This window comes from Toxorhynchites rutilus, chromosome 2 (assembly GCF_029784135.1).
Source record: "Toxorhynchites rutilus septentrionalis strain SRP chromosome 2, ASM2978413v1, whole genome shotgun sequence".
Taxonomy (NCBI): domain Eukaryota; kingdom Metazoa; phylum Arthropoda; class Insecta; order Diptera; family Culicidae; genus Toxorhynchites; species Toxorhynchites rutilus.
The window spans coordinates 187,285,360-187,425,549 of NC_073745.1; the positions used below are offsets into that span (position 1 = coordinate 187,285,360).

General features: G+C 38.1%; 8 protein-coding genes across 11 annotated transcripts; 3 read left to right on the forward strand and 5 right to left on the reverse strand.

The window, feature by feature from the left end:
• Nucleotides 1–12,328: 12,328 nt before the first annotated feature.
• Nucleotides 12,329–89,540, reverse strand: LOC129770118 (toll-like receptor 13). 4 transcript variants are annotated; one of them, XM_055772759.1, is made up of 6 exons: nucleotides 42,767–43,034; nucleotides 42,515–42,659; nucleotides 14,632–14,761; nucleotides 13,128–14,575; nucleotides 12,946–13,073; nucleotides 12,329–12,842 (listed from the first exon to the last, which is right to left on the reverse strand). In XM_055772759.1, the coding sequence occupies exons 3-6, from the start codon at nucleotides 14,720–14,722 to the stop codon at nucleotides 12,653–12,655; spliced, it is 1,857 nt and encodes a 618-aa protein (XP_055628734.1). In that variant the 5' UTR covers nucleotides 14,723–14,761; nucleotides 42,515–42,659; nucleotides 42,767–43,034; the 3' UTR covers nucleotides 12,329–12,652. The 4 variants fall into 4 exon arrangements, with proteins under 4 accessions (XP_055628734.1, XP_055628733.1, XP_055628731.1 ...); XM_055772758.1 differs by lacking the exons at nucleotides 42,515–42,659; nucleotides 42,767–43,034 and adding an exon at nucleotides 89,391–89,540; XM_055772756.1 differs by lacking the exons at nucleotides 42,515–42,659; nucleotides 42,767–43,034 and adding an exon at nucleotides 40,571–40,988.
• LOC129770119 (uncharacterized) lies at nucleotides 64,099–64,942 on the forward strand. The gene is made up of 2 exons (XM_055772761.1): nucleotides 64,099–64,275; nucleotides 64,333–64,942. Exons 1-2 carry the CDS (start codon nucleotides 64,146–64,148, stop codon nucleotides 64,806–64,808), a joined length of 606 nt encoding a protein of 201 aa, XP_055628736.1. The 5' UTR covers nucleotides 64,099–64,145; the 3' UTR covers nucleotides 64,809–64,942.
• LOC129770121 (uncharacterized) lies at nucleotides 78,757–79,456 on the reverse strand. Its single transcript, XM_055772763.1, has 2 exons — nucleotides 79,310–79,456; nucleotides 78,757–79,251 (listed from the first exon to the last, which is right to left on the reverse strand). The coding sequence occupies exons 1-2, from the start codon at nucleotides 79,322–79,324 to the stop codon at nucleotides 78,943–78,945; spliced, it is 324 nt and encodes a 107-aa protein (XP_055628738.1). The 5' UTR covers nucleotides 79,325–79,456; the 3' UTR covers nucleotides 78,757–78,942.
• On the forward strand, nucleotides 86,443–87,206 carry LOC129770120 (uncharacterized). Its single transcript, XM_055772762.1, has 4 exons — nucleotides 86,443–86,504; nucleotides 86,565–86,892; nucleotides 86,964–87,043; nucleotides 87,098–87,206. The coding sequence occupies exons 1-3, from the start codon at nucleotides 86,496–86,498 to the stop codon at nucleotides 87,005–87,007; spliced, it is 381 nt and encodes a 126-aa protein (XP_055628737.1). The 5' UTR covers nucleotides 86,443–86,495; the 3' UTR covers nucleotides 87,008–87,043; nucleotides 87,098–87,206.
• A 13,770-nt stretch (nucleotides 89,541–103,310) lies between the features above and the next one.
• Nucleotides 103,311–104,113, reverse strand: LOC129771435 (uncharacterized). The gene is made up of 2 exons (XM_055775068.1): nucleotides 103,980–104,113; nucleotides 103,311–103,911 (listed from the first exon to the last, which is right to left on the reverse strand). The coding sequence occupies exons 1-2, from the start codon at nucleotides 103,986–103,988 to the stop codon at nucleotides 103,612–103,614; spliced, it is 309 nt and encodes a 102-aa protein (XP_055631043.1). The 5' UTR covers nucleotides 103,989–104,113; the 3' UTR covers nucleotides 103,311–103,611.
• A 3,334-nt stretch (nucleotides 104,114–107,447) lies between these two features.
• LOC129766529 (uncharacterized) lies at nucleotides 107,448–107,877 on the reverse strand. The gene is made up of 2 exons (XM_055767096.1): nucleotides 107,869–107,877; nucleotides 107,448–107,813 (listed from the first exon to the last, which is right to left on the reverse strand). The coding sequence occupies exons 1-2, from the start codon at nucleotides 107,875–107,877 to the stop codon at nucleotides 107,448–107,450; spliced, it is 375 nt and encodes a 124-aa protein (XP_055623071.1).
• Nucleotides 107,878–135,866: 27,989 nt separating this feature from the next.
• Nucleotides 135,867–136,415, reverse strand: LOC129766530 (cuticle protein 63-like). Its single transcript, XM_055767097.1, has 2 exons — nucleotides 136,407–136,415; nucleotides 135,867–136,322 (listed from the first exon to the last, which is right to left on the reverse strand). Exons 1-2 carry the CDS (start codon nucleotides 136,413–136,415, stop codon nucleotides 135,867–135,869), a joined length of 465 nt encoding a protein of 154 aa, XP_055623072.1.
• A 783-nt stretch (nucleotides 136,416–137,198) lies between these two features.
• On the forward strand, nucleotides 137,199–137,807 carry LOC129764243 (chorion class B protein B.L1-like). The gene is made up of 2 exons (XM_055763131.1): nucleotides 137,199–137,245; nucleotides 137,310–137,807. Exons 1-2 carry the CDS (start codon nucleotides 137,237–137,239, stop codon nucleotides 137,739–137,741), a joined length of 441 nt encoding a protein of 146 aa, XP_055619106.1. The 5' UTR covers nucleotides 137,199–137,236; the 3' UTR covers nucleotides 137,742–137,807.
• The last annotated feature ends 2,383 nt before the right edge of the window (nucleotides 137,808–140,190 follow it).

The window sequence follows — 140,190 nt, forward strand, 5'->3', positions numbered from 1 at the left end:
ACTGCAACAAGCAAGCCTGTGTTAGAGAAGGTCAATCGCGAATCCTGAAACAAGATCTAAGAAAGATAACGAGGGGGGGAGAAAAATTTCTAGTAGGGGGTGACCTTAATGCAAGGCACGCCAACTGGGGGAACTCACGTATGAACACAAATGGCAAGCTACTGCAAGAGGAAATAGATAACGGATACTACACGGTGCGACACTCCCCAACACCGACGTATGTTTCACCGAAGGCATTTGCTACAACACTTGACATATTCCTGTCTAATCTAACGTGCCCTGTAAGTGAGCCGGAGTCAATAGTAGCCCTCGGTTCTGACCACTATCCTGTTGTGGTGACGCTGGGGGAAGGAGTTAAAAGCCAGGAGAATAAAATCCGAAGAGACTTTCACCACGTCAATTGGATACGGTTCAAACGGTATGTAGACAACTGCATCGACGAAGAGACCAACCCACAATCGATGGATGACATAGAAGAGGCGATTAACAACATCCAGTTGACGCTCCAGGATGCGGTTAGAAGATTCACTCGGGAAGTTTCAACAACGACGAGGTATGTCGAAATAGACAGATATACAAAATTGTTAATCGGCAAAAGAAATGTTTTCCAAAGACTTTTCCAAAGGACTAGAAATATACAATTTAAAAGGATGGTAAATAGGCTCAGAGAAATAATTTCTGTACGTTGAAATGTAATCAAAAATGAAAAATTTGCAAACACTATAGCAGGTCTGAAGAAAAATTCAAACCCTTTTTGGAAAATGACAAAAATATTGAAAAACAAGCCTCAACAAATACCACCACTTATATCAGAAAGCTCAACGTTGATAACACCATCTGAAAAAGCCAATGCAATAGCAGTCCATATTTCTAATTCCCATAAGCTCGGCGAAAACTTTACCAGTCCATACCAAGAATCTGTGACCCAAACAATTAACAATTTAAAACAAACAAATAGCTACTTACCACAGAACAAGAAAATTACTATACAAGAGGTTAAGAAAGTAATCCACTACACTAGGAATATGAAAGCTCCAGGTTTTGATGGGGTGTTCAATATTGTATTAAAAAAACTCAGCGAAAAAATGTACAAAGTGTTCGCATCAATATTTAACTCTTGTCTTAATCTAGGATATTTTCCTAAAGGCTGGAAAGTGGCCAAAGTAATGCCCATTCTTAAGCCAGGTAAAGATCCGACTAGCCTTTAGTCTTTTATCGAATATAAGTAAAATTTTTGAAAGAATTATTCTAAATCGTATGTTGGAACAAATCATCAGAGCAGAACAATTTGGATTTAAAAGAGGACACTCGACAGTTCATCAGTTGGTCAGAGTAACAAATATCATTAAAAAGAGTAAGTCATTGTCGAACACTACAGTGATGGTACTACTAGATATAGAAAAAGCATTTGACAATGTGTGGCATCAAGGATTAGTACACAAATTAAAAATAATGAATTTTCCAACATATCTGACAAAAACTATTGAAAATTATCTAGCAACAGGACATTTAAGGTAATAGTACATGGCACCCAATCGAATTCATTTGAAGTACCAGCAGGAGTCCCTCAGGGCAGTGTGTTGGGCCCGGTGTTATACTCAGTATTCACTGCGGATATTCCACCACTATCTGAAAGTATATTATCAATATATGCCGATGATACTGCTATTCTCTGTAAAGGGAGAATACTGAAACCAATTATTAGAAAACTACAAAACAGCTTGAACATATTTTGTGAGTATCTAAAAAACTGGAAGATTAAGATTAACGCAAACAAAACACAGGTAATTGTATTTCCACACAGACCAACTCCAAAACTGGATCCTAAAATAGAAGATAAAATTATATTGAACAACATTGCAATAGAATGGAAAAAAGTAGCAAGGTATTTAGGATTAACAATGGATTCAAAATTACTATTCAACAAACATATAGAAGAACTGCGACTTAAATGCAATAAATTTATAAAGAGACTTTATCCATTGATTAACAGAAAATCGAAACTGAGTACAGCAAACAAAGTAACAATAGTTAAACAAATTTTTATCCCAATAATTGACTACGCTGCCCCAGTATGGAGCTTATGTGCAAATTCACACAAATTGAAATTAAAAGCACTCGAAAACAAATTAATTAAAATGGCCCTAGACTTGCCAAGAAGAACTAGTACAAGAGAAATACACGAAACAGCAAAGATAATTCCGCTTCAAACTAGAACAATACAAATGACTGAAACATTCAAAGCTAAAACACGGATTTCTGATTTTGAAATAATAAGAAACATATATGATTAGAATTAGGTTAGGTTTAGTTAGAATAGATTATAATAAATTAGCTGAGATCGAGATCTCAAAATAAATCATCATAAATATTTGAATACTGAAACAAGGAAAACTAGGAAAGGAAATCAAGCTGAAATGTCATATGACAGAACTCTTAAAATGTAAATCTAATAACTGGAAAATTGAAAATGGAAATAAAGATGTATGTATGTATGTATGTATGTGCTTGGCCACATTCTATCATCGGACGCCAAGCAGGAAAGACGCTATCTTGAGATTGATTTTGATCATATGAGATATCGCTGCATTTGCAGGGGATGAATGCGGTGCGATACCGCAAGAGGGAGAAACAGGAGTTTCTATAGGAGCTTCTATCGAAGTATGTTCAAAGCGTTGGAAGCGTCGTGCCGAGTGAAGGAGATGGTAATCGCGCTCAATTTGATTGAATACTGGAGTTTTTAAACGGTTTTATTTAGCTGTGACGTGTTTGTATGTAACATGTGTATAGCGCTGTACCAAATTAATTGAAATTTGACCCCCTTCCTGTTGACAGATTGATCCGAAATTTGGAACACATCGTTATCTCTGCAGTCATTAAGAAACTGCGTATTTCATGATCATGAAAATCCAAGATGGCGAGCGCTACAAAATGGCGGATTACATATTTTCTCAAAGCCCCAAATGAATGAATTGACTAGTAGAACACAGTTATTCATGAGGAATGCAAACCAAATTATATCACGATACCAGACGTTAAATTCCTATTACGATATGCTTGCCATCAAGTGTGTGTGCGTTGCCTGCTGAACAATAAACCCTACAACATTTGCACCGCGTTTGAGTGTTTAGATGCAAATACGAAACAAATCGAAACAATCAAAAATTGTCGTGGACTGAGGTTTTATTCTATCCTATCAATTGTTTCTTTAATTTTGTGCATGAAAAGTTCGTAATTCTTGGATCTGTGATCCATGATATTCGAATAATGGACACCCCTTGGTGTAGTCCTACGTCTCTCCGGTTATGTCTACGACATTACCCACCCGTCTCTTTTTCAACGAGAAAATAAATTACTATGAATAATCAGACAAAGTGTGATACTGACAGTTTTATTAGGTATAGATTACTTAACAAACAAAAAAATGGCTTCAATTGGACTGTCCCCTGAATATCTGCAACCGGTTTGTTAAACTCTTGCAGCCAAAACCTTGTAAACTGGTGGGAGTTCTACAAGTTCTGATATCCGCATCTCTGGTCGTTTGATTCGTTCCTTATCCGATTTTCCGCAGAAATTGTTGCACTCCGGTCTAATTTTAGGCTTAAGTTTTTTCATTATATCTAAAATGCCTTGTAGACAATCATTGAAGTTACTGTAATTGCTGAAATTGGAAACTGTTGCTGCAATTTCCAAAACTTTTCACTTTTGGTTGCATGCATCAATATTGCAAATCCACTGCTCTGGTCGCGCTAGTAAGCTAATCAAGTTGTTTGAATCTTTCATCGACAAATGCGCATAGGACCCATTCAAAAATTAATCTAGATATATCCATCAATCATCTTGTTTGATAGCATTGGTAGCCAGGAGGATAGCCATTCCCGTAAGCAACTGATGTATGCGTTTGCGCGCATTTTTCACGTGCTTCTTAAGCAAAGACTTAGGTCCACTAATTGGCTTGTAACTTCGAAACGAATCATCGGGCAAACCTGGGAGAAAAACTATTGTAGACATCCAAGAGAACAATTAATTTATTTTTTATTTTTTCGAGTTTCCATAGTGTACCACCCCCTCAATAGATCTGTCACATTCAATTTTTCGTGTTCCACTTTTTTACACTTTGTTTCCATCAATCTCCATTGTAGAACCCAATCAATCATATCACTTGTACTTTCACTAATATTCCTTCTAAATCACTTTACAACCAGTCTTTTTATTACAATTTCTACAAGTTCTATTTCCTTTCTTTCAATAATAAGATATCATTATTGTTTATATTACATTGTCATCTCATGTGTTTTTTTATTGAAACACATAAAAATCAATTCAGTGATTCAATTCAGATGTTATTTATTATCATGAAAATAATTAAATTTCGCTTTCATAAGCCCATCGTTAAATTGACATGTTATTTTGTTAATAATTACCAAAATAAATCGGTTTAAGATTGGGTGTAACAGGTTCGCGTTTATCCATAGCGACGACCGCGCCTATAGCGACTTTCAGCCCCTTCCATATCGTTCGATTCCAACGCTTTGGATTCTGTTGATGGATGCCAATCCAATGTTACTTGATGAGGCCTCTGCTGCACCACCTTAGCGGTATCGATCAACCGTTCCTCCGGAAGATCATGTTCCTGCGCTAATGCCAGACAAAGTGTGATACTGATGAAAAGCAGCGTTGCAATCTGTAATGGAAAGGTCAGTGTTTGATTCGTAGATAATGTTCTTGTGCATTCTAGGGCGCGCAATTCACTGAGAATATAAATGAAACACTGCAAAGCATAGATTATTATCGGTGCACGATTTTCAATCAGAGGAATCAATCTGCTACTTAAGCCGCTAAAATTGCCCGACTATGATTAGTGACTACGAAAGGGAAATTGATACCTTCATTGCGAATAGTCACTTGCAACCTTTAGCCTGAGGTGTAACTTTGGTGTTTCGTTCAATTACCGGAATGTTTGGAGCACTACTGATGAGATCGGAGCACATCATCACCTTTTTTATATTATACTAGTAGTCACTAGTCACTAAACTCACGTGTATTACGTCGAGAATCCCCAGGAACTCGTCAAACGTGAAATTTATATTAATTACTCTTCAATAATCGAATATGACGCATTTGTCGACGAGAAATTGTGATGATTATTTAAATTGCATAATATAATATTGTCGTGTAAGATGAACATGTGGGAGAAGAAGGTGTTTTTGCTGGAAAATTTCATTCTAATTTGTATTTCGTTATTCGTATTCAATTTGATGAACAATGAATGGAACACTTCATTCCAATCTAATTGAATAATTTTGAAATACCCTAATTTTGAATCTTTGGTTCCACACCTCTTCAGTAGTTGAGTTGATTTAAAAATGTAAATGCAAATCGATGATCGAAATTTCTTCCGACCATAGTGCAATCACGCTTATTTCTAGAGCTTGCCACTCAGAAAATACATTATAGTTTTGCGCATAAGTGGCATTTCTGTAAATGTTTCCCTGGGCAGGAATATGAGAAATTGTTGACGTCACTATAACTTTTTTTCATAAAAAAAAAACTTTTACAAGCACTCCTCTAAATGGATCCATATGGCGCAATGAGATCTCCATATACAGTTTAGGAACCACTGGTTTTTAACAACCAATAAGACCTTTATACGAGATTTGGTGAAAGGTAACGTATCTATTAAAAATGTACGGACAAACCATGATCATGAAAATTGAATCCTTGTCGATTGATCACTATTTTATCTATTCAGATAGCCTCAGCTCAATAGAAGCTATCCGTTTGATAAAACCTATAAGAGCATCATGTTATTTTCTTATGAGAATAAGACAGCTCTGGGGTAGACTAGTGGAAAAAATCTTATAGGCTTACATTAACCTGGATCTCAGCCCATTGTTCCATGCCAGGTAACGAGAAAGCAGACTCGTTAGCTAAGATCGAGGCATTGGAAGTCACCATTTTTGAGCGACAAATAAGCGACAAAAGCGAACAAAAAATGATCATAATTTCTCTTTGAAGATAATCTTTAAAAATACATTAAAAAAATGAACAATCCGTGGTTTTATGAAACCATAAAAACATAAAAAAAATGAAACGCGTTATAGTTTAATTAGAAACTAGAGACTTGGGGCTTTTCAACAAACCCTAACTCGTCTTGATTACATGTGATTTTCATGAATAAAAATCAATTTGCATTCATTATTTGCTTAAAAACACCCGAAATCGGGCAAACCACCATCATTTACCTTTAATAAATGAAAACTTATTGTTTTTGTATTTATTTTGACGTAGGACTACGTCTAACCGGAAGATATAGGGGGTGAAATGGAAATTTAGGCACTGAACAAGTAGGAAAAAATGCAAGATTTGGAACGCTTATAACTCGAGCATTTCTCAATAGATCGCAAAGGTTTTTGCATCAATTGATAGGAAATATACACCACATCGGTTCGCATCACAACACATCAACAAACTACCCAAGCAGCCATGTCTGGACATGGTAAAGGAGGAAAAGTGAAGGGAAAGGCAAAATCCCGCTCGAACCGTGTAGGTGTATTCGCCAATTGCTCCGCAAGGCTAGGCCGAGCGCGTTAGTACCAGTGCACCAGTCCACCTAGCCGGCGTTATATAGTTTCGGCCGCCGAAGTGATCGAGTTAGCTGGCAAAGCTGCTCACGACTATAAGAAAACCCGCATTCGGAACAGAACACATTCGGTTCGGTGGACATCAAGACAACAGGCAGTTGCAGCGAGTGGCGAGTGGCAAACGCAATCGCAAAACGGCATCAGGTAGCAGAAGAAAAAAGTTTGTTCTTTATACAAACTGCTTTGGTGGCAAATCCAGAACAAGGCGGCATCGAGGGCGTTCGAAATGGTTTTTTTCAAAACCACGAGTACTAAGTTTTCTAAATTAGAACCATTCCATAAAACAAGGCGCTCTTCAGGGCCATTAAACCTTCCAAAAAAGAGTTTAGGAAATACAGTTCAATGCTTTCTAAAACAATATCCAAAATAATAATAAAACACAAATTGATTTTTTCATAATTTGTTTGCCAGGATATGATGAGTATGTGAGTTTGGCAGTTGTTCTGAGCTTATTGATTTTCACCAATTCTTAAATTGCTTCTAGATTTAAAGTACAGTAATTTACACTTATCTCTACATTTAGCTAATTGGACGGACCTGTAATGCGACATATTTATTTGGACATTTTTGTAAACTTAGAGTTCGGGGTCCAAATTATGACCCCACATTGAAAGTTGACACTGTACCACTGTCATCGCAAATGTTCAATTACAGGTTAAAATTACCTCCAATCCGATACTGAGTGGTGGTAATGCGACGTGCCATTGAATGTAATTTACTGTAAAATATGTCACAAGCTGGATGGGAAGAAATTTTCCAACTGTGAAAGCTGTGGCGAGTGGCAAATGCAATCGCTAAACAGAAAGGTTTAGCCGAACAAGATGGGGATATCGAGTGATAACAAAACAATAAACTCTTTAGATTGAAGATAATTTTGTGAACCTGAAAAGGACCCATTTTAGCCTGCATGTGAACGAGCGAACAAATCGTAATGAATGTATTTTTTTGCCATCGCTCCCTTTTAACGCTCATTCGTTCGTCTCGTTGGACTCGCCCCTCTGGCAGAGTCTGCCGATTTGTCTCTATCCTGTGAGTGGTGTACCGCTAGAGTATAAAACACGCGGACCCCACAAAAAATATCTTATTTTCTTTCAAACCGTAAACCCGTGTGGTTGTACGGCATCGGCATCGTGGACGTAACAAAGGAGGACAAGTTAAGAGAAAGGCAAAGTCTCACTCGAACCGTGCAGGTCTTCAGTTCCCTGTTGGTCGCATTCACTGATTGCTCCGCAAGGGTAACTAGGCCGAACGGATTGGTGCCGGAGCACCAGTATACCTAACAGCGATTATAGAGGCAATAATTAGTTTCAGTGAGTGGCAAAGTGTTTCTCCGGCACGTCGCATTAAATGTAATTTACTGAACAATATGTCACAAGCTGGATGGGAAGAAATTTTCCAACTGTGAAAGCTGTGGCGAGTGGCAAACGCAATAGCTAAACAGGAAGGTTTAACCGAACAAGATGGGAATATCGAGTGATAACAAAAACACAACACCAAAGGTTCTTTTCAGAACCATCAACATATTCATAAAGAGTAAACAGTAAATTAATCCATTTTTCAGGTAGATAGATAGGTATTCACGTAGGAGAAGAAAATAAAACAATATATTTAAAATATATATTTAACAAAAGCTGTCCCCTTTATATAGTCCTACGTCACTCCGGTTATGTCCCCGACATTACCCACCCGTCTTTTTTTCGATTCGGTGTGATCATTGTTTTGGATTTTCGGAGATGTTTTCTTAGAATCTTATGATAAATTCAGCTTCTAACATGAACAAAATATCGAAATATTTCATTCTGTCAAATATTAGGTTGGGGGAAAAGTTATCTATTATTTTCTCGGTAGCTGGCTCTAGTGATCAATCTCTCGCGTAATATCGATCATACAATTTCCAGTTTAGACTCGTTGTGAAGGTGACATTTCACACTAAAAATAATCTTTTGATGTTTTCAGTTGTGAGTTACACGAGGTTAAAAATGGAGGTCAACAAAGAGAAAATTCAGTGCATTTTACACATTTTTTTTCTTTTTTAAAGGCTAACTTTTTTTTCTTTTTCAAAGGCAAACCAAACCGCTGAAATTGGGAATGGTGTTTAAAGTGCCGATACTGCAACAGTAAAATATGTGCAATTTAATTTATGTTTAAATTCTTTGAATTTTTTAAAGTTTTTTTCAGTGCAATACAGTTCAGATCTCTACTGTCAACAAATGGATCGTTTGAAGCTAGCGTTTGATCAGAAACGTCTAAAATTGACCAACAGAAGAGGTGTTGTGTTCCATCAGGATAACGCAAGGCCACACAATTCCGAGAGCTTGATTGGAATGTAATAATGCATTCACCATATAGTGCGGACATCGGACATGCGGGAATCAAGCGATTACCACCTTTCTCTTGTATTGCAAAGTTTTCCAGAGTGATACGAAATTTGGATCAAGAGAACATTGTAGAAATCTAAAACTTCTATGATAGACACATTATAAAGCTACCTTTAGAATGACAACCAATTTTTCAAAAAACGGTGCATATTTGACCCAAATCGGACAATCCGAAGTATATTAAAAATAGTTTTGATTTTCACCCAAAAATAATGGGTAACTTGAAGGATAATTCCAACGCGCTGATTTTGCACCCGGCCAAATACTCTAGACCCAGAAGAAGATGAATCGGAGCTCGTTTATTGAAACCTGGGTCCGCCAAAGTCATATCTGAGGGGAGAATCCAACTACGGCTTAAAACCAACTTTATGGTTGATATTTATTCTCTTAACACATTGCGGACCGCTCACGAGTTTTCTCGTGTTTCGCGATCCGTCTATTACGGATGGATCACGAAATAACCTGTGTTTTCTACACTTAATGGTTGAATCCTTGGTCTGCCAAGAATCTAACAAGGCCTACCGATGGATCGCCGTCGTCTCATCCACGCCGAAGGAAACGACCTCATTCGTGGAATTCGAACAACTGAAGCGTACAAGTTTGCCCCAAAACGTGCGGTCCTTAATGTGTTAAAACAAATTTATTATATACTAGCTGACCCGGCAAACTTCGTCATGCCCAAAATTTATTAGCACCCTTTGAAATTACCTTTTACTATGAAATTATTAGTACTTCTACCAAAACTCGTCATTATAATTTTAGATTAATTTCAAACACAATTTTCGTTCATGATGTTTTCAATCACTTACAAATAACATGTTTCTCCGTTACATGGGATAAATGTTTGATACAGAAAATATGATAGAATAAAGACAGCCCTAAATCGGGCAATTCATTCCTCAAGTTTTGCTCTCATCAACATATTCGGCGATCCATTTTTATTTATATAGATAGAAGAAGATATAAAAGTGCGCTTTATCACATTAAAATCCATTTCCACTTTCGAACAAAGATCAATTTTGCTAGCGCAAACATCAAATGGACTAACAACGCTTGTCACTATGTAATTGTAGAGCATATGGGAATGGATTTTTCCGAATTTACCCATTTTCCTTCAGAGATTTCCGAAAATTTTCAATTGTCCTGTTTGGTTGAAATATGTGTAATATTTTTATGAGACCTCCTCTCCATTCCAATTTATGTTTCATTTGTATGGTAGCCCCTTCCCATTAGAGATGGGGTAGAAATGTAGAACCACCATAGAATTATTTATTGTCTCTCAAACTTCCATATGCAAAATTTTGTTCCATTTGCTTGATTAGTTCTCGAGTTATGTAGAAATTTGTGTTTCATGTGTATTGACAAATTCCCGCCGCCCCCCCCCCCCTCTTTTTAGAGGGAGGAGGAGTTTCGATTCACCATAGATACGTTTCGTGTGCCCCAAAATCTTCACATGCCAAATTTGGCTCTATTTGCTTGATTAGTTTTCGTGTTATGCAGAAATTTGTTTGTCAAATATATATATATATATATATATATATATATATATATATATATATATATATATATATATATATATATATATATATATATATATATATATATATATATATATATATATATAAAAAATGGAGTGATGTCTGTCTGTCTGATTCTTATAGACTCGGAAACTACTGAACCGATCGACATGAAAATTGGTATGTAGGGGTTTTTGGGGCCGGGGAAGGTTTTCGTGATATTTTGAGACCCCCCCCCCCCTCTCTAAGGGGGGGCTGCCATACAAATGAAACACAATTTTTTGCATTACTCGGAAATTAATCAATCAAACGAAACCAAAGTTGGCATGTGAATGTTTTAGGGTGCAATAAATGTCTCTATGATGGTTAGACAGTCCTTCCCCCACTCAAAGGGGGGCTGCCATACAAATGAAACACAAATTTCTGCATTACTCGAGAATTAATCAAGCAAATGAAACCAAATTTGGCATGTGGAGGTTTTAGGATGCAATAAATGTTTCTATGGTGTTAAGATACTCCTTCCCCCTCTCTTAGAGGGGGCTGCCGTACAAATGAAACACAAATTTTTGCATTACCCGAGAATTAATCAAGCAAATTAAACCAAATTAGGCATATGGAAATTTTAGGGTGCAATGAATGTTTCTGCACCCTAAAGTTAAAGTTTCTGATGTACAAACTATGGTTTTATTGTTCTAAAGGAAGATAAAGTAGTGACCGACTGATCTGGCGTTTTGTTGTGTACTGAATGAGAGTAGATTTGATTGATTGGTGATCGGTGGTTGGCTTTAATTTGATATGTAGATCTTCTCATTCGGTCTAGTAGTTCAAAAGCTATGAAAAAGTCAATTTTGGAAAGTTGAAGAAGTAAAATGGAAATGGTCACCCTACTAAAAAAATTAAAAAAATAAAAATTGAAAAATTGCGATAAAAAACAAAACTACCACTTTTCACGAAAATCTGAGAACCAATGTATCGGTTTGGCATGGAATGGCTGTGTTTATATAAAAATGGAGTGATTTCTGTCTGTCTTTCTGATTCTTATGGACTTGGAAACTACTGCGCCGATCGGCGTGAAAATTTGTGTGGAACCAGGGATTTTTATGATAGTTTGAGACTCCCCTCCCTCTTTAAGGGGAGGCTGCCATACAATTGTAACACAAATTTCTGCATAACTCGAGAACTAATCAAGCAAAGGGGTAGGGGTAAAACTCGAGGAAGGAATCGTCCTATTTCAAATGTCATCATTTTATTATATTTTCTGTATCAAACATGTATTTCAAGTAAGGGAGGAACATGTTATTTGCAAATGATTAAATCATCTTGATCGAGAATTGGATCTGAAAATGATTTGATATTATAATGACGAGCTTTGGTAAAAGTACTAGGAAATTTATGGTAAAAGGAATTTGTGAAGGGTAATAATTAATCAATGAATTCTGTTCTGCGAATGAACCCATGGACGTTCGTTTAGTAAGAAAACGTGAATGTTTGAAAGTATTTATATCAAAAAACCATTTCGGTCGGAGACGAATGAATCGTTAGATTCAAAGTCTCTGTAAACAAAGGAAAAGAAGAAGAAGAAGACCGTTTTGGGCGAGACGAAGTTTGCAGGGTCAGCTAGTCTATATTAAAACTTGCCGAGTAAAAAAAAGTCAATTTGTTATTGATGACGCTGTAAAAAAATTAAAGACAAATCGCGCTCAAAATTGACAGTAGTACCAACTTAAAAAAATAAAAAAAATTGAAAAAGGTTCAGTGGAAAGATTTATAATTACAAATTTTCGGTTTATATTTGACAGAATGTATAAATGTTTTGTTGAGGATTTTTTCGTATTGTGTTTCTGTAAATAAAAGGCTAGTAACGTCACTAAATATCGCCCAAATTGCGGTTGAAATATAATTCTTATGGATCATTCCTCTTGTCACTTTGAATACTATAAGACAGATGATTTAGCGACATGAAAATCCTAAATAAGAACATACCAACATTATGATCTACATACTAATAATTTGGATTCTCTTGTCTTGTATTTATCACGCATGACTATTTTCGAATCAAATTCTCCTAACTTTATGCAATCAAAAGCATGTGCTCTTTCGCTCTGTCATTTGGCTAACGCTTCGACATAAGCAATGCTTTTCGCAAGCGTTTCCAAAAAAGCTCTTGCTCTTGTATTCGTTCTTTTGGCCACTTGATGTAAGTCTTAGTTTTCATTAGGTAGCTAAGCGTTTTGGGACATTTGCGTTTAGGGATGTCTTCCAACAGAACCAGTATCAACTCATCACGACGAGTTTCCAGCAAGCTAAAACAGAAGGAAAAGATAAAAAAACACGCACTAATTTAAGTTGTTGAATTGTTCCTCTTTCTTTGGAATATACAATGTTTATGTAATATAGTACACTTACCGATGTTGGGCTAAATGCATTTCAAATTGACACCAGCGACTGAGCAGGAAGCTCTCCGAAACTATCAACAAGAGACAACGTGAACGATCCATACACGAGATGATGTTCTCCAGGATGCTATATCCTACCTGTAATTGAGTTATTCAGATTATCAAGTACAAACATCTTGAAACTTAGAATACCTGGAAATCTCTTTCATGCAGACAAACCGTCAATAACTCTTCTCGTTCTAAATTTGGTAACATCTGATCCAGTATCCAATCTCGATCGTTGTCACTATAGCTGACAAAAACATCATAATGGAAAGGTGTTTCCTCCTCTAAGTGAGATTTATCCAAACACATATGGTCATCGTTGAAAAAGCTCAAAATAGCTGAGTTTTTCAGTAATTTAAAAAAATACTTGATGTAGAACCAATTCCAGTAAATTACAAATACCAGAAAGAGCATCACTAGTAGTAACGAACCGGAAATGGCGTACAAAACGATGGATTTTTCTGCAAACTCTTCACTGACAATTTCATATTCATCTGTGTCATTGATTTTAATGTATTCATTATCGACTCCCCGTGGACACAAAGGCAGTTGGGCAACGTTAATTTTTTTCTTGCTCGTGAAGTTCATGCATTGATAATCTTCCTCAGTGTAATCAAAAAGATAAGTACGTTCAGCCTGTACATTATGCAATGCAGACATGTTATTTCTAGAGTTTACATTTTGCACAAGATCAGAAAAATTGTTTCGTACTATCATTGTCATGAAAAAGATATAATGGCAAGTACATTGCAAAGCATTGCCTCCCATTGCAAGATATTCGAGAGCGTCAAAATCTTCCATCATTGCCATTGTGATCAATAATAGATTATTGTTCCTCACATTCAGCACTGAAATCTTGGGATTATTATGTAAAATCCTATGAGACCACGATTGAATGAAATTCTGACTAATGTCGATTGACTCCAAGCCGGAGAGCGCGTAAAACGGCGCATTCTCCAGATTCACCAGAAAGTTTTTTCTTAAATTTAAAACTTTCAATCTCCGCAAACCCAAAAGCCAATCCAGTCGATTAATGTTGGAATTCTGGAAGTACAACACTTCTAGGCTGTCTCTCAGTAACGTCATACTGTTAGCATTGAGTGTTCTCGCACAGCCTGAATTTCCTGAAAGATCCAACATTTTTATACTTTTCATCAGGAAGAGATAATCCATGATAGCTGGCAGATTCGTGTAACAATAGCTCACGTATTCCAGTTGTGAACCAAGCGAACTCAAGGCAATAAACGCCTTCAACTCTAGCTTACTGTGGGACAAATCTAAGAATCGTAGTTTTTTCATCGGTTCAAAAACTTTCTCATCCAAATCCATCCCAGCTATGAGTTTCATAAATGGATTTTCCGCTTTTACTTCTCTCTCGCGCTTCGAACTGTCCATGTGGGATAAATCCAGGTGTACAAGGCTGCTCAGCCGGCTGAACACCGGTGTCGATATCCTGCCGATGTAGTTATGGGACAAAAAGAGGTACTGTAGCGCAGGAGCACCGTGAAAAAAGTCCGACGGAAAAACTCGTAGATGACAGCGTCGCATGTCCAATGTGTTTAATGATGGCAAGTATGGCAGCTTTGAGTGAATTGCTAGAAATAAATATATGCGAGTTGAAAAACATTGTCTCGGGAACGTAATAACTCACCGAGCGCAGGTTCGAACTCCTTGAATGGATTGTTGGAAAGTGACAGGAACTCCACATTACTGAATCTTTCCAAACTGTCCACCGGTAGCATTGTTAATCGGTTCACGGCAAACGTGAGGTAACGTACTCGCTGAAATTGTTAGAAATGTCGTTATTTAACATAAACAATTGATAAAAATTGAATTGAATTATACAAAAAATAAATATTGTTATATGTTGCATTGAATAAGTTTAGACCGACGTGGATCAATAACGTTGAATGTTGTATTAAATGAAATAAATACTGTCTACGATATTATTATACTTCATAAAATTGTTAAATTTTGGCAGAAATATAGATCCATAATAATCTGTGTGCTGAAACACGCTATCAATGAAGAAGCCGGTTCATGCATTGCTGAAGTCATTCAATTCCAAAACGAATCCAGAATAACAGTAGAGGCCTCGTTGAGCCCCAAATTGTTCTTGTTACACTTTCCATTCAGCATGAATCAAGAGTATTTGCACAATATCAGTATTGATCCTCACTCGCAAAGAATAATAAGAAAATAGTCAGAAATTCGACTAGAAAGTAGTCATATATCGTAAAATATCCGAAAAAAAAACATTTTTTTGACGTAGAACTACGTCTTTCAGGAAGAATGCCAAATCAGAAACGTTTTTATGAGATAAAGTTGACGTTAATAACTATTTTCACAGCCAACGAAATTTACATACCAATCGACTCGGGAATCAGGAATGTTTGCTTGATATGCTATACATTACAAAAAAATAATCCCTAAACGGTTTAAATTAATGGCATTCATTCCCATTTTCCCATACATTCGCTCTGCCGATTTGGGTGCGCGTACGTCGCGTACCGTCAATAACGAGCAATGAGTACATTCGTTACTGCCCGTTTCCATCTTATTTGATATAAATAAGTCATCCGTTATTTGAAACCACACATTAGAGGCGAATGAACTGAAAAGTTTAAAGCCTCTTTAATTTAACATCGTCGTCGTCGTGAAACCACACATTCTTATTGAGGACACCGGCTTGTGAACATCGTTTGCTAAGTGAGCTGGACTGCGAGAGATCGAATGACTTTCTAAAGGCATGAGAGTGATGGAGTAGTAGCGGAATAGTTAAGTTTTCCGAAAGCTTTTCTCAAGGCTAGAGACGAATGAACTGTAAAAGTTTGAAGTCTCTATAATACATCACCTTTTTTAAAGGGTGTGTCACATCAAATTGTGTATAGATCACGTTGGCCATGTTTCACTGTCAATTTTTCGTAAAATTGGAAAAATGACGTCGAACGAAAAAGAGCGTCGTGAATTAATCCTGTGCACTCATTTCGAGAATCCGGAGTTGTCACATCGGGACATCGGTAAGATGCTGGGAATCGTCCAATCCACGGTCAGCAGAGTACTAAAACGATACTTCGAGAACCTAACCATCGACCGGAAGGTGAAGAACGGCAAAAATGGATGCTCCGTCAGTAAAAAAGATCACAAGCGCGTAGTTAAGCAGTTTAGACGTGATCCGAGAAGTTCGGTCCGGGATGTCACCAATAAGCTGAATTTGTCAAGTTCATTCGTCCAGCGGACCAAGCAGCGGGAGGGCCTGCGTACATACAAGGTTCAGAAGGCTCCTAACCGCGACGAAAGGCAAAACATGGTGGGGAAGACGCGAGCCCGGAAGCTGTACACCGAAATGCTGGCGATGCCGCATTGCCTGGTAATGGACGACGAAACCTACGTCAAAGCGGACTTTCGTCAGCTGCCGGGCCTGTTGTTCTTCTCCGCAGAGGACACATTCAGCGTTCCGGAGGAGATTCGCAAGCAGAAACTATCCAAGTTTGCCAAAAAGTATATGGTGTGGCAAGCGATCTGCTCTTGCGGAAAGCGGAGCGCCCCCTTCGTGATGACCGGCACGGTAAACGGGCTGGTTTACCTCAAGGAGTGTCTACAGAAGCGCTTACTACCACTATTGAAGCAGCACGAGGGCCCGACCATCTTCTGGCCGGATCTCGCTTCGTGCCACTATTCAAAGGACATGTTGGAGTGGTACGAAGCCAACGGGGTCACCTTCGTGCCAAAGGAAATGAACCCGTCTAACGCACCGGAGCTTCGCCCAATAGAGAAATATTGGGCGATTATGAAGCAGGCCCTCCGGAAGAACCCAAAAGTTGTCAAATCGGAGGCGGACTTCAAGAGAAAAAGGATTTCTGTTCAAAAAAAACTACAACCTGACGTTGTACAGAACCTTATGGACGGGGTAAAGAGGAAGGTGCGAGCATACGGGCTTGGGCTCGAAGTATGAATAAAAAGAAAATGCCAAAAGTTGTTTAATAGTTTTTATTTTACTGTCTAAAATTTTCAAAAGGATCGGTATACTGGGCGAATTTTTACAGCGTTTTTTCCGTGATGCAATTTGATGTGACGCACCCTTTATTATTACCCTCACCACCATCTCTCGGGAACTCATACTCGAGCTGCCTAGAGTTGGTTTCCTTTTTTTTTCACAGGACACTACAACACTTACAGGTAAGAGTACAAAATACAACAATTGATACTATTGGATCCCAGTGAAATGATATTTCTTTAAGGGATCTAAAAAGAGTGCACATATAAATTAAACATTATTGTGTAAAAAAGGAGAGATAAGACTACTGTATGTCTACACCTTACCTTACCTTGAAACCATACCACTTCTCGTTTGATGGTTACCGAAGCAACATCGTTGCCGGAGAGCGTCAAGCGGGACTGATTTGTTATTCTCAGGTGGAGATGAAGGAGAAGTATTGAGTTTCTTTCCACAAGGGCCCTTCTCAGGGATAGAGGCGAAAAACAAAAATGGAATGGAATGGAACCACAGTTGCGAGTGAACTAGCAAGCACAACACATAGAGCAGATATCATTAATGCCTAATACTGATTTCGCATACATATACAGACAGCTCGGTACATTTTTTTTATAGAGGTGAGGAACGCTCTTCCAGCCTTATCTGGGAAGGGATAACCCAGACGTCGAGTGGGGATCGCACCCACAAAAACCAAGCCCTCTACTCGTAGCCTCATTCCCCCCGGGACCACATCTAGGCGACTACTTCAGGGGGCGGCTGTGCTCATGCACTTCACGAGTTTTCAACGCTAACTAGCCTTGATCCTTCCCTTTTTCTCTGTATATCTCATTTACGAATCCGTTGTACTCCGCCACGCACATCCGTTGCACAGGATTCCTTTTATCCGTCGAGACGTGTACCGATTAGGAATTGCCCTCCAACTTGACGCGCAACCCGTCACAGTCACCCTCGCGGGGTTTCTCACCTGTCGAGACGTGAACCTATTAGGAAGCGCCCTCCAAATTGACGCACGCTTCGTCACAGCCACCCTCGCAGGATTTCTCTTCCCGACGGAGCGCCGATTAGGCAGTGCCCTCCAACATAACGCGCACTCCGTCACAGCAGCTCTCGTGGGGTACACACCGATTTGATGACGCCCTCCTAGGCGCTCGCTCCGTCGAAACGACCCTCGCAGTGTTCCTCCTTCCAATCCACCAACAGGCATTGCCAGCCTTTTGTTGTCCTGCTCTCCAGATTCCGCTTACCCGTCGAGACGTGTACCGATTAGGAATTGCCCTCCAACTTGACGCGCAACCCGTCACAGCCACCCTCGCGGGGTTTCTTACCTGTCGAGACGTGAACCGATTAGGAAGCGCCCTCCAACTTGACGCGCGCCCCGTCACAGCCACCCTCGCAGGATTTCTCTTCCCAACGGAGCGCCGATTAGGCAGTGCCCTCCAACATAACGCGCACTCCGTCACAGCGACTCTCGTGGGGTACAGTCCATTGCAGTCAGGGGTTATTACCACGCTGGTCGACCCTCCACTTCCGCTGTAGCTCGGACATGATGTGCACGATTACACTGTTCACAGCGTTCCAGGTTCCTCCTCGCGACACATTTCCTCCACTATGTTCCCGGCATGAATGGCAGGCAGCCCCTCGCGTCTTGCGGTGAACCTGGGACACACGAATACCACGTGTTCTGGTGTTTCCTCCACGTCTTCACACTCCGGACAGAGTGGCGACGTTGCGTGCCCGAACCGGTGCAAATATTGCCTGAAGCAGCCATGTCCAGACAGGAACTGTGTCAGATGAAAATTCACCTCCCCGTGCTTCCTGTTCAGCCAGGTCGATAGTACCGGTATGAGCCCATACGTCCACCTACCTTTCTCCGCCGTGTCCCATTCCTGCTGCCACTTCAAGAGTGATTCTACTCTCGCTGTTTTCCGGATACCTCTGATTTCCTTCAGTCTGTAGCACTCTTCGTCTTCCGCCATAGTGATGCCAATCGGGATCATGCCGGCGATAACGCAAACTGCCTCCAACGAGATCGTCCTATACGCGCTCGCAACTCGCATCGCCATGAGCCGAAACGTACGGTCCAATTTTCTACGATTCCGGTGGGTTTCGAGGGCCGCAGACCAGGCTGGTGCTCCGTTCCGCAGTATGGACGAGGATACAGCAGCCAGGAGACGCCTTTTTCTACTGCAAGGCCCTGCGTTAGGATGTTGGAACCCCCGGGGGCTTTCCTGGTTTTGGCAGCAACACTAACTTTTGGATCTTCCATTTCTTAGGAAAGTGACCATCATCCAGGCATTTCTGTAGCACTATCCTGAAGATGTCCGGGAACGCCTGAATCGCCGTTTTCAAGGCCGCGTTGGGGATTCCGTCGGGGCCGGGCGCTTTCTTTACCTGCAGTCTCTTCGCCACTGCGACCAGTTCTTCATTGGAAACTTGAGAACGTTCGGTAGCTATTTCGGCGTACGGTGTCGGTGGCCATATCGTAGGATCATGCATCGGAAATAAACCCTCCACAATGACCTTCAGCTTCTCGGGACACGATTCGACGGGCGTCACAGGTCCTCTGATCTTCGCCATCAGGACTCGATACACATTGCCCCATTGGTTGGCATCTGCCTCTCGGCACAGCTCCTTGAAACAGTTCGCTTTGCTCAGTGCAATTTCCCGTTTCAAGGCGGCTCTAGCTGCTCGGTACACCATATTACGTTCCTCTCTATCAGCACTGTTTTGTGCTCTCTGAACGCGTCTTCTGGCTCGAAGACAGCTAGCGCGAAGGTTGCGGAGAGAGTCGTTCCACCAGTAAGCTGGGCGTCTTCCATTTTTTGGTGCAACTTTCCTCGGCATGGTAGTGTCGCATGCTCTCACCAGTAGATCTGTCAACTTTTCTGCGTTCCAATCTGAAGCTCCGCTAGCTAGACGAAGTGCTTCGACGAAAAGGTCCTTGTCGAAAGCATTCGTCTTCCACTTCCGCTCACAGCTTGTTGTCCTCCGAACTAGCACGTGGTTTCGTTGACCGATTCTGTACCGGATCGCCTGGTGATCACTGTGCGTATACGACTCGCACACTTTCCACTCCGTACTCGCCAACAGCGACGGACTGCAAAAAGTAACGTCGATGATGGATTCGCGCCCATCTTTCCGGAAAGTGCTGGTGGTACCTTCGTTCAGTAACGTTACTTCCAGCTTTGCTAGAGCTTCCAGTAGACTGTACCCTCTGATGTTGGTGCATCTACTTCCCCACTCCACCGCCCAGGCGTTGAAGTCACCTCCAATGACGATCGGTGATCTACCGATTAGTTCCTCGGTCATTGCGTCTAGCATCTGGTGGAATTGCTCAGTTGTCCATCTCGGGGGTGCGTAGCAACTACACATGAAGATTCCATTAATTTTGGCGATTACGAAACCTTCATGTGAACCTCCAACCACTTCCTGGATAGGATATCTGCCCATCACCTGTATTGCAGCAATCCCTAAACTATCCGTCGCCCAGCTGCCGTTATCACGGGGTACTCGGTACGGCTCCGCTATGATTGCAACGTCGCATTTTGTCTCTGTTGTCGACTGCCACAACAATTGCTGAGCTGTGTTGCAATGGTTCAGATTGATCTGAATTATCTCCGTTACTGCGATTCTGCTAACGCCTTCTTATACGAGGGACACTTGAAGCTTCCTGTCGCATGGTCGCTGCCGTTCTCTGGTTTGCAGAGCAGGCATTTCGGTTGCTTCGTGCAGTCTCTCGCAACATGCCCTTTCTCACCGCATCTCCTGCACAGTTCAGACCTGTCGGGGCCTGTGCAACTTCTTGCCTGATGTCCAAAGCCCATGCACTGGAAGCATCTCTCCATCCGCTTGGTCACCCGGGGCACCATCTTCAGCGAGCAAACCGACCAGCCAACATTTATTTTGGTCGTTTCTACCATCTTATTGGCTGCGACTGTTGAGAGCCGTATCGACGCCGTCTGCGTGCCACCATATGCCTTCCTCATACGGATCGTCATTGGTGTATTGTCCAGCTTACACTGTTCTATCAACTCGCGCCTTAGCTCCTCGTCTGTCGTGATTTCGTCCAGATTTCTGCATTCGACCACTGATTCCTGGGAAAGAGCCCTCACTTTCACCTCCTCACCGAGCGACTTCGCAACCAGTTCCTTGAAGGCTGAACTTTTGACCGCCGGATCCCTCTTGAGCTCGAAGAGCATCTCTCCTCTCCATCTTCTGGGTACGCCTGGTTTTCACCACTTTCTCTCCCAGTTCTTTCAACTCCGGATCGTCCCTCACTTTCCGTAGGAGTGATGCATAAGTCACTCGTTCCTTCACCTCGACGATCAGGGCCTCTCCCTTACTTCGCTCGCGTCGGGGCCTAGGTTTTTTTTATCTCTTGCACCCCTTTCTTCTTTTCTTCTTTCTTTTTCCGTTTCTCCGTCTGTTTTTCGACAGTGCGCCATCCACTGCCTTCACCTTCCTTTTTGTTTCCCAGGTTATCATTTTTAACTTTCTTCAGGTCTTCTTCATCCCCTGGGGTATCCCTCTTCCTTTTGTCCGATCGTGGATTTCGTGGCGTCTTCAGCGTCTCCTGTATCTCGACGGACATCTTCTCCCTTGCTTCAGCGAGTGCTTTTTCGACAACCTCTGCTCGCGTGATCATCTCCTTCTGTTCACAGTCAGCAGCCGTAACGGCCGATTTGATGCTTGTGACTAAATGTTTTATCTCAGTATGGACATTGTTTTTGTCCTTAATGAACTCGTAGAGCTCGTTCACTTTTTTCTTGACCTCCATCAAGCTTGACCTCCCGACCTGCAGTCCTTCTAAAGAAGTGGTGGTGTTGGCTTTATGCGTTAGCACTTGTATCAGGCTACTCTCTCCTTGTTGTGGATCCTGTTGGTGTCCTGTAGGCAGGGCCTGACAATTTCACTTCAATTAGCACATCGTCACTCAATAATGTGTCTATCGCTTCTCAGAACAGAACCAGAACCATGCAGGCTATAAATATATCTATTCTCTTTTCACGCACAATAAGAAAAATATCTCGTCTCTTTCGTACATATTCCTTTCATTTCACGTTGATTCCTTTCATTCTGCAAACAAAAGCGACGTTAGAAATCGTCACTTAGAAATTAATTTGGAGCATCAATGTATTCTGGCAGTTTGTATAGAAATGAATGTTTCCTTGTTGCATTCGAAACTTATTCACTGAAACTAATGAAAACGGTGCAGTGAGTGTTGTGTAGTATGCCTGCAGGAGTAATTATTTACCGGCGCTAGTTGTCAGTGTGAAATTAGTGATGAAACGGATAGTGGTTTGGTCGGATACTGGATACCGATCAGCTTCGAGTCCGGATAGCCGAGTATTCGACAGCCCGATGTTTGTGGTTGTGCTTGTTTGTGTGCGTGCACGTGTATTTGTGTGGGTGTTTGTGTATGTACGCGCGTTTTTTAGGTGTTTGTGTGCGTGTGTGCGCGTGCATTTGGGCGTGTTTTTTTTGCTTGCATGCAGGTGTGCGCTTTTTTATGCGCGGGCATGTGTAGGCGTGTTTGCGCGCATTTGTGCGTTTTTGTGTGCGCGTGTGTACGTGCGTTTACGCGTGTTTTTTTCTTGCTTGTGTGCAGGTGTGCGCGTTTTTTTGTGCATGAGCATGTGTGGGTGTGTGTGCGTACGCGTGCACGTATTTGTGTGCGTGTGTGCACGTGCGTGCTCGATTCTTTCCGCGCGTGCGTCTGGGCGTGTGCACGTTTGTGCGCGTGTATGTGCGTTTGTGCGCACCTGTGCGTCCATTTGTATGTTTGTGTGCGCTCGCGTTTTTGTGCACATGTTTGTGCATGTTTACGCGTGTGTGTGCGTGTTTGTGCACCCAATGGTATGTGCGTGCGCGTGCTTCCGGCGTTGTGTATGCGTTTGTGCGTGCGCTCACAATTCTGCGTGGGCACGCTGAAAGCGCAGACCTAGTCGAAAATCGCGTAATTTCGAGCAAATCGTGTAAAAAAAATCGCGTAATTTTGAGCGAATAGCGTAAAAAATATCATGCAAAAAACGCATAAAAAAGAATCCAGCGTACTTGCAAATAACATGCTTCTTCGTAACATGGAATACATGTTTGATACAGGAAACATAATAAAATGAAGACAGCTCAAATCGGACTATTCTTTTCACCCTTAGAGAGGGTGAAAAACTTGAGAAAGGAATAGTCCGATCTGTGCCGTCTTTCATTTTATTATATTTTCTGTAACAAACATGTATTCCAAATAACAGAGAAACATGTTATTTACAAGTGATTGAAGAATTTTGAACACGGTCCGCGACGATCCATTTTGGTAAAATAAAACTTACGTTTGAAAGCAGCAAGCATCCTCTGACATGCGAAATGAAAATAAATATAACCCGTTCAAGCAGTTTTAATCGTCAGTGAAAGCTTCTGCTTTTATACTTATAAGAGAACGAAAGAGGAAAGGAACGAAACAAAAGAATCAATGTTACTGTATGCGTAGAGAATATTTCGTTTCCACTTCACCCCGATACACTGAAATTAATCCACCGAAAATGACTGTAGTGGAAGTGAGAGCTGTATGAATAAAATTCAATCACATTTATTAGCTTCGAAAATAACTAGCCCTGCCTGTAGGTTTCGCTATGGCTGTCTGGTTGCGAATTGGTGATCTCTGGAGCTTACCGCTCCTTGCGAACACGCTCGCCTCTCCTGTTGGAGTGTCTTCATTCCCGTCGTTTCGTCTGTTGATTTGTTCGAAGGTATTCAGCTCGGTACATGAAGAGGAAGCCCTCTGTATCACAGTGTGTTACGACAAAGAAGGTTCATACGGGAAATTTTTGTGCTAGTGCGGATATGGAAGAGTATCCAGAATTTTGGAATATAGAATATAGACTGCTTTTATTTAGATATACAACACGTTTTATCAGACATCAGTTTTTCCATGGAAGTACATCCAGGTGTTTTTTACGGGGGTTATACGTACCTCGTAAAAAACCGCGTTAAAAAAACCCGCGTTAATTGGAAAATCCGCGTAAAAAAACCGCGTTAATTTGAAAATCCGTGTAAAAAAAACCGCGTTAATTGGAAAATCCTTTTTTTGTGCGGGGGATAGGGACCGCATAAAAAAAATCGTGCAAAACTTCACCAGTAGCTTTAAAAAGTCGCGTTCGGTACACATTTTGAAAAAAACTTTTTCTGTGCGGTGGATAGAGACCGCATAAAAAAAGTTTCCCCCAAGAAAATAACTCAAATCCACGCCGTTCACCGTTCAATTTCCTTTTGTTCCCCTGCTTTGCGATGAGACAGTTTGCCTTTTCGGTTGCGCGTGGCTGTTTTGTGCTTCTAGATGTATGACGAAACGTGTAGCTGTTAGACATCATGTCATGCAAACACTTAGAAAAACTTAGAGCATTTGATGGGAGGAAGGGAATGATTTCAGAAGTGGATAATTGAGACGCAAATATGCTTTTTCCGCACTGAAATGCATATAAACCATCCAAAGAAACTAAATCGACGATAACTTCGTCAAATATGCTTCTTTTCATATACCGCACAAAAACAGGTTTTACTGTAATTTGTTGTAGAACCCCAAGATGCTGTCATATATATACCGACATATAGTTTTTGGGTCGACTTGTGTGCAAAACATACATTGTAACGATTTACGTAACCAAGCTTTCCCAGACACTGATGAAAGGTGAATTCAAATACCTGTAGTAAATCTGCTGATTCATTTGTCGTGTAGCGAATACTATTCTTTATCAGCGTTTTGATTTGATCATTATCAGTGACTTTTCGAACAACTAAATGTATTTCCTTCAATAAATAAAACACATTTTTAATTAGTTCCTACGAGGAGTGTGCAACAATTAATAAGCGTAGTATAAATAGTAGAAGTGGAAAAGTCTGTGTGTCACCGGATATTTCGATCATTAATTTCTATTCCCAAAAACCTACAGAATCACTATAATCAATTGCAAAATTGTTATTGTTTTTGCATTTATAACTATATAAGCAATATCTAACACGTCATTCACACCAAAAGCTTGAATCGGGAATCTTCCGCAATATTGCGGCCGATTGTATTACAACTGTACAATCAGTATATCCAATTCCACTTCCTTCAATTTCCCTCCAAAAGCATTCTTCCTTCTCCGGAATCTGGATGAATTCATGCTGAAAACGATATTATAGAAGCTGAGATCCTGTGGCGTCGAAAGGAAATGTTGTGTTACAAATCACTCCACTCTACTGAAAACGACATATAGGGTAACACGGGGTGAGTTGGACATACGGGGTGATTTGGACCCCATTATCTCCCCATTATCTCAAAAAGTACGGCTCAACTTGGATTTTTTATAATGTCATCTTCTTTTATTAACGAACAAAAAAAATCAAAAAAAAATGTGAATTTTCCGATCGTGGTTTTAAGGTTTTTCCTGCTGATTAAACAAACTTTTCGTGTATTGTGCAGTAAAATTCTGTTCGCCTACAGAAGAAGAACAATTTGATGCAGCGAAACTGTAAGTTTGATAACAATAAATGAAATTAATTGAATTTTAATTTTTGCATGTTGTGTGGGGTGATATGGACACGTTTTTGTGGGGTGAATTGGTTCTACTGATTTGAGGTTTTTCTTTAGTCTAAAGGGTGTGTCACATCAAATTGCATCACGGAAAAAACGCTGTAGAAATTTAATTTTTAGGAATAATATCTTCAGCTTTCGCTTATAATCAGATAAGAGTGTATAGATCACGTTGGCCATGCTTCACTGTCAATTTTTCGTAAATTTGGAAAAATTTCGTCGAACGAAAAAGAGCGTCGTGAATTAATCCTGTGCACTCATTTCGAGAATCCGGAGTTGTCACATCGGGACATCGGTAAGATGCTGGGAATCGTCCAATCCACGGTCAGCAGAGTACTAAAACGATACTTCGAGAACCTAACCATCGACCGGAAGGTGAAGAACGGCAAAAATGGATGCTCCGTCAGTGAAAAAGATCACAAGCGCGTAGTTAAGCAGGTTAGACGTGATCCGAGAAGTTCGGTCCGGGATGTCGCCAATAAGCTGAATTTGTCAAGTTCATTCGTCCAGCGGACCAAGCAGCGGGAGGGCCTGCGTACATACAAGGTTCAGAAGGCTCCTAACCGCGACGAAAGGCAAAACATGGTGGGGAAGACGCGAGCCCGGAAGCTGTACACCGAATTGCTGACGAAGCCGCATTGCCTGGTAATGGACGACGAAACCTACGTCAAAGCGGACTTTCGTCAGCTGCCGGGCCTGTTGTTCTTCTCCGCAGAGGACAAATTCAGCGTTCCGGAGGAGATTCGCAAGCAGAAACTATCCAAGTTTGCCAAAAAGTACATGGTGTGGCAAGCGATCTGCTCTTGCGGAAAGCGGAGCGCCCCCTTCGTGATGACCGGCACGGTAAACGGGCAGGTTTACCTTAAGGAGTGCCTGCAGAAGCGCTTACTACCACTTTTGAAGCAGCACGAGGGCCCGACCATCTTCTGGCCGGATCTCGCTTCGTGCCACTATTCAAAGGACGTGTTGGAGTGGTACGAAGCCAACGGGGTCACCTTCGTGCCAAAGGAAATGAACCCGCCCAACGCGCCGGAGCTTCGCCCAATAGAGAAATATTGGGCGATTATAAGGCAGGCCCTCCGGAAGAACCCAAAAGTTGTCAAATCGGAGGCGGACTTCAAGAGAAAAAGGATTTCTGTTCAAGAAAAACTACAACCTGACGTTGTACAGAACCTTATGGACGGGGTAAAGAGGAAGGTGCGAGCATACGGGCTCGGGCTCGAAGTATGAATAAAAAGAAAATGCCAAAAGTTGTTTAATAGTTTTTATTTTACTGTCTAAAATTTTCAAAAGGATCGGTCTACTGGGCGAATTTCTACAGCGTTTTTTCCGTGATGCAATTTGATGTGACACACCCTTTAATTGATTCCAGGTACCGCTGAATTACAAAAAGATGATGGGCAAACAACGTTGTAAGAAGGAGGAGCTTGAAAGAGCAACGCAGGCCATCAAGATTTTCTTTGACCAAGCATCGAAAGTGTTTGAAAATGCTCGAACAACAGTGAATGCAGAGTGCAGAATTCGAGATGGTGTCAATCCAATTTTTCTGGTCTGGAATCTGGCCAAGACACCTGGTATCGATCTCAGAACACTGTTACTGATTGTAACATTAGTCCAAGGTATTTTACATAAACATAAGTATGTTTTTTTCGATGAAACACACACTGGACCAAATTACCCCACAGATGGTCCAAATCACCCCGCATCAAATTTTAATGTCCAAAAATCATCTCTTTTATTTTATGATATATTTGGTAGTTTAATGCTTGATATAATGATTAAACATTATTGATTGAGAGAAAACAAGTGTAGCTTAGTTTACAATGTGATAATTTTTATTTAGACTGTATTGTTTCGGAAATATTAGGCGATTTGCTTAGGTGGTCCAAATTCGCCCCTACTGAGAAGAATGTTTCACGACAGCCAGATCGTATAGAAGGTTCAACCAGGCCGTTATGTAATGAACTACAAGATGATGTTTGGCTTTGCCCAGTATAATGAATCTGAGCACAATGAAACATTGCACGATACAAGCAGCATTGTCGTTGGTTTCGACGATTCTTTAAAGAAATAGTCGATGGATCTGAATGCCAGATTTTTGGGATGAAAAACAGGAGGAGGTGGTAACTCTTCACATGGCCTAGAAAATATTCCTTCGCACAAGCTTCCTCGGGTGTCGATGATTGACCCCAAAGCATGAAGGCCATGTGCCACCTTCCCCTGCATAAGTTAAAATATTGTCTCCTTCGATTTATAGGGGAAGACTGCCCTAATCCGACCGGTGGCCCTGAACTGACCATCCCTTGGATCTCGGGAATGGCCAGGCTGATAATTTGGTTGTATGGTGACCTTTTCCAGCTATCGTCATTCTAACGTTTTGGCGCCGCTTTGTGTTTTCAATGCTTAAAAAAAGGAAAAGAACGTTTCCGTTTCCGTTTCCGTTTCAGTTTCCGTTTCCTACACTTTCTTCGTCTCGCTTTAACACTTGTCTAACTCAACTCCTTCAATTTCATTTCCGGTCTATTAGTGCCGTGTTCAACTAACCGGAAGCCACCATGTTCGTTTGGAAAAATGGCTTCGGAATACGATATTCGACTTCCGCTGTTCTAGTCCTTTCACCCAATAACCATATTGTAAGGGGTGTTCATCATTGGTTGTCATTTAGAGCCATTATCAGTATATCGGAAGTCAAAACAAGATTATATTATTTTTCCCGCTCGTCAGTTACTTTCATCCATTACCTATATAATGAGGATTGTATGTTATTTCCAGGTAATTGGGATTAGAATCGCTGCGAAAAAAATCGAAGGCCAGTTCAGGACCGGGATTTTATCTTGAAACTATTGAAAATGGCGTGCAAAAATTTAAAAGTACTTTTTACCATTTTTCACCATCCTATGGTAAACTACATAGAAGTTCAAAAAATGGACAAAAAATCTCATTTGGTATCCTATACAATATTTTTTATATAGCTGGTAATTTGATTTGGAGCACATTTTACTTCCTTGGCCAGGCAGGCTCTTTATCTGCAAAACTAATAATAAACATGCTTGGGAACTTCCTTGCTAGAAAAAACACACGACCTCGAGCTTAAATTAGCTAGACGCAGAAAGGCCTTGAGAGCTAAAAATCTTAGGGAAGCTGTAACACGGCAATGATATGGTCGGTGTTCAGTCAGAGGGAACCGAATCGCATAATTAAAAAAATAAAGTGATTGATTGCATTAGATTAAACATTTCGTAAGCTACATTCCACATTTATCAGGTTTGGAAAATAATGCATAGGAGAATACGGGGTAAGACGGCCACCCTAAGCATAGAGTACAATTAAACACAATGCATACAAAATTGAGGCATTTCATTATGTCAGCATCGATCTTTAGGATGTTTTCCGCAATCACGTTGACTTACAAAAGTTTTTCTTTTAATTTCATAATGTTCTATGATTAATTAAAAAAGGTATGAAAAAGGTGCTACTAAAATCATGACGGGTCAAGCTAGCTACCACTAAGGGTGAGATGGCCACATGAAGTGACTCGTGAATCTAGGCGGCAAAATTGTGCTACATATCAAGGTCGTTGTATTTGAGATAAAGCGTGACAAGAGTGGGAGGTGTTCTAGTTTATAGGTAACTATAACGTGCTTAATGTGCAACCGTTGTGAAATTATCATAATTAAAATTTATTATATTTGGTATCAGAAAAAAACATCAAATTTATCATGAATGCGCCTTGAGTTATTCAACCAACATGATGTTCTCATTCAATTCGCCAATTAGGCGCGTTCAAAGGTGCGTTTCTGGCAAATCTCATCTCTTACAATAGTAGCCACCTTGCCCCCGCTATGAGTCAAGCAAAAGTGTCTCAATAATTCTATGAAATGCTTTAAAAACATACCGTTTTCTATACAAACATACTCACACGGCCCATGTGTTTGTTATTGTAACATTGGTTTCACAGGACATGTCCATATTCACCACTAAAACACTAAATTTCTTGCAAGCAAAATAACAAATCGATGCTCGTCACCATCTGAAAAGTTTATTTTTATTGTTTTCATGACGTTTCACCTATACTCACGCATGATTGAGTGTAATGCAATACACCAAACTAATGTGTTATAATTGTCCAAAAGTTGATTGTTTCAATAATCTAGAGAGTGGCCATTTTACCCCCGGTGGCCGCCTTACCCCGTCGTCCCCTATAGCAGGAAAAACGGATCGAAATTGTTATGATTGATCAACGAAAACCCTTCATAGTATGCAGACAGGGTGCATCATGTGTCGATAAGTTGTATATTGAATTTAAACAATTTTCAAGCACCGAATTCTAACCAACAAAACTTATTCTTGAAGCTAATATTTAGTTGTTGAAATTGTTGAAATCTGCTTGAACCCGTTAGCGTATAACATTTTGAGAATATTTCAAAATAAACTTGTTCCACCGACTGAGTAGATCAGTGAAAAATACTGGTCTTCAGTGTGGAATGGCAATGATAATAAATTCGAATTTGATGATTCTACTGAGGAATACTGCCTAAGATTATTGAAAATGGGGAGTATATGCTTTAACATGCAAGCCGTGCAATCATATTCATGTCTGTTATTATGCTGTACGCATTCAGATGATTATGCAGTCCCAACCTCACCTAATTTTCATAACAGAATTGGACACCTTGACTCACAACTGTTAATTGATTGAAACATATCGCGAAATTGTTCAGTCATAGTGAACCAAGTCTTAAAAGGTGCTTTATTGGCACTCTCGTCCCTGACAGACTGATTGTCCGAGTGGACCATGTACGTATAGGAAGCCAAATAGTTGTTTTGGGATATTTGCAATTATCATACGTCACAGTATTGTCTGAGGGTAGCTAAAATTTCTGGGAACAATACTGAATAAAAAAAATGAAAGCTTCGAAAATTGCAGAACACTGAACTCCATGTTCGCTTTTCTTGAAATTACAAAAATGTCACATGGTTCGGTCTAACTTTACACCGACCAAATGATATAAAAATTAACAAAATGGCGGCTATATTCTCTTGACGTAGAACTCCGTCTTTCATCAAGGGTGCCAAATCAGAAAACAGGTCAGGTTTTTTTTAATGAAATAAAGTTAAAGTTAATAACTTTTTTTGATGCGAATGGATTTTGACGAAATACCAAACATACCAAACGAATCGGATATTCGGATATATATATATATATATATATATATATATATATATATATATATATATATTGTTTTTATGATATATATTATAATCTCCTGATGTGTGAAAGGTTCAAATTGATGAAAACTAGAACCATTTCCATTTTCCCATTAATTTTTTTTTGCTCATTTATAAGCTTCCCTACCCATGCCGTTAATAACGAGCAACTTATCGACGATTAACGAAGGGGAATGATTTAAAGTCTCCGTGAACAAAGAAAAATAGTAGAATAAGAACGAAGGGGAATATTTGCATAGAGCATTAATATTGGATCTCACTGAGTCCAACTTTCAGTATCGTTCTGGATATTTACGAAGCAATCCAAACCGCTTGTTCTTCCTTGTTTTGCGTCATCACATGTCTTCGTTTCGGATTGAGCTGTGGACGCGACCAAATTACTTACTCGCTGGTGTTTCTGGCTTTGCAATGATTACATCAAACTGACGCCACTCCATTAAGGTTCTGAACTACATAATTGAGTGGGGAATCATCATCGAGAATGTACTTTTTATGTTTAATCGAATGCAAAATCCATTTTTGAATTTCAATAGCCAAAAGTAAAAAAAAGGATAGATAACCTAAATGTTTAAAAAATTGGATCCGGTACTGACACAAGTGTGTATCAGCCCATGAAAATTGATTATATGACGACCCTTCAAATATATGGAAAACATCAAATAAATTGTAATCAAATTCATCTAAACTTGACGTAAGGAAACATAACGTTACGGGGAATTGTTTGAACTGAATGTCTGCATCGTTGATCTTCTCAGTTTATCTACAAGAAAAACATTTCAGTAGGTAAATAACATCGTGAAGCTCGAATCGCGGGAAATCGGGACACGCTGTTTTAACAGCAAATTATTCGAAAATTCTCCTTTCCTAGCGGAAACATTTTTATTACGATTTATTCTCTTTTGGAAAAGTTGTGACCGATGGAGAGCAAAAGAATAAAATAAATTTTTAACATCTACGTCAGAAAACGGATGTGGTCATTTTTGAAAATTTGGAAATTGTTGAATTTGTCGAAATCTAAACACTGCATTGTTCCCAGAAAAAAATTATCGTTTGGTAGGCTCAGAGTACAAGTCGTATTGAAACGGGCGATCGAATATAATATAAACATCATATAATAAACTTTCACGTCTACACCCCCAAATAGACCTCAATTACGACAATCGGAGGAATAATTCAATCCAGACTGATATGGTAAGATATTACACTGTCGCTTAACCGCAGCTCAGATGTACTGATACCAATTATAATATTTGGTATTCCATTGGGATATGACTACACATTACGGGTATTCCTGTATCCGGAATGTAATGTTCTACCACTACGACTCTCACTCAAGTTCTGATTTTGCGGTATTACCGTACTTCAATATTTTATGAATTTGACGTAATGTACATCATTAGCAACACAATTAAAACATGTTATTTTTCATCAGCATTTCGGTCAACTATAAAATTGTATGATATGGAAGAAGAAGAGTTATATCAATTGTTTTTTTTCCAACATTATTTGAATGTCTTCAGGCAAATATTTTTTTGTGGCAAAAATACAATTTGAAACCTTTCTATTACAGTGCAATTCCAAATGAAATCGTTCAAAAATGCAGATTTTAAAAACATGTATTTTTGATTCGAATGAATGTTTGTATTCCGTTTGGGTTGGAGACAATATGCGTTTTCCACAGCAATTGGGATTTTTTTTACTCAAGCGTAACTTTTGAAAAGGGCGTATCGATTTTTCCAAATACATTCAACTTTTCCAAATACATCGTTATGCTAAAAATATATGTTTAGGAGTTACGTTGAAAAACATTTGAAGACATGTGGGTTAACACAAAACGTAGCGATATTAAAAAGTCTTTTTTTTATATTAATACAAACTTTTAACATATTATTCGTGTTACACAATCAAAACACGAATAGTAGAATTGAAAATCCAATAACAAATACACCTTGTTGATTCAACCAAACGTTATGGGTACACCTCTGTATAGGTATATAAAGTCAGGTATCTTTAAGCTACCTCTGTACAGGTATATAAAGTCAGGTACCTTTAAGGTACCTCTATAATGTATATAAAGTTACTCATATTCAAACATCGTTCATCAGTCGAACAATCTTCCTTATAGAGTGAATAACAGTATACCACAATGGACTACAAAATTTTTTTTTCGTGTTGTAGACCGTTTCAAAAAAAACAGTAAGAAATGTTCATCTGAAAAACGTTTCTTAACCGTGTCAATGATTGAGAAACTTAAGTCAATGGGATGCAATATCCTTTTAGATACATCTTTAAAAATTTGCGGATCATGGTGTTTATCTGTATACTTTTCTAAACCAAAGCAGTGTAATACTGAGGAGCAGATCAGTACAGCAGTAGGAAATACTTTAGAAGAAGTACCATCAATAGTTTCAGTCGTTTCAGCATCTTCGCAAGATTTCCAAAACAGCAATATACCAGAGTATTCCCGAGCGTACAACATTGAGCTATTCAACAAGGGAATCGCCGGTATTAACGTTTCACCAATAATGACGAAAAGACTTGGACAGGCTAGTTACCCCGGACAAAAATTCAAAGAAATTTCTGAAGGTATTAAAAGAAATCTATTTTCCTTTTCACATGAAGAAAACGAAGAGTCGAACTTTAAACAGAAGGCAAAAGCGTTTGATGAGATTATCAATCAGCTCAAAGAGAAATTTGACCACACAGAGACAACAAGATCAGAAAAAGTCAGAATTTTAACAGATTTGCCCGTGCAAAAAATGGAAGAAGAATTTGGCGTTAATGAATATATGGCAATTCAAGCCAAAAAACTGGCAAATGAAAAAGGTGTATTGTCGACACCACAGAGCAAATATGGACCAAGTTTAAGTGAAGATGTTAAAAATCATGTTTCGGAATTTTATAATGACGACGATATCAGTCGATTTGCATCAATGCGTCATAAGCATTTCAAATTGCTGAGTAGTTCAGGAAATCATAACGTTTGTGTTTGTACATTCCATGAAAATGTAAATCTTATGCTTCATAGTCCCAAAAAATATTCCTTTAACATTGAATGCAAAGAATATATGGAAAAAATAATATGTAACATATCAAATAGATAAAAATACTGTTAGCTTCGTAAATGTGAAGAATGCCCCAAAATGGACAAGTTTGGAAACTGATTTCTAGATGAGCTTCAGGAACGCAATTTAATCGAAATCACTTAAGCACAATGGATTTCTACTGATCGATGCGACATGGAAACTCTTGTAAAACCGGTGGAAGAATTTGTATCGTATTTTTGCGAAAAAATAGAAAAATTACTTACTCATGATTACATTAAAACACAATAGTCCACATTTCTTAACAATATAAAAGCTACTTTGCAAGAAAATGAGGTTGTTGTGATTTGCGATTTTTCCGAAAGTTATTCATTTGTGCTTCAGGATGAAGTTCAAAGTCATCACTGGAACAATGATCAAGCAACAATCCATCCATTCGTTGTTTATTATAGAGATGAAAAAGGTTCTCTGGCAAATTTAAGCTTTGTAGTTATATCTGAAGTTTTAAGCCATGACACAATAGCTGTGCAAGTATTTATTTCTAAATTGGTAACATTATTGAAACAACAAATGCAGGTAAAAAGAATAAAATTCATGTCGGATGGTGCTGCATCCCCAAATAGGAAAAATTTTGCGAGTTTATGTCAGTTTCAATCGAAATACGACATTGATGCTGAATGGCATTTTTTGCAACATCACAGGGCAAAGGACCTTGTTATGCAATTGGTGGTACATTAAAACGGATGGCAACCAGAGCTCGTTAAGCTAGGCAGCATGAACATCCGATTACGAGTGCAAAAACGTTATTTGACTGGGCTAGCAAGCGGAAAGGAGACTATCTTACAAAATTGTCATTTTCATATATGTCACAAGAAGAATATGATCAGGGAGTGAAAGAGTTGTGTTGGGTTATGTTTTCCGAAATTGTCTTTCGGACTGATTTCTTCTAGCCAGTCACAAATCTCGTTTCGTTGTAACGTAGCTTTAGCTGTAAGTTTTATTTAATTTAGTTTTACAACAGTTCATAAGTGTATTTTAATTAGACTTACAAAATTCGGTCTGCCGGTGTATTTTAAATCATTAATTTTTCAGCAACCAGTTCAATTTCACGCTCTATATAATAAGGTAATTTTAGGTTATGTTTCGAGCAATAGTAAATAAGTAATTTTATCTTAGCTACTCATAGTTTGCATGAAATAGAATAAGTTTAACTTTAAGAATAAAAACTTTAATTATAATTTAGGAATAATTGAATAGTTTTCAGAAAATCCTCTAGTTTTAGCTTAGCTTACACCACTTTTTTTATCACACGCTTTATTTAGGAATGATGCAGGGAATAGAAACAATGATGAAAAAGTTTTCTTTGTGTTCTTTCGTTTTTCCTGTCTTTTTCGAGTGAGACATTTCGATCACCACCGATATAGACCCGACTGTAACGTGTTATGCCGTTTTGCCAGTACCAACATCCTCCCCCGCGTAACACTGATCATCTGACTCAGTTTTACATCCACCATTTACAAAAAAAATGACAATGAAGTGAAAATGACAATTGCAAGACTGCTGCAGATTCATCCGCTTCTGCTTGCTGGCTAACTCCGCTCGAACTTCCCAGTGAAAAATGATTCGGAGTCAATGCTTCGCTCTCCTCGGACGGAATCGGCAAATATGTTAATGGACGGCTGTTTACGATTCCTTCAGCTTCTACTACCAGTGTTGCTAACGTCTCGTCGTTCAGCTTCCCGTGACTGCTGTAAGCAGCATCCATGGCCGTTTTAATTGAGTGCACGATGCGCTCCCATGCACCCCCCCATGTGAGGAGTGCCGGGTGGAATGAAGATCCATTTCGTTAAAGTGCTCGTGAAGGTGGCTGCTAGTTGCTTGATCTGATCCTGCAGCAGTCGGCTCGATCCTCGGAAATTGGTTCCGTTATCCGAATATATCGTAGCTGGTGATCCACGGCGGACAACGAACCTACGAATGGCCTCGACGCATGATCTAGTGCTGAGGCTGTGCACCACCTCGACGTGGACAGCACGTATTGTGAGACAGGTGAGAACTGCAATCCACCGCTTCGTATTGCTCCTGCCTATCTTAACCAGAAGTGGTCCGAAAAGATCTAGGCCCGTGTGCGTAAACGGTCTTTGAAACGACGCCAGCCGTGCAGCTGGTAATGGGGCCACACGGCTCTGCCCTGAACGTTTTGCACCACTGACAGGATTTCGCAACCTGCTTCACGGCAACTCTCTGCTGTGGAATGTAAAGTAAATCTGTGTTTCCTAGGAAGGATAATAGGAAACTTCACGCATTCGTTCATGTTCGGAGCAGCTGTGATACGTCCGTCCATCCTGAGGATCCCGAATTCGTCCAGCATGGGAGTTAACCTGTACAAACTGCTCGATTTTTCCAGTTGTATCTGCTGTGCTGCTAGGCTCTGTTGGTTGCGTGTCAGCAGCACCATTTCGCCCGCAAAGACCTGCCATTGTGTCAAACGGGTCAGCATTCGTTGTCCCTCTAGCAGCTCTTCCGATCTCAAATATCCGACGAACAGCGCTTCTCCTTTGGTTCTTTACCTTTGGTTGGCGAACCATCGATGGACGTATGCGACCGACCCTATCAGCCTGGGCAGTCGAGAAAATCGTTCTAATTCAAACAGCATTTCGGGTACGAAAACCTTGCAGTGTGCATGGCATGGGCGCAGCTCTTCTTCAGTAGATACTGTTACGGTCCTATGGCGAGGCCACTCCGACTCCGGATCTTTCAGGAATTCTGGTCCCTTGAATCAAACACGGGATACATCTTCACAAAAATCTTTACCATACTTAGTGGCCAGATCTGCAGGATTATGTTTTGATGGCACCCAATGCCATTCGTGGACGTCTGATGCGGTTAGTAACTCTCCGACACGACATGCTACGAACTGCTTATATCTCCGGTGGTCTGAACGCAGCCAAGCCAAGACGGTGGCTGAATCACTCCAGAGAAAACGTTGCTGGACCTTCACGGTGTGGCTTTCTTCGACGAACTGCATCAATCGAACTCCCAGTACTGCAGCTTGCAGCTCCAATCGTGGTATTGGTAACGGTTTCAGTGGGGCCACTTTCGTCTTCGCCACTACCAGACTGCAATCCACAAGTCCATCCGGTTTCGCAATCCGAAAGTAAGCTGCTGCTGAGTATGCTGCCTCACTAGCGTCAACAAAAATATGCAGCTGCAGGTTTTCATAATGTTCGTTAGTCGCATTCTCGAAGTAACATCGATGAATTCGGATCTCACGGATATTCTGGAACAGGTTTGTCCACTTCCTCCGACGTTCGAACGCTGCATCGTTGATCTTTTCGTCCCATTGGGTACCACTTCGCCAAACATCTTGTAGGAGAATTTTTCCGTGGACGAGGAATACGCTACAACAACATCCGACATAAAGTTGCCGAATGTTTTTAAATTCACTTCCGGGAAATTTCGTAAATATGTACCCCATTCCATTTTCACATGGGCTGGAAGCTTCCCCACAAGCTCCATTAACAGGGTTGGATTTGACAAATGAGTAAGTTGATTTGCTGCTTCGAGATGATCGCACAAACTTTGAACTGCCATACCGAAATCGATTAGTGTTTCAAGTCTATCGGTTTTCGATGCAGGGACAGATCGAACCTTCTCCAATAACGCGTGTATAAGCAGCTCAAGCCTTCCATAGAGCAGGTACAAAGTATCCATGACATGGGGAACTGACGCTGGGAGAAGGCGACTTTGAACCGCTCCATAAGTCGCGCCTTTCAGGCTGCGTTGAAGACGGCATTAATTTTCAGCATGGGTGTATCCACAAGCGAGCGAGCGTGATGAATTATAGAGGTTTTAAACTTTTCAGTTCATTCGCCTCTAGGTATCTACAAGCAAGCGTGAAGTTCTGAAAACTGCTTATGAACACAGGCCATTCTGTTGGATGGCCTGAGAATTGAGGCAAATCTCGCGGCATCACTTGCCGAGCGGCTAACTGCGAGGGGGTGGGTGTATATTCATTCCCACCCACGATCGGGTTCGACACATCACCGAATGCCAAAGCAACATTCGGCTGTGGATGATTATTAGGTACAGTACCTCTTGCAGGAGGGGCAGTATGGCTTGGAGGAATTGGCATTGACTGACATTTAATCATGTTCTCTAATTGTTTAATTAATGAATGGAGTATTTCATTATCATTATTTGACTCCGCAGGTAGCCTTTTGAGTTGGCTTTGATGTGGCTTACCTGGTGGTGGATGTACGGGGGGATTAGGAACGTTTTTACCTTCAGATACGTTCCTCAACGGCCACAATTGGTTGGATGGTACCTTGGGAACCGCTCCTTTGTTTCCTACCGCGGGGGGGGGGGGTCAATCCCAATGGTTGGTTATTTGCTGGCGCCGGAATCAGCACTGATGAACGTACCAGTTGTTTCGCTTTCTCCACATGTAGAACGTGCTCACCAACTGTGCCTACGATACTAGTTGCCCCATGAGTAGACACTGCATGCGGTAGTGACTTCCCTTCCGATGCTTGTATTGGATTTCTTTCCGACGGTATTGACGGATGCCTCAGCGGGCTACACACCTGCTGATCCTTGTGTACAATTGGGACGGGTCCGACAGTATTGATGCCAGCAGCTTCGCCTTGGTTGAGTGATGAGGGGGGTAATCGTGTTTTCCTCAACTTCGATTCCGGCCTCCAGAAGTTTGTATTTATTATCTATAAATTTGCGCTCTAGCTCCCGCTGCTCCTTCAGCTTCTCGACTTGCAGTGCAATCCGAGCCGATCTCGATGTCGATGACATAGTATGTATGCTCAACACTTCGTTAGAGCACTGTCTGCAATTCCACGGACGTTCCGCTACAGATCCGTAACTCCAGCACAATATTGGTGCCACCACGAATTACATGTTTCACACTGTACCATGTTGTCAAAGCTGTCCGGACGGTCGCAGTTGACGCAACTGGACTCAACAACAGCGGCCTCGGCACTAGCCATGCTCTCTCAATTCGACGGTACGAATTTTCTGAAGTTTTGTTGGGTTATGTTTTCCGAAATTGTCTTTCGGACCGATTTCTTCTAGCCAGTCACAAATCTCGTTTCGTTGTAACGTAGCATTAGCTGTTTAGTTTTATTTAATTTAGTTTTACAATAGTTCATTAATGTATTTTAATTAGACTTACAAAATTCGGTCTGCCAGTGTATTTAAAACAATTAATTCTTCAGCGACCATTTCAATTTCACGCTCTATATAATAAGGTAAATTTAGGTTAAGTTTCGAGCAATAGTAAATAAGTAATTTTATCTTAGCTACTCACAGTTTGCATGAAATAGAATAAGTTTAACTTTAAGAATAGAAACTTTAATTATAATTTAGGAATAATTGAATAGTTTTTTAGAAAATCCTCTAGTTTTAGCTTAGCTCACACCACTTTTTTATCACACGCTTTATTTAGGAACGATGCAGGGAATAGAAACAATGATGAAACAGTTTTCTTTGTGTTCTTTCGTTCTTCCTGTCTTCTGTCAGAAAGACATTTTGATCACCACCGATGTAGACCCGACTGTAACGTCTTATGCTGTGTTGCCAGTACTAACAGTTGAGTAGCATGTATGATAACACCAAACAAATTCCAGGTACCCAAAAGTATCATTCTTTTGTACCTGTATCCGAGAATGAAGTAGCAGAAAAGTTGTAGTCTAGCGACAATGCAGCAAGTTATCATAATGTGTATAGAAATATAAGAAAATAATGAAAAAATTAAATTATATACAACAAAATTGTTAGTTGATAAAAATAAATGTTGATAAAAAATAAATGCTAAAAATTCTAGTATTATTATTAGTATCTCTTAAACTCCGATAAATATAGGAATCATTTGCCCAAATTGTAGAGAATTATATTTCTTCCTTTTAAAAATGTTGTGTTCTGTTGGCGCAACATGTATAACATGTTAAAAGTTTGTATTAAGATAAAAAAAAATTTAATATCGCTACGTTTTATATTAACCCACATGTGTTCAAATGATTTTCAACGTAACTCCTAAACATGTATTTTTACCATGATGATGTATTTGGAAAAGTTGTTGGAAATTATAAGCAAATTTATAAAATTTCATAAACATGACGGTATCACACGACGAACATATTAAATTGTTAACATACTAAAATTCTATGTTCCACAAAGTTCGTCAAAAATAATTTTACCATCTTGGACTAATTTTTTAAATTTTCTACATAACTTCTATTTTATATGAAAAAATAAAAAAAATAAAAAATTTGTATTTTGGATATTGCAAATTAAAGTTTTTTTTGTAAATAAGAAAAAGAGTACTATTTTTTTCTCAGTGTATATTTTTTTCATGTTTAGACATCAATACTCTATAACTCTTTCTAAGACACTATTTAGGTACGACTCATAGTTTTTGAGATATAAATTATCAAAGATTTCTCCTACTAAAATCGATACGCCCTTTTCAAAAGTTACACTTGAGTCAACAAAATCCCAATTGCTGTGGAAAACTTCCTTCAACCCAAACGGAATACAAACTTTCATTCGAATCAAAAATACTCATGTTTTGTCATTTGTCGATTTCATTTGGAATTGCTCTACAGCAAAAATATCTATTAGTCAGAAACAAACACGTGCAGAGAACATTTCCAACCACTTGATTGCTAGGTCGTGTTCATTGCGTTATCATAACCAAAGTTAACATCTGTTATCTACCGAAATCATTCAAAATACAAACATTTAAAGAAATCACTGAGTCCAGCCTGCTCGCAAGGGAAGACATCGCATTGTCACTAAACAACAGGTTAGACAAATCCATTGTACCGGTTCCGTTCTTGATGGCGAGCGATCCATTGGGATGCAACCAAGGGAGATAATTGTAGGCACTTCCCAGCAGGCATTCCGAATTGCTGTCGGTATTATACCGTAAGTTTTCTGATCGAATGTTATAGTCCGCCTCAGGAGCTACCGGCAGATAATTCTCATATCCATTGCTAAACACTTGGAATACACTGTAACCGCCACCAATCGGTGGCTCGTTATTCTCGGAGTCATCTTCCGAAAGTCCAAATCCGACTTGTAACAACACTAGACTGATCACCGCTAATATTGTTGGAACTTCCATCCGACTGATGTTACACGATAAATCATTTCTTCTTGAGCATTCGTGTCGAACTGATTATTTTGTCTGGTTCAGTATGCGAGCCTTCGATGATTGCTGATAACATACGTATTATCAAATGTGTGATTTTTGCCTTTTTGTTTTTAGCCTCGAAGTACTTTGCGAAGTGACGCGGTCTTCCGTTATATTAATATCTTATCACTATTAGTCTAAACATGTTCAACTTGTCACACTGTTGGACTGGATCGTTTGGGTAACGGGCGGTATTCCACCTGATAATCTTGACCCTCTAGCTCACCTAATGGTAAAATAGATAGAGAGTATTAATGTATTCCGTAGACAAATGGTAGCATAGTAGTCTTATCATACATATCGTGATGGTAGTTGCTGGTACTATTCCCGTTCTGCCAGAGATTTTTTAACGTAGGACTGCGTTTAACAGGAAGGTGTAGGGTGTAAAATTCAAATTATTAGTCGACCATGATAGATCGCAAAGTGTTTGCATCAATCGTTCGGAAATATTTATCGCAATGAAGAATTTTTTTTTGAAACAAACTATTGATGTCAAGCATTTTCTAAATGCAAAGTCCTACGTTAACAATGCGCTCGTATATTGCACTGACGTACAAGCGTATTCTAGAGCTTGCCACTCAGAATACATCCAAGTCGTTTTATTTGGCATTTTGGCTCAACTAAGTACTAATTAAAATGTAAAACTACGTTGAAAAGTGATGATTCTCTAGAAATCACAACATAATTTATTTTTGAGAAATGTATAATCTAATACATATTTTTATTGATGGAATTTAAACACAAAATGCTCAGTCATTAATAGTTTTGAGGTATTCTGTGATTCAAACATTTTTTTTATGAAACGTCAATAATAAAATAAAAGCAAACATTGTCGCAGGACTTATAATATATATCACAAAAAAATGATGAGTTTATCGATCCGAAATGTACATTGTTAAGTCTTTCTACCTATAAAATTTGTACACACGCACTTAATATCTTTTAACTATCACCAGGATTGAGTAGCACATATGAACTGTAAACACGTCACACTACTAACATGGAATCGAGGGCACGAGTTGTTATGTTCATGGACATGAATCGTTTCATCACAACTCACAGCCATACAAATCAATGTAAAATTTGTTGTGATTATTAGGCTAGCGTCTGGACAGTGTTGCGTATTGCCAAATCAAGGAACGAGCCATGTCGATGGATTGTATTTATGGCGGCACTTATGACTATGCCAATACTAATGCTTGATACGTCTTGTTGATGTTTCGTGTTATCTCAAAATTGTCCACAAGTAAACGGCCGTCAACAGACAGTCTTGGACTAGCCAACAGCCATCGAAGCTCTAACCAACATCAAGTAGAGTCGCTTGATGCGTCGCATTTCTTCCGTCTCCTCTAACTGTATACGCAATGGAATGGTCAGAAATCGAACCAATTGGATGAGGTAAAAGAACGTGATAATGGCTGCGAACTACAACACAGGTGAAATAAGTTATTATTTACATATTTGCATCCCAAAGTAATGAAAACTTACAAAACTTCTTCACTATCGCATCCACCATGTCGAAATTGTTGTTTGACAATTCAATTGATCCATTTCCGGTTTGACCTTGGGCGGGAATCAACTGAATGGCGGTCACACCACTGATCACCATTGTTGTTGCGATCGTTGTCATGAGCTGTGCGAGTTGATGAGAATCGAGCAAAATGGAAACGTAAACAATGATTGTTTAAACAAAGATATCCAGCATAGTAGGACTGGAGACGGAACAGCTTCGCACCACACCTTAATTGAGATCATTATGCTTAACCAACACCACGACTGATCGATGGGTAACCAGATCAAAGCAAACAAATTAACTATTCTGAACAAATCTTGACGATCGAGACTCAAATCGAACGCAGCATATGTCGAGTCTAACACCACTCACTGCAAGCTTTATTTACACTGAGTTTCAGTTGTTTTTTCCACCATCAAAGCCAAAAAGTGGTAACGATACGAAAGCTGTTTTATTTATTGCGGCGGGGATACCATACTGCAGCTGACCTTGAACTACGGCCATTTGATGCAATAAAGCGCTACCAAAACCCCATGCCACTCACTAATTGAACCGAAGTTTGACTCGCTTCGGTTCTTCGAACGAGTTACCGCCGATTATCGCCATATTAGCGTGGTGGAGTGTGGAGAAACGTGGAGCAGAAATGAGAAACACATTTTGTTATAATTAATAACTGCATCATTAGCACATATTATTGTTGAACTGTGTGGTGAAATGTGTTTTAATATCTTAGCACTAGAAAGCATAAAACAATGTATTTTGTTTTATGGATTTTAGTTTCATGTTCAGTTTTCAGCACTGAAATTATAGGCATTGATTTTCAATGACCTTCAGCATCAAATCTGAGATTCATATGAATGTCTTCGCTCTTATTTTTACAAAGACATTCGGATTTAGCACACATATGTCTTATTCAAAGTTCCAATCATTACTGTGATTTCTTTCCTATTCTTGAAGCGACTGACAAATAACTTCGAGGCATTTGTCTTGAGGTTAGTAAATTATTTGCATAAATCAGCGGATGAGCGCAACACGTTAGAAGCGTAAAGCGCATTCTACATTTCTCGTTGTGAATTCAACGGAAGAAAATGATTATACTGTGTGAACGATTGAGGACTAAGGCTCGAAAATACATCCAAGTCGCACTGTGATCGCAAAAAAAGGCTTCCGTGTCACCGTAGGAAGTGCACCCCTATTTTTAGGAGCTGGCTAAATTATGCCCTTCTTGCAAAGCAAATTTCACTCGTTCAAACAGAAGATGTATTAGTTTAACACTTTCGTCGCCCAGAGCGATTCGGTCGAGTTTCTTGTGGGGCCCAAATTCAACTGACGGTGTGCTGGAGGAATAAGCGGGCAACGATAATAATGGATTTAGGTTCGATTCAGGACTACTTTTCTGTTGAATCCGAATGAAATCAACCGAAAGCTTTTAAAAACAATGATTCTGTCAATTTTACAGTGTTGCCAGTGATTATAAAAAATGAAATTAAACAGAACGTACTTGCTCCTATACACCATATTCGAAGACGATGAATAACTACAATTTTATTGTAGAATATGGAATATTCTGTTCAATCAATTGCGAAGATTCTGTGAGCATATCATACCAAGAACATATGTCACTTTTCTTAGAAAATAATCGTCATAAACCATATCACATTTGGCAACTCCGACTTTTCTCGTGATTCGTTTTCATTGTTCTTTGCGCTTGGTAGATAAAAAGCTGAAAGAAGAAGTAAGTTGCAAGTTTTATTCTTAGAATGAGAATAATAATTGCGCAACTCGGATAGGTCTCTGTTTATTCCAAAAAGTCCAAAAAGACGCACATGTGTTTTTCTCATCCTCAAAATTTTCACCGGACGGCGTAATAGTAAATCTGAAAGCGAGCGATGTGGCACAACTCTACAGATCAACATGCATACATACTAGGTCATGCTAAATAAAACCGTTTAAAAGTATAGTATAAAAACTATATTTTTTATGTTTTTGATTTATTTATTATTCTACATATCCCATACTTACATTTAAGTGCCTATTCTATCAAATTCCGTTTGAAAATCCTGACCCAGGAAATACACCCGTCACCCAGATCCTACCTACCGGCTACCTAAGGTATCCCGGATAAGGATTTCTGTTCGACTGTCCTTTATCATTAGGGAGCACGAGGGCGGGCAGCACGTAACACGGAACCGGAATCTCATAGATTGCTTGTTTCTAACCCAGTGCGATAAAAATGACCGTTTAGGTTGTAGTGATTGCCCATTTGTACATTTGATCGGATAATATAAAAATAGGGCACTTTCGAATGTGTGTAGTTTTTAAACCTCTTTTTTTTCGATCGAAACAATTTCTGTGGGTGCTACAAAGCTAATAACATAATATTTCTTGCAAAAAAACGATCATTAAATCATTAAATCAAATCATTAATATTATTTAGAAGAAATTCATTCATTTTACTGCTGATACAGCTCATATGTCCAAATTGGCCTCTTTCAAGGTTAGATGCGAATACATTGAGAAAGTTTAGAGCCTCCCCCCCCTATTTGCAATAGATGTAAGAAACTTAAATATTTGAAGAAGTTATCTACCATTTACTCTTTCTCGATGGTTTATATGCATTTCAGTGCGAAAAAAGTAGAAGGGTCTGAGCCTAGGGGCACGGACGGAAGTTTGACATAGGACTGTGATAGTTCAGAACACTTGGTTATTTTAACTGTAATTTTTTTTCATTGTTCAGAAATCTGTTGGTTTAACTCTTTTGATACTCTAAATAGTAGCACTAAAAAGAGTCGTTTGTTGTATACACTCATAACCTCCAAACGGTTTGTAACGAACAAAGAAAGACAATAAGCTTCTGGAAGAAAGTTCAACTGTCTAACTGAAAATGATTAATGGTAGATGAAGTATATGTGAATCGGTAAAAAAAAATTATATCGTCATTGATTACATTGAATATGAAATTTATGGGGAAGAAATGAAAAAACAAGTTGAAAATATTCACAATTTCGTGATATTTTGAGGTAAAATGCACATTAAATCATGAAGTTGCTTCATTTTTAATGGATAGCTATGTTATTGTGATTTCTTTCCATTGTCTTATTTTTATTATTAGGAATCGGGAGCAGTACACCCAAAATTGATTTTTAGCTCATGTTTTGTCATCCCGATTTATGACAATAAATGAGACATAACATAACAGAAAATTTCATGACTCACAAATACTGGTAAGCATTTGTATAATATACATGGTACAGCAATATAAGATTAATACGAGCGAGCGAAACAAAAGACAAATAAGCTTTCCGCATACTTTGCCACATACACGGCCCAGACCGAGATAGATATTGTTCTCCTTCATGCACTCCTTTTTTTACTCTTAGATAACGCTTCCCAACTTCATTTTAAAATCAGGCACAATATTATCACGTATTTGCTGAACAACTGCCGAAGCATCATTAGCCATGTGGATAGCGTGGTAGTGTAAAATAGCTGTGCATTCCAGCCGGCTTTGGTTCGATCCCCATTGACGTCGTATGGACTTTTTTTTCGCACAATCCCAAATGAAATGAGAAAATAAAACAGAAAGAGATGTCTGCTCGCATACATACAACCCATTTTTAAGCTTTTAAAACAGCTCATTATTTGCGCATTTGACTCTCTAGCACAAGAAATGGCATCATTCCTGCCAAATATGACATGTTTTCTGCCAACGTTTGGGTGTAGTTTTTTAGGTGAAATAATGTTCGTTTGCAGCTATCACAATCAAGTCGTATTGGTTCTTATTAATGTTCCTAATTAATGAACGATCACTGTATGGGTAACACTTTCCTCGTTGCTTTGATTAAATCTTGCATGTAGTTTGAGTGATGCATACCATCTTGCATATGATTACTTTAAAATTTTGCCTATTTGTTAAATAGAACGAATTATTGCACGCAATTTTGTGTTACATACAATATTCGTGGGAACGAAGTTGGAACAAAGAATGCATAATACATGATTTACCTTCGCTTCCGCTCGTTTAAAATACCCCTTTTATTTGTTAAATTGCTCTCTTGTTTTATTATTTCCACTGTTTCCAAATTTGTGTTTTTCAAAAAAATTGTGGATAAATTTGCCGTCTAATGGTATATATTATAACATACATCGTAAGAACAATTCTGCGTAATATGCATTTGAAAACTCTTAATGAACGTTACATTTTTCGTAGAGTGACCCCCCTATATAGAAATCAAAAACGTAGTCCTACGTCAAAAGCATATTTGCGTCAAAATTAACCACTTCTCAAATCATTCTCATCTTTCCATCAAAGCTCTAAGTTTCGCACATGCAACTAAATGTCGAAACTTGTTGCTGTTAGAAATCATGTCGTGCGAAACGTGGCACAAACAGCCACGCGCAACCGAAAAGGCAAACTGGCATCGCAAAGCAGGGAAACAAAAGGAAATCGAACGGTGAACGGTGTGGATTTGAGTTATTTTCTTGGAGGAAACTTTTTTTGTGCGGTAGATAGGGAGATTTTCCGATTGTGTACCGAACACGATTTTTAAAGCTACTGCTGAAGTTTTGCGCGATTGTTTTATGCGATTTTTGACGTAGGACTACGTCTTTCATTTCTATACCGGGGTGTAAAATCAAAGTTTCGAAAACGAAAGCGTTACGCCGGAGACCGAGATTTTGAGCGTTAATAGCTCCTAAACAACTGAACGAAATGGTATGATAAACACTTCATTCGAAAGATAAAATATCTACGCGTTCTATACTTGTTACTTTTTGATCCAAAAACTTGTTTCAATAGTCTTAAAATTGCTTTCAAAACAGGCTATTGAAATCACCAATCGGTATATAAGCGAGCGCCGCTCGGAAATCCACTCAGTTCTAATTGAACAGCGATTGGAGCATGTTGTCGCTGTTGTGGTGAAGCTCTTCGTTTATCATGAAAGCGCGGATGAACGGTGTCACCAAGAGCCTGTTTGTGCACCCTAGGCCAGAAGGGAATCCATCAGGAGGAGAGTGATGCCACAAACGGTTCCCCGGGAAGCTACACACACATACACGCGCGGAATTCTTTCCGTTTGGATGCCATTCAGCATTGAGAAAGATCCGGAAAGATCTAATCATTTCTGGAAAATAATCTGCCAGTTCCTCTGGGAATTCAAAAATACATTCATGTGAAAGAGTTTATTTGAATGTTTTCTATCCATGTAACACTGTGGCCAAATACATTTGGTTTTGTGATTTTTCAATCAATCGCAATTAACAAGATAGCTTCTGAAGATTATTCTTCCCCATCAGTAGGATATTTCCGTATCGAATATTGTATGCGCCCGCAATCGATTATTGCTCAGTCGCCAAAAGTTCCGAGCTCAGAGAGTTCATTCCCCTCTAGTTTGCCTTCCAAATTGCCATCGTAAACCACACCTTCTCTCGATTCAATCACACACAAAAAGCATACTTAAGCGATATTCTGGTGGTGAGACACATTCATTTTTCGTGAGGACATCGACAAGACAACATCGTTGCCTAACGTGCTGGAGGAGGTGGACGGCGAAGGATCGACACATACACGCGCAGAATTCTTGCCGTTTGGATGCCATTCAGCATCGAGAAAGTTCCGGAAAGATCTAATCATTGCTGGAAAATGATCTGCCAGTTCCTCTGGGAATTTAAAAATACATTCATGTGAAAGAGTTTATTTGAATGTTTTCTATCCATGTAACACTGTGACCAAATATTTTTCAATCAAGTACTATTAACAGGTGGTTATCGAGTTAGTATTAACCACTGGTGGGCTTCCAGTATCGAGGAAAATGTGGAAATATCTAATCGTTACTGAAAATAATCTGCCAGTTCCTCTGGGAATTTAAAAATACATTCATGTGAAAGAGTTTATTTGAATGTTTCCTATCCATGTAACACTGTGACCAAATATGTTTCAATCAAGTGCTATTAAGGCAAGGCGCAAATTGAGACGCATATAGCGCGAGCAAATTGGCGCGATATAGCGCCTGTTTTTGTGGCTAATAAAAACAGATCTAAGGGCGCCAATTGGTCAGATGACGCGAGATGGTGGAGCGCTCGTGAGACACGACTCGCGCGACGCTGTGGCTGAACCACAGTTGCTCGTGCTGGTCATGCCGGTTGTGGTAGTTGTGTTGGTGAACAATCATATAGCGCCGTGGGTTTAACACTGTATGGCTGTACTGGTCGGGTGATTGTGTTAGTAAATAAATATATCGCGCAACTCTGTGTTAATCAGTCACTGAATGCGAGTGGCATGTTATTTACACCAAACTGCGACTCAATATGCGCTCCACCACGCTACGTTTGTGGCACGTATGAGTCGTGTTGGTAGTCTCGCGTTCGCTTACGAGCGCTATACGCTTCTCAATTTGCGCCTAGCCTAACAGATGGTTATCGAATTAGCATTAACCACTGGTGGGCTTCCAGTATCGAGGAAAATGTGAAAATATCTAATCGTTACTGAAAATAATCTGCTAGTTCCTCTTGGAATTTAAAAATACATTCATGTGAAAGAGTTTACTTGAATGTTTTCTATCCATGTAACACTGTGACCAAATATGTTTCAAGCAAGTGCTATTAACAGATGGTTATTGAATTAGCATTATCCACTGGTGGGCTTCCAGTATCGAGGAAAATGTGGAAATATCTGATCGTTACTGAAAATAATCTGCCAGTTCCTCTGGGAATTTTAAATTACATTCATGTGAAAGAGTTTATTTTAATGTTTTCTATCCATGTAACACTGTGACCAAATACATTTGGTTTTGTGATTTTTCAATCAATCGCAATTAACAGGATAGCTTCTGAAGATTATTCTTCCCCATCAGTAGGATATTTCCGTATCCAATATTGTATGCGCCCGCAATCGATTATTGCTCAGTCGCCGAAAGTTCCAAGCTCAGAGAGTTCATTCCCCTCTAGTTTGCCTTCCAAATTGCCATCGTAAACCACACCTTCTCTCGATTCAATCACACACAAAAAGCATACATAAGCGATATCCTGGTGGTGAGACACATTCATTTTTCGTGAGGACATCGACAAGACAACATTGTTGCCTAACGTGCTGGAGGAGGTGGACGGCGAAGGATCGACACATAAAAGCGCAGAATTCTTGCCGTTTGGATGCCATTCAGCATCGAGAAAGTTCCGGAAAGATCTAATCATTGCTGGAAAATAATCTGCCAGTTCCTCTGGGAATTCAAAAATACATTCATGTGAAAGAGTTTATTTTAATGTTTTCTATCCATGTAACACTGTGACCAAATATTTTTCAATCAAGTACTATTAACAGGTGGTTATCGAGTTAGTATTAACCACTGGTGGGCTTCCAGTATCGAGGAAAATGTGGAAATATCTAATCGTTGCTGGAAAATAATCTGCCAGTTCCCCTTGGAATTGAAAATTACATTCAAGCGAAAGAGTTTATTTTTATGTTTTTTATCCATAAAACTCCATATAATACATTTGGGTTTGTGATTTGTCAATAAAGTACAGTTAGTAGGTTAGCTTCTGAAGATTATTCTTCAAAACAAGGTTTTTCGTATCCTATATTGGATGCATAAAACCTTGTGCCTCCAACGTAACGCTCTCGTTTTCGAAGTCCCCCAAATATTCATTTATTCATTCATTCAGAATGGATTTAGATTCAACTTCAAACAAATGATCTCTAAATCAACGATAGTCCTACGTCACCCTTGCGGTTATACCATACATATAACCCACTTCCTGTTTTTTTTTGTGCGGTCCCTATCCCTCGCACAAAAAAAGGTTTGTCTGTATATAATGTTTATTTGTGCTAGAATTAAGCGCTCTCTGAATTTGTCTCTCACGCAGTGTTTGCCAAATGATCCATTCACTGAAAAAAATCGCTTTCGTTCGTTCAAATATGATCATACACAAATCATTTCCTCCAGCGGCATTCTTCTGTTGTTACGTGCTGCAAATCACGACACAAAAGAGAACGAGACAACTCTGCATCGGTTCGCACTTCATGATACACCGACACGAAAGCAGAACCATCCTATACGCTTTCGGTGCAGAAAGTCTATTTTCCTCTATGCCTCTAACATATGCATATCGACCTCTCCATGCATCATGAAACAGCAGGATCGTACGGACTACGCAAAGTGAATGATTCATATTCAGCTAATGTAGCAGATCCTGATTTTTAAGTCTCAGAGAGTGCAAACTATATGATTATTTAGCTCGATAGAGGCTAAGGGAAGGGTAGACAGGGTAGAAGGGTTGGTAGGGGAGGTGAGGGTAAAACGGACATGTTAAGAAGAAATTCAATTATATCTTTGTAAACTCATGTTTCCCAAAACTTGTTGATGCAGTTTCTTGCAATTCAATATACTATTTTTATACCTAATTGGCCAAATATTTTACAAAAAAGTGTTTTTCAATGTTTTTTACTGAAATTAAAACAGACCGAAAAGTACAACATTTTTTTCGATGCGGGTAATATGGACATATAGCGGAGGGAATATAGACATGTTTGTAATATATGTAGCGTGGAAGTTTATCGCTCGTGGGAGGAATAATTTTATTCAAACAAGGTCGGAACTCATCACGAATGTCCGTTAAATGATGAAAAAATCGTGTTCATCTACCTAGAAGTGATATTATGCTTTTCAGCAATATAAACGGACAAACCCTCAACTATTTTGCTTAAGGTTCCAGTCAGCTTCTAAACAGTTCGCATTTTGCGATTTGATTTCCATTTATGGACGCAGGGCATTCCTTAGGAATAGATTAAACAGACTTTTCACAGTTTATCTCATTGCCACTGGCAACTGTCCGTTTTACCCACTCTAAAATGAATTTACTTTTCCGTACATACCTAATATAGCTTCTCTGTTTACTCAAAAACCGAAATATAATCATCAGCGAATTGAATTTTTATATTAAACCATTCAAAATGCTTGATATCGAAGCAACTAAAATTACATCCACACGCGGAATCATGTATGATTTTCGGTTTTTGTTTCCCTTTTCCACTTTTGATCAGTATTCATTACCATAGGGTGGCTCAAATATCATAGAATTAGATGTAAAAGGTGTTTTCATTAACAGAAATCTGAAATTCAAAATATTTTGGCAACATCTGGTGGCAGCGAAAATGGTCATGTCAAATTTAAAAAACCGACCATGTACATTTTGTTTATTGGCAAAAAAAATTATCTGTGCCTAGTTTCAGCTCAATCGAACATGATTTAGGGGTGCCTCAAAGCGCTCAAAATTTTGATTTATTGATCCACGAAAATCTTCCTAGGGGGAAGTAAAGGAAATTTGGAAAATCGAAAAAAAAATTTCGATGCCAAATGACTTCAAAATGCATGAAACGTCGAATTCTGAAAAAAATGTTTGGCCGAAAATCGAACTGTTGGGACTTAACCTGAGAGGCAATGAAGGTATGAAAAAAAATGTACATTTTATTTATTTGTCCAAAAAAATGATATGTGCAAAGCATTTTGTTGCACATTTGTTGCACTCCAAAACCTCCACATGCCAAATGTGATCTCGTTTGCCCCGACCCCAAAAACCCCTACATACCGATTTTCATGTCGATCGGTTCAGTAGATTTCGAGTCCATAAGAATCAGACAGAAAGACAGAAAGACGAAAAGATAGAAAGACAGACAGACAACATTCCATTTTTATAAATATAGATATAAAGTGAGTTACACCATATATTAAAGTTAGGCTTTGGTAAGATCCGTTTCATAAAGTCTGTATCACACTTTTGTTAAGGGGTACTCTAGTGTAGAGACACGAGTTTCGGACGTTGTTTCGAGTACCGAAAAAATAATACAAAGAATATTTTTAGTATCCATTATACCATTGTTTTTCATCTATCTTTTAATAATATAACAAAAATTGAACGCAGAAAAAATATTCATAACTAGAATAGTTAAGAGGGTTCGAAAAAAGGTGTGCCATGGCGTACACGACTCCAACATCTTTTTTGACAAAATGACGACCGTTTGAAAAACAAAATGCGATTTAAAACGTTTTTTCTTAATTTTCCCAATTTTTGAAAAATACTAAAATTTAGATAACATTATTTTTTCGGAGATTCATGCGATAGAGAGATGCCTGCAGATTGTATCCATATAAATTCGACATTAATCGGTTCAGTAGAACTTGAGATATGGTGTACGCCAGTTTGAAAAAAAACTAGTTTCGAGAAAAACGTTCAAACGCGTTTCTATGGCCGTACCAGGTTAGATACATCACTAAAATGGCTCTAACTCGGTAAAAATGTGATTTTCGATAAGTTCTTTCTAGGGTATATTCTTGAATGTCTGAATTACAAAAATATGAAGGAAAATTTTTTCACTTTGTATAGAGGCCGATGAACCTTATTGCTGGAACATCTCCAAATAAAATGAATAAAATTGTCATACTAGTGGAGAAATCGAATATATTGCCTTCTAACCTTAAATAATCGGATGGAAAATTTGCCTGCTATATAAGACAAAGGTACGTCGTTTGCATAGATATGTCAGAGAAGGTCCGGCTTTCTCGCCTTTAGATCGGAATAAATTCCCAGGTGTAAATCCAACCTCATTCTAACAACTGAACCGCGACGATTCTGTCTGGACAAGGTCTACCAGTTCGTATATAAATACATAGTACCAACCGATGAACCGGTTTGTCTTCGAGCCCCGGAACAAGACACATCCTGTTGAAGATATCACATCACGACGATTATGATTCTTGTGACATCATTTTCACTGCATGAGAATCTGTTGAATCTAGGCGGAGGCTTGGTTCCATACGCTCCGGAGATTGAAGCAATATTTGAACAGTTAAAGTAAATAGTCTTTCGTCGGTTCATTCACAAAGCTCTTCTGTGCGATGGAGATATCATTGATTGAAATTTGAGGAGGGTCGATACTAATGATGGTATCATTTCATGAGTATTTTATGGGACAGAAAATCAATCGTTACATTAGTATCGAGCACTCTCAATTTATTTGTGAAGTTCAGCTATAAATCATTTGAATAAACTCACGCGCAATCGGTACTAATTCGTGCTAGATCGTGGAATATACATGCATTACCAGAGCTATATAGCACTAAAACAAATAGCTCAAACACACAAAAAATATAGTTCATTACTACAAAAATTTTGACAGACGCGAAATCTTCCTATTTCATTCAATGGATTTTTATCACTCTATTGAATAATATGTTCTTCATTTAGATCCATTTCTGGATGATATTGTATCATTCATTCGAACCTCAAATCCTTCACATGCCACTTTTTAATACGGATCAATAATATATTGGGCATCGCACTATTGAATCAATCTTTTGCAGGTCGATTATTGTGCAAGTATATATCGTTACAACATAACACCGCGAAGCTACGATTGTAGCATCACAATATACCTTCGATTGTGCAAATAAAACCATGTATATATTTCAACTGCTTACAATGTGAATTGAATTGACACCTTGCCAGCAAGATAGCAGCTACTCAACGATTTTTCACTTGCTGTCGCGGAATGTTTCAAGTTCAAGACAATTTGCATCAACGTATTTGACATACGTCAAGCATGCTTTCTCATGTAAATACATATCGGCTAGCACGAAGATGTATGATTTACCACGCCTATGCAAATAATGAAACGCGTACGTACTTCGATAGGGCTATGCGCGTGGTTTTGAGCACGGAGTATATCGTATCACTACAGTGCACCGAAACTGACCAGTGTTTAATGTGTGATACAATATTTCGCTGTGTTCACCTGCAGAATATCAGGAAATAAACTTTTATTAATACCCGTGAAATTCAAAATTTGAAATTTATTCAAGGCGTGCGAAAATTTCAAAAATGGGTGAATGAACGATGCAACATTGAAATTTTCATCGAAATTTGAGTAGGATTTAAGTCGAGGACGAAAAATTCGCGACGCGGTTGTTTCAGCTTCAGATATTGAATGAATGAATCTTGAATAAATATATCATCATATTTTTGCCTAGTAACCATAATACGCGCATATATCCCCTATATGATTAGTTGTAAACGGACCGAATGAGCGGTTTATGTTAATATACGTTTGTGGCATAGAAACTAAATGATACACAAGCATTTAAAATTCACAGATGATTTGGAATTACTTTCACGAAAAATTCTACTCCTGAAGAATTCCGATCTATACCCCTAGCAGACATGAAGGTTCATATCGGTTGAAGATTTTCCGCACACGTTCCAGGCGAGTGATAAAAACAGCGTGTTATGGTGCCCAAATAGTGACACCGTTTACCAAAATACTGCGTACGAGAGTTATATCGGCAGCCAAAGTCAACCGTAAATATTCCAACAGGAACGCGAGACATTCGGCCTTCTCCGATATTCTTACATCAATGTTAACAAAAGTACACAAAATAATTGAAAGCAGTAAGCTCAGAGTAGAGGTAGGTGGTCCTAAATCGACCCTCCCTTAGATCTCGGGTATAGCGCCACCTATCGAGTTTGTCAATGTGCTAAATGCAAGATGTCACAGCGTTTACAGCGTCGTATGATGACCTTTTCATTCTAGTGTTCTGCCGCCACTTTGCGTTTTCATTGCTTCAAAGAATGGTAGATACCGTTTTAAATCATATTTCGGACACTTTTTCATAATACGTTCAAATGCTTAATGCCATGATTATATAACTATAAAAATAATATCACAATTGATTATTCAGAGAAACCCTTTGGTTTCACTATCATTTTATATGAGAACTAGCCGTCCCAGCAAACTTCGTCCCGCCCAAAATTAGTTTTTTGTTATCAATACCTTCAAACATTCACGTTTTCTTACTATGAGCATGTTCATGGGTACAATCGCAGAACTGTTTATTGATTGATCTCCTAATCAACCCCGTTAAACTTTCCTTTTACTGTAAAAATCCTAGTATTTCTAACAAAACTCATCATTATAATATCAGATTATTCTCAGACACAATTCTCGTTCAAGATTCTTCAACCACTTGCAAGTAACAGGTTTCCCCGTCACTTGGAATAAAAGTTTTATACAGAAAATATGATAGAATAAAGACAGCCCTAAATCGGACAATTCCTTCCTCGAGTTCTGCTCTTATCAACACATTCGGCGATACTTTTTTATTGGTATAGATAGAAGAAGATATAGGAGTGCGTTTCATCGCATTGAAATCCATTTCCAGTTTCGAACAAAGATCAATTTCGCTAGCGCAAACATCAAATAAACTAACAGCACTTGTCACTACGTAATTGTAGAACATATGGGAATTAAATTTTCCGAATTTTCCCTTTTCCCTTCAGAGTTTTCCGAAAATTTTCAATTGCCATGTTTGGTTGGTATATTGTTGGTTGAAATATGTATATTATTTTTATGGGACCACCTCGCCATTCCAGAGGAGGGAGGGGTGTCATACCTTCATAGAAATATTTCTCATATCCAAAAACTCTCACGTCCCAAATTGTGCTGTGCTTCATAAGTTCTCGAGTTATGCAGAAGTTTGTGTTTGTGTGCCCTCTGTAATTTGTGTTTCATTTGTATGGCAACTCCCGGTAAAAGTAAGCCTCACGTTACTACGGCAGTGGTAACAAGGGAGTCCTGTGATATGTTGAATAAAGACAGTGACGTCTCGATTATATCACTGTGCGTTTATATCACGTCTCGTTTATATCATTCTCGAATTTATCACTGAAAATGTTTCGCTTATATTACGTTTTTCAAAACATAAGAAATAATGTGAAAAGTTCAATTCTTCGTCAAATTTTTGAACAAAACATGACAAAAACATATGTTAAAACGTTCAAAACAATTGTAGTGATTAGCCGTATTCACGGTGCTTACGGAAAATTTTCATACTGAGTAATCAGAGTAATCTATGCGTCAATTTACGCATAGCGGTCTTCATAATCTCTTCTGTAACGTGAAGAATGTCGAAATTGGACTCACCACGAGTCTGCCCGCTTGTGGAAATAGATTTCAGTCGAGTTTTTTCATTGTTCGAAATCTGTGTTAAATTTGTTAATTGAATTTTTTTACATAACCAAACAACATGCTCGATATTATGACATCCTGGTCCACAAATATATAAATTGTTAGTAGCAAGCCCTACACGATAAAGACGTGAATGAGGCGCGAATTGATTGAACTTTGGGGAGAATAGAGTAAAACCATCTCCCAAGATCATCCATTTATTCTGCCAACTTATAAACTTGATCGAAAAATGAGAATTACTCGTGATACGCATCGACCCACATTATGAGCTAACACCAAATTGCAGGCAAGAAGATTGATCATTGCATCGGAGAGAAAAGCGAGAAGTTAGTGCAATCGAAAAAAAACATTGTTGCATGGACCTAGTTATTCTGTAACAACACAAAGATGGTCAATGAGGGCCCTGAGTTTTGAACTCACGATCGACCGCTTACTAAGCGAACGCGCAACCAATGTGGCTACGGAGACCCCCAGCTAGTAATAATTTGTTTGTATTGATTCAATTATTGATTGAATGAAACAATGTTCGAATTCAATTGAATTCAACATATTCGCCGTGTAAGTGAAGAATCAAAGAATCGAATCAAAACGGGGCGTTTAGAGAGTTTAAATAGCTTAAATAGCGCTTTACATTTATTCAAATACTTATCTCAGGAAAAATAACGTTTGATTAATTGAGATAGATGCGTAGAAATATTTCCTATAATTTGATGCAAACATCTATCCGAGCTATTAAGATTTTTTTTTATCTGTATTATAGTGACTTTCAACGCATTTGGCTGGTTCGTCACTTAAATCTATTAAGAAATGTTCGAGTTATAAGCGTAATTTTTTTCTACATGTTCTGTATTTTGGTTTTCGTTTTACCCCCCATGTATCCCGGCAAACGTAGTTCCAGTAGTACCGTTCTGAATCATATTTCGGACACTCTTTATAAATAACTTGAAATGATTAATGCCCTATTGATATAACTAAAGGATTACTCTAAAGAATCAATTGTGATATTAATTTTATAGTTATATCATCAGGGCATTAAGCATTTCAATTTATTTATAAAGAGTGTCCGAAATATGAAGCTGTTCGAAATATGATCCAGAACGGTATGTCGCAATAAAGATTTTGAATAATATGCGTTTGTAATCTCTTAAGGAATCGTTACATTTTTCGTAGAGTGACTCTCCTAGATAGAAATTAAAGACATAGTCCTATGTCAAAAAATAACGGCAATAACAATAGCTATAACACCAATAACAAACAATATTTGGTATTCAGGCTATGAGGCTCGTGTTCGTCGTATTATTCTCGTTAGAGAAAGAATAAGTCATGAATCAACCATGTTCAGCTGATTCAACAATTTCACGTATACTATCCGCTCGGCTATTTTCTACTAAAAAGTTATTTCTAAAAAATCGACGCAATAATATCCGAAGTGATAAGCAAGCGAACTTCTACGTTCGGTGAGGCTTGTCTTGTTTACATTTTATTTTTCTCGTTCAAGCTGAATAAGACTTTTGGAATGATAAGCTATAATTTCTATTTCGGATAAATGATGTAGTTTTTGACATTTTCTTCGCTTTTTTACGTTCAACACATTGACTTTTGTTCAGGTAACATGAAGCGTGTATCCTTTTTATAGGTTAACTAGCTAACCCGGCAAACTTCGTCCCGCCCATTTACTTGATTATTCTCGAGTAATGCAGAAATTTGTGTTTTATTTGTATGGCAGCCACCCCTAAGAGAGGGGGGAGGGGTATCTAACCACCATAGAAACATTCATTGCACCCTAAAGTTTCCATATGCCTAATTTGGTTTAATTTGCTTGATTAATTCTCGGGTAATGCAAAAATTTGTGTTTCATTTGTACGGCAGCCCCCTCTAAGAGAGGGGGAAGGAGTATCTTAACACCATAGAAACATTTATTGCATCCTAAAACCTCCACATGCCAAATTTGGTTTCATTTGCTTGATTAATTCTCGAGTAATGCAGAAATTTGTGTTTCATTTGTATGGCAGCCCCCCCTTTGAGTGGGGGAAGGACTGTCTAACCATCATAGAAACATTTATTGCACCCTAAAACTTTCACATGCCAACTTTGGTTTCGTTTGATTGATTAATTTCCGAGTAATGCAAAAAATTGTGTTTCATTTGTATGGCAGCCCCCTCTAAGAGAGGGGGAAGGAGTATCTTATCACCATAGAAACATTTATTGCATCCTAAAACCTCCACATGCCAACTTTGGTTTCGTTTGCTTGGTTAATTTCCGAGTAATGCAGAAATTTGTGTTTCATTTGTATGGCAGCCCCCCTTAGAGAGGGGGGAGGGGTCTCAAAATATCACGAAAACCTTCCCCGGCCCCAAAAACCCCTACATACCAATTTTCATGTCGATCGGTTCAGTAGTTTCCGAGTCTATAAGAATCAGACAAACAGACAGACATCACTCCATTTTGATATATATAGATTATTTAGTACACCGAGAGAAATGTTTATTTCAAAACTTGCACATGGAACTAAATTGTATGTGCGGTTGCATGTAATAATGGATTCATTTACTTTATACAAAATAAAATAGGGGAAAAAGTCAATTTCGGCAATGTTTTTGCCTATTATTGTCAGAAAGTGAATGAATATTAGGAACTGAATGCAGAAAATGATAATCTATCGACTAAAATGACCGTACCATTCGGACAGTTAACAACGGCTCCTAAACAAAACTTATGTGCTGCAGGATGTGAAAGAAATGAAATTGCATTTAACCAGAGTGAACCATAAACCAACAACATGGCATCGGAGGATAGTGATCGTTTTCTCCAAAAAGGCAGTTTTTCCTATTTATCCGAATCTTTAACAGATTTTCTGTTTCTGACAGCTCTTGGAAACAGTTGTCGTTGGGATCTGGCTGCCATGAAGTGTTAAACCGCGTTAGAAAGGCTGATTTATATTTTTTGAAACTGCGTTCAGCCATAACGAATCAAGTTTAATGTATTTTTTTATTAATCTGTTTATTTGCACAGGCTCAGTTACAGAGGTTTAAAGGAGCCAAACTCTCAACTATTACTTTTGCTAGAATATATCGACATGTTTCCTCAATTCTATGGTTAATAAAATAGGAAACCGATTACTCGCGGTTGACTCGAGTTTATTTTTATTTTTTTTATATAAATCGTTTATTTTTACAGGCTCAGTTACATTAGTTTAAAGGAGCCGAATTCTTAAGTATATGTTTTAAAACTATACATAAATAATTTTCCTAACACTATGGTTAGTAAGGTGGAAAACCGATTACTCGCGGTTTACTCGAGTTTAGAAGGGTGACAAATTTTCATTAGGAAAAGGATGGGATGTAAGTGTAATGTAGTTTTAAATCAATTTATTTTCATTTGCTGAGATATTATTTTATCAATAACAATAAAAATGAGTCAAAAGTTGTTACAAAACAATAATAATTTTCATTTACATCCAAATGGGCACAGCATTTCACGTGCCAAGTACAACGACTTCCAACATCTGATGAAACATATACCTCCTAAGCTGATTCCCGATGATCAAAACGTTATTAATATTGATTACGGCTACGAAGAATCAGTTTTTTTTTCAAATATTTTTATATTATTATTGTAATAACGACTCAGACTAAAAATACATTCAGCCACACTGAACTGAAAAACAATATTCCTACACTTTCATTCTGTGAAAGTGAACTGAGGCCATGCGTACCAAAACTAAAAGTCATTTCTTCCTATATTTATGTGTTATTTTACAGATACTTATAATCACAGTGTATCGAAGGCATCCTGTTTGTAACACGTGAGCGATAAAATAATAGATTTGACCAGCCACGGTCAATTTGTAGGAGCTCAAACTTCAAACTCAATATATATATATAATGAAAATAATATAATATAAAAAATAAAATAATGTTGTTTTAGGCGCTTTGTTCGTTTTAGCAGAACCCCGACCAATTGTGTCAGTGATCACGAACGGTACTTTTGGACACATCCTGAACTGAGGCACTCTTCTTACTGGGGTAAGCAAGAATGGCTTCCCGGTCCAAAGACTCGGTTTCCGCTAAGATTTCGTTTTGTCCTGGAAGCTGCATTCCTCTCCAATCCAACGAGAATGGTTCGCTAGAATGGTCCCAAGCGTCATTCTGTGTGTTCTTTGTGCAATTTGGTTGATTCAGGTCATTCACGGAGAGCAACTACGAATTGTACAGTCTACCCAAGCTCAAGGAAGCTGCATTCCTCTCCAATCTTCTGAATCGCGTTTCGAACCGTTCCAATGCTGGCGCGCATTTCCGAGGAAATGTCTCGAATTATCGCAGACGATTGCGGCTTGGGAGGAAAACATTTTCCGCGTTATCACTGATAAATGGCCTCCGTTGAAACAAAAATTGATCGAAATATGAACTTTCCGAGTAGATTTCCTTCGAACCAGCTGATTCAGCCGGGCATCATATTCAAATGAAATGACAAAAAATATAATTGACATCATTGAAAGTTCTATGCCTCTAAAATAAAACACCCATGAGTATCGAAAATACAATTTTTTAGCATTACACCGTTTCTGCCAAGTGCCTTTCTGTAAGATCTGTTGAAAAAAGACGGGTGGGTAATGTCGGGGACATAACCGGAGTGACGTAGGACTATATAAAGGAGACAGCTTTTGTTAAATATGTATTTTAAATATATTGTTTTATTTTCTTCTCCTACGTGAATACCTACCTATCTACCTTAACAATGGATTAGTTTACTGTTTACTCTTCATGAATATGTTGATGGTTCTGAAAAGAACCTTTGGTGTTGTGTTTTTTTTATCACTCGATATTCCCATCTTGTTCGGTTAAACCTTCCTGTTTAGCTATTGCGTTTGCCACTCGCCACAGCTTTCACAGTTGGAAAATTTCTTCCCACCCAGCTTGTTCAGTAAATTACATTTAATGCGACGTTCCAGAGAAACACTTTGCCACTCACTGAAACTAATTGTTGCCTTGATGAGCGCTGAACCGAAGCTGCTCTGTTCTTGATGCGGGTTTTCTGATTGTCGTGAGCAGCTTTGCAAGCCAACTCGAGCACTCCGACGGCCGAAACTCTATAATCGCTGTTAGGTATACTGCTGCTCCGGCACCAATCCGTTCGGCCTAGTTACCCTTGCGGAGCAATCAGTGAATGCGACCAACAGAGAACTGGAGACCTGCACGGTTCGAATGAGACTTTGCCTTTCCCTTAACTCCTTTGTTGCGTCCACGATGCCGATGCCGTACAACCACACGGGTTTACGGTTTGAAAGAAAATAAAATATATTTTTTTGGGGTCCGCGTGTTTTATACTCTAGCGGTACACACTCACAGGATAGAGACAAATCGGCCGACTCAGCCAGAGGGGCGAGTCCAACGAGACGAACAAATGAGCGTTAAAAGGGAGCGATGGCAAAAAAAATACATTAATTACGATTTGTTCGCTCGTTGGATTCACATGCAGGCAAAAAAGGGTCCTTTTCAGGATCACAAAATTATCTTCAATCTAAAGAGTTGGCAATGCGATTGCATTTGCTACTCGCCACAGCTTTCACAGTTGGAAAATTTCTTCCCATCCAGCTTGTGACATATTTTACAGTAAATTACATTCAATGGCACGTCGCATTACGTCGCAGGTCCGTCCAATTAGCTAAATGTCGAGATAAGTGTAAATTACTGTACTTTCAATCTAGAAGCAATTTAAGAATTGGTGAAAATCAATAAGCTCAGAACAACTGCCAAATTCACATACTCATCATATCCTGGCAAACAAATTTTGAAAAAATCAATTTGTGTTTTATTATTATTTTTGATATTGTTTTAGAAAGCATTGAACTGTATTTCCTAAACTCTTTTTTGGAAGGTTTAATGGCCCTGAAAAGCGCCTTGTTTTATGGAATGGTTCCAATTTAGAAAACTTAGTACTCGTGGTTTTGAAAAAAACCATTTCGAACGCCCTCGATGCCGCCTTGTTCTGGATTTGCCACCAAAGTAGATTGTATAAAGAACAAACTTTTTTCTTCTGCTACCAGCTGCCGTTTTGCGATTGCGTTTGCCACTCGCCACTCGCTGCAACTGCCTGTTGTCTTGATGTCCACCGAACCGAATGTGTTCTGTTCCGAATGCGGGTTTTCTTATCGTCGCGAGCATCTTTGCCAGCTAACTCGATCACTTCGGCGGCCGAAACTGTGTGAGACTGCGACCAATGTTTCGTTCATTTTTTTTCTTTTTGCTTTCCAATCGTGCTTCATTCTATTTCGCTGTTGCTCTGGTTGCCCGTTTTGGTCGGTACGATTTGAGGAGCACAAAATGGACCAATCAAAAATGGGCACATAGTGCATTTGGACAATGCTTGATATTTCACAATTATTCAATTATTTATCTCAAGAAAAATGAAATGTTATTCGTTATGATAGATGCGTAGATATATTTCCTATCAATTGATGCAAAAACCTTTGCGATCTATTGAGAAATACTCGAGTTATAAGCGTTCCAAATCTTGCATTTTTTCCTATTTGTTCAGTGCCTAGATTTCCATTTCACCCCCTATATCTTCCGGTTAGACGTAGTCCTACGTCAAAAGAAACGGCGTGGCTCTTACATACGATTAGTTTACTTAGTTGACTGAAAGTTATGAATGAATGCAAATTTCATATGTGTATAGTTGGTAGATTGCATTAGAATATTATTTGTTCTAACGAAAACCTACCAAAATATCACTGGGCATAACTCCACATGTGATTAAAAGTTCGATGCTTCAAACTTCGCAGATTCGAAAAAAAATATATTTTTAAAATTTAATAGTAACAATATAGTCAACATTTCAATTTTTATTTTTTATCGATTCTCGAATTCTTCTATTCTTCTTGAACTATCTTCTTTGCGATAGTTCTTGTCACCAGTTCCTATTCAACTTTGCTTCTACGTGTTTATCATTTCAATTTATGGATGAATTAATAGTATTTTTGTGGGATCATAAAAACATGGTATCAAATCGAATTTTTTTTTCGAATCCAAACCCTTTCCTGCGTTACGCATGAAACGTAACCGTAACGAAAACCACATGGTGACCACACAGCTTCACTCTTCTCCTCTAACAGGTGTGGGGGCATACGTTTAGCAAATTTTCATTTTTGTTTGCACACTCCAAAATTTATGTTTGATCCCACAATACAGTGATCAGAGGATTTCGAGACTCGTTGCATGAGCTGTAGAGGTGAGAGACTCACCGTAGCATCTACCAGCCGGTTGTAGCGGATTGCGGATTTTGGGTGGAGATCAGCTTGTTTGCCAAATCGGGCGAGCTCTGTGCCAATAATAGTTCACGACTGAAACTCGTTTGCTCTTATCATTATGCTTATGGTCAGACTCTAGTATATGTGTATGATCAAACAATTAGAATTCATGCAGTAAAAGATGTTAGCTCTCTTTCACGGAACGCGTGAGAGAGTTGGAGACGGAAAGAAATCTTCCGAAAAGAATCCTAATATAAATAGCTACAAATGGAGTAGCTTGGCCATTCATTCAAATAAAGTGTAGTTTTTTAGTTGACAAACCTAATCTAGAGAAAATCATTAGAAAATGTTGGTCTATAGAGTGAGTGCTTTAGTCCTGCTAGTGACTGTCAGTGGAGTGCTTAGTGAAAGCATTGACAGCAGCGCCGAACATGACTTGGAACCGGCGGAAACCATTTTTCTGGGAAAGAAAATCTGTAATTTATTTTTCTTCTGCTGAACCTATCAGAATGTGAACGACTGTTTCATTGCAGTGCTCCTTAAGGCGCTTTTGTCGCAAAAAGGTGGCGCGGGTGGATTAGGTGGTGGTTTAGGTGGTGCAGGAGAATTCGGTGGAGTCGGTGGATTCGGAGGAATTGGTGGCAAAATCAACGCAATCAGCAGTGCTTTCGGAGGAATTTTGGGAGGTGGTAGCTCTGGATTTGTAGGTGGTCCTGTACCTGGTCCTGCACCTGGTCCAATCGGATATCCGGCATATCCAGCACCCGCACCAGCTCCTTATGTTGCTGGACCTCCAGCTGGATTCGCAGGAAGTTCTGGTGCTGGATTCGCTGGGGCTAGTGCTGGCGCTGGGGCTGGAGCAGGATTGTCTCAGGGACAAGCTTATTCCGGAGATCTAAGAATCATCGGCATTCTGACACCCATTCAAACGGGCAGTGCAAGTGCTGCCTTCAGTAGTGGAGTAGCTTCTGCTGGCTCTGGATGCGGTGACTGCCACCCAGGATATTAAAATGCTCAAATATCAGTATCTGATATGGATTAGTTTTAGTTATCTATTCAATTAGCACAAGTTCATGTACCTTTTACGAAATAAAATAAAAAATAAGACCTGTAACTATCCGAGTTCTCTCATAGATTAATTGAAACGGAATTGAAGCAACTTTCAGTTAACATATAAAAAAATTAAATTTCACCTAGATGTTAATCAGCCTCACGTAGAATCATATAAATTATTACGATGACATTTACTATGAATTCTTCAGAAACAGTGAGCAGTGAAGATCAAGTGAACAATACGAAGTGTGGAGCTGCTCTAAGCCTCGCTTTTCACAAAATAATGTATGAAAGAAATTACAATTAAGGAAAATCACGAAACAATAAACCTTTTTGAATTTCAAATATTTTATATAAAAAAGTGTGAGCTTTTCAGAAATGATTAGAACAGGTGGACCATTTTTTTATTAATCCGTTTATTTTTACAGAGGTGGACTCTTGTCGATCTCGATTTCTCAAAAGCCACAGAAAACTAACATTTTCAAAAGTTTTGCGTTATAGCATGCATTTGAAGTGCAGTTTAGTTTTTTTTCCGAAAATTCACTTAAAACTTATTGGTGGTGAACAATCGAAAATCGGTCAATTTGTTTAAAACGAACGAATTAAAAAAATGGCATACTTTGCAAATAAGAAGAAAATTAAAGTTTTTAGATCAACGTTTGAGCAAAATTGGAGAAATATTTCGGTATATACTTTTATCATGGAATTGATTTAAAAAATTGAAAAACTCATTTTTATTGGGCAACTTTCACTACTTCTCCATTTCTTCTGTAGGAGCTTTGAATCACTGCGACGATTATTTTGATCTATTGTAATGCATTGTACCTCTCTATTATATACATTAATGTTTTGAAGATTATGGGCCTGATCACGAACGTCACTTCACGGTGAAAAGGAAGTGAATTGTATACATCGTTATTACGGCTGTCACCGTGTGTGTAGAATCCGGAAGAGTTCATCCGTCGTGACAACTTTTTTTTTTATCCAAAATATATATTTTTATTAAGGCTCATATGGCGTCAACCTGACGGGGCCGGGAGTTCAATATTTCGACAATGATTGCCTTATAACTATGTTAGTAATATGTAACCGATTACTCGCGGTTGGCTCGAGGTTAGTATTACAAGTGTTTTCGTAATTGTGATGTTGCTGTCTCCAATGCTCTGTACCTTTGCCCGACACGGGATACTTCCTTTTGGGATGCAGCTGACCATTAATCAGCAACGCCCCCTAGTCACTGATTAATGGTCAGCTGCATCCCTGCACTGCTGCACTTTGATGAACTCGGTGTTATTATGAATATCACGATACTGTCACGTCACGGGGAAAAAGAAGTATATTTGTTACTTGTGTTTTAGAAGGCTAGTCACGCGGAATGGAGTAAGTTTAACTTCGGATTTATTTAGCTTTTTCGCTAACATTTTGAATCTTGTCTTGCTTTTAGAAAAAGAAAAGATAAACAAACAGCAATTTACCCGCTTGATGGCATTTATAGAACGAAATCCCGACGTATCCAGAGAACGTAAGTTTGTTTAATTGGATTCGATAAATGCGCTATGGGATATAATTGAGGACTAGAAATGTAGCTCCCGTAGACCGATTGAAACATGGCGAAAGGTCTAATTTCGATTGCCTTAAAAGAATAGAAATTTTTGTTTCTATTTTAAGGATTAGACTAACAGAGAGTTGCAACCCCATAAAATGGCAATGGAGGCCACTGGCCCAAAACGATAATTATGATTGATTACATATAAAATTGATTTGTTGAAATTGTTAATTTAAAAGCTTTGCAATGATAGATTCTTTTTTTTTCTTATTTGAAACTTAAATATTATTTCATTCAAAGTATTTCTTCAAAACAATATCGTTGAAAATATCTGTTACGTAAAAACAAAAGATTTGAATATAAAATAATAACTGTAATGTTTTCCAACATTGCAGTTTTTGTAATTCAAACATTCGCAATTGGTGGACAAGAACCGACATCGAATACATCGAATAAGGTATTGATCTTTTGTTTTTACGTAATAGATATTTTCAACGATATTGTTTTGAAGAAATACTTTGAATGAAAGAATATTTAAGTTTCAAATAAGAAAAAAAAGAATCTATCATTGCAAACCTTTTAAATTAATAATTTTAAAATTATTCTCTAGTTCTTTTTCCATTATTTTGATATCCGTCTAAAGAAAATCTGAATCATTTTCTGCTTTTGGAAAATTTCTTGAAACTCATCAGATTTTTTTTTATATCCCAACAGTTTATTTTATTAGGCTCATTTAGCAATTCAGCTGTAACAGAGCCGAATTCATTCGTGTACATTTTTTATCTAAAGATAACTTTTGTTGTATATTACACTGTTACCATTTTGAGGCGTAAGAGTATCGCTATATGTCGATAAACATTTGTTTTATCTGTAACACAGTAGCCGTTTAGGCGCAAGAGAATTCCTATTCTATCGATGCACAACACATGTCGCCTTTTCTCGGCGTAAGAATATTGCTATTGTTCGAATGTTCACAGTTGGGCTGTTCACATAACTCATCAGATTTTTTTTTTATTTAAATCGTTTATTTTTACAGGCTCAGTTACATAGGTTTAAAGGAGCCGAACTCCTTACTGTATTTTTACTAGTTTATATACATTTTTCCTTAATTCTAATGTTAATAATATAGGAAACCGATTACTCGCGGTCGACTCGAGTTTAGAAGGGTGACATATTTTCTTCAGGAAAAGGAGGGGATATGAGGATATATTGACAATGATCACACTCACACACTCAATCACACTCATCACACTCAATTCTTAAACCTATCTTATATCTAATATGTATTTACATTTCATCTTATTCTTAAGAAGGGATCCGATCACTCACAAAGGAAAAGGAAAAGGAAAAACTAAGGGTATAAGGACAATCACACACGAAGATCGATAGCTTTAAGGAATACATATATTTGGAACATGTAATCAAGGTCTAACCGAGCCAACACGTCTCTTACCGGCACCATGGGCTGCCTTCCTCGGGCCCGAAGGGTGTCTTCTAAATTCGATCTGGCGACAAGATACAGCTCGCACGACCAAACAACGTGCTCGATGTCGTGGTAACCTTGGCCACAAACACAAAGATTGTTGTCGGCAAGATTAATACGAAAGAGTAGCGCATCTAACGAACAGTGATTGGACATGAGTCGGGAGAAGGTGCGAATAAAGTCCCGACTCAAGTCCAGACTTTTGAACCATGGTTTGAGGCTAACCTTAGGGATAATCGAGTGGAGCCACCGGCCCAATTCATCTTCGTTCCATTTGCGTTGCCAGTTAACTATGGTATTTTTGCGGACTAAAGAATAAAATTCATTGAAGGCGATTTGACGCTGATAAATATCGCCTTCAAAACTCATCAGATGTCCCATATGAAAATTATGCTTCTGACCGACGCTACTGACCAGTTTCTGTTTAAATAATTATATCAAACCTCATGTCCCGTATATCAAATTACACGAGAATGGGAAGGATAAGAGGAATAAACTTCAGAATTCCATATGGAAGTAGCTCAGATTATACTGATCATGAGATGGATAAATTCGAGTTTATTCTGAGATATAGAAGATATTATTATTCATCAAAATTGTAGAAACGGTTCTTGAAAAATGATTCTAACGTTGACCTATACTAAATTCTTCTCACTCTTCAAACGAGTAAGACAGAGCTGAGAACAAGAATATGCGAGATATCGATCATTAAACTCATGATAGTCATGCTTTATCTCTAGAGTAATTTATAGAAAGAGTAAATAAAACTACATTCCCATATGTTCAACAACTACATTATTCAAGAGCAACCAAGTATTCCTCCTCATCTTTGAAACAGCGTTTGATTCAGCAAACTAACGCACCGAGCAAATGATTCATGGAATGAGTCCGAATAGTTGGCATTGAAATACCGAATAATCGAGGTATAATCGCAAACTTGTCATTCTAAAACATACGTACAATTGAATGGAATATTGGGCCTGATCACGAACATCACTGCCACGTACGCTAGCACGTCACGTACACTTCACTTAATCTTTTTGTGTCTATCATCATTGTCACGGACAGTTGCGTGTAAAAATGAACTCCGTGAAGTGAAAGTGTTCATTCTTGTTTATAAGAATCATGTTGGTTGCATAATGTCGGGTGTTTGAATGTTGTGTCGGTTGCATAATTTAGGACGTTTCAACGTTATGCAGGTAAAATCAATACAGCGTATGAGATAATATTCCATTTAATTAATCGTATGTTTTAGAATGACAAGTTTGCGATTATACCTCGATGATTAGTTTGCTGAATCAAATGTTAGCTCAAAGATGAGGAGGAATACTTGGTGGGTCGGGAATAATGTAGTTGTTGAACATATAGGAATGTAATTTTACGCTAGAGATAAAACATGACTATTATGTTTAATAATCGAAATCTCGCACACTCTTGTACTTAGCTCTGTCTTACTCGTTTGAATAGTGAGAAATATTTAGAATCATTTTTTTATTAACCGTTTCTACATTTCTGATGAATAATAATATCTTCTATATTTCAGAACAAATCCGAATTTATCCACCTCACGATCAGTATAATCTGAGCTACTCCCATATGGGATTCTGAAGTTTAATCCTCTTATCCTTCCATTCTCGTGTAATTTGATACACGGGACATAAGGTTTGATTTAATTATTTAAACAGAAACTGGTCAGCACTTTTTTAATATTCTTTCATCCAAAGTATGTCTTCAAAACAATACCGTTGAAAATATCTATAACGTAAAAAGTTATAACTATCGTCCTGATTCTGGTCTGGTCCGCCAATTGTGAATGTTTGAATTACAAAAACTAACTCTGCAATGTGGGAAAACCTTTACAGTTATTATTTTATATTCAAAATATCAACAAATCAATGTTATACATAATCAATCATATTTGGGCCGTATTTGGGCCAGTGGCCTCCATTGCCATTTTATGGTATTGCATCTCTCTCTTAGTCTAATCCTAAAAATAGAAACAAAAAATTTCTGTTTATTCAGGACAATCGGAAGTAGACCTTCGCCATGTTTCAATGGGCCTGCGGGAGCTACATTTTTAATTCTTAATTACATCCCATAGCGCATTTACAAATTTGCGTCCTCTGGATATGTCAGAATTTCGTTCCAAAAAGGCCACCAGGCAGGTAAATTGCTGTTTGTTCATCTTTTGTTTCTTAAACAAGACAAGACAATATTCAAAATGTTAACATAAAAGCTAAATAAATACGAAATTAAACTGATTCCAATCCTCGTGACTAGCTTCCACACAAGTGACAAATGTACCGGTTTTTCTCCGTGACATGACAGTATCGTGATACTCATAATAACAAGGTTGTCACGACAGATGAATTCTTCTGGATTCTACACACACGGTGACAGCCGTAATAAGGTTGTATACAATTCACTTCGTTTTCATCGTGAAGTGACGTTCGTGATCAGGCTCATTATCTCATACACTTATTAATTTTACCTGCATAACGTTCAAACGCCCGAAATTATGCAACCAACATAAAGTTGAAACGCCCGAAACTATGCAGCTAACATGTCTCTTATAAACGGGAATTAACTCTTTCATTTCACGGAGTTGATTTTTTACACGTGACAATGATGATAGACACAAAAAGATTAAGTGAAGTGTATGTGACGTGAAAGCGTTTGTGACAGTGGTATTCGTGATCAGGCCCTATATCTTTGGTCATAACTGCGGGGTCATGGTCGATTACAGGTTCGAGCTTGTCGAGAGGCATCTGATAACGCCTTGTTGTTATCCAATTCTCCAATTGTTACCAATATATGCTGACCATGGAATTTCCAAATCTCCCATAATATTATAATACTATTTCGTATCCAACACTGAGAAGAAAATGTGTCTGGATTATAGGGAAGGTCTTATTCGATCTACTTGTTTCAACTTGGGTTATAAGCAATCGAATTAAGTCACTTTATTCATTATATCTTCCAGGGTATGCAATCGAAGGAGATTACAAAAGTGAAATGTTTGGAGAATGGCTCATGTGATGGGAACAATGCTTGAATGAGGCTGAGGCTGAGATTCTACTTGTTTCTTGTTTTAGTCTTGATATAAGCAAGAATGTTTAGAGGTGCGATTCCACTAAGGCAATAATAAACAACATGTAGTATGGTACTTGACACTTTCAAGCACGGCTCGGCAAAGTCATATTCAATTGAGAATAGCCAGGAGACTATGAAGACTATGAAATCGGTTTTTGCTTTCTAACAAAGCTCTGTCTCATTCCAGTCTTCACAGTCAAATGGACTTCATGATAAGGACTGTATCAAAAAGTCTTTAGCAACATCTTTTCGTGAATATAAATAAAACACGATTATTATTTCAACTTTTGTTTTTGGTTTATTGAAGATCAGTTCAATGTGAAAAAATAGTGTGGCTGGCATAAGTCAAAACATTATGCTCTTTAGAACGAACGCACTTTTAACGAGATACATTTCATCAAATTTTACCCAGTAGCTGTTGTCCATTTCCTGGATGCTGCTTTCCAATTTATTCTGAATTTCTCCATGGTTTGGGAAACTGTTCCCTCCTTCTTGATGATTCTTTTCACAATCGCCCAGTAACGTTCAATCGGTCGGATCTCTGGACAATTTAGTGGATTGATGTTTTTCTCGATGAAATGGAATTGTCTGAGAGCCACTGTAATACTGGCTTAACGTAATGTGCAGATGCCAAATATGGCCAAAAGAGAGGGGGAGACTGATACTTTTTATAGAGGGGCAGCAAACATTTCTTCAAGCTCTCATCTTCTTGAATTTAAGCATTGATTGTATCTTTTGTGAAGAAAATAGGAAACCGAAGATCACATGTACAAATAGCTTGCCATGTTAGAACCTTCTCTCCAACTTTCCCCAGCGCAATCGTTCTTTCAGCATCGTCCACCTTTTCCTCCTCCGCCGATTTCGTGTTGAATTGCGGCCCTTGAAGCTTTCTTGAATCCTGTTTGACGTATGAATTGATGTTGTCCGTATGGTTGATGTTGTCCAGTAGCCGGTTATACAGTTTTCGTGCCCGTGTTTAGGCTCGAGATTGTTGTTCTGCGGTTTTATTAGGTATCTTCCGCTTTCTACCGGTTCTAGGCATATCATTCAAGGAGAAATCGTTGTCATACTTGTGGAAAATATTTTTCACACTTGTGTTAAACCGTTTTGCGATTTGGTTGAAGGTAGCACACTTTTCAGTACACCAAGCGTGCAGAATTTTCTTTCTTATCTCAAGATCAATTTTAGTCATAACGAAAACGAACAACTTAAACGGAATAAATCGATTGCACAAACTTTTGTTGACTGTCATATTGAAATAATTTTTTGATTTTTTTCTTTGCATACCATTACATAAAAAAGCGGAGAGTAAAATACCTGGTATTCTATTTACGTTGTGCATGTATCGATATTTGAGTTCACGGTGGATAAACATTGGAGCCGTCCATTAATTGTGTGACTATTTTTTTGCATCGGAAATCAAGTTGCAAAACGAGATTCATGTCAGAGTCGAGTAGTGGTGGTGGATTGAAGTCAGGTTGAATGAAGAGGCATATTTGTATTTATTTGTTACGTTAATTATGATAACCATTTGCTAGAAAAGTTCATCAGTCATCCTCGCTCTTAACGTTCGTCAATTCATTTCTAGTCAACTCAAGCCATGTTGACGGCGAATGCCGAAATAGTCCTAGACGAAAAAAAGCGACTGAGAGGAGAGTCGATTTTCATGTTTCGCCTTCGAAAATATTGAGCCCTGCACTGTACTATACATGAACAGTAAAACCTATTTTTGTGCGAATTTTATTTGTGCGATTTTCTGTTCTTGTGCGGTTTTTTGTGCATTTTTTTTGTGCGGTGTATGAAAAGAAGCATATTTGACGAAGTTATCATCCATTTAGTTTTTTTCGATGATTTATATGCATTTCAGTGCGAAAAAGCATATTCGCGTCTCAATTATCCACTTCTGAAATCATTCCCCTATTCTCATCAAATGCTGTAAGTTTTTCTAAGTTTTTGCATGACATGATTTCTAACAGCAACACGTTTCGATATGCAACTAAAAGCTGCAACTTTAAAGCTGCTGGTGAAGTTTTGCACGATTTTTTTATGCGACTTTTCTTGTGCGGTCCCTATCCCCCGCTCAAAAAAAAAAAGGTTTGCCTGTATTGCCTTTGTTGTTTTTTAATTGTTAATTGTGCTGATGGAAGAAATATTGAATCGCCTGTGGCCGAAAAATCGTATGTAGGGGTTTTTGGGGCCAGGGATGGTTCTAAGATGGTTCGAGACCTCACCCCCTGTTTGAGGGGGGTCTGCCATACAAATTAAACAGAAATGTCTGCATAACTCGAGAACTAATTGAACAAATGAAGTCAAATTTGGCACATGAAGGTTTTAGTAGACAATAAATACTTCTATGGTAATGCAACACTCCTCCCTCATCTCTACGGGGGGCTGCCATACAAATGAAACACAAACTTCTGCATAACTCGAGCCCTAATCTAGCGGATGGAACAAAATTAAGCATGTGGAGGTTTCATAGGGCAATAAATGTTTCTATGGTGGTTCGATACTCCTCTCCCTCTCTAAGGGGGGCTGCCACGCAAAAGAAACACACATTCCTGCATGTCTCGACAGCTAATCGAGCAAATGAAGCCAAAATTGATATGTAAGGGTTTTTGAGTACGAGAAATGTTTCTTTGATGGTTTGACATACCTCCCTTCTCTGAAATGGAGGGGGGGGGGGCTGAAATAAAATAAATGAAAATGAATTTATATTATAATGATGAGTTTTGGTAGAAGTACTAGGACATTTATAGTGAAATAAAACTGCAAAGAGTCTATTAGAAGATCAATCAATGAATAGTTTTGCGATTGAATCCACGAACGTTCGCTTAGTGAGGAAACGTGACTGTTTGAAAGTATTCATATTCATTTTGGGTGGGACGAAGTTTGCCAGGTCAGCTAATAACCTATAAAACCACTGTAAATCATGAAAAATCCAATTTAATTCATATGTTTTGAAACATTTGAAGACTGACTTGATTTGACATAGGTGCGTTGAACTAGAGCATTCAAAAAGTGAACAAACCAAGATCATATTTTCGACTGGACAAACCAAAATCATTTACCCTACTCTTCACTTGATATTCACACAACTTCCAGGTTTCAGTCAAATCGTGTGGTACCCATTCTCTTTCTTCCAATTTTCCCTTTTTTCGTATGATTTGCAGATGCTCGTTAACACTTTTTGAGTCACCTTCAATATTTCCGACAGGTTTCAAATAGACTTCTCAACGAAACAATTTTTTTTGCTCCCATTTTGTTTTTCACATCAAAATCCATAATCGCAAGATAAAACCATCTTTAACAAGCTTTTAATACTTTTTCTTCTAAATAAAGAAGTACTATACCATTGCTGAAAATATGTTCTCATGTATATACATACAGCTTCTGTATCTGATATTTGGCGAAAATTCTGTAAAATACAGAATATTTCATATATGTGGCAACCCTGCATGTTGGTGGTAACAAATGTTCCCCCAACTTGCATGTGTTTGCAATGTCAATTCCCTCAGGTTCCTTGGTTTAGATGACTGTGTTGGGGAAACCGTAAATCGGGCCAATCAAACGTTTAGATAGTGCTTGAGATTTTACAGTTATTTAATTGTGTATCTTAGGAAAAATAACATTTCATTAACTGTGATAGATGCGTAGAAATATTAGGTTGGGGATAAAGTAATCCATTATTTTCTCGGAGGCTGACTTTAGTGATTAATATCTCGCGTAATATCGATCATACAATTTCAAGTTTAGGATCATTGTAAAGGTGACATTTTTTTTGCTGTTTTTTGTTTGTTCCATTCAAGTGAGTTACAATGAATGTCAACAAAGAGAACATACGGTACATTTTATACTTTTTCTTTAATATAGGCGAAAATGCAAGCCAGGCCGCTGAAATTGTAAATGGTGGCAATATTGCAACAGTAAAATACTTGCAATTTATTCTTTTTTTCAAAGTTTTTTTTTGTTGTTTTAATTTTTTTTTCATGTTCTTGAACATTTTTTCAATGTTATTTTTTTTAAGTGCAATACACTAAATTCATATCTTTACTGTGAAATAAAGGACCGTTTGAAGCTAGCGATTAATCAGAAACGCCCAGAATTGGCCAATAGAAGAGATGTTTTTCCATTAGGGCAACGCAAGACCACACAATTCCAAGAGCTTGATTGGGATGTTTTAATTCATCCACCATATAGTCCGGACCTGGCACCAAACGATTACCACCTTTTTCTCGTATTGCAATATTTCCAAAGCGATAAGAAATGCATTCGAAATCTATCATTTTTCCTGCATGTTCTGTGTTTAGGTTTTTATTTTATCCCCCCCCCCATACATTCCGGTTTTCACATCCGTTTCAAGAACATATCGTCGAAAATTCAACCTCTCTGATGAACTGAACGCGACACCACAAGATCAAATCATCATAAACGGCGCATGAAATTATCATATTAGTCAGCTATACAGTCAAACGCAAAATTAAGTATACACCTCATGCTGGTTTGTTATTTTTGAGTTTTTCGGGATTAAAAAGTAAATAATTGAATGCGACTTATATTCATCGTAAAATCGATCCATTTGTCTCTTTGTCTCTCATGTAGTGCAAACAATTAAAATTGTCACATTTCTACTTCATGTTTAAAATACAAACAAAAAATCTTCAAATAAGATGTGGCAAAATTGAGTTTACAGTTCAAGTTTTTCTTAAAAAGAAAATTGAAAGCAGTTCATAAATGTTAACAGATAACAATAATCAATCCCCTAGTATTCAGTTTGGCCCCCTTCTGTGACCAGCACTTCCTGCAAGCGCCGAGACGAGATTTCTGGTCACTGTAGACGGAAGTACCTGCCAGATCTCCGTAATCGTCGTTTTAAGTCCCGCTTCAGATGGTTCTTGATTTCCCACCATAGATACTCAATAGTGTTCAAGTCCGGTGATTGCGGAGGTATTTTGAGTTGATTGGGACATTATAGAGCAGGTATTTCCGCACGACGAGGTCAGTTTGCTTCGGGTAATTATTCTGTTGAAAGTAGTAACCACGAGGGAGGCACAATTTCTGAACGGGAGACTGGAGACAGGTTATGTTTCAGGAAGATCAATTAAGCCATCTTGTCCATCGCCGAATCGATAAACTCCATGGTTCTAGTTACAGAAGTCACCAATGTATCATACATCAACTGACTACCACCACCGTGTTTTACTGTGGGAACCAAATGCTGAACCTGGAGTATCGATACTGATTTCCTCTACACCATCTGTCTTACATGCGATTCAAAGAGATTGGTTTCCGGCTCATCCATATAAAAGACCTTGATCCAAAATTCCTTAGGCTTGTTTACATATGCCTTAACAAACTGTAGTCGTTTTTTTCATATTTACCTTCGAGATGGAATACTTTTCATGACCAACACGACCTCTCAGATTGCTCCTGTATGCTGCTCTACGGACAGTGTCAGCGCAGACAGGTTTTCCAATGATGCCGGCTACTACGGAAGTAAATCTAGGAATGTTTGTTTTAGGGTTCTTTGGCAATGTTAGCACAATTACTCGTTCATCTTCAGAAGATAGGATCCGTTTGCGTCCTCTACCCGGTAGATTTTCCATGGTTCCTACGTATTTCCACTTGTTTATGATTTTCTTTACTGCAGAGTGGCTTCTTCCGACAGCAGCTGCTATTTCCCACAATGTCTTTCCTCGGCAAGTCTTACTTATTATCATCGTTCGTGTAACAACATCTATTCCTTTCCTCTTACTTGCCATTTCGATTAAAAGCTGTTTCAAACATCAATGAAAAACAAAAAACGAACACTATCTAAGCAGTGGTTGACATTGTGATATTGGTTGGGTTCCATTCATCCGAAACACGTTTACCCGAAACACATTTACCCGAATGTAACTCATACCCGAATGACATTCGCCCTAATGTAGCAAATACTCTAAATCAACATATACCCGAATGCGACAAATACCTGAATGGATATTTAGCCGAATTCAACAAATACCCGAATGTGACGTTTACCCGAATGCTACATTTACCCGAATGGAATGTTTACCCGAATGAGAAGGAAATATTCCGACAAATCAGATTATGAGTTTCGTCGAATCTCCTGTTGATAAATAAGATTAAACCAAAACAACATGAAAAAGCAACAAAAATACGAAGTGGAATGAAAAATTGTCATGAGGAAATTTGAAAATGAAGACTTCGCCGGGTAATTTTGAAAACTTAGTGTAAGGACAATTGACATTGTATTGATCTTCAAGGCCCTGACATCATTCAAAAATGAGCATGGGTTATGAAATATTTCGAAAATAAAGCAGATGATTTTTCAACATAAAAAACATAAAGCATAAATGAAATGACTATGTGGAAAGAATTCATGAAAAAAATTATACTTACACAATTTTTATCATGAATTTATCATTTCGTGATGAATTTTATTCTGAGGTCAACGTAATGGGGGCGAAGTCCCCATTTAACGAGGATAAGGAACCGAGACGGCACCAAGCCGCTCAGATGACGCAATCCGAGTCGGCCGCCGACCCGTCGTCGGAAGAGGCGGCCTCTCGCAAGCAAACCTGTGTTCCTCCGATTGCCCGGTTTGTTTGAAACATAGGAGACGATCCCTTAGTTAGGTTCGACCGAGCGTTAGCGAGCGTCGGACGGCATACGTTTGCCTGGTGCATTACGGTCGGTGGCCAACTCAGATTGCATCACATTGTCGGCTTGAGGCCGCCTCGGTTCCTCATCCTCGTTAGATGGAGACTTCGCCCCCATTATCACTGTAATGGAATAAATAATTAATTTCAGAATAAATTTTATTACGAAACAATAAATTCATAACAAAAATTGCACTTCAGTGCAACAATACGTGTGTCAGCTTTCTTCTAAGTGAACGGGCTGTGTCATCCATATGAATAGATAAATTTTATAATACGTTATAAAACTGCATTCTTTCACTTTTTATTATTTTGAAGAGGATTTTTCCAACGACCCTATTTCTCAAATTAAATTGAAATGAACGTACAAAATGTCGCATTCGGGTATGTGTCAATTCGGGTAGCTGTCGCATTCAGGTATTTGTTACATTCGGGTGAGTGGAATTCTGGTGAATGTCTTTCGGGTAACTGTCTTTCAGGTGAGTGGATTTCGGGTAAATGTGACACAATCGTAACATTACACATTGACGAAAATAGTACGCTAATTTGCAATGATCTTACCTACAAGGTTTGTTTGTTTTTTAAAAATTTAAGGGTTTCGCAATGCCTAAAATTGAGATTCCTTCATCTTTTAGGGTAAAATAATTAGCCAAAAAACTTTTCGCAGATTTTTGAATGCGTGAGTAATTCATATGCATTAAATAAATCTATAAAAAAAATGTTGTACCAATAAATGGAAAGTATCGTCAAGTAGTATGTGTATACTTAATTTTGCGATTGACTGTATATCCAGAAGTTGAACAGCTGCTCGAATGTACGCAGAACGGCAACGAACCTTTGACAGCCGAATTCGTTGACATCCTGTTCGCGTGGTGTCACGGTTGTTGAATTTCAAATTTTTGTAATGATTTTTAAACAATCTAAAGAAACATTCTCAATGGCAACTGTGGCACACGCCAGTCTCTATGTGGGTGAAAATGATAAATTTTTCGATATATCGTCGTATAATTTTTTCACCAAAATTTGAACACTTACCAACATTTGACCAGTCATTGTTTTTTTCAGCTTCCATTATCTCCAATTGAATCGGAACAAACGGATTTTCTTTTGCAGTGTAAACCACTTTTTCGAGGTTAATTTTGCACTTTATTATCACCTTGTGCTACGCATTACAACCAAACTGTGATCTGCTGATAAGTATAACTACAGAAACAGTTGATCGAATAAACTAATTATAATATGCTGGCAACAGATTTTCACACCATATTCTAACTATTGGTTTTGTGCAAGAAATAACTTGTCATATCACTCATAGCCACCAATAGTAGTAATAGTAAGGATTCCATCGATATTTGGGATAGTAATAATAATATGGATAGTAATAAGTAAAAGCCGCCGACTCTGATTTCACCAAGTCATCTTTTCGTAGCTGTTGGGCTTCTTCCAGTAGTATAGGCTCAACATTTCGCTGATTTTTCACCTCCACATTAGCTGGTGTGTTGTAAACCTCCGGTGCTGAATTCACTCTTTCTTCTTTTTCGAGAACTTCTGTCTCAGACAACTGCGGCTGAGGGTATCCAAAAACTGCCGACAGGAAGCACGCCAACAGAACCAATCTCTGTGAGAAGAATTTATTTGAATGTAACTGTTTTTCAAATTAAAATTCTAAATTTTACCGTAACTTTAAACATTCCGACACTTTTTCGAGATATAAATCTAAACTTATCGATTGCTTGAATTCAAATGCAGTGTCACTTCCGTTTTGCGTCGGTTTATAAGCTTATCTTGTGCAATGCATTGTTCGACCAAAGCGATCAATGTTATAGCAATTATACGCTTTTGTAATGTGAACACGCAGGGCATTGTATGTGGGAGATGATAGTCAGGTACTTTAAGTGACTCGTGTTCTGGAAAATTATTTCTTATGTAAAACTACAAAACAGCGATAGATTAATTAATTCGAAAATATCACTCATTACACATAACAATTTAACTCAAGAAATACCGCTAAGCTCATAACATAATTTCATATGCTCCTACCTCCCGGCCCAAGGTGCGGAACGATGAGGTCACCATGACCTCGGTGTTTTGTCTTCAGCTTCCGCTGCACTCTACGAACGCGCTGTATTTTCGAGCGGCCGGAGCCTAGCTTCCGCATTTCTTTAGAAGGTAAAGGATGTTGTAAATGCCAGATCGGCTATGTCCGGCGAACACGAAGTGCCTCACTTCCTCAATCATCTGATAAGGACGTCGAAGCGTTTTCTTAGAAAAACATAATTAACTTTAGTGTGTTTCTCTCCATCCCTCTCCGAATTTAGTCAATTTTTTAATGCATGCGTTATGACTATAGGTGTAGTTCAAGATTTTTTATTGTATGTAGTAATAAGTATTTTTTTCAAAGACTCTTCAATATCATGTACCGTTTTGTCTCAAACTCCGAACACTCATTTTGTAAATTGTAAATTTACTGAACTTTAATGTTATAAACAAAACAATAAACAATGAATATTGGAAAGCTATGACATTCTTTGTGGTAGAGGCTTCATTTTAACATCATTTACAGGTATAGATGCAGCTTACAATTCATAATACTAAGCATTTGCAAAAACAGTGACTGTTAAAAGCAATGATAAAATATTCCGTAAATTTCGTAAAAAACAAGCATCGTGAATTTTTCAGTTTTTGTAGTTATTTTAACTATTTTGTTTGCTCTTTTCATGTTAAGTGCTACAAAAGGTAATAATCAAATCTAAACGGATAAAAAATTATCATTTATGCTAGAATCTTCGTTAACATTAAGATAGTGTTCGGGATTTGGATAGCAGATGTTTGACGACACTATTTTTTATAAATATAGCAATAATTCACAAATTGGGGTACAAGGACAGTCCAATTCTGGAACATATAAAAAGATCTAACACCATTTGTAAATGAATGTTTGTAAGCTCTTCCCTCGCATAACGTAGGTCAAGGCCCAGTCAGGTTCAAAACCAGGTTCCTGATGTAACAAGCCGGACTCGATCATATACAATTTTGGACTACATTATATGCAGTTTGAAAAAAAGGTTTTATATTTTAAATATGACTTATTCCAAGAAAAACATGTCATATTTCAACGTTATGGTGAATGTTAATTGGATAATTGTGATAGCTTTTCGAAGTCTTGAGACGGAATGAAAATGAATATAGGAGTAATTTATAGGCCATCGCATGCAGATTTAGCTGAAAGCATCAATTTGCTAAACAGATTATTAGAATCCTACGATGGGCCGGTGTGTGTAGGTGATTTTAATATAAATTTGCCTAATGCATTATCGCAACAGTACAAATCAATGATCATGTTCAACGCTTTTCTTTCTTTCTAAAGATGACAAAAGTAATTTCACTTACAGTAATGTAGATCCATGTGACTATGAATACTGAGCAGAATGAATATGAGCAGTTTCAGTTAGTTTGAGAGGCATCGAAAATATCACGTGTTCTGATTCGGATACTGAGTATCTGAAGTAAGACTTTGATAGCGTGTTGATCGATTTAGGAGAATCAATAGCTCAAGTTACCAATTTGGTTGAGTTTGGCAGTCTAGTAACTAATATTTTGAGAAACAACGTGCAGCGAATGAAGATCAAATCAAATAATTGTCCCAAGTTTCCATGGATTGATCAAACTGTTCTGAATCATATTCGTGTAAGAGAACAACTGTATCGAAGAACAGTAGAGTGGCCCAACAACACACAAATTTAATTAGATTAGAGAAACAAAAGCTATACTATCAAAATTGAATTGATGACAATAGTCATGATATTAGAAAAGTATGAAGCATCATGAATGGAATTGATTTTAAAAAAAAAATCCAAGAATTTGAAGAATGCTGTAATTAATTGCAATATAATAATGCAGTAATAACTAATAGTACAGATATACAGGGTCTTTCAGATTAAACGCTCACGCTAAAAACAATCAAATAGCTTCTTATAACTTTTTTTCACTCCGTCGATGGTAACACTGCCATTCCCCTCTTCGAGATGATAATATTCGGCTACTCGTTCAGTTTGATTGGATGGTTTTTAATGTCAAGATGTACAATTTACAAGAACGTGTATTTTCAGTGAAGTCGTATTACTCGAGCAACCAAAGCCTTAATGAAACTATGTCCTCTTATGGTAGGAATTGCAACATTTCTCGATTACTTACCGGGGGTATGTGAAGGGCCGTTGTTTTGTTAAAAAGCCACAAAATTTGGAGGAACTTAAAGAAGAAATAATTCTGATCTTCAACAGCATCGAAGTCATAATGTTAGAGTTTTGAATGAAGAATTTTTTTTCACCGTTTAAAACGCGTTATCAAAAAAGAGGTGGTCACATCGAAAATGTCCTCAAACAAGAATTTTTTCTCGTTTTTTTAAATAAAAATCGGTTCAATTTTGTAGAAGTTATTGAAATTTGTTGCGTGAGCGTTTAATTTGTATGTAATATCGTAATGAACTCCGTAGCAATTTGTTGAATAATTTTGTAACTCAAGAACAAATATTCAAGCGATCCTTCTGACTCCAGCTACTGCAATTGAAATTGATAATTTCATACGCGATATGAAAAGTTCCGTCCACATTTCTGATACATAATGCTGATATAATTGGATGCTTCAATTGTCAAATCGATTAACTCCATAAAACAAGATGTTGAGAAAAATGCTAAAATATTATATGTTTTATTATTATTTATTATTCAATGGCTAAAAAGATTTTTTTAGTGGTGTTAATACTTATTATTAAAAAAATTTGTTTTGAATATATACATTCAGGGGCTAATCAAGTGCTTTGATACTAAAATTTAATTATATTCAAAAAATTGAGTTAATCGATTTGGCAAGTGAAACATTCAATTGTTCCAAAGTTAACAACACTTTTAAATTTATTAATGGAAGGAGGTGAATTTTCCGATGACTTGAAAAAGGCCAGGGTAAGACTAATTAATAAGAAAGGGAGCAAAAATCTAGCTGAAAATTACAGATTAATTTCAATTCTCGCTTCCTTCTCGAAGCCTTTTGAAAGGGTTACAGGGTAACTTCGATATAACGTACATTTTACTTTCAAAATTGTACGTTGTATCGAATTGTACGTTATATCGAAGCATAATAAAGAACTCATAAACGTAGATTATATTACTTTATTGTGTTGCTGTTTAAGTAAGGTTAATGAGAGATTCAACTAGAAGACGAAGCTAATGTTTCTCATGATGTTTCCCTTCGTACTGTAAATTAAAATTTGTTTCATTTAGAATCTGGAATCATAAAACAGTTGTACTTCGGGATTGGTTAAGAGTACAAATCAAGCCTAAGTATCAAAATACAGATAATTTATTGTTCTTTCAGAAAAAACTATATTCAAAAAAATATTCCTAAGGACTTTGAAAATGTGTACGTTTCCCTGTATACACAATAGGCTAGTAAGCTTTTTTACAATTAATAATCTTATAAATAAAAATCAATTTGGTTTCCAATCTCTATCAAAAACTTCTAGTGCGGTGGTTAGCCTAATAAACAATATCCAATCAAGTATTGATCAAAGAAGAACTTGTTCAGCTATTTTTGTTGGCACATCCAATGCATTTGACTGTGTTCCACACGATATTGAAACTCAACTGAAACTCAACAGATACGGAGTACGAGGGAAATTAGGAAATTAGGGAATGATCAAATAGAAAGAGTTAATTCGATCACTTAACGATCGCTTAACAATACAGCAGAATCTAAAATGGAATATTCACGTTGATAAGATCCACGGGAAAATAACTAAATTCCTTGGAATGTTTAGAATTTTATGCTCCCATTTAGGCAAGGAAGTATCTTTACTCTGCTCATGTTCATTCGCAGATCACGTATCTAAATATCATTAGCATATGCTCTCTGCTTATGTCGTTAACAAAATAGCTGTAGTACTCAATAAATTCAAGCGAATTATTTTTTTGGGAACAATACAGTAACCCAGATTTAAGCACAATAGATTTGTATAGAAAAATTATTTCATGTTGAATTTTAAACCGATTAAATACAGTTCTGTTTTTCTATAATGTAAAAAATAAAATACCCTCGTTGGGTGTGAGAATGGGTCAAAAAAGGAAGTTTTCGAATTTTTTGTTTGATAACTATCGTAAATTAGACGTACAAATGAAACACAAATTACAGAGGGCACACAAATACAAACTTCTGCATAACTCGAGAACTAATCACACACAATTTGTGATGTAAGGGTTTTTGGGTATGAGAAATGTTTCTACGATGGTATGACACTCCTTCCTCCTCTGGAATGGCGAGGGAGTCCCATAAAAATATTACACATATTTCAACCAAAAATATTCCAACCAAACATGAAAATTGAAAATTTTCGGAAAACTCTGAAGAGAAAAGGGAAAAATCGGAAAATTAAATTCCCATATGTTCTACAATAACATAGTGACAAGTGCTGTTAGTCCATTTAATGTTTGCGCTAGCCAAATTGATCATTGTTCGAAACTGGAAATGGATTTCAATGTGATGAAACGCACTCGTATATCTTCTTCTATCTATACCAATAAAAAAAGTATCGCCGAGTGTGTTGATAAGAGTCGAACTCGAGGAAGGAATTGTCCGATTTAAGGCTGTCTTTATTCTATAATATTTTCTGTAAAAAACATTTATTCCATGTAACCCATGTAACGGGGAAACATATTATTTGCAAGTGGTTGAAAAATCTTAAACGAGAATTGTGTCTGAAAATTTTGTCTGATATTATAATGATGAGTTTTGTTAAAAATCCTAGGAATTTTATAGTAAAAGGTAATTTCAACGGGGTCGATTAGAAGATCAATCAATGAACAGTTCTGCGACTGAACCCATGAACTTGCTCATAGTAAGAAAACGTGAATGTTTGAAGGTATTGATAACAAAAAACAAATTTTGAGCGGGACGAAGTTTGCCGGGTCTGCTAGTTGTATATATAAGAGAACTGAAGATATTCATATATATTTTAAAAATAGTATAGGAAAACTATTGTACTGATTATATGCAGGGCTTTTTATACCTAAAATGTAATATGGATAATGTATTTCCTCTGTGGCTTTTCCCCCATCGAAAAGACACAAATAAATAAATAAATAAATAAAAATTCAAAAAATAAGTACAATTGGGTAAAAATCGTGAATTTTGAAGATTCTAATTGAAGGCTCACTAGGATTTTTTTTAAATGGTATTGCAGCGGAATTAGAAAATATAGAAGTTAGATGTTGGTTGGTTGACGACTGGACTAAGCGTACCATCGGTACTTCGCGTATAGTAGGCATAAAATAGACTCCATTCGTGGTCTTTAGCTTCCTGTCCAATAACTCCCATCCCTACCTCCCCACTGGGGCTGGGGTACGAATAGCCATAGTGTAGATCGGGTAACCAACACCGGTGGGATCTTGGTCGTATACTGACAGAGAAGGGGGCCTATCCGAGCATCTGTTCACCATGGGGGTGCGGCTCAAAACAGCGTCTGTTCCCCATGTCAGGGACGGCTGAGCACTGTCTTCGTGTCAGCGGGGACTCTAAAAAGAGCTGTGCACGTCGGCGAAATAGGGTGTTGGTGCAGGCCCTGCAAGCCATTCTTACAAAAATGGCACAGGAAAATTCACAAAGGAGTTAGATGTCGAGGAACAAATTATAGAGGGTTTAGAGAATTTCGCGATTTCTTTTTTTGATTGGAACTGCTATGCAACCATTTCATGCCAAACCGATATAGTGGTTCTCAGATTTTCATGAAAAGTAGTGTTTGTTCCTTATCGCGAAATATTAGAGTAGTATTATTTTAATTTTTTCATAAGGGTGCCCATTTTCATTTTCAGTGGTCTGAAAAAAACAAATGTTTCCCCTTTTTCCAGAAATTACTTTAAAAAAATCCAGAACATCATCTAAATCGGTCCAGTAGTTAAAAAGTTAAGATTTTATTGTAGTCAAATGAAAAAAGCTTAATTGTATCCAAAAACCAAATTAATTTCGCGGAAAGGTACCATGTTGAATAATGAAACACTGTTTAATGGCCACAAAAGCTTAAGTGTTCGGAATTTGCAACTGCAACTGCAACTGAATATTTGTCACATACAACCACGACTCTTATGTGTTTCGTATATTGCTTCTTATGAACGAATTTCGACATCTAAAATTTCATCTTCCACCTGTACAAAGCTATTCTCCGCTGATAAGAGGTGAGTTCTAAAACGTGCCGAACTCAAAGCCGGTTTTATACGCTGTGAACTCCATGTGAATCACATTTCAACTTTCGCAACTTCTGTTCTATACTAGTAGTTTTTTCTTCATGAAAAGCTCTAGCTATGTGCTCACAAGAAAGTGTGACTCGCCGTGGGCAGTTGTTTAGAATATATCGAACATCAAAAACCAGGACGAACATTCTTAATGTCGTTGCACATAGGGTTGTCGATTTTCGCAATTGTATTGCTCCAATCAAATTTTGGGTTTTCATTCGCAGATGCTTGAAATCAAATCGATTTGATGGAATCAACTGTCCAAAGTAAACATAGAAAAATGTACGATTAGAACCCTATTCGTCGATTCGCAAAAAACATGTTTTTCCAGTTTTGGATATAAAGGCTCAACTTAGATGAAAATAGATCGGGTTCGCACGCCTTTTTCCAAAAGTTCATCTTTTAAGATCAAACTGAATTTATTCTAAACATTCGTGTTCTTAATCGACTCCAGATGGCCCGTGGATCATCAGAATGCTATATATAAAGCTTTCATATTCTCCTTAGAACTTTAGTATTGAAATCATCATTGACTGGGATAGGATTCGATCCGAGAAGCCTCCAACTCCAACCAAGCAGAAACAAAATGTTCAAGGTATTTTGGAAAATCCATTTGTTAGTTATATAGAGCAGACCATTATCTACTATTTTTCAGTTCGTTTGCCTTTTCGCTCTTGTTGCTGCGGTAGTCGCTAATCCGATTGGATTTGATGGCGGCTTCGACTTCAACTCGAATATCGGAGGCATCGGTGGTTTGGAAAATTTTGGAAGCGTAAACACTTTCGGAGGCTTCGGTGATTTCGGATCTTTCGGTGTTCAACCACAGCTCTCCCAGCCGATTTCATACTCGCAGTCAATTGGTTTCGGTCAGTCTGGTTTCCTCAGTGCCGACGAACCCGTGCGTGCTATCGATCTTGGCGATCATGAAGTCACTTCACAAGGTGAGGAAGGCACTGCTCGTGGAGGAATCGAATCTCTTCCAGGTAATTTCGCTAAGCTGTATTTGAGGTTGTTTGTTTTTTCAGATCATTAAATTTTATTCAAATTTTTACAGTGCAAGATGGCGCTGAGGCGTACCAGTCCCAACAAAACTATTAATTTTGTTTCTAATATGAAGGATTGATAGTTCAATAAGTAATACTCGTCATACAATGCATAATTTTTGAGTATCATTTTATGTCTTTTTAGACCCAAAGCACAAATTGAGAGAGCGCAACATTGACTTACATACGTTAGCTCCACGATGCATTGCTCATCAAAAACTCTTAAGAATAAGCACCTAAAGTATTAAGATGAAGTGTACATAATAAAATAAATATTTACAAATGAATGAATGTTTCCTTTCGAATTATGTTTCAACTACAGAATAAAACATACAAAAAAACCATAACCCTTCCACTACGATTGTATTTATATGTATTCGAAGTGAGATATGTATCGCAATTCACTACCTTATTGTGAAGACAACTCGAGCATGTGCAGTAATACTTTTGAATCGCTTTTAATCCGGACACTTTTTCATTACATTCAATATCATACCAAAACCATGACATTTGTTGCATGTTGAATTCATGTGACTGATAGCTACTGTTGTATCAATTTAGTGTAGTGTCAAACATAATACCTAGCTGTTGATTAAAAAATGTCAAAAATCTAAATAAATATTTGTGTTCACAAACCCATGTCCGAAATAAAAATGTAAACTATTAAATATATGATTGAAAGAGTTGCATAAGAAGATGTTAGATGCCCTAGTATAGAGTATGGAGTATGAAGCAAAGACCGCAAAACTCTTCGATATACAGGACGGACTCGATTATATACAGTCTCTGAACTCTTCTCACTGTAAATAATCGAATCCTGTGCATAATAATAATTTTGTTTTATATACATATTATTTTTAATTTTTGATTAATTCCCTTGAAAGTCAGAAAACAACTTACTCACATAAAAATTACATGTATACGGAATCTTTCAGAGTGTGACAGAAGATCATATTTGATAAAAAATTCTCCTACGTATATGCTCGAGTTTCAACAATGACAGTGTTATTCGACTTCTTTTTTGTTTCATGTTCTGATGGCTTAAACTTCCATTTGAAAGTCGAGAAAATTTAGTACAGAGTACAGTTAAAAAACCTTTAAATTGATGGATTTAGATAACATTTTTGAAGTGAAAAACTTAAACGACGGTGGTTGTTAAAGTGGTTACGTTAAAGTTAAAGTTACCAATATTACCCTAAACATGCATAATAATCTTGACTGGTTCCATCAATCAAATTAAAGCTCTCTAACCCCTCTACAATGTGTTCAACTAACTTCTGTATTTCTTAATTTCGTTGCAATGTCATTTTAAACACTTTCAAAAATATATATTCTTTTTTAAAACTGTATATAATTCAATCTGAAATTGTATATACAGGGCGGACTCAATTATATACAGTCTCGAATTTCTTGTCACTGTATATAATCGAGTCAAAATTTTTGTTGTTTCAATTCGTTTATTATGCATATATTTTCCGTTTATTGAATATAAAAAAGGAATTTAATTTTTGATTTATCCCCTTTAAAGTCAGAAAACACCTTTCTCATGTAAAAAAAAATATCCAGAATTTCTCAGGAGGAGGTGATAGACGATCATATTTGATGAAAAAAAATCTTCTACGCATATGTTCGAATTTCAACAATAACAGAGTTACAGAAGGTTTTTTTTGTTCCGGACTCTGTTGCTTCAAACTGATCCTACGTTGCAAAGAATGTTACGTAAGACAATCATGTTGCTTTCATTTGAAAGATGAGAAATTTTAGTACAGTATATAGTAGTGAAACATCTAAATCAGTGAATTTGAATAACATTTTGAAAGTGAAAACGTAAAGGTTAGAAATTTTTAATATGTTATTTTTAAATTCCTAAAAATTCATTTTAAACATTATGGTTTCTATCATCTAAATTAAAGCTTCTAAACCACTTTTCAATTTGATCTTTGACACCTATCTTCTATCTTTCTTAATTTCGCTGCTATATCGATAAAAACAATTCCTGGTGAAAATTCAAGCAAAATCATCAAAAATTAGGATTTTGTGCTGCTTTGCTTGCGATGTATTGCAATAAATGCTATAGCAAAACTGTACCCAAGCCTCGAACGTCCATTTCAAAATTATCGAGCACAATATGATATAATATAAAACATATTTCATATTAGCGACTCGAATTTTACTGCTCAACAAGACTGTTTAAATCTTTCCGCTTTCAACTGTATTTTCCGAGTGAGGTGGATTTGCATACGAACTTACTGAAATGTTTACCCTGAACTACAAAATATGAAATTAAAATTTTGTTTGATAAATAATCTAACAATCCAATTTAAAACCATCGTAGCCTGAAATGTTGCGTTTTTTATGAAAGCAACAATACCGGCATATTATTTTTGTTGTTTCATGGGGCTATCGTTTTTTTTCCATTCGTTAATTTGAGGACTTACCTTGCAGCACCGTTCACCTATCACTCGTTCGTTTTCTTTCCTCATATACATCGTTCACCGTGCACAGTTCGTTCTGAACTGGGTATACAGTTCATATGAACTGTTGCCCAGAAAAAAAGAACGACACTTCGTTCACTCTTTTTGGTGAACTAGTTCTTTTAATCTGTTCATGAACGGTTTGCCCATCTCTAGTAAACACTAGAGATGGGCAAACCGTTCACGAGCGGTACGAATAAACTAGTTCATCAAAAAGAGTGAAAAGAGTTTTTTTCAAAGAACGGTAGTTTTCCCCATGAACTGATTCCGAAATAATGGTTTGCAAGTGAACTGTTTGAGAGCGAACTGATTGAGAGTGAACTGTTTGTGAGTGAACTGTATGGAAAAGAAATGTTTGAGAACGAACTGATTGAGAGTGAACTGTTTGCGAGTGAACTGTATAGGAAAGAACTGTTTGTTTGCGGGCGAACTGTTTGCGAACGAACGAGTGCAGCTGAACTGATTTGCGCTGGACGGAATGGGTAAATATAACGAGAACGCTTGTAAGAAAAATAAAACGGTATTGTCAATTACGAGCATATTGCATGTAACGCAGGGTTTATTTTGTTGGTGTACACTCAATTTTGGGCTGAAAAATTATTTAGATTTTCGTAGTTTTAAAGGCAAAGCTATATGTTTTCAATTTCATGCATTATTTCAATTCCGCATAGCATTCATATACATACTTCCTGATTATCAGAAAAAAATCGGGGGGAAGCTGGGGTGATTCATGAATTAGGTAAACATAAAATCTATTAGTGAGGGCAAGTTGTGAAAAAAAAATCATTGCTTTCAATCTCTTTTTTGGCCTATTTCGTGCACGTGATTGTTTGTATGATTGATCGTTAGTAAAAATTGAAAAAAATCGCTGCTGGATTTTTTCTCTAAATGTAGCATTATAGAACATGATCATACATGGAACCTGTGTTTTGTCCTAACAGAAAATATGAAAAATTGTACATATTTTGTGCGCATCAAATTATTACACATACTATTGTCGGTCGATTAACATATTTTCCATACGGTTTGCGAATTTAAAGAAGAAGCACTAAATTTAAAAAATATAAATCCCATACGAATCAAAAAATCTCCTATCCAATCTAACGATATCAATGAATAGCTGTCTATTGATGTTAGGTTCCAGCTAACATTCTATGTTGTTTTCAATACCGCTGAATGAAAGAGCGAAAGAACGGTTCAAAAAAACCGGTTCACTTAGATGAACGGTCAGTGAGTGAACCGTTACTCAAAATGAACTGTTTTGCCCATCTCTAGTGAACACTACTGCTAGGAGCTGAAAGATAAGCAAAATCGAGGGTTCTGCTTGAAGGTAAATAAACACCAAATATGAGGATCGTAATTGCGATTGATTCGAAATATTTTGGATACGCAGGAACTTGTAATGGTTGTTATTTAATTTTTGATTTGTAGTGAAGTAAGTCTCAAATTTAATACGATAATTGGTTGATGTTCTTTGCATATTTAATTTCGAGGTCCTCTAAAAATCTTCATCAGAAAAAAAAATCCATTCAAGATTTTTTGCAGAATACCTTCATTCGCTATTAAAATATATTGAATCTAAACGGAAAATTTAATCATTGTTCATTATTTTTTTGTAAAAATGTGTTTATTTCTCCCAAAAATGTAGTCCATGCAGTTTTTATCAGTTTCGTATTCGCAAATAAAGATCCGAATATCCGGCTGTCGGATTTTCGGCCATCCGGTCTCGAAGTCTGCCGGATATAGAGTATCCGACCGTGTTTCTTTCAATCGATTATTCAATCAATCCAATTCTCATCGTCAACATTCTCTTTCGTTAGAAACACAGTAGTAAAAGCATTTACTTATGAGTACGGTATAGGGAGCTTAGAAGGGAACCTCGTTTATCAAATTATGTGGCGCAAAATATGTCTGCAAGGCCGTAATTATCGTAAGAGAAAGTCAATGAAGAGAATCGATCAAAGCAGATAGGACTTTTTCAAGAGTTAAGCAATAATTGACAATGAATAATTATAATGATTATGATAATTATAACAAATGATGAACCTTGTACAGAATTTATTGGAGTATTTAAAATTGCCAATATTGTTATGCACTTCACCCACACAGAACAAGATAGAAACATTCAAGTATTACATCTCAAAACATGAATTTTGCAGCTTTCAAATGACGTATATCCAATCTTCATGCGTTTGTTTTTCACGAAGTTATAACATTCCCAAAATCACTTGAAAATTTCTCTGTTCTTCCTCTGATCCTTTAATTTTTTTTCGAGTGTAGAATTACGGGAGAGTATTGCATACTACGAATAAGATTCAGAGGCATAGCTTTATATAACACGTTCGTCGCCCCGTCACTCAGGTATGGGTGACACTTTCCTCGTTCAAATCGAATAGGATTTTTATAACGAATTTAGTAGAACAGGCACCTAAATGTAACTATAGGATATGTAGAAAAATCATGAAATCATAACCACATTTCTATAATGTTTATACTATACCTTTGGTTATTTTCTAGTACGGATGGTTTGTACTGCAGTTTTTTGCGATATAACTTTGGCATGTGTTATTGTTGTCAATTCATTTTCAATTTAAAAAAAACATATTGCTAGATCATGTAAAAGTTGTCAACACACTTAGTTTGATGTTCGTTTAATAATTTATCTGCAAATTGGGTCCCGCAAGGAACTCAGAACGTCACTTTGGGCGACGAACGTGTTAAAAATTATTATTGAAGTGTTATTTGAATCTACTATTCTATTGAATCTACTGAAACTATTAACATTTCTCTATGTGACACCGACTATTATCATAATAGGTAAACTTATGACGAAACTCAAGGAACACTATTACCATAATGGGTACATGGAAGTGGCATTTTCAAACAAGTTTTTTATGCAATTTAGTCAATTAATCATCGAAATATCAGTGATAATCTTCAAAACAACTGCTAGGAAAAGTTTGCTTTTGTATAGTTTTGAACTAAAATAGAGTATTTATTCGCAAATTTCTGTAAGTTGGTGACATATTTCCTCCATAATTGGTACACTTACCCTAATGATTATTTTCTTCTGATGAAATATTTCAGCTTCACAGGCTCGACAGAAATATAAGCACGTATATCGTCTAAAAATCGCCTATTTGTAGGCTACCATTAGAGTCAATTTTCATAGTGATTGAATGAGAAATTCATTACGAACGCTACGATGAAACTTGAGACGCATGAGAATGATGATAGGGAGCAATTCCATGCCAAATCGACCGGCCGCTAACCCGACCCTCTCAGGTTTTCTTTAACTTAATAGGGGAAAAGCGGTTAAAATGAACACCCTAAGGAATATACCCATTTACTGCGTCCACATACTACTACAATTTCCGTATCAAACGGTTTTTATTATAAAAAATAAAAACAGCACATTTTCCATTAAAAGAAAATAAGATGTAAAATCCAGCATTTTTTTATCGTGCGGGTAAAATGATCACATGGTGGTGGTAAAATGAACAATGAACAATAAATCATTATTGAAATAGTAGGTACATGTGTGAATCAAGCTGAGTTTATTCACCTAGAGTAGTAATTAGAATCTACTCATACGTGCGAAAAAGTAATAAGAAACACATAACGCTTCACATATTGAGGTTTGGTTTTGGTCGAGGTGGCATATTTTTTCAGGGTCAGAGCCACAGAAGTGACCCCTTGAAAAGCAACATTTGATGACGTAGATAAGCTTTAGAAAACATGACATTGTTAGTCGTTTTCCGATGGTGGCTCATTTTGCCCCAAACAACAAAGTAATTCCGAATGCGAATTAATCACTGAAACCAATCAAAATATCTGTTCACCACTCATTGAATATGTGAACAGTTGTCCAAACTGATGATTTGTCGAAGATATCAGGACGAATAATTTAAATTTCACGGGAAATTCCTTAAATACGATGCGCACAAAATTACATCAAAATGGCTACCGTGAGAGAAATTTCTGTTTTATTTATTATTTTTTACATTTGACAGTTTCATGCATAACAGGGTGTCTAAAACAACTTCAAATGTTCTAAGAATAGGTGAATGAAGAAGTATCAATTTATTTATAGCTTAGTTATCGAAGTTTGAGCACTGGTCCATTTTACCAACCCTGTTCATTTTAACCTCATTTCCCCTACTTATGATAGAAACTTTTTTGAGTGAGATTTTTTAACATTGTATTTCAAATGTAATTTTTCCAAAATATTTCATTCATTATCGAACAGCTTTATCAAATATCATATTTTAATGAGACATCTGAATTTACAAGTTAGTTGCAAATTTTAGGAAAGTAAGATCAATGATTTTGAAAACGGCCTTTTTTAGAATCAGTCTTAATTAAAAAAAATCATATGACAATGAAAATTGTGATTTTAAGGTATTTTCCATCATAAGTACCAAGTTTGTTTTTTGGTCGATTAGGCGTGGAATTGCTCTAGAATGAAATAATCTGCAGATAATAAATCTTTATATATTTTTTATATTTTTAAATCCAAGAATATAGATTAAGTTATGTTTAGATAAATATAACTACACAATACTTATGATCACATCACTATTCATTCTTGAAACGTTTGCATTTGGGGTGAATTTTTATGTCTTTCAAGGGCTTGTTGACAATAAACATAAATAATGGAAAGCTTTACTCTTTAAATGAATTATGTAATTCTTACAATAATCATATAGGTTTCCACAGAAGAAAAAAAACAGTGACACATGTTGTTCATTAGATCCTGGTAATTAGCAGGTGGTGAATAACTATGACTGAATTGATATGCATATAAACAATAACGACATTGGTGGCGAAAAGTTGCTACACCTCATAAATCGTTTCCGTAGCATATGTTCCATGACATGCCAAGAAAATTTTCCCTGACCAATAGGGAGTTGAAAACAATACCATTATCCACATCAACCGTGAATTTACAGAGAAATTTATGTTTACTCCCTTAACACCTCCCCGCTGGTATAATTGTTCCCATGTTCGGCAATTTTGCTAAATGTCGGTTTTTTCTTCAGAGCACAGCATCATTTGATCCGTTTGCAATTTGATATTCTACAGCATCCAGAACTGTCATTGAAAGCTTTGTTAGAATGAATAAATTGAAAGGAATTCCGTATAAGCCATCAATTTAAACATAGTTTCAGTCTAATGACGAAAATTGATGCACTGCTATGTAATTATTGATATCACATGAACCGATTGTGACGCAAAACGCTATGTATACATTCGTCAACCTTTTAGACAGCCGTTCGCCTTAGGAAGTCATTTTCTTTTTGTTCTCATCAAGTCACATATCATAAAATTGCGGCAGCCAAAGAAAAAAACCACAGGTACAAGGAATTATCTACCTTAAGCAACAAAAAGAAAAGCTTAATCGTGTGAACGTCCGCGGAACCAAATTTAGATGATGCGATATCAGACTTTTCGGGTGTATTTATATATAAATACACAGCTCGTCGATTGGATGGCATTGTAATCGGGATAGCCAACTGTAACATTCCTTGAGAGGATATTATTCTGTGTCTCAAACATGCTGAAGGTAACTAACTTATATTTGGTAAATTTTCAATAATACCATCCATCATTCATTAATCTACAGCTCTTAGTATTATTATGCGTACTCGTCGCATTGGTATATTCATTACCGTCAAACGCAGCTGATAAGTTCAAAGGGGATGGAACACCTAGTTCAGCAGTGGAACCCACATCAATACCATCCGATGGAGAAGTGTTCGAAGAAAACTTGGAAGGGACTGAATCATTTGGATTTGGTTACAGACATTACTATCCCCGTTATTACGGATACCGCCGATATTATCACTATCCTCGATACTATTACCCACGATATTACTCGGGATACTACTGGTAAAGCTTCTAGATGGCAGCAATGTGTGATAAAAAGTAACAAGGTGATCGAATATGAATGAAATTGAAAATACAATCAAAAATAAAAACACAATGAGGGTTTCATTCTGAGCTCTAATTCTTCATTTGTGAATCCTTAATCTTTCAACTTGTCACTCAAAAATATATCCCAGGCGCGTCATTCTGCATGGAAATCTCGATTGAGCACTGGATAAGGAATGACGCAATGTTCATAAGGACTATGAATTCAACGTTGATAAAGTTATACGTTAGTGACATCTAATATACTTAAAGAAGCAAAGACAACAACGAACCTAAGAATACTATGAAATATGGATTATAATAATAGTGTTCTCATTTTATATAAACGATGTTTCCCAAATATTGAAATTCTGCAAAATTCATAGGTGGTGTTCAAATCTACTTTAACTGCCTGAATACGAAAACAATGAATATCAAATTCAACGAAGGATTTGTTAAAATACATGCATTGTCAAACATGAATAAGCTTATGTTGAATTTCAATAAATCCAATGTCTCATTCTAGAAACAGATAACTAACGTTACAGTTCGACAACTCAACTATAGCATTGTTCGAAGATGGTATCAGCCTTGGTAGAACTATTCAATCCAACTGGTCTTCGTACATGGCATACATTTTTCCTCAGTGCGGATACTAAACTTATGCTTTTCAAAAGTCTTATATGACCCCATTTCATTGCTCGTGATTTTTTCCTTTCAGAATCGTCAATGTATGCTTATACTACATCTACATTGAGCATGTGTTTAGTATACGAGGGCAGTCCAATAAGTACTTAGCCTACAAAAAAATTTTTTTGGAAAAGTGGTGATTTATTTCTCTTCATAGCCTCCTTTTAGCTCGATACGGTGAGTGACTTTTTTAAGTTTGGAAATAAAAAAAAGTCGCACGGGGCCAAACCTGGAGAATACGGTGGATGGGGCAACAGTTCGTAGTGCAATTCGACCAATTTGGCAACGGCGAAATTTCCATTTTTTACATTTTTCTGAAATCCGCGGGCACGCTCGCTTCGCAGTAGTCATTTACGAGAATGTACTACACGATAAGTAATCTCTCTTGCGATACTGACAACATCGGGCGATGAGGCTAAGTACTTATCGGACCGTCCTCGTATGTTGCTCGATTCTAGCGATTAACTCGAAATTACTTTGTTATTCGGGGGTACGATGAGCTACCACTGGATAACTACTTAGGGGAACTTAGGGTAAAACGCATCGTGTCATTAAAACGCACCACCATGAAAAATCATGGAAAGCACAGTAATTGGCAGGATTTTTTTCTGTGCTTATAACTTCCGTTATTCATTATGAATGCAATTGAAAATATTTTAGTACCGAAAACCTCGCCTAGCTTCATACAATAGTAATATAAAAAAAATCCATGATTTAATACAACTTTGGGTGCTTCCGTCATAAGACTTTTGAAGCATAATACCACTCATTTAAATTTTGCAAACTGCAATACATTCTCAGATGTTACTAGAGCTATCGATTGTGTTTGAATAGAAATGTTAAAAATTCATTTTTATATTAAAATGCAATTCCCTAATCCATCTCATAATGGGGCACATCGCTCCAGTATTGAGCTTAAAAAAGAGTTAGTCAGTTCCAGTGTTACCAAATCACTCAGATATTTTCCGCAATTTTGTTATGCTTAAATGGTTTCTGAAAAGTATACAACCATTTTCACATATCTTTTCTTGTTGTATGTAATACAAAAACAGAACAAATAAAACTATTTTAATGTTTCTGACTACTAAAAAAAATCATTATGAGAAATAAAACAAACCTTAGAATCAAAACAAAAACAGGAAGTGGGTTATATATGTGCGTGTATGTGGCATTGTGGCGGTTGTCTTCAAGGCCTCAAGCCTTTTCGATGCTGGTGCTATCTTGGTCGCCTTCCTAGTAGTACCATTCTTCTCTCCGGTGGATTCGCTTTTGGCCTTAGAGAGAGTCTTTAGTGAAGCCGACGCGCCAATGCCGTTTGTGTGCAAAAAACAGACTCTTGGTATCACTTGGTTCGTCAGCGCTTCCATGATGAACGAAGATAGCTTCGCCACAACAGCGATAACATGCTCCAATCGCTGTAGAATTATAACTGAGTGGATTTCTGTGTGGTTTTTCCCCAGGTTCATTGGTTTAGAAGATTGTGTTGGTGAAACACACAGATACCAATGATCGTACATAAACCGCTGCGCAATCATAACTGAGTAGAGTTCCGAGCGGGCACCCGCTTATATACAGATTTGTGTGATTTCAATAGTCTGTTTTTAAAACAATTTTGAGGCTATTGAAACAAGTTTTTGGATCAATTAGTAAAAAGCATATAACGAGTAGACACTGTCTGTTTTATCTTCAGAATGAAGTGTTTATCATACCATTTTGTCCAGTTGTTTGGAGATAAAAAATCTTTTTACTCTGGCGTAACGCTCTCGTTTTCAAAACTTTGAACTTACTCCCCAGTATAGGAATGAGAGACGTAGTCCAACGTCAAAACTCATAAAAATAACGACCAAAAGTTTGGCATCCGATTTGTGAACAGCAGCACGTAGCAATATATTTGTGAACAGCGCACATAGTGATACGATTGTAAACAAAAACATCAAATTTAAAATTTCTCGTCGTTTTCAGTTCGACGACAGAAAGAGCTTGAAAATTCGAGATCATCTGACGATTCTAGCTGCCAGTTACATATCGGAAGCGGAAGGTATAATCAGCGAATCAAGAATCATCCATAATAAACGTTTTGATGTCGTTTAACATTTTGACCCATTGTTATGGTACATTTTGGACACGCATATGGGCATTTTACCTCGCTTTTTAAGAATAGTGTTATATGAATGCGTTTTGAATTCTCGTTATTTCCGTTGGTCTGCCTATTCGTAATTCTTTAATTCATTTCATTACGAAGAAAACATACGTTGGATACGTTGTGGATGTGAAGAAACGTTGAAATATGTAGTAAAAGTAGAGGAACTGGTACAAATTCGGTACCCCGTGGGTAATCTGGTACCCACCCGGCGGTAATGAGCGCACTCTGTTGGTGCATAAAAAAAGTGTTCTAGTAATGTAGTAACAAACGTCAGATGCCAAAAACCCAACATATTTGTGTTTTTGAAAAAATATTCAAGTTTTGTTGTTTTCGAAATCTCGAAAATTTTTCATGTGCGTCTTTTGAAAAATCATTAAAAATCGAATAATGAGCCGATTTTAAATATTAAAGCTGATTTGGATCAAGAAATTGATGTTCTTCAACGAATTCGAGTAGGTGTATCGAAATTTTAATCACAAATTTCAAGTGTAAATTCGGTATGCAGGTAATTTGGCACCCCAATGTAAATATAGTGTTGATGATACTCTATGCTAAGTATTGCATGCCTATACAGCAAAATTTTACTTTATTTTGCTTTTTTAGTTAGATGAAATTTGTTCACTTTTTCTCAAAAAATCGTTTTTTTGTTCCTCTTTGTTTTGTAAAATTGCATGCTTTTTCGTCAAAGTTGAGTTAATTTACGTAAGATAGTGTACTTCACTTCTATTTTGTATGAAAATGTCAAAAAGTACATTTTTCAGTGATTTCAGGATGATTATTTTAATTTGAAAAAAAAAATGGGCTGCCAAATTTATACCCAGGCATCTCGGGTACTCGAATTTGAGTTGTTTCACTCAAATTCCCAGTTCCTCTACATGTTTCATCCTGTTTTGCATAAGATGGGCGACTTGCCCTGTCCTCCCCTACATTGTTATGTTTTATGATATACCTTGTTGCCCTTCAAGGGGTTCTTTTTGTGGCTTTGACTCTGGAAAATATCCCATACCAACTAAAAGCCACGTTGTGTTTCTTACTACGTTTTTGTACGTATTAGAAAATTTCAATTACGACCCTAGGTGAATAAGCCCACCTCATAATCTATCCCATTTAGCATAATATAAGTAATTGTTTATTTTATCACCACCATGTGATCATTTTAATCACACACTTGGAGCCGATCTGGCGTAGTGGTAACATCCATACCTCTCACGCTGAAGATCACGAGTTCAATTCTCACTCCCAACATTCTTCGAAAATTGGAAGTAAAAAGTGACGAACCAGCCAAAAGTGTTGAAAGTCACTATAATACAGATATAAAAAAAAAAAAATCACACACTTAAAATATGTTCGGTTTGACGCCTTTTTTCTTTTAATGGATAATGTACTATCATTATTTTTAGTAGTAAAAATCATTCGTTATTCGTATTCGTGTTCAACAGCACTTAGTTTGGCTAGAATATTCTTCGAAAAACGGGGTTTTTGGCGGTGTGCGGACGCAGTAAAAGGGCATATTCCATAGGGTGTTCATTTTATCACCTCCTCCTCTATGTTTCCCTACGACATTCCACTTCCAAATAACGGTTCATTCATTTAGAATCCGCAACCACTGTTGATTTTATAGCGACTATCTCAGAAGGCGCATTTGAAATCTTTTGACAGCAAATCGCTTGGAAAACCAGTATCTTTCGACGGTAAAAATTCACGTTGATCCGTTTCGTTTTCAAAAAATTGTGCAGAATGGAAGCCAAGAGGAGAAATTCGGTTTTGGACACCCACATGAAGAATCTGACGTGGTCAGGTACCCAAATCGCGAAGTCGCTGAAAGTGTCTAAATCGATCGTGTATGATGTGCTAAAACGTTTCAATGAAAGTACAACTGTTGTTCGAATGGATCAGAGAAAGCGACGTAGAGAAACTTACGATCAGAAGTTGGGGTTGTAAGTATTGAGAACAATTAAGGCAAATCCGAGACTTTCAGGCTACGATATTGCCAGAAAACACAACTATGACGTGCGTGAAGATGGAATTTGGACAGCTCTCAGGTCCCAAAATTATATAAGGCCATTGCGAGAAATGATGTCCCCAGCAAATTTAAGATCGTTTTCGCAGATAAATTTGCCAGGAAGTTCTCGATTTGGTAAACGATTTGCAGCTATGAACAGAAAACCAAGGTTCTCGTCACAAACAAAACAATGAATTCGAAAATAAATAGAGAAAAGTGGCTGCAGAAACGACTCCTTCCGTTTATTAAAGCTCCCAAGGTCCGGTGAAGGTGAAGATTCTCAAAAAAAAATTTCTTGTGATAGTAGTGAGTGGAGGGCAAAAAATAGTTTAGGCCCGATTTGATAAGCTATAAGTCGATTACATGTGAAAAGACCTCAATGCTCCCCATTGCCCCAAATTCCGCCTAAATAAAACATGTAAGGCAATTGTCAAGCGGAAAATGAATATGGGTACCAAAGTTACTCGGGATACTGCAGACATGAAGAAATCGTAGAGTAAAATGACGCTGAGATTGATCAACAGAGAGACCAAACTTTGATGGAGGGTATCCGAAGAAAAGTACGAAAATTCCTCAAAACTGGTGCTGAATATTTTTTTCAACATTTTTACAATGAATCAATAATAGTGAATTATCTGCATTTAGATATAAATATATTTTTATACGTTACGAAGTAATGTTTCTCTGGCATATTATCTAGGTAAATATCAATGGTTGAATAAAACTATTGTTCGAACATTATTCAACAGACTAGTTTAAGAACAGTACATGATAGTTTGTTGGATTTAGCACCGGAACCAGTAAATGACACCGACAGCCGCTCATAAAACTGTTCTGGGTAAAATTGTTACTGATGAGGGAATTGATCCATCGCCGCCAAAATCGCTGCAAATTCAGATATTTCAAGTGCCTGCTGTGACTTCATCTATTTGTGAGTTATTAAAGTAGAGTTCGACAACATCGAGTACAACCCGAGCAATGCTAGTAATACATTCAACTGAACTGTAGAATTATCGGATTTTTCGATATTTTTCCATGTTACCGAAATTGCGACCTTGAGCTGTTCAATCGTGGTGTACCGTTTTCCCTCAGTGTAGATTCTGCGCACAAGGATCCCCCTAAGATTTTCAACAGGGTTCAAGTCTGGAGAGCGAGCTGGCTAATTCAAAAAATTAAGTTTTTGATCTTTAATCCTTTGCTTATTTTCCTTTCCTTGTCCTTAATCCATTGCTTCCTTGCTTGTATGAATAGTAGCATTGTTTTGCTGAAATCTTTTTTTTGTAGCGATGTCCACGCAAAAACGGTAGGAGAGAGGATTCCAGAACATGTATGTAATCCTTCAATGACGTGAAAGCTATCTTGAGCTTTCCGGTTGCATAGAATTCCGCCCAAACCATGCACGAGTCTCCATCAAAATTCCCGGTTGAAAAATACTGTTTCTTCTTTCGTAAATCACGCCAGTACCGGTTTTAACCATCAGGACCATCCAAATTGAACTGTTTTTCATCAGTGAAGATAAGCTATATATTGAAGAACTTTTTGTTATGGTATACAGCAAAAAGTATTCTTTAGGAAACATTCTTTGTCACAACATACCATGTCCCACTGTCGGTTCATGTGAGCTTTGGCAAAACTCAGACGTCTTCCGATGTGAGATGGTGTTTGATAACGCGTTTTAACCTTTTAAGTCCTCTTTATGTGAGAACTTTTTACCAAAATATGACGAATTGTCACCCGAGTAACATTTAAATTGAAATACTGCATCATTTCCATAAGCGATTTTGGGGTATTCGAAGCTGTTCTAGCTATTTCCCGCTTATCCCGGTCAGGGAGCTTCGATTTACGTGGAGCTCTCTCCTTCTTACCGCATCCTCGAGGATTCGCCAAATATTTAAGAGATGGGATCATCCAATCCGACGAACAATTTCTCCGATACCAACATTTTCTTGGTGAAATGCATCAATTTGTATTTCTACTCTCTCCGTGAGCCTTTTTCCCTACGAAGATGTAACTGGTCTTATAGAAACTTGACACTTGAAAAATACAAAAATATTCGTTTACGTTCAGCGCTTGCACACACACAAATGAAAATCATGCAATGAATGGTAGTCACCAATACCTACACACTATAATATAAATTGAAACATTGTTTTTTTACAATGACACAAATCAGCGAGATCATCACCTGGTCTTATAGAAGTTGGACAGAGTGAGGGTAAATGATCTTGATTTGTCCAATTTGGGGTGTTTTTACGTAACTAGTAAATGCAAATCGATTTTTCTTCATGAAAATCACACATAATCGATACGAGTTTGGGTTTGTTGAAAAGCCCCAAGTCTCTAGTTGCTAATACTACCATAAGGTGTTGAAATTATTCAAATTTTTATGTTTTTTAATGATTTTCCTTAAAGAAGAATTATGATCATGGTTTGACCACCTCCGATCATGGTTTGCCCAAAAAAATGATCATGGTTTGTCCGGTTTTAGAAATCTCCATTTTTGAATGAAAACATTCGAATTCACAATTAGATGTTGCATTTATCATTGCTTGAGTTTACTATCATCATATTGATTCATTCATAATTTAGGCTATCTTCAGAATATTGCCTTTTCTTGGGCATTTTAGAAGTGTTCACCTCAACACAATCAACACAGAAAAACCATACTTCTACTATGCGCGAAGCACACCATAAACAAACTGCAGCGCGCCAAGCGGTTGCCATAGAAATCATGTGGACAAAACAACATTATTGAATTGGACAACTCATGATCAGAATTGAGTTCATCAAAATGCGTTAATTTAATGGTTTAGCTATGTAAATCCGATACAAATGGTGAGCAAGCATGATGTTTACAATATTTATAAGTGTTGTAATCCAGAAAAGGTCTGAATACGTGCCAAATAATCATCTGGTGATCGATTAAAAGTTAGCTCGAATGAGGGGCGCATTGACACAAATAGAAGGTGTATTTTATAATTCTTTAAAATATGTGATTTCGTAAAAATATACTATCAAACTACTATAAATCATGTAAAAGGCAATTTCATTTATATGTTTCGAAACATTCGAAGGCCTTATTTGACACAGGAGCGCTGAATTAGAGCATTCAAAAAAGTGGGCAAACCATGATCATATTTTCGACTGGACAAACCAAGATCATTTACCCTATAAAAATTTTCAATTAGATTCGAGCATGTTCAAAGCATGCCATAAGAATCTAGCCCTCACTTACAGGTTAGAAGTGAACATCCGACAAATACATGAATAATATATCAAATTTCAATACAATCATCTATATTTTCTATTGTTTTAAATTTCATTCAACATATTAGTCATTCTTATCATCCACGACAACCTGAATACTGATTGCTCCTAAATTTATTTAAAAAACACACTTCTGTATCTAATTATCAATTCGAATAACTTTCAACTTTTCACCAATAATAACTATAATAACGTGGATAGAAGCCATAATATCTTGGATAGTAACCATAATAACGGGGATAGGAATGGTAGTAACCAAATCCGAATGTTTCTGCGTTCTGTAATCCTTCCTTTTTCTCATCACTCTCGGTTACACTTGAATCATATTGATCCTTTTCCTGTGGTGCTCCTGATTGAGATGAATCTGTTATTAAATCGTTCACTGGATGGTTGGCTCCCTCGAACTGTTGTGGCTGATCCGCTGGAAACGCTCTGGTGATGACCGCCAGTGCGAACAGTAGGACAAATATCTGAGGTAAAATACGTTACAATTAGCACTATTTAGATTTCTGATCTGTGGATCGAAGTCGCTAATTACCTTAATCATTGTGCTAGTGGATCGGTGATACGCTATCTCACGGTGCTCGTTGGATGTGTTTCTGGGAAATGGTCACATCTAGCCGCTTTTATACCTATTTCCCGAGGGATTCATTCCAAAACGTTGAGTAAGCCGTTGCTTCAATACAAACACCGGGGGATGAATTCTTGAGCTGGAAACCGGTACCGAAATAAGATTTGAGGAATTCCCACATTTATCAATTATATAGTATACCCATTTTACGTCACAGCAGAGGTCATGAGCATGTCGGCTGAGAATTATCCACTATTTAGCACGTATAAATGCAGATCGATCAATCTATTTTTGAGTTCCGCAGTGGCTCGTGCAACGTTACTACGCAATCCCTCACTGATGGCTGACTCATAAAAGTATGCGTCGCACATTGATGTGAATTGGATTTCGGTATGCGTAAGGATAGATTTATTATCTGATAGCAGCAATTCAGATAATTATTTTTGCTTATCTATTAACTTCGAGTTGCTTTTTTCAACCCGATAATCGATTCACACTAACGGAACACAAAGCTTAATTTCTCAAACACGAAATCCAATTGGACTAACATCAATGTCATCGTGGAACATATGAGAACTATATTATTTCATTGAACTTTCTCTCAAAACTTATCAAAAATTTCGAAATTCATGCTCATCATACATTGATCTACGGGCAGAGACGAATACAACAAAATAAAAACAGCTCATATCGGACCATTCCTTCTTCGGGTTCTGACTTTAGCAACAAATTGGGCCTTCCATTTTCATTTTATATAGCTACAAGATATAGGAGCGTGTTATTTCGTCCGAAAATTCATTTCCACCTTCGAACCTTTGTTGTTTGTCCATTAGATGTCCGAAAGGGCAACAAACTTCACAACAAAACGGTGCATATTTGACCCAAATCGGAAAAGAATTCGAAGCACATTAAAATTTTGAATTTCACCCAAAATAATTTACTTTTTCCCCAACCTAATATCTAGCACTACAAATTTACATAATCGAATTTGAGTTATTCTTTAACAAAATGAAAAATGAGAGTTAGTTAAGAGATACAGTTCACTCAGAAGCTCCGATTTTCGAAGACGCATGGGTACCGAAGAGGTCTATTTCTTGCTTAATGATTACGTGAATAAACAAAATGTTCATATTTAAAATGATGGAGAACCTGTTTTTCTCGAAACCATGTTTTTTTTCAACTGGAAGTATCGATATCTCAGAATCTACTCGACCTATTTGGCTCAATTTTCTTATCAGCATGTAAAAATAAATTATCTAAAGTGTTACATAGCCGTATTATGATATCTCATTTTTTCGATTTTTTATGTGCTTCTAAAGGGGGGTTAAGGAGAGTACATGTTCATATTACCCCACCTAAGAAGAACTTCAATTGTATCTTTGGAAACTCATGTTTCCCAAAATTTAAATGCAGTTTCTTTCTATTCAATATACTGTTATTCAAAATAATCAGTGAAATTTTGATATTGAAAAGCTATTGTTTTGGTATTATTCCTTGGTATTTTACTTCTTACATCAGGCTTGTCCAAACCAAATTTCGGTATTAAAATCAAAATAATATATTGTTAAGTAATTCCTCCTTCTCGCGATAGTATTTTTATTACGAGCTATGTGTCAAAAAAGAGAGTTTAGAAACTACTACAGGTCGGACTCGATTATCCGGGATTTGATTATCCGGAATTTTAGACTCGATTATCCGGAGTATTTAGTTTTTGATTTTCGGAAATTTTGAATAATTTGTATAACAATTCCATATTGAATAGCCAATATGGGTTTTAAATTAAAAGGCTTGACAAGTAGAACAAAGTTATTTATGAAAGATTCAAATCCAAAATGGCTACCACCACAAAATGTCAATAATTCTATCAATATAAAAAATAATTACTAAGCCAACAGTAGTCCTACTTCAGAGTATCGACTATCTGGAAAAACCTTAAAAATCAGGGAACATCAGAAAATTCAAATGCTATCAGGGAAAAATCGAGGGAAATCGGGAATTTCTTCACCAATCAGGGAAAACATAATTTTTCCTTCTTACTACTTCATATAATTCGATTAGAATTTCAATTATTGTGGTAATATAATATAACGATAATATAAACAAATTATGTATTGAACTAGCCAGAATACATATGTACATTTACTTCATTACATTTCCTATGAATGGAGTGAAACCCTCAGAAGGACAAACAGTGCGAAAGTAGAAGTTCAAAAATGGCGACATTGACGTTGATGACACGCCCCTTCTAAATTCGATGAAGAACGTCTCAAATCACTTTTGAAGGAGAACGGTTGCTAGACCAGTCGTGAATTTGCGGAAAAAATAACTGCGGCGAATATATAATTGATTAACTTATTGATATAATTATTCTATTTTGTTTGAATACACAACTACGTTACGAACTTATTCCTCAACCCAATATTAGAACCATTCCAAATTTCCAAAGTCTGAACTTCAGAGCAGGGGGGATTTTTTTCAATGTGGGAACTTTATTTGAAATTTGTCACAATTCATAATATATTTGTAACATTAATTTATTTTACTTCTACACAAGAAGCTCGAGAATTTAGTCTCCCTCTATTGAACGATTAGTAACAGATATTTCTAATAATTCTGAGAAAATATACATGAAACAACATATAATTCGACAAATAATGCTCCAACTAACGATATTTTTTTCTGGCAGAATAATTAGATGACAATACCGCTTCGCATGGAAAACTGTTCAAACAGTCCCCAAAATCGATTCATAACAGCAGCTAAAACACTCAGAAGATTCACAACAAATATCAGCCTCACATTCCGAGCCAGTAAAGTGCTAACTCATTGGCACGAGAATTTCGCACTTTGATAGACAGTTGTGTTTATTCGATGATCTTTGGGTTTTCCCGCTCACGTGATTTGGAGAGGCTTGCCAATTATTGCGTAAATTCGAGATGAATCATTGCGAACTGTTCACAACATGACACAGGCAGAATGCCGATTCAATTATCAAATGAAATATTTGCCAACTTCTGTTTCTGCTTCTCTCTGCTTTTGATAGTGTTGGACGTGACGTATTGTTGTTTTATTTTGGACGGAGTGTTGATTTTAAAAGATTGCACTTTATGTGCGTTCGTCTTCAATGCAAGAAAGTCGGAGTCAGTTGAGAATATAAATGAATAATAAATTGAACCATAGTGAAAAAGTGAAATTCATTTAACCCTTTTTTTTTCTCTATAATGTATTGAAACTTCTTCTGTTCCCTATATTTTCTACAGTTCATCTTAAAATAAAACTGAAATTGTCATTCAAATGAATTTTCATTGACATATAAAAATGTTCTATAGAGTAGCTTCGATTGCTTAACCACTATTCTAACTCGTCATTGTGTACGAGTATTCTGTTATCTATTCACAGATTAAATCGAACGGTACAAGTGCGAAAAATATTCGTTTAGTAGTGATAAGGATAATGATTAGGATAACCATACCGGTAGTAAGGATAGTCATATCCATATCCATGACCATATCCATAATGACGATAAGGATAGCCGTAGTGATATCCATAAGAGGGATAATATCCATTATAGTAGCCTCTAGGAAAACCACCATAGTAAGCTCCATAAGGCGGGGTAATATGGATGTGCTTGTGGATGCTCTTCTTAAATCCAAATCCGAGTGTTTCAGCACCCTCCAAATCATCGTTTCCCTCAGTTATTTGATCCTGCGATATAGCTTTCTTAGCCTCCAGGCTAGCAGTTTCGGGAACTGAGATGGTATTTGCAGCAATGATTGAGATCAATGCAATGAAACAGATTATCTGTTGAAAAATAATAGATAATAATCGTATTATACAGCATCGAACCATAACTCACCCTCTTCATTTTCGATCACAGATTATGTATTTCGCTTCAAATATAAATCTGTCCTTTTGGAATGCTTCCAGTACACTGACACTCGTTAAAAACAGATCAAATCCTTATATACCTGAAGGTTTATGATACAGAATCAAACCTAACGTATTATCTGTAACTTAGATTATCCTATAAGAACAATGTCTCACATAAAAAAACACTTTGTCGTTTCTTCGATTTGAAACTCAATTTCCGCTCCAATAAAACAAAAAAGTACACTTTTTTATAATCCCAAAGGCAACGGTTATCGTTGACCGTTCTCCAAACATCAATTCATCTCACTAAAACGATGTTCAAAGGAAATCATAAGTCAACTGTTTCCTTCTAATTCCACTATCAATTTTTTTTGGATCCGTCACAGACGCTTATTTCGTCTGTCGCTTGCTCAGTATCTAGCATCCGTATTGACAAATTGAGAAGAATTTGGAGCCGATCTATAATTACACTTCCAGAAATAGATATGACTATGATACTATTTGAAAAAAGGATTGATTTTCTCTCTCTTGTGATAACTTCAAGTCTAGCTGACTAGCTGACCCGGCAAACGTTGTTCTGCCATATACATTATTTCTAGTGAATATTTTTGTCTAATAAAAAATAATCAATTCATTGTAAACGTGTTTGGATGTTTTAACGATCTATACTTAGTAGATCTAAGAGCTAATTATAGAGATAACAACACGAAGCCCAATGTTGTCGAGTTGCGTGGCAAGGTTGCTATATTTGCACAACTCGATTGGACTTGATTTGAGCGGATTACAGAATGCAAGATAGCGATCCGTTCGGGTAATTCTGACTCGATCGGATTTGAGAATACGCAGGAGCAGTAGATCAGTAGGCATATTTGGTTTGGTTGACTAACCAAAGTAAAAAAAGAATGAATTGAACCGCTTCCGCCATTCAACCGAATACGTCCGGCAACGTGTGGGACGAAGACGTGTAATGTTGTAATGAAGTTCATTGAGAACTTCATTACACTTTTGTACACACGTTGTGATATCATGATAAAGCATTGCGTTTTGAGCTGGCAATAGTAAAGGCTGTGTCGGCTTTGTTCATGATAGCGTCTCGCAAGTGAATGGTTTCTTCCTCACACCGCTTTTGGTCACTGTGTGTAGGAATTGCAGTCATTCGCTCTCTACCTTCGCGTACATGTCGATAATAAATTATTGGCACAGCTAACGACTTCTTTGAATGGGGTTGTCCTGACCATGTCGATTCATCATAAAAATTCATGGAGCGCACCTTCTTGTTTGTTTTGCCTCCTCTAACTGTCGTTCATAAATTTAATTCAAAATGAGAAATGATGTTAACAATGAATGAAGTACCTGTAGTGAATGAATGAAGTACCGCCTTGTCCCTTCAGTACGACTGGGTGATTTTTCGCCGAAAAATCCCTTCCCTGCACTATAGTCACACTTATTCTAGAGCATGACTGTATTCAAGCATAGAAATCGCAGCTAAGTACTAATTAAAATGATGCAGGAATTACTACGTTGAGAATGCGAACATTAGGAACGTTAGTTCCATTGAAAAAGAACGCGAAGAGAGTCGTATCAACGGTGTGTGTCAACGTGAATTCCAGATTATTGTTCTTTCTTCGAATCACAATTTCTCGCGCCATTGTGCTATCGCCTAAAATGATTCCAGTAACGCTGGCGAATTGAATCTATACACATGCTCTGTAGCTTGTGTTTTATCAGAATTGATGACAATATCGTGATTGTCATTTTGTAATCCGAGCAAGTGTGACTTAAAGAATTTCAATAATGCATTGTGCTCATTCAAAAAGGCCTGCAGCTTTACTGCGATGCACCTGAATATTGACGAATTGTGGTTACTTGCGCACGTGTTGATGAAAGTTCGATGAAGCGGATGTAGCGCCATCTGTCATTCAACAATGTAAATAAATACGTTCTGTTTGAAAAATGAACGACAGTTAAATTTTTGAATAATTGTTTATACAAATATAGGTACTCAAATAACAATTAGAAATAGGGAATGGCGGTTAAAATTTGGAGTTATTTATATGGTTTAAGCTAAACTGACCAGACGTCCCACGTTACGCGGAACAGTCCCGCATTTCAACAAAATGTCCCGCGTAAGATTCCGTCCCGCATTTGGCAAAAGAAACGAAAATGTCCCGCGATATCAATATATTTCAGTATTACAATTTGATCATGTTGATTTTCTTAAATGGATGAACTCAAAATAAAACTTTTATTTGTCAGACTGTTCAAGAGCGCTTCCAATGCATTCAACGATTAATACGTTGAGCTGGTTTCATCGCACCGACAGTGGACTTTTTGTTTAGACAGTGTCAACAGAAAACGACAGCAACAAAATCGGAAAATTTATTTTTATAAAGATTTATTTTCAAGATTTTTTTAAAAAATTATTTTCAAGATTTTTATAAAGATTTATAATGATTTTTATAAAAGTCCCCAATTGATCCGCAGGGACCAACGTGAGCCAAAAAAAAGATCATCGTGTTAAATAAGCCGGAAGAACTAGTGTATGCTGGACTGGAAGAGGCAGGGTTGTTTGATGAAGTATCGCAAACGAAGTAAATGTTGGCCGGAACCTCAATCATGGTTGATGAAAAGATGTATGTCGACTTGTTCTTTTACCTTTCCGTGGCTTTGGTAGTCACCTATCTCTCCATTTTGGTCATTCGCTTAAAAGTTTTCTATAGGCCGCAGCTGGGGTATGTTGGGAAGGTTGGCGGTCTACGCGACAATGTTTATCTGCAGCCGATCCATTATCCATTCTCCAGTGATCTTTTGGCATAATGGGCTGATCCTCGTTTCGGCATAAAGACCACATTACCTTCGCAAATTGCGGCAAGCACTTCATACTCGTTCCCCGTTCACCATATGACTCGAAAGAAGAGCGGCTTGGACATTCGCTTTTCGTCTGTCAGAGAAGGACCTTCTTCAAGAATTTGATGTGGATGATATATTCGACGAATTCTAGCATCAAGCACGTCTCGTTTTCCATTAAAAGCACGAAAAGAAGTTTTTCACTTCTTTCGCTGGAAAGAAGTTTTTCACCAGCAGCTGAAGCTACTCCTTCTGGGTGATTGCCTGATTTTGAACAGATATGGGCGTCCCAAAAATTACAAAATAAAGTATCCGAAATTTGAATTCAATCTGTCCGAAATTTGATTTAGTGTCCGAAGTTTGATTTTTATTCGCTTCATTTGAAAAGCATTTTATTCGATGATTTTTTTATGTTTTCAATCAAATAGGTACCGTTCTGAATCATATTTCGGACGCTTAAGGCATATGATGCAGAAAACAGGTCTAAACTTTAATTGGTTGATATTTTTGATAAATTAGTTCAATATGCTTTTAAGCTTCCTACTTTGGTACCTATTTTTGCGACTAACAAAACTACCACTTTTGACGAAAATCTGAGAACCACTATATAGGTTTGGCATGGAATGGCTGTATATTTATTTATCATTCAAATAGTTCGTTCAACCAAGCCTAAAAAAATTTTTTTGCTGTAAAGCTATATAAAAGATAAGCAAGCCCTCTATAAATCGCTGTATCGGTGTCATGTATACACACGTGATTTACACTAGCATGTATATTTTAAGCTGTATCCAAATGATGAATCAAAAAATAGACATATTGTAGTGACAACATTAGTGGGGCTCCAGCTACAACATAATTTATCATCTTACTGTTTATTACTACTATGCCGTCGAAATAAATTCTTTCATAAACTGTGAAACGAGTCTGAGCTTTCATGCCGAGAGCAAAATATATTTTGTTAATGAAATAAGATATATACAAAAGATTTGTTGAGCACGCTAATCATTTCAATGTGCTGGTCCCTTAGAAAACAATTTAGAAGATCAAATCATGATCATAACCAATGCTGTGTCCCAGACCGATGCCGTAATCAAGTCCAAGTCCAAGCCCGACGGTACCGATGGTATCATAGATTGGAACAGAATGAACAAGCCCACCGAGTCCAATTCCGCTGTATCCGAGGCCGATTCCATCAAGACCAATTCCCCCAATGCTACTGTAGCCGAGGGCGCTATAACCCAATCCGATGGTCTGCGACTGTTCCAAATCGTCATCCTTTTGCACAGCATTGCGAGCCCTCGGCTGGGCAGCAGCCACGAGCGCAATCAGAACAAATAGACACAGTACCTACAATCGCAATAAAATGCATGGTATATGGAATGATTATTCATTGTCGGATTTCACTTACCTTCATCATGTTGGGGCTTGAGAGTAAAGTTTCGTTTGGAATCGGAGTGTTTCGGAAAACTGGTATTCTCTGATTCTGATTGGGTTCTTTTGGGCTGGTGGCCCAAAATTAAAACAAAATAAGAAATCACAAATATTTTTATGAACTTCAGTTTTGTGATTGTAGAACAGCACGCATGTGATAAAACAAAACATTTGAGTGTGACATTTTCAAATCTAGTTTGAGTTTGCGAGCGAATAAACAGATATGGCCAGAGAAATCTCTATTCTTAGCATCTTTTTTTAATACAGTTCGTTTTTGCCATATTCGCCAAAAAGCTAATGTTCATCCACACTATATACAGATTTTAATTAAATAATATAAATCATATTCGTCACAACGACAAAAAATGCTATGCTGCACTACTAGTGGTCGACTCAAAATTCTCAACTAAACATTCCATGATATCACATTCGTTGTCAATGAGTGGAAAGAACGCTTTTTGAATAGAATCATAGTTGTGCTCTCTCTCAAAAAGCACTTAGGCTGAAAAAATTAAACTTAGGCTAAAACAAATGAAACAACATAAATGAACTTCTTGCTGGCACACTACACAAAAGGCTTATGCTAATTTTATTTAACGTTCATTAGAGCAATCTTATACCAACGGGACTACTCGAAAGACTCTACTTCTGACCAAATTCCGTTCCAAAAGTGTAAACAACAATATAATTTATTCGCCTTTTTTTGTTTTACGACACAAAACGATGTTGAAATAACTAAATAACCAACCGAGAGTTATTGGGACATGACAATATAACTGATAGATGAAATATGTCACGAAAATGCCAATTTCATAACAAAACAATTAATATCGCATTAGCTGCGTTCTAGACTAAACGGCTATAGAAACTGATAGCGACACAACTATTGAGACGTCAACTTAGTTTCCGCCCAGAAAGGACTGTGAAGAAACATTTATTAGGAAGACGTTTACTAATTATTCCAATAAATGTGTTAGGTTGAGCAAAAAGAAGTACATCATTTTTACATTAACTTCAAGTCAATAGAGTCAGTAAGCATAGTAAGCATAGATGAGGAAAGAGAAGGGAAGGCGCACTGTATAGTTAATTGATTTATTGCCATTGTAAACACCTAATTACGTTTCTCAATTTATCGATCAAGATTGACAAAAAAACGAGCAGTCGATTTTTAGTTATCTAATTTGTGCACGAAATCAAACAGAACCGTAATATTTATATATAAGCGACGAGACCCTAATTAGTGTCGTTTTCTCTTATTTTTTACAGATGGATGAAATTTGTATTCAGCTGTGAAAAATAAGAAAAAATATTCTATTTTTGATACTTTCAATTCAGTTTACGCTCAGATCTCATGCGAAACGAACATTTATCAGCTAACTCTCTTCTGATTAACAAACAATACATTGTGCGATACAATTCGACACGTGACTTCTTCCGGATAACATAGTCTCATCTCTAGTTAGAAGGAAATATTTTGGAAATGAACAAAAACAATCGTCCGAGAAAACACGGTGAAGCTACATTTTGGCTTCAAATGTTTTAATCCGTCGAACCAGGAAATGTTTAGCTTCTTCTGTAAACAAGGGTGGGACAGGGATGTGCAGAGTGGACTACAGCATTATGGTGAAGTCTCAGGCAGAGCGGATCACGAAACGTATTCAGTTCAACTAGGTCCAGTAGTCACGTTCGAGTATGAGAGTGGTACAACACTTAAAGTTGCTGTTTTGGTGGCGGGCGGTACGTTCAAGTACTACCGGGTTTTCGGATTATCACCAGAAGTGGAGGATAAACACATCGCGGATATCTTTAAAAAATACGGAACCATTCAGCAGATGAACGCTTCCATGCCGACTGCGGTTTTCCATATGGACTGATGTACGCGCTGTGTATATGGAAGTGAAGAAAAAAAAATACCTGCGCAGTTGTTCATTGTTCGTCAACGGCGTGGCAAACCGTCAATCCATAATCCGAACGGAGGAATTCCCGAAGCTTTCGGGCAAAAGCAATGGAGACATACAAGGCGATAAAAATGATAGTCGAGTACAAAAGGCAATGAATAATACTCAGAAAAGCATTGAAAGTGGCGCGGGGTGGCAGGTGATCAAATCAAACGAACAGTTGAAACGGACAAGAAATCAAACAGGACAAACAGCCAATTCAGCTGATCCAGGACAAACGGGGGCAAAGAAAATCTTCGTTATTCCAAGAGGGCCCATTCTGACACAAATGCAGCAGAGACGATGCCGTTCAGCAACTCCCCGGAAAACCGCGAAAACGTGCAGTGATCCGCAGACTTCATCACCCCCCTCCTCCTCCCACATACCCAAGGCTGAGCGAACACGTGGTGACAAGTGAGGTTAGGGCCGATGTCAAATTCTAAGAATAGTCTTAACACGAAGCCGAACATCGTCAATCAACTTGACCCGAATCCGCGTTACAATAGACCAGAACTCGAAAATGGATGAACCAGCATGGAAGCCGAGCAAAACAAGAGAGCGCGAACAGATGATGAATTTGAAGTTGACATTAGTAAACAGGTATGTCATCTATTCCGATAACTAACACTGGCTTGGAGTAGAACGTTTGACCAGTAAAACGTGCAGAGATAATCTGACAAGAATACTAAGAGGTTCCGCAGTATTATTGAAAAAAATGAACTACATTTAGCTACAATTAACTTGAATAGCACTACCACGACAATTAACTTATTGAGAGATATTGTATGGAATCATGATACTGACCTAGTGTTTGTTCAAGAGCTTTGTTATAAAAATCTTCCGTTTTTTTCGTCTCATCACCCTATTGTAGATATAAATGAGTTAGGTATGGGTATCGGTTTTCTAGTGAGGAAATTGTTTGTAACGGGTATTTCAATAGAGACGCTAAAAAAGCAGACCGATAGAGACAGCAAAAGATGCCATATTTTTTCTCGCTCTCTTGATATTTTTCTTCAGTAATGTTCGCCATTTCATAATGGATAGATATACGATCCAACAACGAGTCGAGATTATTAAAATTCATTACCAGAATTGGGGTCAAGTTTGGTGAGCGTGTTATCTCACGAAATGGCCCAGTCAATTGGCCGCCTTGGTCGTGCGATTTGACGCCGTCAGACTATTTCCTGTGGGACTACGTCAAGTTTATGGTCTATGCCAACAAGCCAGCAACTATTGGACTTCTGCCAGCGTGCCCATGGTGGCTATAATGACATAACGACATCAAATGTACCTTCACATGAATAATGAATTTCATTGATATCCAAAACCGTTTTTGTTTTATTCAAAAAAAACATTTGTAGCGCTCTTATGAAAAATCCCTTTATAATCAAAACAGCTCACAATAATTTGCATTTTTTATCCCATTTGTTTATTTCAGGCTCTTTTAGCTCTGTTAGCTGTAACAGAGACGAATTTTAATCGTGTACATGTCATATGGTTATCATATCTATAATTAGCACATTACACAGTTGCCATTTTTCGACGTAAGAGAATTCCTTCTATACCATTACATATGGTACATTTACACAGTAGCCATTAAGGCGTAAAAGTATTCTTTCTGTTCTTCCATTATCCATCATCCACCATTATCCACCGGACAGCGGAGACAGTTGATATGATCATTGTTGAGTTTATGGAACAGCAGCCCGATGTTTCTTGCAGAGCAGAGCAGTTGTATGGATGAATCGATCTTATTTCGACCGTGGATCGATCTCCATCGCTGGTGATTGTTGCGTGGACGTAGTTATTCTGTAACAACACAAAGATTGTCAATGAGGGCCAGTTTTGAGTTTTGAACTCACGATCGATCGCTTACTAAGCGAACGCGCAACCAATGTGGCTACGGAGACTCCCAAATAATAATTTGCAATTCACATCGAAGAAATATACTACATCGGCGCCACTAAACAAATTAACAAGATTCATTTCGAGGAGTTGTAAGCAAACATTGTCGAAATATTGAATTCCCGGCCCCGTTAGGCTGACGCCATATGAGCCTTAATAAAATATATATTTTGAATAAAAAAAAAAATTTCGGGGAGTACATCTGTCACTAGCTTATGCGTGAATTTTCAAAACATTTCGTTTACTTGTTCACAAACTACAGTTGTTTAAGTGTCACTTCCTGACACTTCGCATAGAAAATCGAAAATGAGGAATATCGTATTTTGATCAAACATTGTTTTTTGATGGGAAAAACTCCTGAATAATCAATGCAGTGGTTGATGAAATGTTATTCCACTTCTGTCCCTCCGAGAACAACAGTTTATCGGTGGTTTAGTGAATTTAAAATGGGCCGTACAAGCAGCGGCGTAGTGAGGGTAGACAGCGCCCCCGGCAAACTATGAAAATAGCGCCCCAAAAGTACCGCTTTTTTCGATTCCTTCACTAGTTTTGAGATTGTGATATTTTGTGAAAACTATCCACTTATACCAATGTTCACTTTGAGCAGTTTAATCGTATTTATTTAGAATGCTAGAAATTTCATATCAGCTTCGCTTATTCTCTAGTCAAATTTTTGCTTTGCGTGCTTTAGCTGAAGCAAAATGATCCACTATTGCATCAAAAACAGGGTCTTAGCGAATGTCGATCGAATGAAGACATCGAGTCGGGTTTGATTCATTTCAGAACGCAGAAAATTTTTAATCAATTTAAGCTTGCTGAAACTGAGTTCGCACGATGCCATTGTAACTGGATTTCGATTCACTTTCTGTAGTACGAAACGTCTAAGTCTTTGAAATATGCCTCAGTTTCTGCGATAACTTCCTCATTCGATGTGAATCTCTTTCCTTGGAGCCACTGCTTAAGGTTAGGGAACATATAATAGCCGCTGGGGCCAAGTCTGGAGAATATAGTGGGTGAGCAGCCAATTAAAATCGTAATTGGTCCAACTTGGCCATCGCTTTTGAGAACGTATGAGCCGGTGCATTGTCGTGATGGTACAGAACATTGTTCTTCGCCATATGGGGCCGTTTTTACTTTATTTCGTCGTTCAGTCGTTCAAATTATTTTCAAAATTGAAATTCATTTTTCTCAAAAACGTTTTTTTTAATTCTCATTAAAATATGTGAAGAGCCCTTACAATTTCCAACAAGTCACCCATGCATTGGAAGATGGAAATTTTACAGGGAAATTTTTTTTCTAACAACAACAAAAAATTACTACTAATCTTTATTTTGTTTAAAGTTAAGATCGCGATTTGACGTAGTTGACGAAGTTTTAGATCCTATTAAAATATGAACTTTTGTCAAATACTTTCTATCTGTTATAGTTTCAGGAATACATGACATTTTTTTATGGAGACTTCTTAAAAAATAATGTTTTTTTTTCTCCAAAATATATATTTTTATCAAGGCTCATATGGCGTTAGCCTCACGGGGCCGGGAGTTCAATACTTTGACAATTTTTCTTATTATCTATGTTAGTAATATGTAACCGATTACTCGCGGTTGGCTCGAGGTTAGTATTACAAGTGTATTCGTAATTCGGATGTTGCTGTCTCCAATGCTCTGTACGTGTGCCCGACACGGGATACTTCCTATTGGGATGCAGCTGACCCTTAATCAGCAACGCCCCCCTAGTCTGTACCTCATATCTAGCGTGGTGCGTCTTTCTCGACTCGAGGAATCCAGGATAGAATGGTCACTAACCGGCGCAATCATCAGTTCATGTAGAGTTGTCATGAGCGGTACAACCTTTGGCTCTTGTTGAATGATCAGTGGACTGCACAACCTTTGGCCCGTGTATCTGTAAAGAGTGTGTGTATGTATTGCCGCGACTAAGTAAAAGTTTATCGATCGGATAGGAGGGATATAAAACGGAGACACAACGAAGGAAACATCATCAAACGTTGACATCGGCGTTTCTGTGGAACAGGTATAGATGAAGCAGAAGATCAGGATCACGGCTACCTAAGATATCCCGGACGGGGATCTCCGATTGTCTGCCTTGTGCTCTCAGTGCTCTAGAGAGCTGAGAGCGAGCAGTATGGAACCGGATATACGACCAGACAACATGCTCGATGTCGTGGTAGCCATCGTCACAATCACAAAGATTGTTTGCTGCGAGCCCAATGCGATAGAGATGCGCGTTTAGGTTGTAGTGATTGGACATAAGCCGAGATATCACGCGAATGAAATCACGACCTACATTCAATCCCTTGAACCATGCACTCGTCGAGACCTTAGGGATAATCGTGTGTAACCAACGACCGAACTCATCTCCACTCCACATGCGCTGCCAACTTACGAGCGTGTACTGACGAGGAATGTGGAAAAATTCATTATAAGCAATTTGCCTTTCAAAAAGTGTGCCTTCTAAAGCGCCCACCTTAGCTAGCGAGTCCGCTTTCTCATTCCCCGGAATCGAACAATGAGAGGGAACCCATGCTAAGGTAATCTTGAATAATTTTTCGACCAAAACACTCAATAGTTGTCTTATTCTAGTTAGGAAATAAGATGAGCGTTTATCAATCTTTATTGAGCGGATTGCCTCTATTGAGCTGAGACTGTCTGAAAAAATAAAATAGTGGTCGATGGGCAATGTTTCAATGATCCCCAGTGCGTAGTATATCGCACCCAGTTCAGCAACATACACGGAACAAGGATCTTTGAGTTTGAAAGAGGCACTGGAATTTTCATTAAAAATGCCAAAGCCAGTGGACCCGTTTATGAATGAACCGTCAGTAAAGAACATTTTATCAGATCTAACTATGCCCCTATATTCTGCCGAAAATATCGGCGGAATAGAATCTGAGCGCAGATGATCTGGGATTCCATGGATTTTTTGTCGCATGGACAGATCAAAAATGACAGAGGAATTGCAAAAGTATGGGAAGCAAACTTGGTTGGAGATGCCTGGTGAAGGGTGCACGTCATGGGTAAGGTACTCATGGTATAAAGACATAAAACTTGACTGAGGAATCAGTTGGAGTAGATTTTCGAAGTTATCAATCACCAATGGATTCATGATCTTGCAACGGATGAGAAATCTGTAGGATAATTCTGTGAACCGAAGAGTAAGCGGGGGTACTCCTGCCAAAACTTCGAGACTCATCGTATGTGTCGAATGCAAACACCCCATTGCTATACGCAAGCAACGATATTGTATTATCTCCAGCTTGAGAATATGAATCCTGGCAGCTGATCGGAAGCAAAAACTGCCATATTCTAACACTGATAATATCGTTGTTTTGTATAACTGAATGAGGTCTCCTGGATGGGCACCCCACCATGTTCCGGTTATTGTTTGGAGAAAATTGATTCTTTGCTGGCATTTCTGTTTCAAATACGCAATGTGTATTCCCCAGGTACATTTAGAGTCAAAATATACTCCAAGGTATTTGAAAAACATCGAGTGCTTGATCGTTTTGCCGGATAGGTGAAGCTGGAATTGGGCGGGTTCGTGCTTCCTAGAAAAAACGACCATTTCAGTTATCTCCGTAGAGAATTCGATACCCAGCTTTAGGGCCCACGTGAACAGATTGTTCAGGGTATCTTGCAACGACTTTTGCAGAACGACGGGATTAGTACCCGTGATGGAAATAACTCCATCGTCTGCAAGTTGTCTCAGCGTGCAGTTTCTAGTTAGACAATCATCTATATCATTGACGTAAAAACTGTACAAGAGGGGGCTTAGGCAGGAGCCTTGTGGTAGGCCCATAAAACTGTATCGGGAAGATTTCAAGCTGCCATGATTGAAAAACATGTGCTTTTCTGACAGTAAATTGTACAGGAAATTATTCAGAATTGGTGAAAGTCCACGATTATGAAGTTTCTCTGAGAGAATTTCCATGGAAACTGAATCAAATGCCCCTTTGATATCGAGGAAAACGGAAGCCATTTGTTCTTTGCGAGCAAATGCGATTTGGATTTCAGAAGATAGCAGCGCCAGACAATTGTTCGTCCCTTTACCTCGGCGGAAGCCAAACTGCGTATTTGACAGCAAATTGTTCGCTTCAACCCACTTGTCCAAACGAAGTAGAATCATTTTCTCTAACAATTTACGAATACAGGATAACATTGCAATCGGCCTATACGAGTTGTGATCGCAAGCCGGCTTGTTGGGTTTTCGTATGGCTATCACTCTCACTTGCCTCCAGTCATGTGGGACAATATTCAGCTCCAGAAACTTGTTGAACAAGTTCAGCAAACGCTGTTTCGCCAAGTCGGGAAGATTCTTCAACAAGTTGAATTTAATCTTGTCCGACCCAGGAGCTGAATTGTTACATGAGAGGAGGGCAATTGAGAATTCTACCATCGAAAAATTCTCATAGTCGCATTGGAGCGGAATGTCGCGTACGACGCTTTGTGCAGGAACGGAATCGGGACAAACCTTTCTTGCAAATTTGAAAATCCAACGGTCAGAGTATTCCTCACTTTCATTTGTATGGTTCCAGCCACGCATTCTCCTAGCCGTATTCCAAAGAGTGCTCATAGCGGTCTCCCTTGACGAACTTTCGCCAATATCCAGGCTTTTTTGCTTTAATCAGACCTTTTAGTTTGGCTTCTAGAGCTTGGTACTTTCGAAACCATTCCACTAGTCCAGTTTTCCGGAATTTTTTAAAAGCGGATGATTTTTCAAGGTAGACCTTTGAACACTCCTTGTCCCACCAAAGTGATGGAGGACGACGTCGGAAAGTGGTAGCAGGAACACGTTTCTTTTGAGCTTGAAGTGCGCTTTCGTAAATCAAACTCGATATAAAATTATACTCTTCGAGTGGAGGAAGTTCATGCATTAAAACAAGTGCTTCAGATATTATTTCTGCAAATTTTCTCCAGTCAATATTTTTCGTGAGGTCATACGCAATATCGACTGACTCACGAGAACCTGATTCATTGGCGATCGATAAAATTATTGGCAGGTGGTCACTACCGTGGGGATCTTGGATTACCTTACACGTGCAATCCAGGGATAACGAAGAAGAGCAAAGTGATATGTCTAGCATACTTGCCCGTGCAGGAGGGTTGGCTATCCTAGTTGCTTCCCCTGTATTTAAAACTGTCATGTTGAAGTTGTCGCACAGATCATAAATCAACGTGGCACGGCTGTCATCGTAGTGTGACCCCCATGCTGTTCCATGGGAGTTGAGGTCACCTAAGATTAGCCGCGGCTCCGGCAGTGCCTCGATGATATCAAAAAACTGATGGCGGCCAACCATAGTTCTTGGAGGAATATATATCGAGGCAATGCAGAGGTCTTTGCCATTGATTTGTGTCTGGCAAGCGACAACTTCAATGTCTGTCATCGATGGGAGAGTGACTCTATAGAAGGAGTGACATTTTTTGATCCCCAATAGTACGCCACCAAACGAGTCATTTCGATCGAGGCGAATAATGTTAAAATCGTGGAAATTCAGTTCGTCGGCTGAAGAAAGCCATGTTTCACAGAGGGAAAATACATCACAGTTAGAACTATGAATTAAAAATTTAATTTGATCTAGTTTAGGGATGATGCTTCTACATTTCCACTGTATTACAGTGGTCAAATCCTTGACCTCTTGCACTGAATCAGGCATCGAGGGAAATGAACGCTGCTAAAAAACCACATTTTTCTTTCAAAAATGTTCTCACAATCGGGAGCAAACATAATACTATGCTTTTAAAAGGGTCATTTATATTTAAAGCATTTAAAATATTGTCCACCAGGTCAGAAAGCGCAAGCAAGCCAGATTGTGGCTGTTGCCTCGACCGCGAAAAAGGAACAGACGTGTTGGGCTCTGCTCCGGGAAGTGCTGAGGACCCCTGGTGCGTAGAAGAACCACTTAAACCAGGAGGTACTTGCTTCGGTCTATTCTCAGCACGTTCGATACGAGGTTTCATTCCAATTTGGGATGTTTCGGTCTTCTTTCTGGGGAGTGATGGAAAAGAAGTAATTTTTCTTTTCCTAATGGCACCCTGCGATGTACCGGAACTTCCTGCATTGGGAGCGTCAGCAACAGGCTCGTCGTTCTGCAGAATGGAGTAGGGTTGTCTGAGTCGTTGAAGCGGAACTCTTAAGCATTTCTGCATAAGTCCGCTTGGAACGTTCCTTTAAGGAACGCTTGAGTTTTTCCCCTCGTTGTATGTACATCGGGCATTGAGAAAGATCATGTGGAGCCTCGTCGCAATGAAGACACTTGCGCTCTTTTGCGCAAGAAGACCCATCATGACTCTCTCCACAATCTGCGCAACGTTGTTTATTGCAACAATAGGCGGCCGTGTGACCGAGTTGCATACATTTATTGCATTTCATTACCCGGGGTACAAACAACCGAACAGGTAAACGAAGTGCACTTATTGCAACGTAGTTTGGAAGAGCGGAACCCTCAAATGTCACACGAAAAGAGTTTGTCCGATTGAGAACTCGTTTGTCATTTTTAAGTAACACAGACTTCAGTCGATCGCATTCAAGAATCTTCACACTTTTAAGTGAGGAGTTCTTGAAGCGACCGACACCATCGAGTATCTCTTTTCGAGTCAAACCCTTTTCGTTTATTACACCGTCTATTTCAACGTTGCAACAGGGTACGTATACGCGATACTCAATCGCAAAGAGATCACAGCGCGTTATTGCATTCGCTTGGGTCCTGCGAGAGACGACAACTCGTAATTTGTCTGGCCCCATCCGAGTAATTTCAGTAACTTTGGAAAATTTCTGCGTTAGTTCTTTTGAGATGCGAATGACATTAAGAGGTTTTGATTTTCGTCTAAAGTATACAATGAATGGACCTTTGAATCCCTCCGGGTATTCCTTTAGACGAAAATCATGTTTTTCATCGATTTCCTCATCTTCAGAACTTTATACTTCATACACAGAATTTTCCTCCTTAACGTCTGCTTCATCCTCCTGCTCTTCAGGAGGTGGGTCAGCATCAGAAACATTCAATGACGTGGATGGGGGATCCTCCCCGCCCTCAGCCATAATAATAAATTAGTCACCTGTTCGATGTGAACAGTATAGAATAATAATAGAAAAAAAGAAAAAAATAAATGAGTAAATAAATTATATTTGTATTCAAGGTATATATAAATTATATTTATTTCAATTTTTTATTGTATAAATTCAAAAATGAAAAAAAGTTTCAACAAAAGTTCAACGGTAATGTAAGAAAAATGTACACCCCTAATGCCAACGCTTGCCGATTTGGTAAATACAATGTTGGACAATGGTGTAAATCGTACACAGGAGGTTGAAGGAATGATAAATGGAACAATAGAAAAATAAACTTCTACTTGCTGCTGCTGTGTAACGTGTGATGAATGTGTGTTGATCTGAACTGGATCCTCAGCGTCTCGATCGTGCACCACTTTTTATTGAGCTCGCTTCACTCGCAAGCGCTGATGAAAAAAAGCACAATATAAATCTGCGTGGAAAAAAAAAACACCGTTATCGGATCGATTCTCAAACTTGTCCGATCAACTCGCGAGTTCTCGAACGAGTGGGGAAATGTTTAATAATAATGTTTGACTCATAACATTGTTGTGTGTAAATTCTCGCGTTTTACATGTTCTTGACATGATCACCTATACGAAATTTGTAGCAGTAGATCTCTTCGGCATGAACCCGAGTTGCTCAGAGGCAATGTAGCTGGAACAATTGCACTTCAAATAATCCAGCACCAACAGTTCAAATAGTTTAGAGACTGCACATAAAGCAGCGATACCGCGATAGTTCGTAACCGATTGCTTATCACCCTTTTTGAATTTAGGAAAAACGAACGAGAACTTCCAGATCTCGGGAAAAATTCCAGAATTCAACGAGACGTTGAAGATCGATGCTAATGGTGAGAACAAAACTTCAATGCAATTCTTAATGACGAGCGAAGATATTCCGTCTGGACCAACGGAGACAGAATTCTTGAGACGGAGGCTAGCTTTCCGTACGTCATCACCCGAAATTGGCGGATGCGACATAATGACACGATGTATAGGAACCTCACTAGCGGCAGCTGATATATATGTGGAGGCGATCTGGTGTAGTGGTAACATCCACACCTCTCACGCTAAAGGTCACGTGTTCAATTCTCACTCCCGACATTCTTCCAAAAATGGAAGTAAAAGTGACGAACCAGCCAAATGAGTTGAAAGTCACTATAATACAGATAAAAAAAAAGCTGATATATGGTCTCTAGACAAATGTTCGTTGACGAAAACATTACTAAACTACGACCGGAACAGATCAGCAATTCCCACTGTATCCGTTGCCTCTTGATCCGCATTGAACATAGAAGAAGGTAACCCTGACTCTTTCCGTTGATCATTCACGTGTCTCCAGAAACTTTTCGGATTCACTTTAAGCTTGTTTCGTAGTTCACGTTGATGGGCTTGGTAAAGCCGATTGTTAAGTCGCTTATACTGTTTGTTGGCGTTGTTATAATTCCGTTTTGACACGACCGTACGCTGTTTGCAAAATTTCTTTAAAGCAGCACGTTTACATGACTTTAGTCGCATCAGTCGAAGATTGGACCAAGGTGGGTTAGTGGGTGGGGACGGAATTTTCTTTGGTACGAACTGATCGATTGCATAAACAACAATATGGCGTTCGCGTCACAATCCCGAAATTCATCGTCCCAGTTGATATTATCAAAAAAAGCGATCATTTTTTCGAAGTCAGCTTTACGATGATCGTAGGAAACGGTGTCTATTGTATTACGAAACGAACAAGCCTGACGGAAACGTAATGTTACTTTTTTTTTATTAATCCGATTATTTTTACAGGCTCAGTTACATAAGTTTAATGGAGCCAAACTCTTAACTATATTTCAACTAGCATATATCAACATGTTGTTTCCTTAATTCTATGGTTAATGAAATAGGAAACCGATTACTCGCGGTCGACTCGAGTTTAGAAGGGTGATACATTTTCATTAGGAAAAGGATGGGATGTAAGGAGATGTGTGTTTACACTCGCACTCACATTCACATTCACATTCACATTCTCATTCACACTGACACTTCATACTCAATTCTTAAAACTATCCTTACATTTAATATGTGTTTACAATTTAACTTATTCTAATATAGTAGGAAGGGAACCGATAGCTCGCGAAGGACGAAAAAGAGGGGAAAAGGATGTATGAACAATCACACTCGAAGATCGATAGCTTTAAGGAAAACATATATTTGGGACATGTAATCAAGGTCTAACTGAGCCAACACATCTCTCACCGGCACATTGGACTGCTTTCCTCCAGCCCGAAGGGAGTTTTCTAAATTCGATCTGGCGACAAGATACAACTCGCACGACCAAACAACGTGTTCGATGTCGTGGTAACCATGGCCACAACCGCAGAGATTGCTGTCGGCAAGATTAAAACGAAAAAGCAGCGCGTCTAACGAACAGTGATTGGACATGAGTCGGGAGAAGGTGCGAATAAAGTCCCGACTCAAGTCCAGACTTTTGAACCACGGATTGAGGCTAACCTTAGGGATAATTGAATGGAGCCACCGGCCCAATTCATCTTCGTTCCATTTGCGTTGCCAGTTAACGATGGTATTTTTACGAACTAAAGAATAAAATTCATTGAAGGCGATTTGACGCTGATAAATTTCGCCTTCAATTGCACCTACCTTTGCTAATGAGTCAGCCCTCTCATTACCCGGAATTGAGCAATGTGAAGGGACCCAGACAAAGGTAATGACATAACAGCGTCTGGATAAAGCACTCAAAATTTCTCGTATTCTCTCAAGGAAGTACGGCGAGTGCTTTTCCGGCCTCACTAAACGGATAGCTTCGACAGAGCTCAGACTATCCGTTACAATGTAATAGTGTTCAACAGGTCGTGAGGCGACGCTGTCCAGCGCCCAGTGTATTGCTGCCAATTCAGCAATATACACTGAGCAAGGATACTGAAGACTGTGTGAGGTGCTAAAAAATTTGTTGAACACTCCAAATCCTGTGGACATAGAGGACCCATCAGTAAAGTACATATTATCACAATTGACACGCCCATACTTTGCTTCGAAAATCGTAGGAACGATCCCCATGGATATCCTGCTTCATGGACAGATCAAAATGCACAGAGGAATTGATGTAGTCAGGAAAACAAACACGGTAGGGAAAATACGAAAAGGATCAACCTGCATGGAAACGAATTCATTTTTTTTTATCCCATTTATTTATTAGGCTCATTAGCATTTTAGCTGTAACAGAGCCGGGTTTAATCGTGTACATGTACATATGTTTATGTTTCTATGAATTGTGAATTACACAGTAGTTAGTAGTAGCCATTTAGGCGTTAAGTTTTCTGTTCCATTACATTATGGTAAATTACACAGTAGTAGCCATTTAGGTGTAAGGGTATTCTTTCTGTTCATCCATTGTTCAACAGACCGGACAGCGGAGACAGTTGATATTGATCATTGTTGAGTTATTTATAGAACAGCAGCCCGATGTTTCTTGCAGAGCAGAGCAGTTGTATGGATGTATCGATCTTTGTTCCACCGTGGATCGATTTCCATCGCTGATGATGGTTGCGTGGACGTAGTTATTCTATAACAACACAAAGATGGTCAATTGAGGGCCCTGAGTTTGATCTCACGATCGATCGCTTGGTAAGCGAACGCGTAACCAAGTGGCTACGAAGACCCCCAAACGAATTCATGATATGAGCTCATGAATCCAGAATGAAAATTTAGCTCGATCAGCTGCTCAAAATTTTCGATCACCAATGGGTTCATAACCTTACACCGGATGAGGAACCGAAGAGATAATAAATTGAAGCTATCTTTTAGTGGGAGTACGCCTGCCAAAACCTCGAGGCTCATGGTATGCGTTGAGGGCATACATCCCAACGCAATACGGAGGCAAAGATACTGAATTCGCTCGAGTTTAATGAGGTGTGTTTTGGCAGCTGATTGAAAACAGAAACTGCCATACTCCATCACTGAGAGAATAGTTGTTCGATACAACATTATAAGATCTACGGGATGGGCTCCCCACCAGGTGCCGGTAATTGTACGGAGAAAGTTTATTCTTTGTTGACATTTTTTACTCAGATACCTAATATCGGCCCCCCAAGTACATTTGGAGTCGAACCAGACCCCAAGATATTTGAATGACATAGCATGAGTGATCGGTTTACCCAAAAGATGAAGCTTTGGTTTTGCTGGTCTATGCTTCCTAGAAAAAACCACCATCTCTGTTTTCTCCGTGGAGAATTCGATCCCTAGCCCAATGGCCCAGGTTGAAAAATTGTTCAAAGTACCTTGTAAGGGTCCTTGCAGGTCGGATTCGTTTGATCCTACGACAGACACCAATCCATCATCTGCAAGTTGTCTTAGGCTGCAATTTTTTGTAAGGCAATTATCGATGTCGCTTACATAGAAGTTGTACAAAAGGGGGCTTAAACATGAGCCCTGGGGGAGTCCCATGTAGGAGACCCGACTTACTGTCGAATCCCCGTGAGAAAAATTCAAATGTTTCTAACAAAGCAAGTTATATAACATATTATTCAATAGAGGCGGCAGACCCCGAGAGTGTAATTTGTCTGACAGGACCTCTATTGAAACTGAATCAAAGGCCCCCTTTATGTCCAAGAATACTGAAGCCATTTGTTTTTTTTCGGCGTAAGCCATTTGAATTTCTGAAGAAAGCAACGCAAGACAATCATTTGTCCCCTTGCCCCTGCGGAACCCATATTGTGTATCTGAGAGAAGGCCATTCGTTTCAACCCATCGATTAAGGCGAAACAAGATCATTTTCTCCAACAATTTCCGTATACAAGACGGCATTGCTATTGGGCGGTACGAATTGAAGTCGGACGCGGGTTTTCCGGGTTTTTGAATAGCTAAAACTCGTACTTGTCTCCAATCATCTGGAACAATATTATGTTCCAGAAACCGATTGAATAAATTCAACAAGCGATGTTTCGCCACATCAGGGAGGTTTTTCAACAAGTTGAACTTAATTCGATCCGATCCCGGAGCAGAATTGTTACATGAAAGGAGAGCAAGAGAGAATTCTACCATCGAAAACTCAGAATCAAGATCGCACCTATCTTGAGGTATATTTCGAACAATTTTTTGCACGGGAGCGGAATAGGGACAAACCTTTCGTGCAAAATTAAAAATCCATCGATGTGAATATTCTTCGCTTTCATTCGTTGAAGAGCGATTTCTCATGTTTCGAGCCACTTTCCATAATTTTTTCATTGACGTTTCTAGTGACAAACCTCCCACGAAATTTCGCCAATAAGCACGTTTTTTCCCTTTGATCAAATTTTTGAACTGATTCTCAAGGGCTAAATACGTTTGAAAATTTTCAGGAGTTCCACGTTTCCGAAAAGCTTTAAATGCACTCGATTTTTCTATATAAAGCTTGGAACATTGGCTATCCCACCATAGATTGGGAGGCCTTCGGGAAATGGTGGAACCTGGAATGGGTTTCGTTTGAGCGCGAACGGCGCTGTCATAGATCAAACGAGAAAGGAAGTTATACTCCTCCAATGGAGGTAAACCATCTCTGGAATTGATGGCTAGATCAATCGCGTCCGCATACTTTTTCCAGTCAATGTGTCTTGTGAGGTCATATGCCATGTTTATAGATTCAGAAGAATTCGACCCAATGGTGATGGAAATTTTGATTGGTAAGTGATCACTACCGTTGGGGTCCTGGATTACATTCCATTTGCAATCTAACGATAATGAATTCGAGCAAAGCGAGAGGTCAATAGCACTTGGGTTAGCAGGAGGTTTAGGTACACGTGTTGTTTCCCCAGTGTTCGAAACGGTCATATTGAAGCTGTTACAAAGGTCATATATCATCGATGAACGATTGTCGTCGTACTGTTCCCCCCAGGCAGTTCCGTGAGAATTGAAGTCTCCCAAGATCAATCGTGGCTCAGGAAGGAGTGAGCACATGTCAACAAGTTTCTTGTGGCTAACTGCAGCTCTCGGAGGCCAATACAAGCTGACAATACAGAGGTCTTTGCCTCTGATGTTTGCATGACAAGCAACAGCTTCAATCCCTCCAATAGGTGGAAGGTCAATTCGAAAAAATGAGTGGCACTTATTGATCCCCAATAGCACCCCTCCGTATCTGTCATCACGGTCCAAGCGTATAATATTGAAATCATGGAAAGAGAGATCATTTTGAGAAGAAAGCAAGTTTCGGACAGAGCAAAAACATCACAATTGAATTTATGAATTAAAAATTTGAATGTATCCAATTTAGGGATGAGACTACGACAATTCCACTGTAAAACAGTGATATCGCCGACCTCTCTATTTAAATTAGACATCAAGAGAGATAATCATTGCAAGGAGGGGCCATGTTTGCATCAATTGTTGCAAAATTGTCTTTAATACTGGAAGCATTGAGATGACAATGGTTCTGATGGAGTCGGAAACATTAAAACACTTGAAGATTTGATCCAGAAGGTCAGACAACTTTATAAATCCCGATTGGGAAGTTGAACTGGACGAAAAAATAGGGACAGTTGGGGTTTTTGATGTCCCCTCGAGTGCTGGGTCGTTCGAAGGTGAACTATTCCCACGGAAGCCAGGAGGAACCTGATTTTGCTTGTCCGCGGCACTAGATTTTTTAGGCAAGCTAACAGGGGGTATCACCGGGGGGATTTGTTCTTGAACTTTGGGAGTGGTTACATTCTTGCGCCGGGGATTCCCTTTGGAAATTAACGGTGTGTCCCTGCTAGCTGTGTCCGCTTCCATTTCATCAACTGGCAACGAGGAAAAAGTATTGTGTGTTGAGATTGGTTGTTGTTGTTGTTGGGTCAGTGGAGAAGCGCCCTTTAAAATTTCCGCAAATGTGCGCTTCGAGCGTTCCTTTAAAGAGCGCTTCTGTTTCTCCCAGCAACTCTTATAAGTTTCACAAGCTGAGAACGCGTGTGGAGTTCCCCCGCAATATGGACATTTATGCTCAGTCGCACTGCAGGATTCCCCCACATGTTGCTCTCCGCAAGTTGCACAGCGCTCCTTGTTGGCACAATAATCTGAAGTGTGACCAACTGACTTACATTTGTTGCAAGTCATGGGCTTTGGCACAAAGAGTCGCACCGGCAGTTTCAATTTGTCCACCATAACGTAGTCAGGGAGAGCGGAACCAGCAAAAGTTACTCGAAATGAGTCGGACGGCGTGAATTTAGTTTCTCCCCCTTCCTGGGAGACTTTGCCTTATTGGCGACAGTCCAAGATCTCGACTTCCATCGAGGGGAGCTTCTTGAACTTTCCATTTCCTTTTTTAATAAATTCACACGTCAGACCCGTTTCTGTAATCACTCCCGCAATTTCTACGTTATGGCAGGGCACGTATGCGCGATATTCTAAAATGAACCGCTTGTCGACAACAATAGCGTTAGCTTGCTTCCGATCAGCCACGACAACACGCAGTTTGTTCGGGCGAACCTTGGAAATTTCGACCACGGAGGAATAATTTTTTGTCAAATCTTTCATGATCTGAATGACATTCAGAGATTTTCCTTTAGGTTTAGGTCGGAAGAAAACAATCCATGGGCCAGTTCCAGTTGCATTTTCTGGATAAACCTTGACACGGGGTGGAGACACAACAGGAGAGGAAAGCGGGGTCGATTGTTGAGCGGAAGCGGAAACAGCAGGGTTGGGGGGCGTGATCGGGTGTTTAGCGGGAGCGGGAGCGAGAGGGGGAGCGAGAACGGGAGTGGGAGCGAGAGGGAGAGCGAGAACGGGAGCGAGAGGAGGAACGGGAGCAGGAGATTGAGGGGGTGAAGAGGAGAGGTTTGCAAATTTTCTTGAGGGGGGCTTGTTTAGGTGGGTTAATTCCTCCCCCGAAAAGACTTCTTCTGAAAGGGGAACGCGTTTAAGCGACTTCCCACCTCCCGTAGATGTGGAGGGATAGACAGTGGATTCAATCTCCATGTCAACGGGTTCTCCGCATTCTGCCATATAAAGTGGCAGATGTACAATTTTTCAGTGATTTCTCAATCTTTTTTCTGATTATTTCTTAAACTAAAAACCTTAATCTAATAAAAAATATACTTATATCGCACACCCGTGCGGTTGAATTAGAACGGTTCCCAGCGAACCGCGTGTCGATCGTACAGCACAGCTGCAACGGTGTATGGCTCCACAGTGCGATGATGATTTCGATGACGATAATATGGCGATAAACACGCCAGCACACAGCGCCCGCGATGCAGGTCTTCTTCCTTCCGCTTTGTTTGCTTCACACTATTGCAGTCCAAAAATCCCGTTTGGGTGAAACAATTATTTCACCAGCAGCGAAAATAACGGTATCACAACAGTATCACAAGATAACGGTATCACCAGACGGGAGAAAATACACCCGGCGGCCTCGATTTCACGAAGACGAATGATGTAATGTTACTTGCAGCGGTGGGAAATGTCTGCATCGTTTGACTAGTGGTTCGAGTGCCTCAAGAACCGCGCAATTAGAAGCAAGTTCGCGGCTGACGAAACAAAGATCGAGTAATCTGTTAGTGTCATTGAAGACCATTCAATTGCTGAAGATCAGCAGTATTATAGCAGGCCAGCAAAGATGTTACTAGAGATGTTATACTAGAGCCATTGATGCGAAAGTGGTAGAATCCTGTATAATTATTGATCCAGTTGATTGAAGCCAGGTTGAAATCACTGACAACAAATATATCGTCATTAACATTCATCGTCGATAAGACCCAAAAAATCGAAATGATGTGTTGATTTACCAACTCAAAACGCGAAGTCGGTCCGAAGGAAGATATACACACAAATAAACACCTTTTTTGTTGGTAGGGTCACAATCACCCACACTTGCTTGACACCCGTAGAATTGGGAGGTAAATGTTGTTGACATAATAAAATGTAAATGTTGGACGAACGAATTGCTAACAAAACTCCACCTCCAACATTTTTCCGCGATTTCTGAGGCATTGAAACTTATTTTTTGAATGACCATCGTATCTATTTTTTTAGATTTTCGATGAGCTTTTAAATATCGATTTTCCAATTTTCAAAAACCCCTATGTTACGCTTTAGGTTTTGAAATATTTATTGAAATTCGTTCTGCGACACCCCGTTGCTTCAGAACCGATACCACCAGCAAGGTACCGATTTTCAAACAGCATTTGCGCATCCAGCTTTTAACAAAATACCCGAGTGTTTCATTCTAATCCTAACATCCGAAAAAAAATCACAAAAATTCATTATTCATTATTCATCTACCTGCCAGGCAGGAGCCCGCCCGTAAGCAATAACTGTAAAACAACGCAATTGGGTGTTTCAGTTTTGCGAAAATCAAAAAGAGGTCATTGATTTCATGTACGGACAGAAACAACTACTCATGATAGATTTTTTTTACTCAATTGAAAGATGAATAATAATACGGGGAAGAAACTGCAATTGAAAATTCTTTGGTTTTGGCACCCCAAAGGGTTAGCGCCCCCGGCAAATGTCGGGTTTGTCGCTCGTACGCTACGCTACTTCGTACAAGCACCGCAGATGCACCTCGCTCTGGAAGGCCAAAAGAGGCTCCAGAAATCGAAAAACAAGTGCATCGATTCGTTTTGAACGATCGTAAAGACAAGTTACGCGAGTTAGCTTAGGCCGTAGACATTTCAAAAGAATGAGTGTGATACTTTTTGCACGACATTTTGGACATGACAAAGCTATCCACGCGATGGGTGCAGCGTTTGCTGACCGTCAACCAAAAACAGCGACGCGTTGATAATTCAACAGCCGGTTTGGCGTTGTTGAAGCGTGATCGAGTGGAATTCTTTAGACATCTTGTGACAATGGATGAAACGTTACCACACTCCTGAATTCAATATGCAGTCTGCAGAGTGGCTGACAAGCCGGCCAAAAGACCAACGGTCGACCGGGAAAGTATTATGAGAGTATTATGCAGCGTTATTGGACAAACTGAACAACGAAATAAAGAAAAAAACGGCCCCATATGGTGATGAAAAAAGTTCTGTACCATCACGATAACGCACCGTCGCTAACGTCCTTAAAAGCGATGCCCAAGTTAGACCAATTACGATTCCAATTGGTTTATCACCCACCATATTCTCCAGACTTGGTCGCCAGCGACTACTATATGTTCCCAAACTTCAAGGGGTGGCTCCAGGGAAAGAGAAACACACCGAATGAGGAAGTCATCACAAAAACTTAGGCATATTTCGAAGATTACTGCTACATGTCGTATTATATGTGATTCGGTTATATTAGGCTGTCAAAAAAGTCCTGCGGTATTTCCGCGAGGTGTCGTTGTAAGCGCGTAGTTCTAGTTGTATTCATTGTATCGAGTCATACTATAGCTTGTTGGAAAGCGCGCTATAATATAGTCCTTGACAGTGTTTTGTTTGGTTAAGTCGTTCGTGAGTTATGGTGTCGCAAATATGGAGCAAATTAAAGAGAAAATCCGACATATTTTACAGTACTACTATGACAAAGGCAAAAATGCATCTCAAGCTGCCAATAAAATTTGTGCAGTTTATGGACCCGATACAGTTTCCATTTCCACCGCACAACGATGGTTTCAACGTTTTCGTTCTGGTGTAGAGGTCGTCAAAGATGCGCCACGCTCCGGAAGGCCTGTCGTCGAAAATTGCGACAAAATCGCTGAATTAGCCGAGAAAGACCGGCTTGGTAGCAGCCGTAGCATCGGCCAAGAGCTGGGGATAAGTCATCAAACCGTTATTAACCATTTGAAGAAGCTTGGATTCACAAAGAAGCTCGATGTATGGGGCCACACACGTTAACGCAAAAAAACATCTTTGACCGTATCGACGCATGTGAATCGCTGCTGAATCGCAATAAAATCGACCCGTTTCTGAAGCGGATGGTGACTGGCGATGAAAAGTGGGTCACTTACGACAACGTGAAGCGCAAACGGTCGTAGTCGAAGCCCGCTGAAGCGGCTCAGACGGTGGCCAAGCCCTCATTAACGGCCAGGAAGGTTCTGCTGTGTGTTTGGTGGGATTGTCAAGGAATAATCTATTATGAACTGCTTCCCTATGGCCAAACGCTCAATTCGGACCTGTACTGCCAACAACTGGACCGCTTGAAGGTAGCACTCATGAAGAAGAGGCCATCTTTGATAAACAGAGGCCGTATTGTCTTCCATCAGGACAACGCCAGGCCACACACTTCTTTGGTGACGCGCCAGAAGCTCCGGGAGCTCGGAGGGGAGGTTCTTTTGCATCCGCCGTATAGTCCGGACATTTCACCAAGTGACTACCACCTGTTTTTGTCCATGGCGAACGAGCTAGGTAGTCAGAAGTTAGCCACAAAAGAGGCCTGTGAAAATTGGCTATCCGAGTTTTTTGCCAATAAGGAAGCGAGTTTCTATAACAGGGGTATTATGAAGTTGGCATCTCGTTGGGAACAAGTCATCGAACAAAACGGCGCATATTTGACTTAAAACAGATGATTGTAACTAATTTTATGAACAAATGAAAATTCAAAAAAATACCGCAGGACTTTTTTGACAGTCTAATATACAATTTTGGACTCGATTATATACAGTTTGAATATTTTTCTTAATTTTTCAAATATTACTTATTTCACAAAAAAAATATTACCTTCCAACGTTAAGGTGAAATTTGAGTGAGTTTTATATGTAAATCGTGATTTTTTAAGTTTTTGCTTCAATTTTCACCAGGAATCGTTTATATCGATATTGCAGCGAAATTATGATAGATAGAAGTTGGGTGTCAAAGAACACATTGTAGAGCGGTTAGAAAGCTTTGATTTAATTGATTGGAACAATAAAGATTAATATGAATTTTTGGGATAAAATTAATAATAACACAATAAAAATTACTAGCTTTGAATTTTTTTCACTTCGAAAATGTTATTTAGATCTGCGCCGTAATTTATTTTTATACAACTATATTCTGTGCAAAATTTTCTCATCTTTCTAATGGAAGCAACAGAATCGTCTTCTGTAGCGTACTATTTAATCTAGCGCCAGTTTGAGGCAACAGAGACCGAAACAAACAAAAAGTTCTATAACTCTGTCAATGTTGAAATTCAAACATATGGGTAGGAGGAATTTTTCATCAAATATGATCCTCTATCACCTTTCAAATGAATTTGGATATTTTAATGAGAAAGGTATTGAATGACTTCAAGAAGATGAATGAAAAATTATAATCTTCTTTTTTAATAAAAAAAAACCAAGAATTTATGCATAAAAATGATTAAAAAATTTTTTTTCGCTCGATTATATACAGTGAAAATAAATCCAAAACTGTATATAATCAAGTCCGCCCTGTACTACAGAAACAGAATCTAAAAGTTGGAAACTCGTATTGTCAAGTGTATTGTCCTCGAAGGAAACTATGTTTTCGACGGTTATCAAGCATAAATCGGTCGATACTGCTGCAGTTTCACGTTTGATATTCGTACGAAGTTCATCAATCGTCGCTGGCTTGTTGGCATAGACCATAGACATGACGTAGCCCCAGCAGGAAATAGGAATTAAATAAAGTTTTGCACAAAACGATTGTTTTCATAAAAATCCTGGAATTTTTCAGCCCAAGTAGTATTACGAACATGCCAAAATAAATAGCATCAGTAACTACAAAAGATGGGCCCTTTAACCAAGCAGAAATGTTACCAAAGCGATGACTGGTGATCGAGGCTAATTCCAATAATACATTTTTGTTAAATAAAGCAACAATTTTCACGAATAATCATCCAGAATTTATTCAGGGTCCCAATACATTACTACAGTTAAGGCTGCATTATTTCTTACATTGTTCTCGTACATCATTGCTTCTCATTTCGTATTAGTAGATCAGGTTATGACCGAGTCCGATACCATGGCCGTATCCGAGACCGATACCACTGCTGTATCCCAGTCCAACACCGGTGCCAAGACCAAGTCCAACAGTACCAACCGAACTGTAGGTTGGAACAGTACGGACAACAGCGGGGGCACTATGCACAATAGCCGGGGCACTATGAACAATGGCTGGGGCGCTACGAACAATAGTTGGGGCACTACGAACTACAGTGGGACCAGTGTGCACAACTGATCCGAGATTGTTATATCCAAGGCTGCTATATCCTAGTCCACTGCTGTATCCAAGGCCGCTGTATCCGAGTCCGCTATATCCAATTCCACCAAGGCTGCTATATCCCAATCCAATAGTTTGCGACTTTTCCAAATCATCAGTCTTCTTTTCGGAGGCCTGTGGTGGAGCAGCAGCAGCCACTGCCACTAGAGCGAACAAACAGACAAACTAAAAGGGAACAAATGTTCATAAAAAAGTCTACCGGAGTCTACAAGAGGTTATTAAAAGTTCTGAGAAAACCTTTCAACAAACCTTCATCATTTTGAATTCGGCAATAGAAATTGTTAACAATATGAGAGCTAATATTGAACTGATACCGTCGATAGAAAATTCACTTTCTTTTATATCAACTTCTCGAAATAGTTCAATCAACTCCTCTCATTAGCATATTTTTTATCTTCCGACGCAATTAAACCATTTTGCGAGTTGATGGATCGTAGCATAGCACATAAAAATATGAAAACGAGGATCGCCGTCTTGAAATAGTGCGTTCTTATATTTATGCGTATACTCATATGTGTCCAATCTATATGTATATTCATATAAACATGTCGAAATGATGATAGAAATAACATCGAGCGATACATTTAGTATGATCTTGGTACAGTTACATGCCCCAAAATACTGAAAAATACTGTATTATAATTATTATCACTAATTCATTGCCTTCATTCGATTGATATCCAGCTGAGTCTTATCCGAACAATATACCGTTATGTTCATGAAACGTGTATTAAATGATTATGATCAATAACAAATATTATGGTATAATTCATATACCACCTGCAGATTATTCACAGTCTATGTATAGTTATTATATGCTCCTATCCCGAAAGTTCAAATGAAGGAAAATGTCAAGCTACAAACGGATAAAAAATTACTATTTCTAAACTTTGTTATATGCTATTTTTGGGAACAAAGTGAAACCGAATTTTGGGTGGGATGCGAAATCTGCAAATATGTTAATGAAGACAAAATTTTATCGTTCTGGAGCAACATATAAAATAGAGCGAAATTTCTGTAGACGATATCAGTTTCTCGAAGGCCTCCGGATAGTTGACAATTTCCATCACCCATTCAAAATGATGAAGGTACGAGAAAGGATTATCTGTTAACAAATCGGGGTCCGAAATGTAATTATTTGATCCATTTCAGTTTATCTGCTTGCTTGCTCTTGTGGCATTGGCTGCTGCAGCTCCACCACCGGCCAACGAAAAAAAGACTGATGATTTGGAAAAGTCCCAAACCGTTGGGTTGGGATATAGCGGCCTCGGCGGAATCGGATATGGCAGCCTCGGATACAGCAGCCTGGGGTATAGTGGCCTCGGATACAGTGGTCTTGGATATAGCAATCTTGGATCTGTTGTCCACACTGTTCCCACCGTAGTGCGCAGTGCCCCCGCTATCGTTCACAGTGCCCCTACTATTGTCCATAGTACCCCCGCTGTTGTTCGCACTGTTCCAACCTACAACACCATTGGTACTGTCGGAGTTGGTATTGGCAGCGGAATCGGACTCGGATACAGCAATGGAATCGGTTTCGGATACGGCCATGGTATCGGACTTGGGCATAACCTGGTCTACTAAATAGATAACACAGACAAACGACATTGAATGAATAAATCAACAGCGCAGTTGCCCTAATTTCTTGAATCACGATTTGCTAATTATTCATCATTTATCCGAAATATCGATGATTTCTAGGAATGATATGATATTCATTCATTCACTCTACTATCTCCAATCGGTTAGAGTCTTCGATGCTTCTGTTTTTTTTTCTATCTGGCTAAAATTCTCAATGTTTGTCTCATGTTCAACATCCGCTTCATTATTGCACAAAACTTCTCTACTGTCAAGATTTGTCTCAGTGTTCAATGCACATGCTTAGAAAAAACCGATACTTTGTGGAAAGTTTTGAAACTGTCCACATTTTTGTAGGTTTCGTTAAGATCTCGGAGAAGTTAACTATATGCATTATGGTGTCAATGAAAATGATCATTTCGAATTTCAAAAAGTTACTAGATAAAAAATGTTCACCATTCGAAAAACACCCTATGCAAAATATCAGCTCAATCCGATTTAAAGGAGAGTAGGGCAAAACGGTCAAAGTTTGAGTCTTTCTTCTACCATCTCAAAAAAAAAATATTTCGCGCATTTTTTTGCGCTAGGTCGTTTTTTTTTGTCAGAAAAGTCGATTTTTGACAAGAAATATTTTTGTAGATAACTGTAAATATCAATGTGTCATACAATTCAAAGACATTTAACATCAAAAATGTTTTTTGTGAACCCGGTAATTTTTTGGTTTGAAAAACATCCAAATTTCAACGTCTGCGACACTACTAAATGAAGTCCGAATGATCTAATATTTTACATAGGGTATACCCAAACCCAAAACCCAAAACCATACCTCGTATTTCAAAAAAAAAGTCCCAGAGTTTTTGACAAAATTTGGTTTTTCGAGATGACAATTTACCAGCTTTAAGGTTTTCTGCCGCAATTTGCCACGGTTGTAACTACATGCAATATTTCGTCAAACATCCCATTTTCCAAAAACGACTTTTTTCCAAAATTCATAACTTTAAGTCTAGTTATCTTTAAGTTAACTAATTAAAGTCAACCGATGATCCAAAAATATTTTTTTAACTTTTAATAATAACTCAAAAACGAAAGGAAACACCTCTTTGATTTCTGGATATGTTATGTAAAAAACCTCGGGTTTCAAGACAAAAAAATTGAAAAATATAGCGCCCTCTATCTTAAACCCATTAACGACCAAGCCGTATTTTTTTTTGACGAAAACCATTGGTGTAAACGCAATTATTGACGCTGAAGAAACCCCAATGTTCAAGAACTATTTTTTCCCATTGGCCGAAACCGGCACTTATTTTTCCAAGTGCAAACACACACATTTATCACATTAATAAGCATCTTATCTCCACATATCTATTAGTAAACACTTATTTTCAAAAGGAAAAAAAGTAACTGTGAAAAACTTTCAGATGAAGTAATGTTTCTATTGAAGAAAACAATTGTTAAATCAGGAAAAGATGTCGATGAATCTGATGACAGTTATGAAGAAGAAGAAAAAGATTGTTTTAATTTGTAATCTAAAGAAAATCTTTTATATTTATAGCAGAATTTGTTTGATTTGGGGGTACATCAATAAACTACGTGATCTTTTTGAGCTTGGGTTGCTTGTAATCAAAGATCATAAAATTGTATAAAAAAGTATGTAAAAAATACTACGGGGTAAGGGTACCATAAAATCAAAAAAAAAATGAGTCACATGCTTTATGGACGACCCTAAATAAAAAATGGATGCCAGATTCATATGCTTCATCCCGAAGTTATGTGAAATCCATGTTATTTTCGCATATATCGGCACTGTTTTTGCTTGGCCAGCGTTTGTATGGAATCGCTCCACTGTGCCCTTGGGTGATTTTTCAAAAAACTTAAACTTTGACCGCTTTGCGCCACTCTTCGTATATTTTTTTGAAAAATTATCGGGGAGCGCACGATGTTAGGAGTTAAAGTATAGGTACTACCACAGTAGTTCACCGGAATCTCATTGAATGGGATCTATTACAGAGAAAAATGTTTTCTAAAATCAACTTTTTCATATTTTCTTTGAAAAAATTACAATTAATTCTAATTTTATTCAATGTCAAGATAGGGATATAGTGTATTCCACAAAACTTTAGATAATATGGATTTATGCCAAAGACGACAACATTCTATCTCTTATAGCTTTTGAAATATATGACACTAGCTGACCCAGCAAACTTCGTCCCGCCCAAAATTTGTTTTTGTTATCAATACCTTCAAACATTCACGTTTTCTTATTAAGCGCAAGTTCCAATCGCACAACTGTTCATTGATTGATCTTCTAATTGATCCCGTTGAATTTACCTTTTACTAAAAAAATTGCTAGTACTTCTACCAAAACATATCATTATAATATCAGATTATTTTCAGACACAATTCTCGTTCAAGATTTTTCAACCACTTGCAAATAACATATTTCTCCGTTACATGG

Excerpts from the sequence above, each read along its gene's own strand:
- LOC129770118 (XM_055772756.1), bottom strand. The coding sequence starts at position 40,957 with ATGGAAGTTCCAACAATATTAGCGGTGATCAGTCTAGTGTTGTTACAA. Across the intron at positions 14,576-14,631 it reads GGAGTTCGAACCTGCGCTCG|CAATTCACTCAAAGCTGCCA; the intron begins GTGAGTTATTAC and ends ATTTATTTCTAG. Across the intron at positions 13,074-13,127 it reads TGCATGAAAGAGATTTCCAG|GTAGGATATAGCATCCTGGA; the intron begins GTATTCTAAGTT and ends ACTCAATTACAG.
- LOC129770119 (XM_055772761.1), top strand. The coding sequence starts at position 64,146 with ATGTTGGTCTATAGAGTGAGTGCTTTAGTCCTGCTAGTGACTGTCAGT. Across the intron at positions 64,276-64,332 it reads TTTTCTGGGAAAGAAAATCT|TGCTCCTTAAGGCGCTTTTG; the intron begins GTAATTTATTTT and ends GTTTCATTGCAG.
- LOC129770120 (XM_055772762.1), top strand. Across the intron at positions 86,893-86,963 it reads AGGAATCGAATCTCTTCCAG|TGCAAGATGGCGCTGAGGCG; the intron begins GTAATTTCGCTA and ends AAATTTTTACAG.